The sequence below is a fragment of the Sminthopsis crassicaudata genome, chromosome 2 (assembly GCF_048593235.1).
Source record: "Sminthopsis crassicaudata isolate SCR6 chromosome 2, ASM4859323v1, whole genome shotgun sequence".
Classification (NCBI taxonomy): Eukaryota; Metazoa; Chordata; class Mammalia; order Dasyuromorphia; family Dasyuridae; genus Sminthopsis; species Sminthopsis crassicaudata.
Genome location: NC_133618.1, coordinates 34,742,549 through 34,886,727, shown reverse-complemented (window position 1 = coordinate 34,886,727; position 144,179 = coordinate 34,742,549). Strand labels below are relative to the sequence as shown.

The following is a 144,179-nucleotide window of genomic DNA, read 5'->3' as shown; positions in this document are numbered from 1 at the left end:
GGATCAGTTCACAACTCCACCAACAGCGCCTCAGTGTCCCAGTTTCCTCACACGCTCTCCAACCTTTATCATTTTCCTATTCTGTCGTAGAAGCCAATCTGAAAGGTATGAAGTGGTGCCTCAGAATTCTTTTAATTTGAATTTCCCCAATCAACAATGATTTAGAACATTTTTTGTATGACTAAATTCTTCATCTGAAAGCTGCCTTTCATATCCTTTGGCCATTCACCAATTGAGGGCTGATTTGTATGCTTAGAAATTTGGCTCAGTTCTCTATATATTTTAGAGATGAGACTTTTATCAGAAATACTGACTGTTAAAATTGGTGCCCAGCTTCCTGCTTTCTTCCTGATCTTGGTTGCTTTGGTTTTCTTTGTGTGAAAACTTGAATTTAATCAGAAGTATCCATTTTGTATTTCGTAATGTTCTCTATCTCACGTTTGGATAGATTATATAGATCTGACAGGTAAACCATGCTTTGCACTTCTCATTTGCTTATGGTATGACCTTTTAGGTCTCAATCATGACTAGTTTTCAGAAAGGGGTGGAGTATCTGCAGACTATTGACCAGGGAACTTGATTGTATTCCTGACAAAAATCTAAGACATTTTAAAAGGTTTATTCTATATCTTTTTTTAAAATCACTTTTATTTCTGAATACGTCTTTCTCCTCCCCCCCCCCCCCAGCTAGCCATTCCTGTGAGCAAGGACGTTCAGACTGCCTTTTTAGATTAACTGAAAATGTTGAGTAATAATTATTTCTCCACTCCAAAGTCCTTTCCAGACTTATCTGAAGAAAGGCAATTTTATTTGTACTTAATCAAACCTCCACAAAAACATTTATCTTTTTCTCCAAGTCCTATCTCCTTTTTTCTTTGAGGAAAATGTTAAGAATGAAGGTGGAGGCCAAAGAAAATGTTATAAAGGGTAGTAACCAGGCTCAATAAGGGCTCTTTACTGCTTTTGACTTTCTCTTTGTCTCTCTTTCTCCCTATCTCTCTCTGTCTCTGTGTGCCTCTTTTTGTCTCTCTCTCTCTTCTGTCCGTGTGTTTCTCTCTGCCTCCTTTTCTCTCTTTCTATCTGTCTGTCTCTCTTTCTCTGTGTCCCTTTCTCCCTGTCTCTGAGTCCCTGTCTCTCTCTGTCTCTGTGTCCGTCTCTTTCTCCCCTCCTCCCCAGGCAGGCGGGGCTAAGTGCTCTGCGACAGGTAACACTGCCAGTAAGAGTCTGCGGCTGGGCTTGCGCTCTCAGAGATGACTCTCCCCTCAGTGCCTGCCTCCTTCTATATTGGCCGTCTGTACTTGGGCTTGTGGCAGAACTAGATCCATTATCCCAGCACAACAGCATCTGGAGGGATTTGCACTCAGGTCCTCCTTTGAATCCAAGACTCCCTGAAGGCTGTCCCTGTATCTGCAGAGATTACAAGCTCCCAAAAGTAAGAAAAGGCAAGCTCAGAACCTTCTAGTCATGAGAATTGCTGTCCCAAAGGTTATATTAGTAAGAGGAAGACTAATTCCCACAGAGCACAATAGCTGTTGAGCAGGTTTATGAAATGTGAGTCAGGTAGTTGATCATAAGACTAATCCTCAGAATTAGAAGATCTGAGTTTGAATCTTCCCTCCGAAGCTTTCTAAATTACCACAGGTGAGTCTCCAGTTTACTCAGAGCATTAACCTCCTTACCTCCAGATTAGTGGTGATAATACTTTTACAACCTTGCTCACAGGGCAGATATAAGGAAAGAGCCTTTGCAAACTTCCTAGTTTGCCAAGAAATGGGAGGAACCTTTGTTCCCCATCGTTTTCTTACTTAGCTGGAACATTTACCTTCCCATCAATCATTGCTTTCTCTCTTCCCCCTCACAAACACACAATTCATAGGATTATAGCTCAAGAGCTGAAAGAGGCCTTTGAGATCGCTCTAATCTCATCCCTTCAATTTTATTTTTGTTTGTTTTTTGGTAGTAAAAGCAGATTTATTATATAATAAAGCTTATAATTAGATTTTACTGTATATTTTTCATTTTAATAGTAGTTTTTGGATTATATGTAGAGAATTCTCAACATTAATCCCTTCATTTTAGTCAGTCAATTAAAAGGAATTACTATATAGTTAATTGCTGAAAGTAGAAAAAAAAAAGCTAAAAATCCTCTCTAGGAGCTTACATTATTATCAGGGAGAGAACATTTATGTAATTAGATACATACAATATAAATAAAGAATAGATGAAACATACTCTCAATAAGAGAAAATAGCAGCTAACGGCAACAGGCATGTGGGATGGCCAATGCAAAGGAGTGGAGGTGGGAGATGGAGTGCTGTGGGGGAGGAGCAGCAAATGGATCAATGGAACTAGATCATGGAAGGAGTGGAGGAGAGAAAATATAGGAAGTACTGAAAGGTAGGAAGGAGCCAGCTTATGAGGGACTTGAAATACCAAGCAGAAGAGTTAATGTCTGATCCTGGTAGGAGCCTCTGGAGTATGATTAAGTGGGGGCAGAAGGGGGTGCCATGGAGAGATCACATTAGAAAGATCACAGCAGTGAATGGAAAGTGGATTGGAGCAAGATCAGTAGAAAGCTTTTATACAGGTACTTTCCCAAAGCCCTTCCACACTCGGGTTTGAGAAATGTTAGCTGGGAGCTTGCTGATTGCTGCAATTGAAGAAGGGAGTCAAAAAAATAAAATAAATACAGTGGGAAGAGCCTGGAGCAGGAGTTTGAATCCCAGCTGTCATTTGCTAGACATGTGACCCTGGAAAAGTCACTGTCACTCTGGACCTCAGTTTCCTTATCTGTAATATGAAACAGCTGGATTTGGTGGCCTTTTGTGGACGTGGAGCTTAATGTAGAATTCAGCTAACAGTCTAAGGCCTAACTGCCACCAAGGAACACCCAGGGCAGTGACTAGTGACCCTCTACTACTTTATAGTAGTTTTCTTCCTCTGTCAGGCTTCTCTTCTTCCTCATTATTTTCCCCTTTCCTCCTTCTGCCATCATGTCTCACTCCTCAGACCACCCAGTCACATACCATGGCACACATGGGTATTTTGTTTCACTGCTATTACTGATGAACGGCTAACGAATGTTTGAAGTTTGGGTTTATAATTAGAAATACCAATATTTCTATAATACTGTTCACCTTTCAAAGTAGTTTCAATTGCCTTTTTTCTTTTTTCTTTTTTTTTTTTTTAAGTCACCAATAGCCACAAACATTCCATATTGAAGATTATGTGAAGGTCAAATTAATGTCAGCATTTATTAAGCACCTACTATGTGTGGTGACCTGTGCTGGGCTATATTTGTTCAGTCTTATCTGATTCTGTGACCTTTCTGGGAGTTTTCCTTCTCCATTTCACTGTTCTAGCTGGGGAAACTGAGGCAAATAGTCCTTCAGCTGCTAAGTTTCTGATGCTGGACTGGAGTTGGGTCATCCTCCTCCATGTTTAGGGAGCTAAATCAGCTATGATGCCCTGAAGGAGTTCCAGAATTACACAGTTTTTCTAAAAGCACATGTTAAATTTAACCCAGCTGGTACCTTTAAAAAAAAAAAAAGCCTATTTGTGACTGCTGCAGAATTATTTTTCTGCTGGATTCTGGGCTTTTTAAAATTTTTTGGAGGAGGGGGCTTTGGCATAGAGGATTTTTGTATGCATGACCTGATTTGATGGATGGGAGGAAAGTGTATTGAGACTTATAAACTCAGGCCTATACAACACAGAGAACTCACAGTGAAGAAATGTCTTCCTTATTTACAGAAGTTACAGTAAGAGGTAAATGTCAAGATAGAGCATTAGAATAAGGAGACAAATTCTAAAGGAAAAAGAAGAAAAAAAAGGGTGGTACCCCATGAGCCATCTAGCCAACAGAAACCAGTCAGTCAATATGCATTTATTAAGCTTTTAAGTCTGTGCCAGGTGCTGTGCTAAGTCTGGGTGTGAAAAGAAAGGGGAAAAAAATCTCATTTTTCTAGGAGTTCCTCTTGTAATGGGAGAGAAAAACATACTGCTGACAACTATATACTTGCAGGAGCTACACAATGTAAATTGAAGGTGATCCCAAAGGGGGGGAGGGGACCAAGAGAAAAAGATTCGTTTTAAAAAGTGGGATTTGAGGTGAATTTTGAAAAAAGTCAGGGAAACCAGGAGAGAGAGGGAGAACATTCCAGGCTGAGTACAGCCTGTGAAAAGGCATGGAGCTATGTAAAAAGCAGGAAGGCCTCAAAGGCAACAGGCATTTTCTGTTTGATCCTAGGGGTATTAGGGAGCCATTGGTGTTTATTGAGTGGAAGTATGTGTATGTGAAAGTGAGAGAAAGGGAGGAGAGACAAAGAGGAAAAAGGGGAGAGAGACAAAAAAAAGGGGGGGGAGAGAAAGGAAGGAAAGAGAAGAAAGGGAGGAGAGAGAGAAAGAAAAGGGGAAGAGAGAAAGGGAGGAGTGAGAGAATTCAACCTCACTTTAGGAAAGTCAGTCTGAGAGCCAAATGGAGATTAGATTGACCTAGGGAGAGACTTGAGAGAGGAGGAAGGGCCAGCAGCTCTTGCAGCAGGCCAACTTGAGGCCCGCCCCAAGGCTTGGGGATTACATAATGATGAGGCAAGTCTCCTTTGGGTGCTGGGCCGGTCCTTCCGGTCCTGACCTTTGACTGTTTCTGATTTCTGGATTTGCCACATCTGGAAGAATCCCAGCAGGCTTTTTTTCTTGTAGGCGACTTGACTATAGAAAACAATTTTCAGGATATAAAGACAAAGACTCAAAAATTATCTGGAGGGAGGAGGAGGTCAGCTTAGGGAGACAGAGCCTGATTTCCTTTCATAGTCACTTGTGAGCCAGTCTGAAAAGCATGGCTCCTCATTGTTAGGGGATAATAGGTTCCTGAGGCAGATACACAAGGGAAGCCTACAAAAGTGGGTTATTTGTGGCTCTGCTGGAGGAGGAGTTGATGTTGGTCCATGACGGGCGTCCATCTCCTTAACAGCCCTCACTCAGTTCCATCCAATTCAGTTCTACCGATTTAATCATATTTATTAAGCACTCACTAGGATACAAATACCAACAGGAAGAAAAAGGAAAACCTTTGTTCTCAAAAGACTTATATTATCCTGGCCTTCCATCCTATGCTCCATTATGGGCCCAACTCCAAACAATCTACAAAAGTCTCCTGCAAACTTCCTGACCATCTGTGGCCATTATACCTCTGCCTTCTTTCCCCTCCTTCCGGGAGGATCTTGGGAGAGGAAAATGAATGGTATCAGCAGCTCTGGGTGGACCTATCCCATGAGCATCTTCTGCTCTAGATGCTCTTCCTTCTGGATTGTAAACTTTTTGAAAGAATCCTTCCCTCCCTCACAGGCCTAATCCTTGCCTGGAGAGTGTTGCTCAAGACCCAGGCCAGAGATAGAATCCCAGCTAGAGAGGAGCCGGGAGGCCCAAAATGATAACCTACCCTTTAAAAAGAATGTATTCTACCACATACTTATTAAAGAGCTCACCTAGCCATTGTTTAGAGACTTCCAGAAAGAAAGCCCCTACTTCTTAGGGAGCCTATTCCCATCCACGTGGCTCTGATTATTATCAAACCAGAATTTGACTCAGGTTCTGTCAGGAGACAAATAGAACTCTTCAGATACTTGAAAACTGCCGTAATGTCCTGCCTGTCACCCCATGCCCTTCAGTTTTTCTTCTACATAATTAATGTCTTCAAACCATCAATGAACTCCCTAAGAAAAAAATTTCCAGGGCCAGATGGAATTGAAAGTGAATTCTACCCAATATTTAAAGAACAATTAATTCCAATTCTGTGTAAACTGTTTGAAAAAGGAGGTAAAAAAAGGAGTCCTGCCAAATTCCTTCTGACATAAATATGGTACTGATACCTAAATTAGGAAGAGACAAAACTGAGAAAGAAAATTACAAATCTCCCTAATATGATACAAAAAAAAATTAAATAAAACACTAGCAAAGAGATTATAACAATTTATCAGCAGAATAATACACTGTGATCAAGTGGGATTTATACCAGGAATGTAGGACTGGTTCAATATCAGGAAAACTATTGCCATAATTGACCATATCAATAACAAAACTAACAGAAATCATAAGATAATCTCAATAGATGCAGAAAAAGCTTTCTGACAAAACAATTCTCTTAGTTTCTTCAACCAGTTTGAGATTGGTCTTTTTTGAAACTAAATATTCTTCATCTTTTTCCTAAAGCATTTCTTTAACAGACCACTACACTTGAGATCTGGTGGGACAGGAGAGTTGGTACAATGGAACTATCAATCACAGCCTCATCATTTACCTTAACTTTATAGGCAGGGACACTGAATACAGTGCCAGAGCTGCAGTTAGGAAGACCTGAGTTCAAATCCCACCTCAGTTATTTACTAGCTGTATGACTTGAGTATTTTTATCTCTGTTTCCTCAACCTTAAATGGGGATAATGAAGGTGGCAGAGAGGATCAGAAAAGTGCTTAGCTCATTGCCTGGCACTTAACGAAAGCTTCCTTCCTTACCATGCCACATTATTGATCTGTGTTGAAGCTGCAGTCCACTAAACTCCTCTGATTCTTTTCAAACAAATGGCTCTCTAGCTACACCTCCTAATTATTATATTTGTGAAGATGATTTCTTGAATTAAACACTTTACATTTATTCTGATTAAATTTCATCTTAGATGCAGCCCATTGTTCCATCTTGCAAATAACTTTTTGAAATTTTATTCTATCATCTAATCCATTGACTAATATTCACTTTCCTTTTCTATCCTGAGTATTTCAAGAGTACTTTTACTTCCTTCCCAATGTTTCCTTAATTTTTGCTTCAACAACCATTCCTCTTTCTTAGTTTAAATTAACTGGTAATATATCAGTGTAATGGAATACTGTTGTGTATTAAGAAAGAAGAGGGGCAACTAGGTGGTGCAGTGGATAGAGCACCAGCCCTGAAGTCAGGAGAGCTTGAGTTCAATCTGGTCTCAGACACTTAACACTTCCTAGCTGTGTGACCTTGAGCAAGTCAAAAAAAGAAGAAGGGAAAAAAAGGAAAGAAAGAAAAGGAATGAGTTCAGAGAAGCCTGCCAAAAAATTATATGAAATAATGTAGAGTGCAGTGAACAGAACCAGAACAATTTATCCAATAAAAACATTGTGGGTAGCTAGGTTACAACATCAGCCCTGAAGTCAGGAGGATCTGAGTTCAAATCTGATCTCAGACACTTAACATTTCCTAGCTATGTGACCCTGAGCACGACACTTAACCTCGATTGTCTCAGGAAAAAAAATTACAAAGACAAACAGCTTCTAAAAACTTAAGACCACTGAACAATGAAATAACCAAGCTGATGATAAAAAAAAAAAAAAACTTTCCATCACTTGGCAAAAGGTGAAAGACTTGGGGAAGTATGAGATATATTTTTTTGTACATGGCCAATGCACTCAATTGCTTCATTCTCCATATTATATAAGTTTATTTATTTTTATATAAATTTATATTTCTTTTCATTTGAGAAGAGTGGGATTTGAGGGAGAGAAAATAAATGCTTATAAATTTAAAAATTAAAGGAAAAAATGTCCCATCATTCCTTCCATAGTTTGAATAATTAAATTGTAATTAAAACAATTCCTCTGCCCATCTATGGGGGAATGACTAAAGAAGTTATGGTATATGAATGTTATGGAATATTATTTTTCTGTAAGAAATAATCAACAGGATGATTTTGGAAATACCTGGAGAGACTTATATGAACTGATGTTGAGTGAAGTGAGTAGAACTAAGAAAACATTCTACACAATAATAAGATTATGTGATGATCAAGGCTGATGGACATGGCTCTTCTCAACAATGGGATGTTTCAGGCCAGTTCCAATAGACTTGTGGTGAAGAGAGCCATTTGCATTCAGTTGGAGAACTGTGGAGACTGAAATTGAATCACAACATACTATTTTTACCTTTTGTTGTTGTTTGCTTGCTTGTTATTTTCTCATTTATTTTGTTTTTTGATATGGTTTTTCTTGTGCATCTTGATAAATGTGGAAATATGTTAAGAATTGCATATGATTAACCTATAATGGATTACTTGCTGTGTAGAGAAGAGGGAAAGGAAGAAGGAAGAAGAAAAATTTGGAACGCAAGGTTTTGCAAGCGGAATGTTGAAAATTATGTTTGCTTGTATTTTGAAAAATAAAAAGCTATTAAAAAACAATTCCTTATTTGTAAAATGAGAGCATTGGACTCAATGACTTCTAAGATCTATTCCAACTTTGAATCTGAGTGTAGAAGACCAGACTTCATCAGCATCTTTCTTTTTGAAGGAGATAGAACTCAAATAAATGTTTGTATATTTTAAGTGCCCTTACACTGCTACATCTTCCTTCCATGATATTATTATGATCTGTTTCAAGACTTTGGCAATATAATTTCCATTAAAAATAAAGCATTTATTAATTGCTTCCTGTGTACCAGCTACTTTGGTAAGTAAGCTCTTTACAAATATTATCTTATTTAACCGTCACAACTCTAGGGGACAATTGTTATTATTATCATCCCTGTTTTACAGATGGAATTATCCCCATTTTATAGATAAGGAAATTTAAGCTTGGTCATATTTGATCTTCACTACATCTAGGTGGCACAAAGGATAAAGCACTGGGTCTGGAATCAGGAAAACTCATCTTCCTGAGTTCAAATAATACTCAGAACCTTACTATCTGGGTCAACCTGGGCAAGGCACTTCATCCTTTGATCTCAGTTTCCTCATTTTTAAGATGATCTGGAGAAGGAAATGGTAAAGCAGTCCAGTATTTTTAACCAAGAAAACCCTAAATAGGGCTGTAGTGTGCCACAAGTTGGACAAGGTTGAACAACAATGACAACTCTAGAAAGCAGGTGCTATTATTTATCCCCATTTTGTGAATGGGATTATCCCCTTTTACAGATAAGGAAACTAAGACATATAGGAGTTAAGTGATTTCCCAGAGTCATATAGCTAGTAAGTGTCAGAACTGAGTTTGAGTTCAGATTTTCCTGATTCCATTATCTATTGGGCTATCTAGTTCCCTCTATTGATTCTCACTCAGATGTTCTCTGATCATCAATTCCCCCTTTGAGATCACAGATACTCTTACACAAACATAACTTTTGGATTCAAAATAGTCCTTCTTTGCCATTTTTATCTATTCTGCTCCTTTGTAGACCCCTTTGTAGTTAAATTCCAGATTGTGAGTCTTTTTCAACAAGTCTTTGATTTCTATGTGACTGAATTTGCTTCCTTGAATTAGGACCTCTAATACAAATTTGTTTCTCATTCATACATTGTTTTCATGAATCTACATGACTCCAGGAGTTTTATTGTTGACTCCCTTCTTAGATATTATTCCTGGCAATTATTAGTCTTCTCTATTAATATTCCTTCTTCCTGTGCTCTGTCTTCATGACACCTGACTTGGCAAACCCTAATATACCCATTTTCCTGGCTGGCTCTTCATTTCCAAAATCATCCTTTCCTTAGGAAGTTCCAAGCTTAAGTGGCCAATAGGAAGAAAATGCCACTTCCTTCCAAAAGGCTTTTAACTTCTGGTCTAGAACTTCACAGTCCCCAGTTATTTTTGTGTTTCTTTGTGGAATTATCATTTGTCCTTACATGAATCACCAGAAGGGAGAAGTAGTTATCAGAATTGACACATCACTGGAAGTTCTTCATCATATCATGGATTAATGTCAAGAAGAGAAGGAAGGAAGAGAGAGAGAAGAAAGAAAGAGAGAGAGAAAGAAAGGAAGGAAGAAGGGAGATGGAAGGAAGGAAGGAAGAAGGGAGCTGGAAGGAAAGAGGAAAGAGGGAGATAGGAAGGAAGAAAAAGAGAAGAATAGCATGCTTTGGTTTGCTTTCAGACAATATCAGTTCTTTCCCTGGAGGCCTCATCCACCACTTTTATTCTTTTTTAACCTTGACTATTTTCATATGACCTTTCAAGACCTACACCATCACTCCTCGAACCCCAAATTGCTTTTACTTCTATGGTGCAATTCTGCCCCCTGCAGGAAGAGCATCATGTGTGCAACATACTCGAGAGCTCTGAGAGAACCATGTTAGTAAATGTCGGTGGTCCTTCTTTATTTTTATTACTTTCTTTCATTTTTAGGAATGAGTTTAACAGGAGTAAAAAATGATGAAAAATGGACAGACCTGAGTTTATGATCACGAGTTTAGGGTCATGAAAGGGAGACAGGGATGGGGGTCAGACCTGATGCTCATCGAATGTGGATGGTTGAGGTAGAGGAATGATGTAGGACATGGGAACTGATCAGATAGAAGTCATGGTGTTTGATAGGGCGTCCACACGTGTTTGTATAGACCACACATGCAAATAGTATATGGAATATATGTGTAACTATAGTGTGTGGGTGTGTGACAGAGATAGAGAGAGGAGAGAGTCAGAGAGAGAGAGACAGGACAGAGATAGAGAGAGGGGGAAGGCAGATTCTTGACTCAGGATAATTTGCATAAAACTCTTCATTTTATAGATTGATTACTCAGTGCTCCGTTGCTTGCTGTGGGAGGGAACAGTTGTGGAGCGCTTAGAATCCTAGTCTTTTTGCTTCCCATGTTGAGAAAGAAGACATGCAATTCTGGACTCTCTTCAGGTCCCTAAAGAGAAAGAAAGGCTCTGGGAAGAAGCCAGCATGTGGAAGGACTGGCAGCTTCCATCATATCCCTCCCTACCCTTGGATTACTATCCCAGATGCTTCAGAGAATTTCCCCTGAGATGAGATCTGAGATTCTCTTTAGCTGATTTATCTCACTCCCAATAGGAGACTTCATTTACATTGTGTTGTCTGGTATATAGTTTTATTCACACACAGAGACAGATTTGGAAGGGAGTCAAGTCTTGGATAAAGAGCCTGGGATACCGTCTCCATTAAGGGATATCAATCAGGAGAACAAGTTGAACTTAAAAAAATTATTTTCCCATGACTAACAATATTTAAAAGACAGAAAAGCCTAGTCTAGTACCCCATTTCACCAATGAGAGCAAAGTGACCAGCCTCTGGTTCCAACCTCTTACATCACCACCTGGCAGGAATCAAAATCTCCTTGGAGAAAGGATGGGAAGAGGAAGCTAGAGATATCTATTTTTGCCTCCTTTGCCTCCTAGCTAGATAGCCCCATGTGGACACCAAAACCATACAGAACACAGCAGCATATATAATCCATCCTACTTGTGTCTTCATATATGGGTATTTCTATCTATTATTATGTACATCAGTCAGTCAAGGTTTTTATTATTTAAGTTTTTATGATGGTATCCAGAGACAGCAAGTTATTTAACTCTGCCTCAGTTTCCTCATCTGTAAAATGAGCCTGAGAAGGAAATAGCAAACTGCTCTAATATCTCTGCCAAGAAAATCCCAAACCAGGTCACAGAGCAGGAAGCTACTGAAAACAAAGGAACACCAGCAGCTGTCCTAATCTGCATGGGTTTGTGTTAGGTTCAGCTGAGATAAGAGTAAACCCTCATATCTACAGAGTTTAGGGTTATAAAGCTTTACAAGCAGCTCATGAAACAAAGTCCTAAGTGATGAAAGCCAGGCTATCCAGACCTCAGTAAATGTCAAGCCTAGATCATCCCGATATCTTCCATATCCTCATGCTGCTTCCTCCTGTAATGTGTGTGGATAACCCACAAGGACCACAGAAATATAAATAAATTATGAGGAGCTCTCCCTCTTCAAAGAGGCCACATTGAAGCAAGTAGGGAGCTGGCTCCTTGAAGCTCTGCCTCGGACACAGGTAGGCTGAGTGGCCCTGGGTAAACCAGAGGCCTGCTGGTTGTGTCCAAGGCGGTTAATTAATTACTTAATTAGCCAATGCCTCCCACTTAGCTCTATCAGTTTTAAAGGCTGAGAACATCCCCACATAGCCAACAAATCAGAGACCTGAATGATGGGTGAACAAGGCTCAGACATCTTCATCCAAACAAAAAATCCACAAACTAAAGGCTAATTTAAAATCCTCCATCAATTTAGAAATCCCTGAAAGTTATTGGATGAGATGGAGTGACATTATTGGGAAAGTATATTTGGTTTAGTCGAATACTTATAAGGTCCTATATCAATTGTACATATTGACAGGGTTCCTTTGCATCCAATTTCTCAGGATATGGTTTTTGGATGGGTAATGATAGAACAAAATAATTGGGTGGTACCATGGATAGAATGCTAGGCTTGAGTTCAAATAGGGCCTCAAGTGTGTCTCTTGCCAAGGCACTTAATCTGCCTGTCTCAGTTTCCCCAGCTGTTAAATGGGAGTCATAATAGCACCTGCTTCCCAGAGGGGTTGTAAGGATCACAAGGGATGATACTTATAAAGTGTCTACCACAGGATCTTGAGCTCAAAGATTGGCCCTGACTCCTCAGGGAAGAAACCAGCAAGAATGAAGAGAAAGACCCAAGATTGCTGCAGAGAGCAGGAAGCAGACAGCTCAGGAGCTGCCTTGGGTCTCTGACCAATCCATCCTCATGGGTCTGAAGTGATTTTCTTTAAGCAATAATTGCTGCCATTGATCAAGTGCTTACTTACCCAGGGCTTAGCATCTGTATACTGTCAGGGCAGAGAACAAAACCCACCCCGAAATAATTTAGAAAGAAGATTGTCAAGCAGGGTACAGGGTGGAGGAGATGTAAAAAAGCTTAGTTATACATTATGAAGCCTTCACGCAAAGGAACAAAGAAAGAGCCCAGAAGTTACCTAGAAATACCTGGGGTTTGCTCGAGATGCAGATCAGAAGGAAACATTTATTATTCTTCCTTCTATCAATCTTGTGATCCTGAAAGCAGTCAGTATGACCTGGTCCCCTGTTAAACATTAAGCAGAGCTGGTCTCTCAACCATGAAGGGCTAGGTTAAAAAATGCTGTCAAGTTTTCCCACACACTTTTTCATGATTATCTCATTTGATCCTAACAACAACGCTGGGAGGTAAGTGTTATTATTACCCTCATTTCACCGATGAGGAAACTGAGGCAGACCAAGGGGATGTGACTTGTGCAGGGTCACACAGCTAGTGTCAGAGGCTGGATTTAAACACAGGCTTAGCATCCCCCTGCTGCCTCTGAGGTCCACCCATAAATTCAGGTGGGTCCCTTTAAACCCCCTCAAGCTTCAGTGGGCATAGAACTTAAATCTCTACTTTTATTTAAAAATTGTCAATCTGGCTCCTGTGAACAGGTGATCTCAAGATCAGGAGATTTTGTGACAACCAGGTTTATTACAAGAGAAATGAGCATGCACGTGGAGCTCAGAGTTTACAATCCTTATAGAGATTTGCATCTTTATACTGTACAGCAAAAGGGGGAGTAGAAAATAGGAGGGAGAAAGGGCAGTACTCCCCCTCCAAGGGAAAGAGCAAAGCAATGGCAAATGTTGAATTCTTTTTCCTTGGGAACCATTAGACTATGAAGATAGGAGGTCTGCTTATCTGCAAAGGACCTTAGCTGCACCAGCGCCTTCCCCAGCCTGGCACAGACAGGCTGGCACCTGTTTTACCTCCCAAGGAAACAGGGAGTCCAGTTTGGAGTGCAAACAACAAATTAAGGCAGCTGGGAAAGCTTTGTTCTTGTCACATTCAGGATCTCCTGCATGCTACATCCAGTGTTTCTGGAAAATATGGCGACTAAGACAAATTCAAGGGACCCTTAACAGCCCTTAATACTCCTACCTACCTTTCCAACCTGCTTCTAATACGTTATTCCCCTTCCTATATTCTACAGTCCAGCCAAAAAGGCCTTTTTACTGTTTGTAAACATACTTTTGTGGGCCTCCCACTGTCCCTCATGGTAAAAATGCCCTTCCTCCTCATCTTCACTTTTCAGAAGCCTAACTTTTTTAGCCCAGCTCAAGCACCACACACTTTATACAAAAAACTTGCCCACAATAATCTCCTATCTTCTCATTATTCTTTTACACATTTACATACGTGCTTGTTGTCCTGAGTGGAATGTGAGCTCTTAGAGAATAAGGACCATTTCATTTTTGTCTCTTTCCAGAAGTAATTAGAACATCAGGCTCGATGAGGGTTCAATCCTGACTCAGACCTTCAACTGTTTGTGTGACTTCGGGCAAATCATGTAACTTCTTTGGGACTCAGTTTCTTTAAATGTAAAATAAAATGGACTGAGAGTCTCTGAGGTCCTTTCCAGCTCTAGCTCTATGAACCTGTAACTGATTGAGTAAAATATTAACTTGAACCATAGGGGAGCAGAGCTCCCAAGGTGTTGCTAGTGCAGATACAACCCTATAGGGAACCTTAGAAAAATATCTAGGAAAGATCAAAAGGGAGAGAGAGTCAAAATGTGAAAGAATAAACGCAGAGTCCTTCTCCTTAGGGGAGATCTGCTTTGTAACCTCTGGAGACCAGCAGATCCCTGGGGAATCTCTTGTCCAGCTCAGCTTAAGTTCAGAACATTTCTGTGTTCTTTTCTGTGAAAAAGGAAACTGTCCTGTCATTTGAAGCCTTGTGAGCTTGAGGGTTTATACAGAGGGGCTGAAAGTCACCTTTGTACTTGAGGGTTCTGATTGAGGGTGGACAATGTTAATGTTAATATAAGTAGGATGTCCCCCAGGGTGAAGGAGACGTATTAGGATTCGTCATGTTAGGAGAGAGACTGTTAGAGCTGGAAAGTCAGTCAACAATAAGCATTTATTAAGTATTTGCTATGTTCCAAGCCCCATACCAAGCATTGGGGACACAAAGATAGATAAAAGACCTTCCAATTCCCTTGTTTTAAATGTGAGGAAATAGGGGACCCCAGAAGCTCATCAGTGGCAAAGCTGGATCTCCCAGCTCATTAATGGCGGGAGGGGGCTGAGACGAACACTTTAGTTTCCTGATGTCTTTCAGCCCTGGGCTCCTTCCAAGGGTCTTATACAGGATAATCCCAGAAGTCAGGCTTCCTGAAGCTGATAATTGGGAAGAAGATGATTTAAGGCAAAATGGTTTCAGAGAGAAGTCACCAAGATTATGGAGGATTGAGAATGATTTTTTCTTCCAGAAAGTGGGATTTTAGTAGTGATTTGAAGGGAGCCAGGATAAAGATAAGGGGAGAGTGGTTCCAGGTACTGGGGGCAGTTGTATAAACACTCCAGTTTAGGAGATTGTGATTTGTTTGAACTAAAGCAAGGAGGCCACTATCACTGGATTGCAAAACATGCAGAGACAAATAGGGTAGGAGGAGACTAGAAAGACCGACAGAATTCAAGTTATAAAGGTCTTAGGAGCCAAAAAGGATTTTCTGTTTTGTTTGTTTCCAAACACAGTGACATTATTTCCTTTTTTTCCCCCCCCACTGAGGCAATTGGGGTTAAGTGACTTGCCCAGGGTCACATAGCTAGGAAGTGCTAAGTGTCTGAGGCTGGATTTGAACTCGGGTCCTCCTGACTTCAGGGTTGGTGCTCTATCCACTGTGTCATCTAGCTTATTTATTAGAAATAATAAGGAGCAGGTAGAGTTTATTTAAGGGAGGTAAAGGGCAGCTAATGTCAGACCTGTGTGTAAGGAAGATCAATTTGATGGACTGAAGTGAGGAGCAACCTGAGGAAGTGAGATTAGTGAAACTGCTGTGGTGTCTGGTTTCCTGTTGTCACTCAGGGGCCCTCTTAGGAGCTCATCAACCCTCTTAACTCCTTAATTTCCATATGCAAAAAAAAATCCTTCCACTTTGCAAAGCCACAAGGAGTATTAAAGTGTAAAAAAAAAAAAAAAAAAAAAAAGTATTTACTAGAATTTATTAGTATTTAATATATAATTAATATATAAGATATATGTATTACTAGCAAATACTAGTATTTTTACACACACACACACACACACACACACACACACACACACACACACACACACACACACATCAGTCAGAACAACCATGCCCCAAGAGAGTTGTTGTTCATCCTTTATTTTCAAAAAGAACCAATAAAATCAAAGGAGATGTCTTGACTTGAGCATGAATTGGATTTAAAAGAGCCAGGAAAGCAGAGTTGTTGGGCTCCTTTCTCTGTGGCTCCTCAAAGTCCAGTGTTAGGACAAAGGTCCACACAGCGGCCCAGAAGGCAGTAGATGACCCCCCCCACCCAGATTCTCAGCATAAGATACTGGTCCTGGAGTAAGGAAAGATGAACTCAAATCTGATTTCAGACACTTTGTGTGACTTTGAGCAAGTTGAGCAGTTTCCCTATATGTAAAGGGGGGATGATAATAGCACCAACCTCCCAACGTAATTGTAAAGATGTGTTTTGCAAGCTTCAAATCACTATATAAATGCCAGTGATTATTATTAATGGCCAACTCTTCTAGTTCCATATCTCATGACTGAATGAAACTTATTGAGGCTTAAAATAACAAAAGGGGGAAAACTCCTGAGGGATATGTCCCATATTAACTCAGGTTTTCTATGCCTAATGCAAATCGCTGGACCTAGAGTTTTTGAGGCTCTCTTTTTTTCCTCAGATTTTGTCCCTGGAATCAGTTTGAAGCTTAGATTTCTAGCCCAGGAAGCTTCCACTTAGCTTCTTGGTGATTCTGGGATGTACTTTCCAGGCCTAGCACTGTGGCTGGGGCTTCTGATTTGCAGGAGAAGTTCTGTTACTTGGTCCTCCCTACAAAGCTTCTTCCATCCTTGATGGTAGTCTGGGCTCTGACCCTTGTAGGCTAGCTCTTGTCCTTGGACTTCGAGGCAAAAAAAAAGCTCTTTCCTTCCAGAGATTGCTTCTGTAACATTGAGCTTGATCTTGTTTTTTCTTCATCCCGTTGGGGGTTTTTGGTGAAACCGATTCCTGATAGATTGTCAATTATGTCTTAAGGGAACTGGATGGATCTGATCTTGTTCCTAGTTTGTTCTCTGTGGCTTTGAGCAAGTTTCTTAGTCACTCTGGACCTCAGTTTCCCCATCTGGAAAATGAGATTAGATTAGTGGTCTCCAAAATCCTTTTAGCTTCTAAATCTAGGATCCTTTGCTCCATAAATGTGTCTTTCCTCCCATGTTAGTAGAAAAATCTGGTTTCCCCAGAAGCCATGGGCCACTGAGGCAGTTGCCATCTCTCTTTAAAGCCTCATTCTCCTGTATCTGCTTGTGATAGTAGTGACTCAATTTTCCTTGACAGCTCAGTCTATGAGCTTTGTTAAATCTTCCAAAGATTCTGAATTTCCTGGAAATTTCTATCTCCCCAGCTCACATGCAGGAACTGGGCAGGATGAATGGATCCTTGGGATAGGGATGGGGAGAATGGGAAGATTCTCTGGCTTCCTGGATCATCTTCCAAACAACTAATTCTAGTTTAATTTAATGTAGCAAATATTTCTTTCACACCTTCTTTCTGCAGGGTTTTGTGGTTGACACTGAGGGAAGATACAGAGACAGGAAACACTATAGTAGTTGACATTTTAGTCAGCTTTGTGTATTTCTTCTTTCATTTCAGCCTCCCTGAAATCATCTCTATTTTACAGATGGGGAACTTGAAACTCAGAGAAATCGTCAGTCACCAAGTATTTTTAAGCCCTTTATTATGCACCGAGGACTGTGCTAGATGTTGGAAATAGAAAGAAAGGCAAAAAATAGAGTTTCTACTCTCAAAGAGCTCACATTCTAATGGGAGAAACAACATAAATAACTATGTACACATATGTAAAGGAGAAAGTATTGGGTTTAGGGCCAGAAGACTTGAATTTAAATCCTATGTAGGATTCTTAGCATCTCTGGGTCCTTTCAAGACCTTAATTTTTTTTGTCTATAAAATAAGGAAATTATCGTATATGACCTCTACTTTCTTTTGGAAGTCTACAGTTACGACTTTAGGACTCTTCCCTCGTCATATATCCAGCCATTATGTATCAGAAATGAATGAATGAAAAAACATTTAATAAGTGCTTACTTGGTGACTCAGTGGACAGAGGACTGGTCCTGGAGTCAGGAAGATCCTGAATTCCAATCCTGCCTCAGATATTTCCTAGCTTTTATTTAACCTCTGTCTGCCTTAGTTTCTTCTTCTGTAAAATGGGGATCTTAATAATTTCTATCTCCCAGAGTTTAGTGAACATCAAATGAGATAATAATTGCAAAGTTCTTAGCACAGCATCTGGACCAGAGTACAAAAGTTTTAGCTATTATTACTATTGATATTACTATATATAAGGCACTGTGCTAAGTACTGGGAATACAAAATTTTTTATGTTAAAAATTCTTTTTTTATTAATTTTATAATTATAATTTTTTTTGACCGTACATATGCATGGGGAGTTTTTTACATTATCCCTTGTATTCACTTTTCCAAATTTTCCCCTTCCTCCCTTTACTCCCTCCCCTAGATGACAGGCAATCCCATACATGTTAAATGTGTTACAGTATATCCTTGATACAATATATGTGTATAAAACCAAATTTCTTGTTGCATAGTAAGGATTGGATTCTGAAGGTAAAAGTAACCTGGGTAGATAGACAGTAGTGCAGACAGTTTACACTCAATTCCCAGTGTTCCTTCTCTGGGTGCAGTTATTTCTGTCCATCATTGATCAACTGGAAGTGAGTTGGCTCTTCTTTATGTTGAAGATTTCCACTTCCATCAGAATACATCCTCGTACAGTATCATTGTTGAAGTGTATAATGATCTCCTGGGGTTCTGCTCGTTTCACTCAGCATCAGTTGATGTAAGTCTCTCCAAGCCTCTCTGTATTCCTCCTGTTGGTCATTTCTTACAGAGCAATAATATTCCATAACATTCATATACCACAATTTACCCAACCATTCTCCAACTGATGGACATCCATTCATCTTCCAGTTTCTAACCACTACAAACATTTTGGCACATATAGGTGGGAATACAAATGTGTCTTTCTGTCTGCCTGCCACAGTATCTTCCCACTCTGGGCCATCTTCTAGTCAGTCTTCAAGATGATTTTCCTGAAGTGAAAGTCCAACCACGTCACTCCCTTACTCACTAAATGCCTGTGACTCCCTATCCCCTTCAGGATCAAACCCAGGTAACATGGGTCACCCTAGCCCCCACTGCCTCGAGATCAGGTATATTACCATTTACCCGTCCCAGATTCTCTGGTTCCCTTAAAGGGCACTGAAAGTGTCGAGGCTCTGCTACAGGCTCCAGCCTCACTGGAGCCGCACTCCAAGTGTAAGGGGGCAGCTTCCTGGTATCCCTTTTAGCCAGAGCAAGATCTCCCTGGCTCAAACATCTCTGGCCAGTGGGATTTCCTCCTGGCACCTGAAACTGGGGATGAAGGACACAGAATAAGGCAAATGTTCCCATCCCCCAAAAGTCTAAAAGGAGAAAGGTGTGGGGAGATAGCTCCAACTTTCCCAGTTCAGGTCATGGCTCCTGTGCTACGGATACTGTGATCATCACCCAGAGGCACACAACAGGAAGGAGAGGAGAAGTCTTTAACCAGAGAGGGCAGAGAGAACAACCTGTCTCGGGGTTTGTTTGTTTTTTAAGTTTTTAAAAACTTAAAAAAGTTTTTAAAATTTAAAAAAATTTATATTTTTTTAATTAAAGCTTTTTAATTTTCAGAAGATATGCATGGATAATTTCTCAACATTGACCCTTGCAAAACCTTGTATTCTAATTTTCCCCACTTTCTCCCCACCTTCTCCCCTAGATGGGAAGTAATCCAATATATCATAAAGGAAATCATAAAGGAAAAAAAATGAGAAAGAAGACAAAATGCAAGAAAACAACAAAAAGAGTGAAAATACTATGTTGTGAACCTCACTCAGTTCCCACTGTGCCCTCTCTGGATGTAGATGGCTCTCTTCATCACAAGATCCCTAGAAATGGTTTGAATCATCTCAGTGTTGAAGAGAGCCACGTCCATCAGAATTGATCCTCATATAGTCTTGTTGCCATGCGTAATGATCTCCTGGTTCTGCTCCCTTCACTCAGCATCAGTTCCTGAAAGTGTCTCCAGGCCTCTCTGAAATCCTTCTGCTCTGACTCAGTTTTAATATGAGAAGACCATCCCCCGGAGTGGTAGGGCACATAGAATGTCAGGAATGTCCAAAGGCCCCTGGTCTGAAATGGAACCATTTACAATTTTTTAAAATAGTCCTCGGACCCAAATTCAGAAAAGCACGTCCTTGCGCAATGGTGTGTAGCCCCTTTGATTGGCTGTCTGCCCAGACCAGGCAGCAGCTTTAAAATGATAGCATTCAGAGGAGAAAGAGCAGGCTCGGTCATGGTATGGCCCCAGGAGGTGGGAGAAGGAGGTGAGGTCGTGGGTCTCGTTCATGCTCTCTGGGCCAGTGCTAGAGATGGTCCTCATGGACCAGTCACAGTGATTCCAGGAACGAAGCCAAAGCCTGGATCCTAAGGGACTTTTTAGCCTTGGAAATTGTGGGTTCTATAAGAACAAAGATTAGTTAAGAGGGAGAGAGACAGAGTCAGAGAGAACGCCTCTGGAGATCCCACAGGTAAGCAGTCAAACAAGTGTTTATTAACATTAAGCAGAGCTAGGCAAGTTTGGGAGAGCATGTTCAAGAGCAATTATCCATCTGTATCACTAGAGGGAGTGAAATCACACCAGTGAAATCCTAGGCCCAGATTTTAAAAAAAAGGAAAAGAAAAAATGATCTGGTACTTGGGTCTCCAGTTTTAAAAGCAAAATAGTTCCTGTCTTCAAGGAGCTAAAATAATAAAATAATAATAATAATAATTTAAATAATACAATCGAAAAGAAGGAAATGAAAGGAAGAGAAATGTTATTATTGTTCTTGTTACCTGCCAGGTTGGAGAGGACCACACCAGCAGTAGGGGGTGGGGGGGATTTCTTTAGCCATAGTAAATCCTGAGCCATCCAGTAAATCTGGGAGTCACGTCCATCCCTGTTTGGGGAGGGAATACTCACATAACATACAGTCTTTTGGCGGATTGCATCCTTCCCATTATTATTTCCTCTCCAGGAAGGGCCTTCTTGGGATGTATTGAGGTGACCCCAAGTTCCAGCAGGTAACACCAGCAAAAGGGAGCAGATTGCAGGGGAATTGACCCCAGGCTGGCCAGAGGACCCCATTTGAATCCAGGCGCAGCACTTGTCTCGGCTGGTCTGCCCTTGGCCCGCTTGGCTGAAAGGGAGCTTTGGCTGGCATATAGCAAGTGCTTAATAAATGTTTATTGTATTGTATTGGGTTGGAATGGTGTGTATCATGTCGTTTAAAACCAAGTTTAAATGCCTTGTCCCAGCCCAGTTTGTCACCCACAAAGTTCTAATGCTCTTAGACTGTCCCACCTCCACTTCCTCCCCCACCCCCACGCCTTGCAAGAATCCATGGATTTCTTATATTTTATCTAGGATATATTTTATATTATATTTTTAATTACAATATATCATATTTTGTATATATTTTATTTAGGAAAGTGTCCAGTCCAACCCAAAGCCCCGGAATTCAAGGTACTCATTTATCCAACATCAAACACCCGCAGTGTGAGTGAGTGAGAGAGAATCCACATTTCTGAACTCCAGGTCTGGGCAAAAAATTCAGCTCTGTATTAAACTGTCAAAGGAAAGGAGGGGGATTTGAAAGCACTGGCTCAGGGAGAGAACTTTCTCTCTAAAGTGAAAAGGATTTGCCTGTCATGAGATTGGTCTGAGTGTCTACACAGCAAGGAGATGTGGAAAGACTACCGGGTGTGGAGCCAAAGGAGCCAGGGTTCAATCTCTGTCTACCATCTATCACCTGTGTGAATCTGGCCAAATCACCAGAGCTCCAGAGAGGTCCAGATTTCTTGGTTCTCATCCATAAAATGGGATGACTAGGCTAGAGGGCCTCTAAGGCTCTCTCCAGCACCAGATCTGGGTTCCTACAGGAGCAGTTAGGATGTACTAGCCCCTGCACCCAGAAGTCAGGAAGGCCTGAGTTATCTGGCCTCAGACACTTACTAGTTGGCTGACTCTTACCTCAGTTTCTTCAACTGTAAAATGGGGAGGTAGTTGTGAGGATCAAACGTTTATAGTTTATAAATGTTTATAAAGTACCTGGAACATAGTAGGTGCTCTGTAAACTTGTTCCTTCCCCCCCGTTCCCAGCCACCAATGATTATAACTTTCTCAAATGACAAAATCAAGTATTGAGAGGACAAAATACAAATGAGAAACAAATATGGCTGAAGTTCTTTAAATTCTTAAAGGAAAGGCATTTAAACTCTGTAAATAAAAGTCTTTCCTCTAATGGGATAGCATATCAAATGTATGCTTTTGAGGAATAAACAGAGGAAGGATTGGGGAAATTGACTTTCTTTATATAGGGAGCTTTACAGATAGACTCTCCAGGCTAGGAGACAGGAAGGATCATGTTTGTGAATTTAAATCCAGTCTCAAACACTTAGCAGCTGTGTGGCCCTGAGCAAGTCACTTAATCTTGTTTACCTCAGTTTTCTCATCTGTAAAATGGGTTGGAGAAGGAAATGGCAAACCAAGTCAATCTCACTGCCAAGAAAACCTCAAATGGGATCACAGAGAATCAGACACTACAAAACAACAACAAAACAGACGGATTCACACATAGTACTCTGTGAATACTGTAGAAATATCGATTAGCACTCTCCCTTCCAAGTATGATAACTCATGGTGAGCTCCACCTAGTGGAGAAAAAACAATAGTGCACGATAGGATTTTTAATTAATTAACTTTTTTTTTTTTCCCCTGCAGCTATACCAGAGGTGTCAAACTGAAAGTTTTTCACTGCTTATGGTTGGCTAGCCACAAGAATGATAGCTCTACCAAACCATCCTTGGATAATGTTCTTTTACAACGTAATTAATATGGAAATAGTTTTACATACATAATTGTACATCGATACTTATATCAAATTGCTTACACCCAAGGAATGTGCAAAAGAAAAAATGTGGAACGCAAAAAAAAAATTTTTAATGAATGCTAAAATTCATTTTTCTATATCAATGGGGAAATATTTTTAAAAATTAAAAAGATACTGCACACATTAAGAAAATTTATTAAGAAAAATTTATAGTATAATTTGAGTCAAATCTCATTATAACATATACTATCACTAATTTGTATCTCTAGCACTATGGCTTACAACATCCTTTCCTCATCCTGAGAAGTAGGTCCAGCAGACATCTGTGTTGATCCATGCATGGACATCATGTATGTATATATGCACAGATACACATATAAATCTGGTTTTATTGCTGTAGAAACTCCTGGCAAAGAAATTCCTTCTACTAATGTGGATGGGAAGATGGGCAACTGCTCTGAAACTCATCTTTAGAGTGTTAATTGCGAGTCTGAGTGATTTTCCTTTGGTTACACAGATAACATGATCAGAGACAAGACTGGAATCTAGGCCTTTCTTACTCTGAGGGCAGTTCTTTATACTCTACCTACCTTCCTCACAGTACAAGTGTTAGCATTCCTACTTTACAAATGAGGAAACTGAGGTTTGCAGTAATAAAGTGACTTGGCTAGGGTTATATATCTTATAAGCTTTGAGGGGGAGACAGGTTTGTCCTGTTTTATTTTTGTTTTTTAATCAGATTTTAAACTAAAAGAGATTTTTAGATTTCAATTCATCTGACTTATTTTCAGTTCCAAATTCTTTTCCTTCCTTCTTTTATTTTCTAAATTCAATTTTATTTTCAGTCCTGAAATCTCTCTCCTTCCTCCTTTTTCTTTTCTCTTTTTCTTTCTCTCCATTCTTTCCTTCCTTCTTTCTTTCTTCTTTACTTCCTTCCTTTTCTTTTTTCTCCCTTTTTCTTTCTTTTTTCTTTTCTCCTTCCCTCCCTCCCTCTTTCCTTCCCTGCCTTTCTTTCTTTCCTTCCTTCCTTCTTTCTTTCTTTCTTTACTTCCTTCTTTTTCTTTTTTCTCCCTTTTTCTTTTCTCCTTCCCTCCCTCCCTCTTTCCTTCCTTGCCTTTCTTTCTTTCCTTCCTTTCTTCTTTCTTTCTTTCTTCTTTACTTCCTTCCTTTTCTTTTTTCTCCCTTTTTCTTTCTTTTTTCTTTTCTCTTTCCCTCCCTCCCTCTTTCCTTCCTTCCTTCTTTCCTTCCTTCTTTCCCTCCTTCCTTCCTTCCTTCCTTCTTTCCCTCCCTCTCTTCCTGCCTTTCTCTTCTCTTCTCTTCTCTTCTCTTCTCTTCTCTTCTCTTCTCTTCTCTTCTCTTCTCTTCTCTTCTCTTCTCTTCTTTTCTTTTCTTTTCTTTTCTTATCTTTTCTTTTAGTTTGGGACCCTATTTTCTAAGATCGTAAGTTTCAGAGCAGAGGTGGAGCAGAAGAAGTTTTCTCCGGGAGTCTTTCCTACACCAGCTGAGTGACAGAATCCACCACTGCCCCTCCACCCCAGGAAGGATTCAGTACCAGATCTTCCACCGCTGAAGCACGAGGGCGGCCCAGTGGAGTTTCTCGCCAGACTCTTCCGAGCCTGGCCCATGCGCGGTGCGGAGGGAGGGAGCTCCTACCTGCGGGCGATGCGGCGATGTGGCCACCAGGTGTCGCACCACCCCTCCCTTGGCCAGCTGGACCCCATCCTCGGAGAATCTGGTAATTGGCTATTTATAGGCTATGAAGTCTTCTTCCTGTTTAGCCCCAAAAGAGTTTCTCCCGCAGCCCGGGGTCACAAGGTTTTGGGGGCGGGCTCAGGCTTCTGCAGGCCGTCCAATCACATTCCTAGCGTGTGACTTCATGGAGCAGCAGGTTGGCTTTCCGGTTTTGTCCCTGTTTCTGGGTGCCGCACGGTGCCTTCCTCATCTGGCGTCCCTGGAGGAAACCGGGGAAGAAGTTTTTTTTCTCTTCCTTCTGAAGCGGAGCCCTGTGACCTGGGGTGGGGCGGCCCGAGGCACAGCTCACTTCCCCGAGGTTGGGAGCCGAGCCGGCTGCTGCGCGCTTTGCCCCCGGGGTCCCGGGCCCCGCTTACGGCTCCTTGCCCCCGGAGAGCGCTCCCGAGCCCGCATGCTCCCCTCTCGGCCCGGCGGCTAACGCTCTCCAGGGTCCTGAGAGAGTCGGCGGCCGGGGCGGGCGCAGGCGGAGGCCGCAAGCGCTCAGCCCGGGCCAGGCAGTGCGCCAAGTGCCCAGGTACAGGCGCAGGTAGCGCCTGCCCTCGGGAGCTTCGTCCTCGCCGGGGAAGCTCCCTCCCAAAGGAGCTAAAGGGAGTTGGGGCAGTCAGTGAATGAGGCTGGGGGAGGGAGAAGTCACCCACGGGGAAGGGGCAAAGCGGAGCAGTGTTCTCGGGAGGGGCTATGCTTGCTGGCAGAGGGGGGAGGGGAGGCTGCCCCGGGGCGGGTCTCCCACGGAGGACGCACCCGCAGAGACCCGCAAGCGGCCGTGGTTTAAGGCAGCCTGGAGGAGCGCGGGGAGCTGCGGGTCAGGAAAACCTGTGGGGATTCTGCTCCGGACGCCTTCTCCGGGCGGGTCGCCTCTGAGCCTCCGCTTTTTTCATCTGCCACACGGGGGGGGGGGGGGGGGCAAGAATCCCGCCCGCCCTCGTGCTGGCGAGAGCCCGCTACGATAAGTGACATCACAGCTCCGCACCCTTTAAAACTTTCCACAAACGAAGTGCTGGGATTACATCATTAGCGAGAGCGCCGTTTGTTTTCGCTCGATAATTGCCCCCTTTGGCCGCAAGATAGCGAAGAGTGAGAGTCCCGGAGTGACTAAGATTCCCCCTGCCTTCTCCAGCGTGGGCCCGTCGCCTTATTTCTCTCCGCACGCTCTGCTTCCTGCCAGAGTGGATGCCAGCTGTCCGCGCAAAGTACTTCAGCGCCACTAAGACCTAAAAGATCATTCGAGAGCTGGCAGAGAGCGTTAGAGCTTCGGGGAAAGCGGTGCCGGGACTGAAAACGAGAGGCTAGTTGTGAAAGGCGAGGGAGAGAGTGGGATGAGAGAAAGTGGGGGCGCCTGGCGGAATTTAGGGAGTTAGCCACAAAGGGCAGAAGAGACAGACCAGGGATGAAGCTAAGAAAGGACTTTTTAAAATTATGATTGCTGCCAGGAAAAGATAATGCTGAATGTGGAGGGGATGCGGGAAAACCGGGACACTGATGCATTGTTGGTGGAGTTGTGAAAGGATCCGGCCATTCTGGAGAACAATCTGGAACTATGCCCAAAAAGTTATCAAACTGTGCCTAGCCTTTGATCCAGCAGTGCTGCTACTGGGTCAGTATCCCAAGGAAATCATAAAGGAGGGGAAGGACCCACATGAGCAGAAATGTTTGTAGCAGCTCTTTTTGTGGTAGCAAAGAACTGGAAAATAAGGAGATGCTCATCCACTGGGGAATGGCTGAACAAGTTGTGGTATATGAAGGTAATGGAATAGTATTGTTGTATAAAAATAATGAACAAGCTGATTTGAGAAAACTGGAAAAGTTCACATGAACTGATGCTGAGCGAAGCCAGCAGAACCAGGAATACATTATACGCGATAACAGCAAGAATGTGCGGTGATCAGCTATGGAAGGCCTGGTTCTCGGAGATCCAAAGCCGTCCCATCAACTTTGGATAGAAGATGCCACCTGCACCCACAAAAAGAACTATGGAGACTGAGTGTAAATCAATGCTTCTTATGTTCACTTCTCATTTCTGATTTTTTTCTCCCATGGTTTTTCTCTTTTATTTTGATTTTTCTCTCCCAACACGATTTAATAATGTGTATTAAAAAGAAATACACCAAAAATGAAATAAAAATAAATTATTATTGATAATGAATCCAGCAAATGGATCATATGAACCCTGGAAGATCCAGGTTCAAATTTTGACTCTGATAATTAATGGCTATGAATCCTGGGAAATTCACTTATATCATTGCCCCAGGCATTTCTCTAAGATATTGCAGAGAAGGTGACAACCTGTATTAGTGAAAGGAATTTCCTTACCCACAAGGTCAGTATCTCAATTACAGCACAAGTTTGGAGTCTGTTCCTGTTCTTACCTCTATTCCCTTCAGTACTGAGTTGTTTGTTCCCTACTTCCCAAGGCAATTAGGGTTAATTCCTCAAGGTCACACAGCTAGAAAATATCTGAGTCTGATTTTGAACTCAGGGCCTTCTGACTCCAAAGTGAGTGTTCTATCCACTGGGCCATCTAGCTACCCCTTGAAGTAAGGCCCCAGTCTCCCGCACTTAAATCCAGTTCACTTGTATATCATGGCATCACCTCCCTGATGTCAGGGTCCTCTTCGAGAAGGAAGGACAAACATCATCCTTCCCTCCATCAAATAATTTTATTTATGTCCACAAATGTGAAGGTGGATATACACTTAGTGACCATTGTAAGCTCCTCAGGCTCCTTGGGAAGTAAGGAAACTCAAGGGTTTTCTAGGTTAGTTCTAGTTCCCCCAAAAGACCATTTAAATTGTGTAGGACAAAGTACTCCACCTTGGACCAGCGTTTTCAAAACTAATTTGTCAACACCTTTAGACTTAGGATATATAACATGGGATCTGTGTGGTTAGGATTAGATCTGGTATCCATACTAAGGTCAGTCAATCCATAAACATTTATAAAATTATTCAAAGCTCTGAGGATATGAAAAAAGGCAAAAGATAGACCCTGTCCTTGTAGAGGGGGATTGAATGGGGGATGTGCAAATCAGTAGATACAAAAAGCATAATCAACAGGATAAATGGAAAATAATCAGCAGAGAGAAAATACTAGAATAAGGTGGGAATGGGAAAAGTTTCTGAAGAAGATGGGGTTTTCTCTGGGACTTGAAAGAAGTCAGGGAAGCAGAGAGGGGTAAGTGAGGAAAGAGAACATTCCACACATGGGGATAGCATGCCTCCACGTCTACCACTATTTCTACTACCCCAAGCTACTTTCAACTGTGTACACATATTCACCACTCTGAATATATCTTAAAATATAAATTATCTCCTTTTTTCTTCTGTATTTCATAGAGTATCATCAATGCAGGACAGCTAGATGGCACAGTAGATAGAAGTACCAGGCCTGAAGTTAGGAAGACCTGAATTCAAATCCAGCCTCAACACTTACTGTGTGACCCTAGGCAAGTCATTTATCCTTGTTTGCTTCAGTTTCCTAATCTTTAAAATGAGTTGGAGAAGGAAATGACCAACTCCATTCTCTGTGTCAAGAAAACCTCAAATTGGATCATGAAGATTCAGACGTGACCAAAATGATTGAACCATAACATCATTAATGTGAATCCACCAGTACTGCTCACAATCTCCAATTTGGGCTGAGATTCTTTCTTACTTCAAGGTACTTGATCACTAAAGAATGGATTGTTTCATTCCCTAGAATCTTCCCTTAATACCAACCTACCTTCAGGATACCTTCAGTATCTTTTTGATACTTCAATCAGTAGGGAAAAAACTAAAGTGATCTTAGCTTTTGTTGAGAGTCAACTTAATTAAACTACCATTTATTAAATGCCTACTGTATGCCATCAGCTGGATCTGAAGGCAAAAATGAAAATCTCTTAAGGAGTTTGCATTCTACAAGTGAAAAATGACAAGGACAAAAATATGGGTAGGACACACCTTTAGGTTTAATCTGCATCATTTTCTCATCATTTCTTAAGTCTGGACAATCAACAGAACAATAAATTAATCCCTGAATTGTTTGTAGCATTTGCCAATTTCTGAGATAAAAATGCTCATAATAATATTTAACAATTGGCTCTAGTAAAAGAGAACTCCAGCATACCTCTTAGCGTTAGATATAAACATAGATATAGACTTAGATATAAACAAGAGAACACAAAATATGAACAATATAAATACAAAATAATTAAAAGAATAAAAGAATGGAGATAATTGGGAAAACTATAATGTTTTAAATAAAGGAAGTGAGAGTCCATTTGGATTCTGGGCTAGTCAGCCAACATCCAAGATACTGTATTCATATATTGGTAATACATTTTAGGGAGAATCAATAAAAGGGGAGGGCATCTAGGGGATACTAACTCAGGTGGTCAGAGAGCATGCCATATGAGGATCAGCTGAAGCAATTGGTTATATTTAATGAAAAGGAGGAGAAAGATGGAGGAAGAGGAGAAGGAGAAAAGGAAAGGGGCAGTTTCCTCACCAGTAAAATGGAGTAATTATAGCACTTACCTCACAGAACTGTTTTGAGGGGGGGGGGAAACGAGATTACTAATATGTAAAGAGCTTTGCAAACCGTAAAGCTATAAAATATTAGCTGCTGTTGTTATTTCGCTAATCCTCAAGCAAAAGCCGGCTTGGCCACCTGTTGGAGTGATAAAGGAGGGATTCTTGGTCAGCTACTGGATGGTACCGATGACCTCGGAATTCCTGCAGCTGCTAGTTAGAACAATGAACCTGGAGTCAGGAAGACTATCTTCCAATTCAGAATCTAACAGTTACTAGGTATGAGACCCTGGAAAAAATCTCAGTTTCCCCATCCATAAAATGGGGATAATATTGGTATCTATGTCTTGGGATTATACAGTTGGTGGTAGTGGTGATGATGTTTTAAAAAGAATTTACTTTTTAAAGTAAGGAGCTGGGGACACCAAAACAAAAATTCATGAAGGGCAAATGGGATAACATGCATAGTATGTTGTAAGATTGTAGGCACCATATAAATGTAACCTATAACTATTAATTCCTAGACTAGAACTTAGACTATGCTGAACATATCCTAAAACTCTTGAGTTTGCTCTAGTCTAGGTTCCGGTCTAGGACTTAGGACAGAGCAAACTCTGGATCTAGACAGAAATATACAAGCCTGAGGAAAAATGATATTGTGTACACAGTATTCTCCTGATCTGCACTGATGAAAATCGCCATCTTCATCTCTCGTAAGTCATTTGTTTCTGAAACTTTTTTTTTTTATGTTTTTTTCCTTCCCACCTCATTCCTGACTCCTGTTCTTTTCTTTATGTACCTTACACCCCACAGATAACTTTGTTCAGCCTTGACTTTCTTCTCACTATTACTTAAGCCAGCCAAAATAAACATGCAGACTTTTCTCCTTTTTCCATTTGTATATTCAAACACAAAGAACTCTCTATCTTATCTACAAAGAGTTTGGTTAATGTATGAATGAGGAGATTTTTCATAACTTGGTCTTCTTGAGAAGGGGGATAGAATGTTCTAGAATTTAGGTAGGGGAACCCAGGATTCTAGACAGAATATATAAGGCTGAGGAAAAATATTTCTTTTTTTTTTTACTTTATCCTTTTTCTGGTTATATATGTATATTAATTTTTAAATACACATTTCTTTATGAGTCATGTTGGCAGAGAAAAGAACAAAAGGGAAAAACTAAGAGAGGAAAAACAACAGAAAAAAAAGAAAAATGATATTTTAATGATGATAACAATAGCTACATTTTTAGAGTGCATCACAGTTTACAATCTTAGATGAGTAGGGCCCTGAAGTTAAATTCTTTACACAAGGAGCAGCTAGGTGGCTCAGGGTTTGGAGTCATACAGAGACTTGAGTTCAGATACATATCCTAACCTCTCACACTAAACCCTCAGACACCCTCTGTGTGATCCTGGGCAGGTCACTTAGCCCCCAGTTTCCCCCAGAAAAATAAATCATTTACACAGAAGGGTGTAGAACTGGGCTTCTTAAGTTTTTTCCATTTGTGATCCCCTTTTCACCGGAGAAATTTTTACATGACCCTGGGTATATGAGTATACTGATAATAAATCATAATTTGTGGCACCTGTATTCAGTTATGAGATTCCATATAGGGCCAAGAACCACAGTTTTAAAAACTGGGCTGTAAAGGAGAGCTGGTCTCAAAGCCAGGAAGACCGATTTCAAGACCTCCTTCTGACATACATGACCCTGGTCAACATATGCTCTAGGAAACTTTTTATTTATTTTTTTAATTTAATTTTTAATTTATGGAACAAAGCAAGTATTTCCATAACATAGTACAAGAAGAAAGATGATTGCATAAGAAACTGAAAATCTACTATGCACAACTTGCTATTCTTTTCAAGAATGTCACAAAATTTCTTTTTCTTTTTTCTTTTTTAAATAATAATAGTTTTTATTTACCAGATATTTGCATGGGTAATTTTACATCATTGACAATTGGCAAAACTTTTTTTCCAATTTTTCCCATTCTTCCCCCACCCCAGATGGCAAGTTGACCAATACATGTTAAATATGTTAGAGTAAAATTAAATACAATATATGTATACATGACCAAAGAGTTGTTTTGCTGAACAAAAAGAATTGGACTTTGAAATAGTGTACATTTAGCCTGTGAAGGAAATCCAAAATGCAGGTGGACAAAATTAGAGGGATTGGGAATTCTATGTAGTGATTCATAGTCATCTCCCAGAGTTCTTTCGATGGGTGTAGCTGGTTGAGTTCATTATTGCTGTATTGGAACTGATTGGTTCATCTCATTGTTGGAGAGGGCCACATCCATCAGAATTGATCATCATACAATATTGTTGTTGAAGCATATAATGATCTCCTGGTCCTGCTCATTTCACTCAGCATCAGTTCATGTAAGTCTCTCCAAGCCTTTCTGAAATCATCCTGTTGGTCATTTCTTACAGACCAATAATATTCCATACTATTCATATACCACAATTTATTCACCCAATCTCCAATTGATGGGCATCCATGTAGTTTCTGTTTCTGGCCACCACAAAGAGGGCTGCCACAAACATTCTTGTACATACAGGTCCCTTTCCCTTCTTTAATATCTCTTTGGGATACAAACCCAGTAGCAACACTCCTGGGTCAAAGGGTATGCACAATTTGATAACTTTTGGAGCATAGTTCCAAATTGCTCTCCAGAATGGCTGGATATATTCATAGTTCCACCAACAATGTATCAGTGTACCTGTTTTCCCACACCCCCTCCAACATTCTGCATTAGCTAATCTGACAGGTGTGTAGTGGTATCTCAGAGTTGTCTTAATTTGCATTTCTCTGATTAATAATGATTTGGAGCATCTTTTCATATGACTAGAAATAGTTTCAATTTCTTTATCTGAGAATTATCTGTTCATATCCTTTGACCATTTATCAATTGGAGATTGGCTTGATTTTTTATATATTAGAGTCAATTCTCTATATATTTTGGAAATGAGGCCTTTATCTGAATCTTTGACTGTAAAAATGTTTTCCCAGTTTATTGTTTCCCTTCCAATCTTATCTGCATTGATTTTGTTTGTACAAAAACTTTTCAATTTGATATAATCAAATTGTGATCAATAATGATCTCTAGTTCTTCTTTGGACATAAATTCATTTCTCTTCCACAGGTCTGAGAGGTAAACTATCCTATGTTCCTCTAATTTATTTATAATCTCATTCTTTATTCCTAGATCATGAACCCATTTTGACCTGATCTTGGTATACGGTGTTAAGTGTGTATCAATGCCTAATTTCTGCCATATTAATTTCCAATTTTCTCAGCAATTTTTGTCAAACATTGAGTTCTTATCCCAAAGGCTGGGGTCCTTGGGTTTGTCAAACACTAGGTTATTAGAGTTCATGATTATTTTGTCCTTTGGACCTAACCATTGCACTGATCAACTAGTCTATTTCTTAGCCAATACCAAATGGTTTTGGTAACTGCTGCTTTATAATATAATTTTAGATCTGGTACAGCTAGGCCACCTTCATTTGATTTTTTTTTTCATTAATTCCCTTGAAATTCTTGACCTTTTGTTTTTCCATATGAACTTTGTTGTTATTTTTTCTAGTTCATTAAAATAGTTTTTTGGGAGTCTGATTGGTTAAATAAATAAATAGATTAGTTTAGGAAGTATTGTCATCTTTATTATATTTGCTCACCCTATCCAAGAGCATTTAATATTTTTCCAATTGGTTAGATCAGACTTAATTTGTGTGGAAAGTGTTTCTTTTGTAGTTTTGCTCATATAGTTTCTGATTTTTCCTTGGCAGATAGATTCCTAAATATTTTATACTATCGGTAGTTACTTTAAATGGAATTTCTCTCTGTAGCTCTTACTGTTGGATTTTGTTAGTGACATATAAGAATGCTGATTATTTATGTGGATTTATTTTGTATCCTGCAACTTTGCTAAAGGTGTGGATTATTTCTAATAGCTTTTTAGTTGAATCTTTGGGGTTTTCTACATATACCATGATATCATCAGCAAAGAATGATAATTTGGTTTCCTCATTACCTACTCTAATTCCTTGAATCTCTTTCTCCACTCTTATTGCCAAAGCTAGCATTTCTAACACAATATTGAATAGTAATGATCATAGTGGAAACCTTGTTTCACCCCTGATCTTAATGGGAATGGTTGCAATCTTTCCCCATTACATATGATACTTATTGAGGGTTTTAAATAAATGCTACTGATTATTTTAAGGAAAAGTCCATTTATTCCTATACTCTCAGGTGTTTTTAATATAAATGGATGTTGGATTTTATCAAATGCTTTTTCTGCATCTATTGAGATGATCATATGATTTTTGTTAATTTGATTATTAATATGGCCAATTATACTGATAGTTTTCCTAATATTGAACCAGCCCTGCATTCCTGGTATAAATCCTACTTGATCATGATTATCCTGGGGATGATTTTCTGGAGTCTTTTTGCTAATATCTTATTTAAGATTTTAGCATCAGTATTCATTAGGGAGATTAGTCTATAGTTTTCTTTCTCTGTTGTCAACCTCCCTGATTTGGGTATCAGTACCATGTCTGTGTCATAAAAGGAATTTGGTAGGACTCCTTCATTCCCTATTTTTTCAAAAAATTTATATAACATTGGAGCTAACTCTTCTTTGAATGTTTGGTAGAATTCACATGTAAATCCATCTGATCCTGGAGATTTTTTCTTAGGGAGTTGATTAGTAGCTTGCTCTATTTCTTTTTCTGAAATAGGACTATTTAAGCAATTTACTTCCTCCTCTGTTAATCTAGGGAGCCTATATTTTTGGAGGAAGTCATCCATTTCACTTAGGTTATCAAATTTATTAGCATAAAGTTGGGCAAAGTAATTCCTTATTATTTCTCTAATTTCCTCCTCATTGGTGGACAGTTTCCCGTTTTCATTTTTAAGACTAACAATTTGATTTTCCTCTTTCCTTTTTCTAATACAGATTTACCAAAGGTTTATATATTTTATTGGTTTTTTCATAAAACCAACTCTTAGTTTTATTTATTAATTCAATAGTATTTTTACTTTCAATATTATTAATTTCTCCTTTTAATTTTAGAATTTCAAATTTAGTATTTGATTGGGGGGTTTTAATTTGATCTTTTTCTAGCTTTTTAAGTTGCAAGCCCAATTCATTGATCTTCTCTTTCTCTATTTTCTTTAAGTAAGCCTCCAAAGACATAAAATTTCCCCTTATTACCACTTTAGCTGCATCCCACAAATTTTGGTATGATGTCTCATCATTGTCATTATCTTGAGTGAAATTATTAATTGTATCTATAATTTGCTGTTTCACCCAATCATTCTTTAAGATGAGATTATTCAGTTTCCAATTACTTTTTGATCTATTTACCCCTAACTTTTTGTTGAATGTAGTTTTTATTGCATCATGATCTGAAAAGAAAGCGTTTACTATTTCTGCCTTCCTGCACTTAATTTTGAGATCTTTATGTCCTAATATATGGTCAGTTTTTGTATAGGTTCCATGAACTGCTGAGAAGAAAGTATACTCCTTTCTGTCACCATTTTCTCCAAAGATCTATCATACCTAATTTTCCTAATATTCTATTTACCTCTTTAATTTCTTTCTTATTTGTTTTGTGGTTTGATTTATCTAATTCTGATAGTGCAAGGTTGAAATCCCCCACTATTATAGTTTTGCTGTCTATTTCTTCTTGCAACTCTCTTAACTTCTCCTTTAGAAAGTTAGATGCCATACCACTTGGTGCATATATGTTTAGTATTGATATGGCTTCATTGTCTATGCTACCCTTTAGCAAGATATAGTTTCCTTCTTTATCTCTTTTGATTAGATCAATTTTTGCTTTTGCTTGATCTGAGATAAGGATGGCAACCCCTGCTTTTTTTTTTTACTTCACTTGAAGCATAATAGATTCTGCTCCAGCCTTTTACTTTTACTCTATATGTATCTCCCTGCTTTAAATGTGTTTCCTGTAAACAACATATTGTAGGGTTCTGACTTATGATCCAGTCTGCTATCTGTCTTTGCTTAATGGGAGAGTTCATCCCATTCACATTTACAGTTAAAATTACTAATTCTGTATTTTCTGCCATCATAATATCCCCTGATTATGCTTTTTTCCCTTACCCCCTGTAACCTTTTCCCCAGTATTAAACTTATGAGCCCCACTTGCATCACACAGCCTTCCCTCTTTAATATCCCTCCCTTCTCCCTTTAAATCCCTTTCCCTTTCTTCTTCCCTTTCCCTTTTCTCTTGTCCTTTCCTGGGTAGTTTTTTCTTGGCTGCATTCCAAGTTCTTTTGCCTTTCAGAATATCAGATTCCAGGTCCTTCGATTCTTTAATGTAAAGGCAGCCAGATCTTGAGTGACTCTTATTGTGGCACCTTGGTATTTGCATTGTTTTTTTCCTGGCTGCTTGTAATATTTTTTCCTTAGTCTGATAGTTCTGAAATTTGGCCACAATGTTCCTTGGAGGTTTTTGTTTTTGTTTTTGTTTTTTTAGGGTCTTTTGAAAAAGAAGTTGTTTGATGAATTCTTTCAATGTCTATTTTACCTTCTGGTTCTATTATCTCTGGGCAATTTTCTTTGATGATTTCCTGTAAAATAGTATCTAGGCTCTTTTTTATCATAATTTTCGGGAAGTCCAATAATCCTTAGATTGTCTCTCCTAGATCTATTTTCTAGGTCTGTCGTTTTGGCAAGTAGATAGCTGACATTTTTCTCCAGATTTTCATTTTTTTTTTTTTTTTTGGCTTTGCTTGACTGATTCTTGATGTCTCAGTGAATTATTCATTTCTATTTGTTCAGTTCTGATTTTTAATGAGTTATTTTCTTCATTAGCTTTTTTTTTACTTCTTTTTGTATGTGTCCAATTGAGTTTTTAAATGAGTTGTTTTGCTCTATGTAATTTTTTTCCCATTTCACTAAATTTGTTGTTTAGTGAGTTATTTTCTTTTTCCAATTCACAAATCCTACTTTCTTGGGAATTCTTTGTCTTTTCCAATTCAGAGATCCTACTTTCCTGTGATTTCTTTACCTTTTCCAACTCCTTAATTCTGTTTCCCTGCACTTCCTGTGAATTCTTTACCTTTTCCAATTCACATTTCAGGAAGTTGTTTACCTTTTCTAATTCACATTTCAGGACATTGTTATTCTCTAGCATAGCTTCTCTTTCCTTTCCCCATTTTTCTTCTAATTCTCTCTTCAGATTTTTAATAGTTTCTTCTAGGAGAGTGTTATTTGGGGTATTGTCTGGAGGTTGTCTGCTATTAGCCTCCTCAGGTTTGGAAGCCAGCTCTTTTTCTGCATAGAAGCTTTCAATCATTTTGTTCATTTTTTTGCTCATTTTTTTTAAAACCTTCAGGGTCTTCCCTCAAGGCAAGAAGATTACCAGCTTCCTCTGCAGAGTGAGGATGGGTTTATGGGCAGTGTTTGCCCTCTCAATGGGCTGCAAGGAACAGCTGAACTGCGGGAGGGCTCTGAGAAGAGCTCCACTCAGAAGTGACTAGGCCTAGGTATCAAGGGCCAGGCTGTGTAAGTGCCCTGTCTAGGCAACTTTTTAAGTAAAGATGGAGAGTTACCCTACCTGTGAGTTATCTAAGCCAGAGAAATCACAGATCTACACCCTATCTTCTGAGGTGTAGAAAACGATCAAATGCTTTATTGCATCTGATCCTTACAGCAAACTTGTAAGGTAGGTTCCACAGATATTACTAATAATTCCTGTTTAACAAATTTGGAAACTGAGGCTCACACTGATTACCTGTTTTGACAGATAGACAAATCTTGTGCTTGGTCTATAAGTGCCTTACTTGTTCATTGTTTAATATTGCCTTTAAGTCATTAATCAACAAGCTGGTGATAGTGCTTAAAGGGCCAGACTTTGGAGTTAGGAAATCCTGAGCTGCAATTCTGCCTAAGATTCTTTAAAAACAAAACAAAACAAAAACCATAACTCTCCTAGTATGGGGAGATTTTTTTACCACTTGGTCTTCTTGAGAAGTGGGATAGAATGTTTTATAGAGTAGGGGAATTCAGGAGTTTAGACAGAATATTATAAGGCTGAGGAAAAATCTGGTTATTCATGGATATTAATCTTTTTAATACACATTTCTTTATGAGTCATGTTGGGAGAGAAAATCAGAACAAAAGGGGAAAACATGCATCTCTAAGAGTAGATGTTACAGACCAGTGGCTGAATTTGAACCAGTGGCTGGGTACACCAATGTAGTAAAATGGATTTTTGTTACCATCAACAAGGACTGAAAGAAGTATTTATTTAATACGTGCTTACTGTGTTCTGGGCACTGAACTAAGTGCTTTACAAGTATTATCTCATTTGATCCTAAAGACAACTCTGAGAGGCAAGTGCTATTATAAGTTATAGTAGAGGAAACTGAGATAGTCAGAGACTTGTCCAGGTCATACAATTACTAAGAATTGGAATCCAAATTTGAACTTGGATAGTCCTGACTCCATGGCCAGTGCTCCATCCACTGGGCCACCTGAAACAGCTAGGTGTTGTGTGGATAAAGCAGGACATGGAGCCAGGAAAATCTGAGTTCGAATCTGGTCTTAGACATTTACCAGGGTTACAGTCACTTAACTTCAAGTCCCTTCAAAACAAAACAAAACAATAAAAAAGCATTGCTCGGACTTTCTGATCACAGACTTTCAGATTGGGAAAGGATTGGCATGGTCAGTGCAGTCTGTTCCATCACCGAAAAAGGATGCCCTCCAGGACATAGCCCACAGAGGGCCATTCCACCTTTGCTGGGAGATCTCCCCTGAGAGGAGCCCCCTCCTTCTAAAGGCAGCACCTTCTACTTTTGACATAATAATTGGGGGGGCACAGGGAGGAATATTTGGAGGCTGCAGCCCTGAGTCTGTGACTGCCACACTAAAGTCAAAGAACAGGACAGTTAACCACAGAACCAGCAGCTGTTATGCAGCAACAAGCTCACAGGATGTTGGGCAGACGTCACAACGAGATGGGGGAGGAGGAGTTAGATAGCATTTCCTTTGGAGAAAAAAAAACATCTGGAGGTTGTGGTGGTTGGCAAGTTCAATATGAGTCAACAGCATTACATCGCAAAGAAAATAAAAGTTAAGGCGATCTGAGGCTTCCAGGAATTAGGAGGTTCTGGTCCTGTTGAATTTAGCCCTTTTTAGACCCCATCTGAAGTCCAGCATTCATTTCTGGTATTGCAGGCAAGGTCTAAGAGTAGGAAGGGACCTCACGTTCACATCATGAAGCTTGCTTGAAGGACCCCGGGATGTTATGTGTAGTGTGGAGAAGGCCAGGATCTGGAGGAGAAACAGAACTGTTTTTAAGTGTTTCAAGGCTGCCATTTGGAAGTGGGACTGCCCCTAAAAGGCAATGTCTTAAGGAACCAAATTGAGGCTTGATGTCAGGAAAAGCTTCCTAAGAATTGGAAATGTCTCATGGCTGGGGTGCCTTGGAAGACGGGAAGGTTGGAAGAGGGGAAGGATGCCTCCAAGCAAAGGCTCAGTGACCACTTGTCATTCAGGTCACAGGGAGAATTCTATTCCACCAATCAATGAGCATTTATTAAGAGCCTGTTAAGGGCTAGATGCCAGAGATACAAAGAAAGGGGGAAAATGTCCCTGTCCTGAAGAAGCTCACAATCTAATGGGAGTAGACAGCATTTAAGGGGCAGTGAAGGGATAACGCTGGACTTTGAATCAAGAAAGCTGATCTTTCTGAGTTCCTACTGACGTAGTTGCTGTGTGACCCTGGGCAAGTCACTTAATCCTTAATCTCTAGCCTTCCAGTTGAGAGGGCTCTGTCACTTGATATTTTCCTAGAGTATTCTTTCTTAATATTTCCTGTGCTGCCATCACACATACCATGTATTAACTCATGTCCCAATACTTTTCAGAACAAAGTTCACTGTCAACTATAAGCTCTAGCCTTCCTCCTCTGAATTCCTACTTCACAATAATTGTTTGATCTTTGTTCTTGGGGAGGTGATACCATGACAGGCAAGTGAATTGGAGTGAAGTCAGGGAGGTCCCCTGCCTCAGTTTCCCCTCTAGAGCATCTGAGTCCAGGGGCCACATAGAGATCAGGATGACCGGAGATGGCCCTGAATGCAAGCTCAGGTCTTCAACAGACTTCAGTTTTGACTGTGACTGCAGCCATTCAGTGATTGAGACTAGGTCTCTTTCACTAGTTTAAAAAAAAAAAAATCTAAATAAATAAATTTAGGAGGGGAAAACCCTCAGGGTTTCTGGCCAAAGCAAGAAGTATTGCTGTGGTGCTTAATAAATGCTTGTTGAGTTGACTGGACTTTTATTTAACCAATTAACACCAATTAACTTTTACTTTGAAGACATAGCAAGGACAGAGGTACAGATATTTCCTCTCAATGTTTAGGGACATTCTCCCCTATAGCATCTCCATCTCTGGGGTGAGGGAGGTCAGTCCTAATGCTCCTGTCCATAGCTTTGATCCCACCAAGTTTACATCCAAATGAAGCCAAATTAATGGCTGAAATACAAAATCCTCAATTAGTCGTAAGAGTCCTTCACAAATTGTCCCCTTCTTATCTATTCTTCTGCTCCCCTCTACACACTCTGCGATGCTGGCCAGCCCCTTGCTGTTCTGACTTCTCCCACCCCATCTCCCAACTCCGGGCATTTAGGGACTGTCTCCCGTGCCTGAAATTCTCTTCTTCCTCATCCTTGACTCCTGGCTTCCCTGGCTTACTTCCTATCCTTGTCTCTTCACTGGAATATCCCAGATAGGAAAAAGCCAAACCAGAGAGCAGTCTGGGGCCTGATGGATATCCCTCAGAATTCCTTGTAGAGACAACCAAAGAACATCTGCAGGTGGTTAATGGACCAGAACCAGCTCCAGAAAGTCAGGTACCCTCAAAAGTCCATGAAGGGATTGCATCATCCAAGCCCATTACACTTATCTAAGTAACATGATTCCATGTGTGGTGAGAGCTGGTCCCCACATACATGGGGGTGTCATTGTGTAGTTCAATAGGAAGCAGAGCCGACAACTTTATCCTCTTCCCTGGCCCTTTCCAAAGGAACTTTAATTCCTACTACATGGGGAATCAGGAGGTCAGGGCCAGACAAGGCAACTCTTCTCTCCTCATAGAAGAGAGACTAGACTGGAATTGGATCTGTCTTCTTCTTTAAATATTATTAAGCTACAGAAAATGATTGTAAGCTAACTTCTGGTTTGTGTTTCATTTTTATATCCAAAGTTTGACCCCTTTTCTACCAAACACTAACTCCACAATGAACCCACATAGTGAATATCAAAGAAACCCATTTATCCAAATCAGTAGCAAAAAGAAATTGGAGGAGGTGTACATAGAATAGACCGGACAATAAAGGGGGAAGTACTTCTCCAAATGTTAGCAAGATAACTCAGAGAGAGAAAGAGACACACAGACACAGAGAGAGAGAGAGATAGACAAGACAGACAGACACACACACACACACACACACAAACACACACACACACACACATATACACATTAAGAATTAGGAGAGATAGAAACAGACAAAGAGACAAATACACACATACATATACACAGACATAGAGACTTGAGAGAAACAGAGACAGACACTGAGATAGGCAAATACAGAGACAGACACATATATAGAGAGTTAAGAGAGATAGTCACAGAAACAAGAGAAAAAGAGATACACAGAGACAGACAAACAGGCAGACAGGCAGACCTACACAGAGACGCAGACAGACAGACACGGAGAATGACAGAGAAACAGAGACAGAAATAGGCGGAAAGACAGGCAGACACAAACACACATACATAAAGTTAAGAGCTAATCAGACAGAAACAGAGGCAGAGACACACAAGAGAGAGACAGAGAGACAGGCAGATAGACAGACAGAGAAAGACAGAGACAGAGATAGACAGGCAGACTGTTAAAAGAGACAGAAACAGAGATACATAGAGATCGACTCACAGAAACAGAGACACACACCTAAGGAAAAGTTCTCCAAAGTAACAGTTCTTGATGGAAACTGTTAGTTCCCCTTGTATCTGAATTTCTCTCTGTCTCTCTGTCTCTGTCTCTGTGTCTCTGTGTCTGTATGTCTGTCTGTCTCTCTCTCCCTCTCTTCTTCCCTCCCTTTCTCTTTTTCTCTCTCACTGTGCCTCCTCCTTCCTTCCCTCTCCCTCCCTTTTTCCTTCCCTTCTTCCCCCTCTCTCTCAGTTCACTCCCACCTCTCTGACCACTCCTTCTCTGTCTCCTTTGCTGGATCCTCCTCCAAATTATTCCCTCTAACAGCAGATTCCCTCAGGGTTTTCTTGTAGAGCACTATGCCCTTACCTAGGAGTCCATGCCATCCCCACAGCCTTTCAGGCTCATAGCCTAGGGGTCATTCAGGATTCCTCTGTCTCTCACCCCTCATGTGCAAGTTGTTGCCAAGCCCTGTTGGTTCCATCTTTGAATTAAATCTCGAATGTGTCCCTTTCCCCCTTCTGAGGCAGCCACCCCTGGCCCTGGCCCTTGTCCACTCACATCTGGACATTTGAAATAGCTGGTACTGGTTCTGCTGGCCTCAGGTCACCTTTCGCTGTGATCCATCCTGCATTTGGCCACTAAGGTGAATTTCCAGAGGCTCAGGTCCAATCATGTCACTACCCCCCAACTCAGTAAACTTCAGTACCTCCCTCCTTCCTCCAAGAACAAATCCAAAATCCTCTACTTGTCACTCAAAGCCCATCATACCTGGCCCTCCTACCTTTCCAGTCTTCTTATACCTTACTCCCCCACAGGTAATTTTTGATTCAGTGATACTGCCCTCCTGGCTGTTCCAGGATACTCCATCTCTCATGGCCATGTATTTTCTCTGACTGTCCTCTGTGTTTGGGATGTTCTTCCTCCCCTCAGAGTATGGATTTTTCTTTCTTTCTTTAACTTCCAACTAAAATCTCACCTTCTACCAGAAGCCTCTCCTAATCCCATTTAATGCCAGTGCCTTCCCTCTGCTAATTATTTCCTATTTATATGTCTCTTGCTTTGTTTGTATTTTTTTTAATATTGTCTCCTCCATTAGATTGTAACTCTGAGGGTGGGGATTCCTTTTCCCTCTTTTTGTATCCTCAGTGCTCAGTAATGTCTGTCATTCCATAGGCACTTAATAACCATTTATTGATCGCTTCCCTCAGTTTCCTCATCCATGAAACACAGATAATATTAGCACCAAACCTCCCAGAGTTGTTATGAGCATAACATTTAAAGCATTTTGCAAACTTTAAGGTGTTATATAAATGTTAGCTATTACTATTATTATTATTAATTATTATTGAAAGAAGACAAAGTCCAATGACAGCACTAGAATCTCAAGTATTTTCCAAGGCCCCTACAGCCCATCAAAGAGACTTCTGAGTGATGGTAGGGAAAAGACTGAATAAGCTGGGCAATCAAGGGATAATAATAAACTCCATGGTTTTTGCCAAAACAATCCCGTAAATCAGAAATGAGGATCTTGTAATGCAAGCATTGAAAAGCCAAAGTAAATAGAACCCAAACTGGAGAGCCTAGAGCCCCCTGGCCAATCGCCTTTGCGGTTAATATTTTCTGGCGTGTTTATTATCTGACAGGAACAAGGAAGAAACACAGGTATCCCATGATAATGACTCATACCTTGGCCTTAAGAACCTGAAAACTGCATCGAAACTCGTCAGGCCTTAAACTGGCAACAAACAGAAGGATGTTGGGCTAACATCTCGATGCAGCAAGTGTTTGTGGATTTAATTTGACTTTGCCCAGGACCTCAGTCAGCGTTAACCAGATTTGTCCAAAGGAGACCCAGCCCAGCCTTGTACAATTCCCGAAGGTTTTACTACCTGTGGAAAAGCCAGTTCTCCTCCTTCCAGTCTGCCTGCCTGATAGTTAGCTTCTGATCATCACCTCTTCTTGCAGACAGATGTACTTTGCCTTCTACCCTTTGTCTCCATTTACTTCAGATCACAAAAAATATATTTTCTAAGGATCTTTTATTATTGTTTTAAAAATAAACTTTATTGATAACCTCTTTTTCCACTGCAGTCACTTCTAGAAATAACTTTCTTTCCATTTCCTTCATAATTAAGCCCTCTTGTAATAAAGAAAAGCAGTAAAATAATAACAAGCGATCAATGATGTTCACGTCTTCACAGTATGTGTAGCATTCTGCCTGTCACCCCCTGTCTCTCAGCTTAAAGGAGGGAGATATTTTAGGTATTTCAGGCCATCAAAAGACCTTCTGATGGCTTAGGGGAGCTGCCCCTCTGCTTCCGTGTGATCACTTAATTAACTATAGATCCTCTATTGGAACCGGGAGTGAGACTGGAGCACTTTCACATGAAGTTGTTCCCAAGTTGATGTTGGCCTTTTATTTACAGCACCTCCCATCAGCCATTCTGTTTGTTGGTGTGCTTTGTCCCAGATCAACTTGGTTAGAGAAACTTCTCCCTCTTCTGCTTCTGCTCTAACCACTCCTTACTGTCCAGCTGGTATATACATATAATTATATATTACAAGCTTGGAAGTTGTAACCACAAAATCCACTCCCCAATTATCCGTCCCCTCACCCCTCTCCTGGGTCACCTCTCTCCACCTCTTAATAAATGGGTGGATGGGTCATCTTGTAGCTTATTTTGGGGCCAGACTTGTTCTTTGTTATTTTTTATTCTTTTGGGATGGCTACTCTTTCCATTTACATTGCTGTAATCATTGAATTAATTGTTTTCCTGGCTCTGCTTACTTCACTTTGCATCACTTCATGTAAGTCTTGTCATGTTTCTCTGCATTCATCATTTCTTAAATACATTCCATTATATTCATGTACCACAATTTCCCCCATTCCATTCCCCAATCAATGGATATTTATTTTGTTTCTAGTTCTTTCCTATCACAATAAATAATTTGACATATATGACACCATTCCTTTTATTAATTACCTCTTTGGAGAATATTCTTAACTGTAGAATATTTTAGCCATTTTATTTGCACAATTCCAAATTGCTTTCCAAAAAGGTCATATTATTTCACATCTCCATCAACAATATATTAAATGGTAGGCCTGGAGATTTTTTTAAATGGTTTACTTATATTTTTAAAATTTATTTTTATTCTGAAATTGACAAACAACAAATAAAATGGGCATATACATATGCATTATTTACATACACATATCCATAAGTGCATGCATGCACGCAAATATAGACATATTAAATACTTTTCAGGGAGAAACTAAACTTCAGGGAGCACTATAAGTCTCAGAGGGACAGTGTAGGGCTATATAGGAAGGTGTAGTGATTCATTCAGATGTCAAAAGTTTGTCCCAATGACAACCCCAAATTCAATTCCTTCCAAAAGGAACCACTGTAAATACCTTTGTGATATTAGTTTATAAGCTCTTAAGAGTTTATATCATATGATTTTTCTTTTTTAATAGTTTTTTTCCAAATACATATAAAGATAATTTTCAACATTCATTTTTTTTAACTTTTTTGTTCTAAATTTTTCTCCCTTCCTCTCACTCCCCAAGACAGCAAGCAATCTGGTTTAGGTTAAATATGTGTAAAACTTTTAAACATATTTCCATATATGTCATATTGGGCAAGGAAATCAGACTAAAAGGAGGGGAAAAAACACAAGAAAGAAAGAAACAAACAAAAAGATGAAAATATCATGCTTCAATCCACATTCAGTCTCCATTGTTCTCTCTCTAAATGTGATTGGTATTTTCCATCCCAAGTCTATTGGAATTAACTTGAATAACCATATGAGAAGAACCAAGTCCATCACAGTTGTGTCATATGCACTTTCTATAGGATGAAATAAAGGCTTATATTCTTCCTTGATGTGTGTTACCCAGACTGCCCATATGGATGCTGTGGACCCCATGACCCAGACTCATGGAAACAGGAGTGCAGTTTTCGGTGATAAATTTTGGGTGGGGATATAATGGGCCAAAAAAGAGAAAGACTCTTTTGAGATAAGCCTTTTCCCCAAATCCTAATCCAGGATTAGACCCACTCTTTGTGAGCCCAGAAACTTTGGATAACCCTGGATAATGAGTGACAACTCAGTCAGGAAACTGACATGATAGAAAAATAGGGAGACAGATAGGCCTTTCCCTGCAATGAATTTTCCACAAATTCACATGTATATTGGGGAAAGGGATTATCATTGCAAAGTTGTAACAAAGAGACATTGGTTCACTTAGTTTCAATTCCTTCAAGATCCATCCTGGAGTCACCTCCGACTGGAAGTCTTTTCTGAATTAAGTATTCTTATATTGTATTTACTTATTTCTCTGCTGGAGGATAAATGCTGTAAACTTTAGCAGAATGTAAGCTGTTTGAGGGCAGCTTTGTCTTTGTATAACTAGTATCTAGCACTGCACTTTTAGGATAAAACTCCCATTATTGGTATAGGGAACTCTCACATGTGGGAGTTCCTTCCAGCTACCCACCATGTTTGAATGGACAATCACTACTTCTTTTTCTAGATATTCCCCAATTATCTCTTTAATGTTTTGTTCTTATTAAAGATAGCTTTAGAGAGTCACCAAGAAACTACACGACTTACCCAGTCACATAGCCAGTTATTATTATTTGTCCCTTGGACTTGAAAAGGACTACAATATCGGGAAGGTGATACCATGACATGCAAAGGAATTGGGTTTGAGTGAGGGAGGGCCAGGCAGGGTCATGGGACTCACTCTGTCCTCCAGAACCATCTGGGCCCAGTTGCCAGAGAGAGATCAGGATGATTAGAGAAGGCCCTGGATGCAGTGGGAGAACTCCGCCTTTGAAAGCAAGGTCTTTAAGCTAAGGCAACCACCCATTCAGTGATTAAGGCTAGGTCAGAAAGAAATGGCCTTTATAGCATTAAGTCCCTGATGGGCCTTCAGGAGTGAAGGACAGACAACAGATAGCCAGTATGAATCAGAGGAAGGACGTAAATGCAGATAGCTGGGGACCATATCACGCTGGCTCCCACTGTCCCTAGGGGCAATAAATATTGGTCAGATTAGGTTGAACTGGACTTTAAAGTAATCAGAAGTGCAGGTTCATCTTTGGAGGTCACCATGTGGCTTACCAGCCTTGCATTGGGCAGCTGTCCTTGGAAGCAAGGCTTTGCTCCATCCCACCAGGGTTATTTGTGTGAAATCGGGTTCCTCTGCAGAAGTCATTAGGGAGACATGCTGGAAGGAAGAGCTGACCATCTCTTCCTCCTTGGGAATTTATCAGATTTCCCTCAGACACTGATCAGAAGACTTTGTGCAGCCTTGTGGGATAGCTCTGGCCATTGCCGTCTCCCTACTCAGCCTGCTCTATGATTGAGAAAGCAGCATACACCAGGGGGAAAATGCTGGCTCTGAAATCCAGAGATATGGGACCCAATTCCATCTCTGAGGGGACCTGCAGTGTAACCTTGGACAAAGCAATCTAGCTCCCTGGGCCTCCTCTGTAAAATGAGAAAGCCGGATAAATGGTTTCTGAAGTCCTGACAGCTCCTACCCACTGGCTGAGTCCTTTGGGGGGAGTTTAATTGTGAGGTACCAGAATGGAAAAATATGAATTATTCTGTATATATTTAGGTATGTAGATAAAGATACACAGAGTTTGGGTCCAGTCTCATTATAGTGCCCAAAGCAGGAAGATCTTCCATTTTACATATATATATATATATATATATATACATATATATATATATGTGTGTGTGTGTGTGTGTGTGTGTGTGTGTGTGTGTGTATACATATACATACATTTATATAATAGCAATAATAATAATAGCCAACATTTGTATAGAACTTTAAAGTTTGCAAACACTTTAGGTAAATTATCTCATCAGATACTCACAATAATCCTGTCTGGGGAGGAAAGAGCTATTAATGTACCCATTTTGTGGTTGTTGTTGAGTCATTTCAATCATGTTCAACTTTTCATGACCGCAGTTGGGGTTTTCTTAGCAAAGATACTGGTGCCATTACCTTCTCCAGCTCATTTTATAAATGAGGCAAACTAGGTAAAGTGACTTATTCAGGGGCGCACAAGTAAGCATCTGAGGCTGGATTTGATTTCAGGCCTGGTGCTCTATCCACTGTACCACCTAACCACCCCCATTTAATAGATGATGAAACTGAGATGGAGAGAGAATGAATGGCTTACTTAGAGTCATGTAGTTGTGAAATGTCTGGGATGGAATTTGAACTCAGATCTCCCTAACTTAAAGTTTAATACTCTATACACAGCAGCATTGTAAAGACTATAAAATGCTTTACAAACACTAACTTATCTGATCTTTTAAACCACCCTGTAAATGCCATTATTATCCCCATTTAACAGATGAGAAAATTGAGGCTAATAATAAATTAGGTATGTGAAAAAAAAAAAAGGTTTATTGTAAAATTCGGGATCTTAAAATCCACTGAATTCAATCCATAATTTTAGAAATGAAGAAACCAAGGCACAGGGAGAGATTAAGTGACTATCCCGGAGTCTCAAAGCTAATAAATGTCTGAGATGAAAGATTTTGTGACTTTGGTAACTTTAATCCAGGGTATATATTTCAAATCTTTCTCTTTATGTCCATATTTTTACAAAGTTCTGCATTTTTAAATGCCCAAATAAAGAGAAAAGATTCAAGGTTCTGTGTCTTTTCAAAGGACTTCTTTGAAAATGCAATGACTCCCATGGGCTTCTCAGAATATAATCAGAACAGAAACCTTGTGGTCAGAGCTGCAGTTAGAATAACCAAAGACTGACACACTTTCCTTTACTGCCTGGGCAGGCCAGAGGTATTTTTGCTTAGGAACAGTCATTGCTTCCTTTTTTCTTTGCCTCCTCCTTTACCTACCTCCTCCCTTCCAAAAGAAAGTGCCCCCCCCAAAAAAAAATATATAGTTATCTTCATAGTCCTAACATGGAAAATAACCAGTTGCCATCTGGGACAGCCTGACCTTGATCAGAGCTGACTCAGAATTAAAAAGTTGTTTGAATCCCAGAAATCTCTTCCTGGATTACCACAATTCTGAAACTTAGGAGCAGTCTTTCTATCTGAAATCAGAACCATAGCCTGTGACATCTAGAAAAGACCTTAGGGCTTAATTATGTAACTGAATTCTGCCATTTTACTCTTAAGGAAAATGAGACCCAGAAATAGGAAGAGACAACCTATACAAATAGCAAGTACCAGGGCCATTTACTTATTTATGAAGGTCAGGACAGGCCATGAGCAAATTCAAATTTTTGCCTTCTTTAATCACTCCAAGAGGGGGGCAGGGAGGGTAGAGCATTGGAAAGAAAGCCCCTTTACTTCTTTCTCTAGGTTTTTCTGGGTCACTAACAAGGCCATAGTACAGCAAGCTGCCCTCCAACTGCAGATGGTAAATAGAAGGGGATTTAAGTCAAGGGCAAGAGTCCTTCAGCTCCCAGCCTCCTCCCTGAGTACGTCACCCACTGGACTTTAGCCAACAACCAGGATCCTCAGGTGAATAAGGGCTCCTGATCCCAGTGGGCCCCACCTCACTTCCAATCAACCCACTGCCCTTACCATCTGTCCCTGGCATGCCACCATTGGTCTTTAGCTGAGAGAAATTAGCTTTTGTACCCAGAGCTCACAAGAGAGGGGACTTGTTTAAGATAAGCGATAGATCTGACCTCCTTCAGAGACTGCAGCTACTAGGTCTGGCGTTCCAACCTGGCTCCAGATACCACCAGCTGGGTGAGCCTGGCCAAGTCACTTCATTCGGTTTGCCTCCATTTGCTCATCTGTAAAATGAGCTGGAGAAGAAATGACAAACTACTACAAAAGCTTTGCCAAGAAAACTCCAAATAGAGTCACAAAGATTTGGACAAACCTGAACAACAGCATTATTATTGAGATAAGATATGTAAGGTGCTTTGTAAACCTTAAAGTGTTATGTAATTATGTAATTGGGGAAAACTTTATATATATGTATTATATATATATATATATATGCACACATATATGTATATACACACACACAGATATGTATGTATATATACACAAATATATATATATGTATGTATATAAGCTCCTAATTTATATAAGGATTCTTGGGAAAGATCACAGAACAAGAATGATGGTCCTGTTTATTGGACTGGTGAGCTATGAGGAAATTGCTTTTGCCATCCAGGACTAACTTGAGAAATCCTGTGCCGGGAATCTGGGCAGTGCCGGCTCTCCTTGGAAAGGAGCCTCCCCCCTGGGCTGTCTTTCATGGGATCCTCAGTGATGGGGAGGATGGGCTCAGTTCCTCTGCCTTCAGAGCCAGAATGCTGCTGCTTGTTTGGGGAGAAAGCTAGCCTGGCAGCTCCACCCATCACAAAATAACTACCCAGAAATTCGGTTCCTTGGAGAAGGAGAGAAGGGACAGGAGCCAAGATGACCTTTCTCTGACAGACTGACCGGAGCATTTCCAAACACATCGCTGCAGGAGGAGGGACAGAGTCAACTGGTTATGTACAAACTGCCTGCTCTGTTGGAGGCACCCCAAGGATCCCATCTTCCCCAAACTGGGCTAAGCCTTTCTCTCATACTCTAATCTACTTCATAAATTGGCCCATTTTAACCTCTCCCGACTTCTCACACTTTACTCAGGTCCATGAATATTTAACTTGTATAAGTGAAGTCTTTTTATTTCTTGAGTCTCATTTTCTTAGGAGTGAAATGATAGAACTCAGTTACATAATTAAGCCCTAAGGTCTTTTCTAGATGTGACAGGTTCTGATTTCAGATAGAAAGACTGCTCCTAAATTCCAGAACTGTGGTAATCCAGGAAGAGATTTCTGGGATTGAAACAACTTTTAATTCTTAACCAGCTCTGATAAATGATTAAAACCAGTATGAGTTGCTCTTCCTCCAGCTACATATTCCATCTACCATCTCCATGCTTTTGCCCTAGCTGTTCCTGCCTCCTATTTCCCTGGCTTTTTTCACTGATCAACTCAAGTCTCACCTTTTGCAGGAGGCCTTTCCTGGTCTCTGTTCTTTGTCCATCTCCAACTGTTAGCCTCTTCATTTCTGAGATGACTTTCACTCTTCCTTGTATATATTCTGTATTTATATGTTATTCATGTTGCTTCCCATTAAAATATAAGTTCCTTGAAGCAGACCTTTCTTTGTACCCCCAGAGCAGAACATCATAGGGAAAGAAGGGATAGGTAGCTTTATAATGCAACTCTGCAAATCTTTTTTAAGTAACTGCCATGGGCAGGGACCTGTGATAGGTACCGAGGGCATAAAGACAAAAATGAAATGCTTTGAGCAGAACAGGAGATGTAAAATAACCTTGGAAAGAAAGTTCAGAAGTCAAATGGAGTGTCATGGATGCTCACAATGGGAAAGTGTCCAGGAAAAGGGAGCTGGAGATTGTGTCCCCAGACAGGGTAAGTAGCATGACAGCTGAGTTGATTCAGTTCAGAGATAACTGCAACCTTGCAGAGAGACTCTCAGTCAATGGCAGGTGTGTGAACCATTAGCCCTGTCTGTGAGCAGGTGCAGGTGTCTGACCCCAAAAGGCAAAGGTTGGGAAGGAGGAAGTGAGGAATAACTGCATTGTATGGAGGAGACTGTGTGTCAGTTTGACAATACAACACAGGTGTGAGACCTATGACAGTAGCTAGAGGGAATGGGTTAGTGAAAGTTTTCTGAAGGATGGGGAATGACTGGGAGCATCAGCCAATAACTTGCCTGTGGTTTGGTAAGATTGCTGACCTTTAGTCTTCCTCCAAACACTTAACCTGGTGTTCACAAACTTATTTGTCAAATATTTTGATAATTATTTTAAATTAATTTCCTTTGTAATTAATTTTTAATTACAATTTATTTTCTTTGTAATCTTTTGTATTTTATCCATTTAGAGACAGTATTCTGAGAAGAAATTCAAATTCAGAGGATTACAGGATCCTAGGGTAATAGATTTTAAATTAGAGACTTAACCCCTTTATTTTATAGAGGAGACAATGGGCGTCCAAAAAGGTTAAAACGCCTTGTCTAAGGTCACACAAATACTAAATGCTAGTGATTTATGATAGTGATACTGTGTGTGAAGGTGATACTATGACGTGTAATCCTTTGTCCAAATCCAGTGCCCGTTGGCATTAGGATCCTAGTTAAGCTGCTCACTCCTTGTATAACCTTGTACAAATTCACTTCACTTTCCCTCTCTGTAAAATGAAAGGGTGGGTCTAGATGCTCTCTGATGTCTCTCCTAACTTTCTCTCTATGATTCTGTGATGAGACCCAAAGCAGCCTAGTTGTCTCTGAGAGGTAATCATAACTCAAATTTCGGTTTTGTTCTAAGGGCTACACATGTCTTTCTTCACAGCAGCCCTGGCAGATAGGTGGAAGAGTGGAGCTTAATGAAAGAAATCAATCAAATCACCCCACTAGGTGCTAGGAAGAAGTCTCCAGATGCTGAGCTCTGCTACCTTCCTAAGGGAGAACGGGTCTGTATTGAGCCGATCAATCACAGGCTTTTAGACTTTTTGTGGAGTGAGAGTCCTTAACCAACTGTAGTGAGTTAGGATTGGAGGAAACCAAGGAATCTTCATTGTACCTTGGGGGTCATCTGTGAACTCGTCCTTTTGGTCCCCAGAAGTTGGATCTAATGGAGCCCAAAGTGTTCTGTAACTGACTGGGGAAGGGCCCGGAAGGTATGATGGACTTTAGATTTCCCGTCTTCCTTACTTTGTCCTAGGTTCATTCCAATCCCCCAAACAACTGATGTCTGCAGCCTCTGCATCCAGGATCAAACACAGGTGGGACATTGATTCAAGGATCTACAAACAACCCAACAAAAAATCTACCTCGGACCTAAGGGGAATAGTTTTAAGGATTTCAGCAAAAGGACTTCAAAAAGCTGAGTTACCCCTTACCTCCACATTCTCTGAGCCTAGATTCTCCACATACTGATAGGGAGAACATCACGGATTTCTTGTGGGGGGAAGTTTGGTGCCAATTGTTCTTACTTTAGTAAATACTCCTTTCTAAAAGCAGATTAGGGCTGGATGGATAATTGGTAATTAATCCATAATCATGGTGGGAAGTACCCCGTGGGAGCTTGTGAAGTGTATCAAATTAGAACTGTATAGAATGGTATAGAATTGCAGAGTGTTGTCTACTTGTATTAGAACTGTATTTTAAAAAGAACATTGCTCCCTGTCACTACAGCTACCCTTAGAGAGGGAGTAGCTACGTACGCTCTGGGGACCCGTGGCCAGTGGGACTGGGAGTTGGGGTAATCTCAGAGTGTGCACCCAGTATAGAGACACTACCTCCTTGACTTGGCCTTGTCCAGGTGTTGCCGGAGCTAACTTAATTCCCGCTGCTGTTGTGCTAGAGCCCTGGGCTGGATCCAGCAAAATGAATTTCAGTAGGGGGAATGCTAAGTTTTATATCTGGTACAAAACAACACCACAAGTAGAAGGTATGGTTGGATGGTGGTTGTTCCGGAAAAGATTTAGAGATTTTTAGTGGCCTTCAAGCTCACTGTGAGTTAGCAGAACTACTACTAACTCCACTACTAATTTCCACTTTTTTGTGGAAGCCAGAAAAGCTCAATCAGTTTTGGGCTGAATTGAGAGATTCAAGAACAAAGATGTCCCACCGTATTCAGACCTCATCTGGACCACAGCATGGCTTAAGAAGAACACTGATAAGTGTTCAAGGAAGGGTGAACAGGCGCTCGAGGAATATTATATCGAGGGTAACCAACAAGGTCCCAAATCTGTTGGTGAATTAGGGGAATATCTTCCCCAAGTATGTAAAGATTTCTCTGGCAGAATGGGCCGATGACAACAATGTGTTCTAATGGCCATGAACATCTAGAAACCTTGGGTAGAAAAGATGAAGAAGAAAATTTAGGCTTGGTCCAAGTTGACCAGAAGAGAAAAGAACTGCCACAGAAAGGTGGTGGGGGGCTTCCCCTCACTGGGGGTCTTCAAGAAGGGGCTGGATGAGACCACTATTCCATGAAGAGGATTCTTTGATGTAAATGAATGAGATGGCCCGGGGTCTCCTCTTTGATATGTCTTTTCAGAGGCAGGAACAGCAAATTACACTCATTTATATCCCTACCATGATCTGCACACACAAGGCACTTAATGAACATTTATTAAATTGAATTGTGGGAAAGGAACAAGCATTTATTAAGCACTTACTGTGTTCTAGGCACTGTGCTCAGGACTTTGCAAATATTTGTTCCTCACAACATCTGGAATGTAGGTGCTCGTATAGTCCCCATTTTACAGAAACTGACAGACAAGAGACAGGGTCACAGTGACTGAGGGCAGATTTGAACTCAGATCTTCCTGACTCCAGTTTAATGCTCATTAAAGAAGTGGGGTGTGACCATCCAGAAAAAAGCAGTATACCCAAGGAGCAGCCAAGTGTGTCAAGCTAACCTCATGGCTTTTTCTGACTGGCTTCTTAACTAGTAGGTTAGTTACAGTTTGCTTGAAGTTAACAATCAGTTCATTTCATTTCTGTTTTCCTTAGTTTCCTCAACTGAAAAATGGGTATAACAGTAGCAGCTCCTTCCCAGGATTATTGGGACGACCGAATGTGATAAAGTGCCTGGTGCATAGTAGGTACTGTTCCTTCCTTCTTGAAGAGAACCATGACATTGGGAAGGTGATACTGTTGTGATGTGCAAGTGAATTGGACGGGAGGCTGTGCCTCACTTTCCCCTCCAGAGCCACCTGGGCCCAGTGGCCAGATAGAGATCACGATGGCTGGAGATGGCCTCGGATGCAATAGTAGGTGCTAGATAAAAGCTAGTCACATATACATGCATAACACACGCATACTTGTACACACACATCCATGCATATTCACATATATGCATGCATAAAATACATAATATACATAAATATATGTGCATATGCATAAATACATACACTCATATATTCGTCTAAATATACAATATACACACCTGTACTATACATGTACATCTCTAGTTATCGGTATAACACATTCTTGAAGGGAAGATGGGGAAGTACAGATAAGTGATAATGTAATTAAATGGTGTGATGACTGGAAGAGGACTTGTACCAATGAATGGTCCTTTCCTTTAAAATTTACAAAGCATTTTCCCTACAATCACCTTGAGACAATTTAACAGTCCAGGAAATAGATTCAGAGAGCTTGAGTTTAACCAAGGTCACATGTCCTAACTGCTTTTCCTACTACTGAGGTCATTGGGGGCAGCTTAAAGAACTTGAGATTTAAATCAGTCTCCCTTAAAGGCACGAAAAGGAACTCCAGATTTTTTCTAGCTGAGATTCCTTTAAGGTTGGCTCCGCCCTCACTTTGGACTCCGCCTTCCACTTTTATCTTTTTACTTGGGAACTGCCCCATGGCGTCATGGACACTGCCCCACCCCTTTACAGTCAGAATCAGCCACGTATGAAGGGCTGCTTCCAGCCAATCAGAAAGAAGCACTAGCCGTTCCTCAGAGTGGCGTTAGTTTAAACCAATCATGCTTCCGTATTCTTACGGCTCCCCAAACCTGAGAGGAGGTGATCATCTGGCTTCTGACCAATCCTGTGTCATATCAATTTCCGCGAGCTCGACCGGTAACACCAATCAAATAGAGAAAATGTGGGGAGACTTGTCTTCTATTGGTCAATCACACCCGGAAGAGTGAGGGGCTTCGGGAGCTCCAAGTACGATTTGATTGGCACGCGCTATGTTGACAACCAGAGAAAGCACGCCCTACGCCCAAGACTCTGCCCCGGGATACTGAATGGCAGCTATTCCAACTAATAGATGGACTCAACTCGTGAGGAGGGCCGACATGGATGGGGAGACTACCCAGTGAGCGGTCTCGGCGGCTGGTGGGGCTTTCGAGGAGGCGGCCCTTAGACGTGGCCCGGGGAACCGAGCTGACTGTCAAAGCAGTCTGGGTGTCGGCACGGCGGCCGAGCGTTCTCTGCCCGGCGCGGGGCTTGTCTGGAGGAGCGGGAAGAGGTTCATTACGGCGGCGGGGTCTCCATGTCCGCGCGGGCGGGACGCCGCTGATGGAGCGCGCGACGCGCCGGGGCCCGCTACTTCTGGCTCTGCTGCTGCTCGGGCTCGCGGCGGGGACGGTGGCCGCAGCCCCGGATCCGGAGCGCAGTCCGGAGTCCCCGGGGCCGGCCGTGGAGGAGGACGGCACGGCCTTCGGTCTGGGCGCCTCGGCCGCCCCAACTTCGGCCGCCGCCGCCGCCGTGCCCTCGCTGGCGGCCGCCGAGGTGACGGTGGAAGACGCCGAGTCGCTTCCGGCGGCCACGGGCGAGCAGGAGCCCCGGGAGCCGGACCTGGACGACGAGCCCGAATTGCGGCCGAGCAGCAGGTGCGTGAGTGCGAGCCCTGAACCTCCCCCTGCCCTTTCCCTCCCCCCCCCCCGCCCCGTACACAGAGGGAAACTGAGGCCCGGAGCGCCCCGGTGGCAGGTCCGGAGGGCAAAGCAGAATCAGAGCACTGCCAAGGAGATAAAAAAGCTCGGGCTCTGGAAGCAGGGCTATCCCCGTATATACACTACATCCCTCCCGCCTCCCCCTGCCGGGCCCCCGCTTTCTCGCCGCAGAACGAGGGGCTTGCACTACTCGCGCCAGAGCCCGCCGTTCTCCCCAGAGCCAGGCTCCGATCCCTCCGCACCAAACCTGTCGTTGCTTGTTCAGGAATACACTCTGAGAGGTCAGCGGGGGCAAACTGAGGTCTAGAGTTGGCAGTAGACCTGGCGCCAAATCAAGGTGGTAGAGCCTGGACTTGAACCCAGACTGTCTAGAATCTACTGTGATTTCTTTCCCTCCCTTGGAAGCGGTAAGAGAATGTGGGGACTGGAGCCCTTCTGGTTGGCGCGGCGGCCTGGAGGGCGTGGGTGTGGGCCAGCCCCGCTTTGTAGGGGACCCGGCTCGGAGAGGTCCGAGATCAGCCCCGCAGGTGAGCCGGTACTTGTGCCTGACGGTCGGCCACGTGCAGAGGTGCGGGAGCTCCTGGGCCGAAGGGAAGCAATCCCTGCCCGCCAGGAATTCTCCCGGGAAGCGCGAAACGTTCGCAGACAAGTGGACGCAAAGTCCGGAAGGAGAGAGAGCTAGCTCGGGCGGGAGAGCTTAGAGATCATTCCGTGCACTTGTCTTGTTTGTAGAGGAAGAAGACCGGGCTCCAGCAGGGAAAGGGGTGGTCCGCTATCCCGCCGCTCCTTAAGGGGATAGACCCGGGTTCTCCCGGGTTCTCCTGACTCCGGGTGGGTCCGGCTTCCCCTGCGGGGCACGTGTACGGACTTGCCCCATCTGGAAAGGCCCAGAGAAAGGGTAGAGGAAACAGATTTGGAAACCCTCTTTCAATTCCATACGCACGGAACCAGGATGTTTCTTTCCTAGGATAGCTCTGAGGCAAGATTGTCAGGCTCAGAAAGGGGGAAAAAAAAGATTTAGAGCTGGCTGGAAGCTTGATGATTGCTAGAGCGAAGAGCCTTTCCCAGGAGGCCGTGGGAGGAAACCCAAGGGCAACCCCCTGCGGTCCAGACCCAGACCCTGGTCGGCTTCTGCCTTGGGTCCGGCCACCCCTCCCCCACTCCAGAACTGCACGTCGGACTCTTGTAGGGGCCTAAGTTTGTTTTGGTTAAGGGGCTATTAGAGCTTTCCCTATGTCTGTTTTCACAGCACTTCCGATTTCATAGAATCAGTCTTTTGCAGTTGAAAAATGCCTTAGCGACCATTCCCCACTTAGGACACGGTACCATTCTTTTCCAAATGAGAGTCTAGACCCTGAGCAGGAAACAGAGAAAGTGGGGGGAGGGAGAGGGTGTTGAAAGAACAAAGCTTCCCTAGAAGTTATGGGTAGGCCGAGCTCTGGGGTGATGCTAATCTGCCACATGTAGCTATTTCCCCACCACATTTATAATCACTTCCCACAGTGCTTAAGACCAACCGAGGAGCTGCTGTGAGATTGTTTCTGGGAGAGTTGGTGGAGAGGGCTTAGCATTGTCAGTCTTTGAAATGTGGGAGAAAAGAGCTGGAGAAAATAAATCTCACTTTCTCCCATCCATTGTTTACTTCTTGTCAAAGTCCGCTTTAAAACACAAACACTCATATTTAGATGTCTGAATTCGAAGGTGCTGCTGCTGCCTCTTTACTGAGATTTTTCAGCAGGAACTTTGAAAAGATGCGCTACAAAATGTTCTTTGGATGCGGCTGCCTCTCCCCCACCCCACCTCCCCCTATAGAAACTTTGTGAGGTGCTTCTGGATCAAGGATCACCACTAAGTCTAGTTGCGTAGCTTCCTACATCTTAACAATTACCGAGCACTGCTATGGAGGGGGAGTCACCCAATAACCTCTCAGGGTTTGAATTGAGTCAGTTAATTTCATCCTGAATTGCATCTGTCACGCAGTACTTGAGCTAGAAAACTGGGATGGACGCTCAGCGATGCAAAAATGACTAATTCTGGTTTACTAACTATAACCAGCTGCTTAAGGCAGACAAATGAAAACTGATTCCGTTCTGTAAATTCAGATGGCGAGAATATCTTCTCTCCTGCACTGTTGTTGTAAAGAGCAAATAAATGAAAGCTTGTTCTAAATATACCATACCGACGATGATAACTTTTACTGATCTTCACAACAACCCATGGAGAAATACTGTCTTATTTAACAAGTAAGATTTACGGGAGAAATGTTAAATGAATTAAACCAACTCTAATACTCTAAGATAAAGAAGCAAAAAAAACTAACATTGTTTTCAAATTATTATAATACCTCCACCTTAAAATTTTATTCATTTCTTTGCTTTATTATTCATTTTAATTGTTAAAAATATATAAAAACATTTTATAGATTAGAAAATATTCATAAATAAAATTAATCATTAATTTGTTAATCTCCAATTTCTTTGGAGAAATCTCAATTCCTCTTAATTCTAGTTCCTTCTCTCTGTTAATTATTTCCTGTTTATGCTGCATAAAGTTTGTGTATATTTAGTTGCTTGTGGTCTCCCCCATTATGCTATGAACTCCTCAAGGGCAAAGATTCTTTATGTCTTTTGTATGCACAGTGCACAATGCCTGGCCTGTTAGAACAGGTGCTTAAATGCTTATTGACTGGCTGTTCCTCAAAACTCTATGTGGGGAACCATTTAATGGACTTTTATATGAAGACCAGTTTAAAGTGGATTATCCTCGGTGAAATTGTTTCATAGTACTCTACTGAAGCAAGCTTCAATATTAACTTCAGAATTAACTCTTCTTGAAAAGATATTTGCTATTATTCTTTTGCAACTCTTCCATGAATCAGACATGTGGTGAAAAGGTTATTTAAAAATAAATTTCAAAAGTATTCAACTAAAATAAATCGGACAAAGTACCATAAAATAGGTGAGTTTTAGTTTGATGCCACTTTCTTTTTATTCCTGTAGAGTCTAGACAACTTTTTATTTTTGTAATACGTTGATGTATGTGTTCATCAACTATGATGTGTGTTCCACTATAACAGCCCATATCCTGTTTGTATCAAGGAGGAGGAGGAGTTAAGAAAACAGATTTGAGTCAACCAAGCAAATTAACCTCATCGACAGCTGAGAAATATTTGTAAAATTATAGACAAGTAAATAGGTACTAAAACTCTTTTATGTGTTTTCTTAAATCGTGATAATTCCTAGTTGTTTTCAAATTTTTTCTTTAATAGAATTTTCAATGTTTTATTTGTTTCAAAATGGTTAAAACTGGATATTAAATTTTGAATTTAATTGCTTTTTAAAGTTTATTTTAGCAATGGCAGAATTATGAGATATACTTTTGTTCCTAAGAGACAGACAATTTCAGAACTTTGAATTTAAAGTAGGGAAGAGTTTTCAGCTCTTCTACCTCCCTTCTATTTTTCAGTCAATCAACAAGCATTTTTCAGACACCTTTATTAAGGTTTTGGGTATATAAAGACAAACAAAAGCAAGTTCTGCCTGCCCTTAGAAGCTTATTCCTTGTTGGAGGAAACATCATCAACTTAAAAGAAAATCCAAAATCTGTGCAAAGCATAAATGTTGACTTCAGACAGCTTTGTTTGGCTCTTTTCACCATGTTCAGTTTTGACTGAAAAGTGAATCTGATTTTGAGTTTGTTGTGGCAGACTGGTCTTTTGAAGGCTTTGTCCAGCTTTTTTATATAAAGGTGTAGAGAGGATGGGATGAAAATATAAGAATCCTGTGGGTTGAAACCACGTTATGAAGAAGTTTTGTATGGTTAAAAAAAATCAAACTGAGTCCTGGATATGTAAACCTTGATACTGTAGTTTTTTACAATAATATTTGTATGGAGCAGTGGGTCTAAAGGTGAACATAGTTGTTTAGTAATTTGTAGAAAAGAATAACAACTCATAGCTACATAATGCTTTAAGATATGCAAAGTGCCTGTAAGGTAGGACAGGTTGACTAAGTCTTAAGATCCTCATCTTATGGGTGAAGAAACTTAAGTAGGTGAAGTGATTAGTCTCACAGCCAGCAAGGGTAAAACAAAGAATTTGAACTCAGATCTTCTGGAGAAAGAGAAACTCAAAGTTAGTGGAGGTTAAGTGGTTCTAGATTATGCAATTAGTAGATGATCTAGTATTAAATCTCAGATCTTTTGACTTGTAGACCAGCATGAGGAAAATTCATTCATTTCAGCTACCCCATGTTGATATACTCAGGGAGAAATTTAGCATTTAAGAAACTAGGAAGTTAATGGTAGAGCTAAGGGTTTCTAAGTACCTGAATACTACTGAAATTAGAGTTTTTGAATAGTGGCTGAGGATGAGAAGTTAAGAACTGGAAGATTTAGTTTTCAAGGAAAAAGGTGAAGTTTAGAAAGTGGGGAGAGGAACAGTTAAAGATTTGAGCTCTTAGTGCAAAGTGAGGTATCAGAGGATAGAGCATGATAAAAGGGCACAGAGTCCACAGAAATAATCTGATCTACATAATTTTGTCAAATGGCCAAAGTCGTTTTTTGACCAAAACACAAATGAAGACCACTGCAATAGCTTTTCTGTTTGTGTGACTTGTGTCTAGAAGTCTTGTTGGGGATCTGGACCTAGGAATTAGATTCTTTTTCTTCATTTGTACAGTAAGTATATATGATTGTGTCTTCCTGACTCAATTTCCTTAAACTTTTTTTTAATTACAAAATTATTTTCAAAACATATTCATAGATAATTTTTCAACATTGATACTTTCAATACCTTGTGTTCTCCTATTTCCCTCCCTTTCCTCCCAGCCCCTCCCCTAGATGGCAAGTAATCCAATATATCTTAAACATGTTAAAAATGTATATATATTAAATCCAATATATGAATACATATTTATACAATTATCTTGCTGCACAAGAAAAATCAAATCAAAAAGGAGAAAAACTAAGAAAGAAAACAAAATGCAAGTCCTCTCTCTGGATATAGATGGCTCTCTTCATCACAAGATCATTAGAATGGGTCAGAATCATCTCATTGCTGAAGAGAGCCATGTCTATCAGAATTGCTCTTTGTATAATCTTCTTCTTGGCACTTACATTGATTTTCTGGTTCTGCTCATTTCACTTAGCATCAGTTCATTTAAGTCTCTCCAGGTGTCTTTGACCTGGTTGGTCGTTTCTTACAGAACAATAATATACATAACTTATTCAGCCATTCTCCAGCTATTGGGCAAACACTCAGTTTCCAGTTTCTTGCCACTACAAGAAGGGTTGCCACATTTTTGCACATGTGGGTCCCTTTCCCTCCTTTAATATCTCTTTGGGATACAAGCTCAAGAGAGACATACTGCTGGATCAATGCACAGTTTGATAGCCATTTGAGCATAGTTCCATACTACTCTCCAGAATGGTTGGATTAATTCACAACTTTACCAACAACATAGCTACCAAAAGATCATTTCTGCGCTAGTGACTTTCAGTTCTATCATCCCTGCCTTGTATAGTTTCCTTAGATCTGCCTCACCACCTGCCCTGCCTATCAGATGTCCTGTGGGTATTTCAAACTCAGCATGAACAAAATGGAATCCAGACAGGTCACTTTCCCTAGTGAGAGCATCCTTGTGCTTCTGGACAGCCAGGTCCTCACTTTGATTCATCCTGTTCTTCCCACTCTTCCCCACCCACAATCTCAGTCAGTTAGCAGCCGTCACTTGTTCTTCTACCTAGGATCTCTTTCATCTCTCCCCTTCTTTCCATTCTACCATAATCGCCCTGGTCCCAGCTATCATTGACCCTTGCTCTAATTGTTCTCTCTGCTTCCAGTCTCTTTGGCCTCCAACCCACCCTCAGTCAGCATCCACCTGTGTTTCCAGACTAGTCTCTCACCCTCACACATCCACTTCGTGTTGCGGCTGAACTGGCCTGCTGCTGCTTCTCTTCCTGGACAGCCTGCCCCCCATTTCACACCTTGGCACAGGCTGGTCACCATCCTGTAATTCACTCCCCTCTTGCTTCAGTCTCCTGAAATCCCTGGCTCTCTTTAAGGTTAAGTTCCCAGGCCATTTTGGATAAAGAGGCCTTTCTTAATTTCTCCTGCAATGCCTTATATTTACTTTGTATCTATTTTATTATTTCTTGTGTACAATGTTGCTTCTCACTAGTATAATGTAAGCTCTTTGAGGGCAGGAACTGTTCCCTTTGTATCCTTAGTACCTAGAACATAGGAGGTACTTATTTGCTTGCTGATTAAATGGTTGATTGAATGTTAATACAGTATCTGAAAAATATAGAGGACACTCTCTCTCCCTTATAATCATTGGCTTTTTGAAAGTATAGTGGTGGGTGAAATAATTTTCCTCAGCAACACTGCCAGAAATGGGTGATTGATCACATTAGGTAAAGTCTGTGACTTTAGGGTTGGGTTATACTATTTACAAGTTGAATGGATGCCTGTAATATTTTTTTTTTCTATTCTGTCACCTTGGAATAGTACAGGTGCACATTCAGAAAAGGGAAGTGAAAAAAATACAATTTCTGATCTACTAAAAGAATTCAAAACTAAATTAATGAGAATCCAAGATACAGAGCTGGAAGAGGTAGAAGGAAGTGGTAGGAGTAATTAGTAATTGTATCCTTTTGATCTTTTATTTAAGTGAATTTGTTGTTATTGACTTTGATGGTCCCTGAGAATCTCATGATTCTCTAATCCTGAATTTGAATCACTGAAATACCCTGAGCTAAGTCTGGGTTACCCTAGAGACCATCCAGTCCAGGTGAGGATGGGGATGGAACTTGCCAGAGAACATGTAGATTGTCAGCCTATAGATGGGGTCTTACCCAGGAATTCAGGGCAAATATTCTTTCCACGATAGTGGCAATATTACGCATTTCATTTCTGATTTGCTATAAGGCAAAAAAAATGAGCAAGCTGTTGAACCGATAAGTTTTTATTTTACATTTGGTCCTTTTTTCCAGACTGGATGAAGCCAAACCCAAAACTCACTAGAGGAAAAGAGATATTTTCTCCTCATTTAAACTTAAACTAAACTTGGGACATCCAGGTGAAACAGTAGATAAAGCATTGGGCTTGGAAGCAAGAAGACTCATCTTCTTGGGTTAAAATTTGGCTTCAGACACTTCTTACCTGTTTATCTCAGTTTCCTCATCTGCAAAAATGAGCTGGAGAAGTAAATGGCAAACCACTCCAGTGTGGTTGCCAAGAAACCCCAAATGGGCTCCTGAAGAGTTGGTCTAAACAACAACAAACCTAACTTAGTCTTAGACCACTAGCAACATTTTGTTGTTGTTGTTCTCCCTCAGTTTTTGGAAACTTATCTTCTATCTGACTCAAATTGACCTCCTCCTTCATTTCCTCTCTCCCTTCTTCTTTCCCCTTTCTGTGCTTTTTTCTTGCATTTCCTTCTTCCTCCTTTCCTTGTTTCAAGATTCACCTTATTTATAATAGGACAGTCTTAAGGTAGTAAGTGTGTCTGTTGCCTTGAGTAGCTTTGCAGTTTCTAAAAAATAGTTTTCAATTGTTTCTTGCTAGAACAAGGAAAAAAAAGATTTTAGTTTCTTTCAGTACATCTTTATTAAATAGATGCATTAGTAGTAATGTGAGCGTTGTATTGTGATAATTGAAAAAAAAATGTTGCTTTTTTTTTTTTTTTTTTTTTAATCCAATCAATTGGCTTTTGCTTTATTTTGTGACTCTTCCCCATCCTCTCCCTTGGGTCACTTAGTAGGTGTTTACTATAAGTTTATTGACTGACTCCATAGTTGAATTAGATGGTAGCATATTTTTCAAGAACAACTTAACTGTTGCTTTAAATATCATATGATTTGACTGGTGATATTTGACTTTATAGTCAGACATTTGGCTTTAGCTTTGTTTTGATTTGGGGCATGGCTTGGCCTTGTGATGGCATCTGCTCAAATAAAGGAGGTAGGATTTAGAGAGCAATATTTGTTTAGTAGGTGAGGACTCGAAGTAAAGTATAAGGACATGTGTTTCCTTGGAACACATGAAGATATTTCAAAATAGTGGAATCAAACCAAATACATACATGTGGTGGTATTACTTTTTTCCTTTAGTTTCAAATTGATCAAGTACACTGTTGAAAGAAATTGAATGAGTATTTGGGAATTCTGAAATTCTTAAGACTAAAAAAAAGTTACTCGTAAGATTTTCTTCCTCCCCCATCAGTAAGGTCATTTCACTTGCTTCCTTCAGAATTTTTTTTTTAATTTAATTTAAGGGAAATTTAAGATAGTAGTATAAATTATATTACTCATCAAGATGTGAGAAACTTAAATAGAATTGGAAGAAATAAAATTGGAGAAGCTCAAGACAAAATTGTTTTTGTTTTCTTGCTAAATTGGGTATCAGGATGGAGACAGTCATGTGGAATGAATGAATAGGAGTAAAGAAACCTAGAGAAATTAGAGGTTAAGTCCTACGAGATTATACAATTAATAGATGATCCAGCCTTAGAATCCAAAACTCCTAACTTCTAATCTAACATTCAGAAACTTGGGGAAATTTCGTCCACTTCAGCCATCTATAAACTAATGTGCTCAGGGAGAAATTTAGCATTTAAGAGATTATCATTTAGGAAGTTGGTGGTAGAGCTGAGAGCTCCAGAGCTTTACTGGACAGCAAGGTGGTGCAATGGGCTGAAGTCAGGAAGGTAAGAGTTCAAATGCAGCCTCTAACCTTTCTAGCTGTGAGACCCTAGGTAGGTCACTTCACCCTGTTTACCTCATTCCAGCTAGAGAAGGTAATGGCAAAGCCCTCCAGTATCTTTGCTAAGGGGGTCATAGAATCAGACATGACTGAACAACAATACTACCTTTTTATATGATTTTCCAACTAAGTAGGGAATTGCTTCCATTTGGGGGTCTGTGTTTAAAGTGTTCTGAATCTCTTGTCCAAGGTCATTTAAGTGAATTTTACTTGTAACACAGACTTGCAGAAAGGTGACATCTGGAGCTCTCTTCCATCTTGGATATGAATTTATCTTTTGAAAAATGCTAAGTTCACATTCCTTTAAAGTTTCTATGGAATAATACATCTGATAATTCCTTTGATTAAAAAAAAAAAACATACACCCTTTTATCATACGCTATTTACATGTACTGTCTGTAACATTATGCTAGTTAGGGCAGCCAGTTTATTCTGTGAAGTTCTGTAACATATGCAGTAACATAAACAGATGAATTTGTTGATCCATGAGTGGGGCACCCGGGACTTGGTTCATGCTGTTCCTCCTCTTTTCCCATGTATTTGATTAAACCATCCCTGCCTGCCACATCCCGCACACTCTTGAGCATTCTCACTTTTGAACTTCAGCAGCAGCAGTTCTTTCAAATGTATGTAGCTCTTAACAATTTTTATTGATATTTGTATTTATGCCAGTCATTTTGCACCCTCCCTTTACAACAAAGAAAAAAAGGAAGCAAAGCATTCTGAGCACATCTTAAGCCAAGAGGAAGGAAACATATGTTTTTCATAATCTCTGGCATTTTCATAGTTTTTACCATTTCTGAGAGTTCAGCTTACTTTGAATGATCTTTTAATTCAGTTGGCAGTTGTGTGTAATCTCATAATTCTGCTTATTTCAGTAGCCATCAGTCCATATATATTTCCCCCTATTGGGCAATAAGCATTTATTAAGTGCTTGTGGAATGCCAGACACTATATTAGGCACTGGTATATAAAGGAAGGCAGAACATCCACAATAACCACAAAAATCAACCTCTGCCTCCAAGGAAATCACTGACCAGAGATGCAATGCAAGTTAGCTATGTGTAAGCAGAATAAATTAGAGATAATCTCAGAGGGAAGGCCATGAGATTGAGGAGGATTGGAAAAGACTTTTTGCAGAAAGTAGTACTTTAGCCAGATTTGAAGAAGACTAAGGAGGAGATAAGATTCAGACTGGAGATAGTTCTGGGTGAAAATGTCAGTTAGTAGATGGATGGAGTGTCTTGTCTGAGAAACAGTAGCATGGCCAGTATATGGAGCAGAATAAGGTGTAAGAAAGGGGGAAAGGTTATAAAGGGCTTTGAAAATCAAACCAGATTTCCTGTTTGATCCTGGAGGTAATAGGGAGTGACAGTTTATTGAACTGAATGGGGGGGGGGTGCCAAAGAGGGAGAGTGACATGGTTGGCCCTGTGCTTTTCAGGAGGATCGATTTCCCATATTTCTGAATCCTTTCTTCCTGTGCTGGGTAAGTCTGCTTGTTCCTTCCAAATATCCTTCACCAAGGATGCCCTTGATTCATGTGTAGATGATTCTCATAAAGATTTTGTATAGATAGGAGGGTGGACATATAGGTCAGTGGTAGTTGATATTTTCTTGCTTATCTTTTTAAAAATATCATTAAAATCTGAGATTTTTTTTCCTACATCTTTGTTATGCTTCTCTAATTTAGATAACCTTACAAATTGGTCCTTCAACCCTTTCACAGGTTTTCTTTCTATTATTTAAAGCACTTCTGCTTCTTCTTCCTCCTGAGATAGCTAAGTGAATAAAGACTGTGAATAAAGACAATGCTGGACTTGGACAGGAAAACCTGAGTCAGTGAAACTGGGCAAGTCACTTAATTTCTGTCTTCCTCAGTTTCCTCATTTATACTATGGAGATAATAGCATTCTTTCCTGGAGTTATGAGAGTCAAATGAGATAAAGTGTTTTATATACTTCTAACCACTATATTATCATTTTCTGTACTTGCTGTCTAAATTTAGTGCTATTTCTTCTCTATATGTACCCAGGGTCTATGATTTTAGGGATCCAAATGTAAGATAAAGTTTATTTTAATACAATGACTTTAACTATGATTAACTTAAATCTCAACGAAGTGTGTTGTAATAGTTTTGGGGAGATGTCTGCCCTAAGCTTGGAAAGATTTCCTTTAAGACAGTGGGTGGATCAGAACATTTTGTTGCAATAGCCACAAGGGTGTTGAGAGCTTGGTCAGATATGGAAGACTCAGGGTCATCACTGCATCCCAGGCCATCGCCAATTGTCTTGTCCTTTGTCTTGCCCCTGGACTTCAGGACTCCAGAAGAGAAAAAAAGTTGTGCAACTCTGCTTCACTTAAATCCTATTCGTACCATGATGTCACTACCCTTAGCATGGTACCTGTAGTTAGTAGATATTTAGAGAATGCTTGTTGAATTAAATACAATCCCAATCTAAATGTCATTAAGCAAGACCCTGGCTCTTATTTGAACATTAGTTAAACTATATTAAAAAAAAAAAAAAAAAAAAAAAAAAAAAAAGCAACTATATGCAAAAGGATGAAACCATGAAAAAAAGTGAAAATAGTAGGCTTCGATCTGCATTTAGTCCCCATCAGTTCTTTTTCTGGATATGGTAAGCATTTTCCATCATGAGTCTTTTGGACTTATCTTGGATCATTGTATTGCTGAGATCTAAGTCAGTGATAGTTGATCATTCCACAGAGTTGCTCATAGTGTGCACAAAGTTCTCCTGGTTCTTCTCACTTCACTTGGGAGCAGTTTACATAAGCCTTTCCAGGTTTTTCTGAAATCTGCCTGCTCATCATTTCTTAGAGCACAATAGTGTTCCATTACATTTATGTACACAGCTGGTTCAGCCATTTCCCTATTGAGGAGCATCTCCTTATTTTCCCTCTATTCCAATTCTTGGAATTGAATGTTTTAGAACAAATTTTTCTTTGCATTTTTGTTTCTCTATCATCTTCATTTTTTAAGGTATTCTTCCCTTTCTTCTCCTCACAGAGAGCTATTTCTTTCAGTGAAGACTAAAAAGGGTGAATTGAATTGAATGGCTTATTTAGCCAATAAGAAGACAAAGTCACAGGGGATTTTAAACTCAAAAGACAATGCAGAAGGTCATTGAATGAAATACTTTGGTTTTACAGATGAGGAAACAGTCCTGGACAGGCTGCATGATTGGCTGGGACCATACAAGGATAGCTTGGTCTTCGCACTCCTGGGCCCATGGGCTGCCTCAGATGCTCTTCCCCATGCTTTTTGAGCTGGAACAGTCTGAGGCAACCAGACTCACCATAGTGTGCAGCTCAGCATCAGTCCTTGAGGGGGTCTGTGCCTCTTTGTCATGGCTTCTCTCTGTGCTGGTGCCTGTTGCTCCCACACTGCCTCCCACCTGCTGCTGAGCCTCTCTACTTTGTGGGTGCTGGGGCTCTACTTGGAGCCCCATCCCTGTCTTCCTTGGAGCCCGTCAGCTACAGTGTCTCCTCTGATCTTCCTTCCAGCTCTTAGCCTGGCCTGCTGCCTTTCTGACCACCCATTTCCTGAAGGCTGAGTCTTTGGCCCTTTGTGCAGGTGGTTGATGGAAGGAGGCTTCTTTCTCCTGTTCTGCCCTCTCGTCATTGAGCCCCGGGCACCCATGGACATGATTCTTCAGAGGTTCAGCCATTTTCAGATTGACAACACAAGGGGGGTTTGTCTTGTTCTAAGGAGTAGGGCCATCAGGCCTGGCCCAGGGTTCTGCAGGCACTCTGCCCCACTCGCCTCCACTTTTCACTTTGGGAATCAGCACCTTGAGCTGAGGGGCCTGTCTTGCCACTGTGATCCAAACAGCAGGCACTTTTCATACCCCTTGGGTAAATTTATTCTAGTTGATTTTACTGATGGCCCATAACACCTACCAGCTCCATTTGGGTCTATAATGATATTCAGATAACTTTTAGTTCTAGATACTTTTGGGCAGCTCATAGAAATACTTTTCATCAGTTACAACTGAAAATAAAATAATTTTGTTTAGGTAACATTGTATGAGACATTCTGCTCTGTTCAGGGACTACAAAGATGAAAAAAAATAACCTCTTTTTAAATGGAATTATTATCTACTGGAATGGAGGGTATTCCATGTACTCAAGGGGCCTGATATATGGTAGAGTTAGTAGGTCAAAGAAAATAATCACATGAAGTACTCTAGAAGAATCTAACTGGAACATTTAATGTTTGTGAAATTTAATTGGATTTGGTAGAAATTCAGTGGTACTAAAAATGTTTGTGGCAGCCCTTTTTGTAGTGGCAAGAAACTGGAAACTGAGTGGATGCCCATAAATGGGAGAATGGCTGAATAAATTGTGGTATATGAATGCTATAGAATATTGTTCTATAAGAAATGACCAACAGAATGATTTCAGAAAGGCCTGGAGAGACTTACATGAACTGATGCTGAGTGAAATGAGCAGAACCAGGAGATCGTTGTATACTTCAACAACAATACTATATGATGATCAATTCTGTTGGACGCAGTTCTCTTCAACAATGAGAGGATTCAAACCAGTTTCAATTATCCAGTGATGAAGAGAGAGGACTGTGGGAACTAAGTGTGATTTACCACACAGCATTCTCATTCTCTCTGTTATTCTTTACTTGCATTTTTGTTTTCCTTCTCAGGGTTTTGGTTTTTTTTTTTTTTTTCCTTCTTGATCGGATTTTTCTTGTGCCTCAAGATAACTGTAAAAATATGTATACATAGTGGATGTAACATGTATTTTAGCATATTTAACATGTATTGAACTATCTGCCATCTAGACAAGGGGGTGAGGGGAAGGAGGGGAAGATTTGGAACAGAAGGTTTTGCAAGAGTCACTGTTGAAAAATTACCCATGCATATGTGTTGTAAATAAAAAGCCTTAATAAAATAATATTTTTTAAAAAGGAGTTCAGTGGCACTGATTAATATTAAAATTACTGCTATCCAAATAGCCAGTTAATTAAACTTTGTAGTATTGTACCTTTAACTGATTCATCTCTGTTTTTCAAGCATACCTCTGGAGATATATGAAGGAGAATGCTGAGTGTTTTGTTTGGATGGAGCAGTTGGCTAATAGTGCCTATTAAACCCCCCCCTCCCAAAAAAAATCAGGCTAGTATTTGAGTTCTAGCTGCCCAATATTACTTATAAAGGTTGGGCTGTTGGCCAGGGCATATGGAACAATGCTTATGTCTAAGATGGTCTGCCAGTACTAAGATTTAATTGGGGGGGCGGGGGGAGTAAAATACCTATCTGGTTGTTCTAGTTAATCTAGAATTAAGACAAAAATACACGAAAATATAGGGACAGATTGAGATTTCATTAGTGTAAAAGTCCAGATTTCATCGACTAGAGACTTCCACATAAGAAGTCTCTTTCTATCAAGGCAGGGCTTTTTTAGCGATTGATAGTTAGTTTTAGAGAGTTGCCTGCCCCCTAGAGCACAAAATGCTTAAGTTGCCCAGGAATACATAGTACTATATTGAATATGTTTCAAAAAACTTGCAGTTTCTTAGTTTGACTTTTTATTTACCCGTTCTGATTAGGTTTATAAAACACACTTTTATCTTCTTCATTTTATTAGTTGGAAAAATAAATCTGGTAACTTTGTAGAAATAAAAGGTTGTGGTTGACAACTTGACTTAATTTAAGTTTTTAAGGGGTTTTAAATAATAATGAGATGCTTTTTCTTGTCTTTTTCAAGAATTAATTTTTTAAATGTAATAAACATTGGGTTTGTTTGCTGTTGTTGGATATTTTATTTATTTATTTATTTTTGGCGCTTGATTAGACCTACATTCATTAGTTTGAGGTAAAAGAATCCAGAGTATTTATGAAACAGGTCTTAATTTCTAAAGAAAAAGTAATTCCTCCAACTTTGTGATGGAAAATGCTTGGAATATGAAGATTAGGAAAATAAAACAACTGTTAGCCCAGTAAAAATTTTGCTCTGTGGATTTTTCTTCTTTTCATAAGGATAAGAAAGAAGCGGGGAACTTGGCAAGTCAAATTAAATGTTTCCTCAGTAAACCATAAGCAGAAAGTAAAAGGGTTAAATGAAAGTTTCTAGCCAAAGATAGACTAGGATTTTTGATTATAGTGATCCTGCTTTAGGAAGCTAGCTTCTTTACTTAAATTCCTACAAATCTTAGTTAAATTAGGTAATAAAAGATTAAAAAAAAAAAAAACAGATTTCTTTAAAAAGATACTCAGTTATACCTAGGCATATGGTATAAAATGACTTAATATTAAATAAATAAAGTTATTTAACTAATTGGAAAATCATGCTATAATTTTTTATTCAACCACATCCAGAGCATATTTTTATTGGAACTTGATAACAATTACTGATAATTACCTCAGATACTTAACATTTCTTAGCTGAATGGCCCTGAACAAGTCACTTAACACCAATTGCCTCAGAAAAGAAAGAAAGAAAGAAAAGAAAGAGAGAGAAAGAAAGAAAGAAAGAAAGAAAGAAAGAAAGAAAGAAAGAAAGAAAGAAAGAAAGAAAGAAAGAAAGAAAGAAAGAAAGAAAGAAAGAAAGAAAGAAAGAAAGAAAGAAAGAAAGAAAGAAAGAAAGAAAGAAAGAAAGAAAGAAAGAAAGAAAGAAAGAAAATTAACCTCTTCTTGCGTGGAGAATTAGCTTCTCACAGACAAGGGACAACTTTGAAACTTACATGTTGAACTTATATACTTAAATAGAAAACAACATAATAGAGATAGAAAATTTTAAATACAAAACTCTTTTCTATTTTATATATATATATGTGTGTGTGTGTGTATATATATATATATATATATACATATATATATATGTATATATATATATATATATGTGTGTGTATATATATATATATATATATATATATATATATATATATGAAAATGCCTGTTTTATTTGATCTTCATGTTCAAAATAAATAAATCTTTTAAAAGGAAATTATCTTTTGAACTACAGTCTATGAAATCTTTGAAAAGTGTGGATTTGTTGAATTTGTTATTGAAAATATTGTATTTTAGAAAAGGATATAAGTGGAATATTTGCCCAATTATTTTTTATGTTGGTGGTTGAATATTCAGTTTTTGTAACAAATGAATACATGGCAAACTTGTAACTTGCAAACTAATCAGAAAAAGGTGAAAGAAAAAAAAAAAGATTTACTTCTTCTTTTCCTAAATGCCTGTCTTAATTCTAAGCCACAAGTCCCTAACCTAATTTTAGGCCATAAACACCCATCTTGATTCTTGCTCATAATGATTCTAGGCCATGAATGCTTGTCTTGATCCTGGGTCTGTGTTGATCCTAGGCCCACCTAGATCATAGGCCTTTAGCACTTGTCTTGGTAATTCTGTTTTATATTAAAAATGACCATGTTGCTACCCTCTTCTTCCTTCAAAGATTCTTGTTTCCTATCTCTAAATGGGCTTGCTAGGATTGAATGTATTAAATGTTTTCTTGATAATTCTTTAAATTTTGACTAGTGGCTTATTTTTTAACTTATAGATCACTGGTGATTATCAGTACACTGGATGGACGAATCGCTGCCTTGGATCCTGACAATCATGGTAGAAAACAATGGGATTTAGATGTAGGATCTGGCTCCCTGGTGTCATCCAGCCTCAGCAAACCAGAGGTAAGACTTTTTTTTTTTTTTTTTTTTTTTCTATAGCATTTTGGTCTAGTGTTTTTCTTTGTTTTTTTTGTTTTTTTTTTCAGTGCATATGCAGCTTATTAGGGTTATCTCAGGGCTTCTAAGAATCACATCTGCATTAGAACAACAAAACTCTTGAGTTTTATTGGTTGGAAATCCATGTTTTAAAGCCTTATCGATATTTCTCTATTATTTCACAGGCCTCTCGTTACTCCTTACAATGCCATTTCAGAAGAATCTATTTTTCTTCAGAAGGACTGAGTTTTAATCCATATTCTTTTTCTTGAACAAATCTTTAACTGTTTCTGGGAATACCTTTCTTTGTTTAAATCAGTCAGTTACTCTCCTGACCCATGTTATTGTCCATATAAAATGTCTACACTTAAGTAAGGAGTGAAGAGGAGCAAGTAATAGCTCTTATCCTTAGGATTCCTTCTGTTGGCTCCTGTGCCTCTGCTCCCAAAGAGAGGGCTTTGATCTTCCTGAAACAATTTCTATGCCCAGAGTTAGGGTTAATTTCATTTTTCTCATACTTGATTTCACTCCCAAATTTTTGAAGTTTCTTGACTGGTAAAAAGTTAAGAGTAAAGACAATGTGGAGATAACAAAACTCTGGAAATAAGTTGTATACTTGTGATTTGGAGACTTGGGGTAGGGAGGGAAGGAAGAGTAGGAGAGGAGGCTTTGGCTAGATCTGTGAATCTACCAGGATAGGGAACTCTCTGTATGTGGAAACTTCCTCAGCAATCCAGATTGGCAGCGGTGGTAGAGCTGGAGGGCTGTGTGTAACAGCAAGAGGTTGTGACTTGCCCGAGGTCCACAGCTAGTACCTGTCTCCTTTAGTCTTTGAACCCGTGTCTCACTGACACTGATCCTGCCCATGGATGATTCCCATTCAGTAGAAAGCCACCATCTTTACACAACCCAGTGGAACATGATTTGGGACACGGCTTCACTTTTTTCTCCAGAAAACAAGCCAGACGGTTTCCCCTGGGGAGAATGTCGTACAGAACCTACTCCCTGTAATTTCTTGCTTGTATTCTAATTTATAGTTGTAGGGTGGGTGGGAAGCTGTGCAAGATTTCCTGGGGACCAAGACTCACATTGGGTATGCTTTTTCAGTGTTAACTATGTTAATTTCCAGTTGTCACACATTTTGATTGTAAAGTGCATTAAGATTTTCAGATGCTTTATGCAAATTAATTACAACTAAATCTGATTTTATTTGGGCTTCCTGGGGTTGTGTTTGGTTTTCCTTTAAGCAAGACTTAAGCGATGATCAGCAAACATAGGACTTTGCCCCTGCTAGAAGACTGTAAGCTGCTGTTCACCTGAGGTAATGTTACAGAGTGATGCAAAGCATGTTTGTGTTTGCAAACCAAGAATGTGCCTAGAAAAGGAAGATGAGTTGTTTGTTTGCATGAACTCAGAGTGGACCCCACCTGCCCCCTATCACCAATGTACTTGTGCATATTTGTATTTGTATAGGAAAAACTGCATGTTCAGTAACTGACTTTCAAATGCACCTAGATTAACTAGTTCTACTAAAATAAAACTGCATCTTCCCCATCTTCCTTTGTCTCACCATCTCTGGTTTATGTAATTTGTTTTAGATCTACCATTCTATTCTCACAATAGATTGTATAGAACGTTGGGAGTTTTTGCTTTTAGGAAAGGTCCCCACATACCAACTTATTATATAGCAAGAGATTCCCTTACTTTAATGGACTATATCAAACTCTTGTTCATGGAGAATGAGTCCTGAGGGAATCTTTTGGATAATATGGATTTTCATATTCTGTCCGGCAAGAAGTAAAAATGAAAAAAATTTGAAAGTAATAAGTTGCCGGTAATAATATGGTAGATTCCCTGTCTTTATCTACCTCTGCTCCCAAAAGGAATTCAGGTCCCTGCCCATGACCTTGAGGTGGCAGGTCTTCCTTGTCCATTTCTTCATAGTTGTAGAAGATTGTCAGAAGCAAACTATGTACAGGTTTTTTAAGAGAGACTCAGGAAAGGAACTCAATGGGAATACTGAGATGTACAGTGGGGGTTAGAAGAGATTTTTGGTCAGATACTGGCTGGACAAAATGGCGACAGAGATTTTTCCCAATCTAGGATCTGTGCTTGTTGAGTTCAACAATTTTTTAATTTTAGAGCTATGTGTAAATGTGTAATGTATAAAAGTTTGATACTATTTATAGTAATAATAATAATAGTAGCTCACATTTGTGTTATATTTTAAGGTTTGTTAAGCACTTTACAATGAATTTGAATTATATTTAATGAAAGCTTCCTTTCTTTGCATAGAGGTCCAATCAGTGATCTGGGTTTACTTCGTTCCTGGTCCATATTTTTATGCTGTATTTATTCTTCTGCAACTTTCACTTTGTCCTGGTCTCCATGGGGTTTACTTATGACACCACTGACCATTCCAGGATACAGCAGTTCTCATTTTTATTCCCCATTTGCTCCCCATGGTCCAGTCTAGGAGTCATTCCTGGACCAATCACCTCAAAAAAGTGATCTTATTGTTTCTAACTTGCTGAAGAGATTTCTCTTTTTACTGACTGTTCTTCCCTGTGTTCCCTTTTAATTTCTGAGACCCCTGGAAATCTTTACCTCATTTTCCAGTGGAGGGGCCAGAGAGAAAAGTCTTGACATTTAATGTTCTTAGTTAACATCTACAAAGATGATCATAAATACACACTTTGCATGCATAGAATGGAGGTGTGTGGAGAGCGTAGCTTTTCACCATTTTGCGTGAATGAAAAGGCCATTGTCGCCTACTGCCATTTCTGGTCTGACCAGAACTTTGAAAGCTCAGAAAGAATTTTGCCTTCCTGCATTGGATTGCAAGGAGTCACATCCCAAATAATCTCATCAACCTCAGCAAAATCATCATTGAACATTAGAAATTGGGAGGCCCCAAGTTTATATCTTGGCTCAGAGGCTTACCAAATTATGACAGTGGGTTGGTTGGTCACTTTTAGTCTCTTAAAAGGTAGTAATAATTGTCTGATCAAGTTCAGGGAGTTGTTTGAGGAAAATATTTTGTAAAACCTTAAAATATTTCTCTAAGTCTGAGTTATGAGCCCTGCCAATCCATTGACATCGCTACTGATATCTAGCACTTATGGACTTCTAGTGACAGCGAGTCATTTGTGACTTACTCAGGCTATCTCCCTGTTATTCAGGCATTCAGGGACCTGGATTTCCAGCCTTGTTGCTTAATAATGTCCCTCCATGTGCACTTTGCCTCAATGAGACTCAACTACTTGACTATTTTACTTCTCACTGCATTCTGACTGCCAAATTTGTTCTCATCTGCTCTCTGTACTTGAAATATCCTTTAGCTCCTTTCTGCTTTTTCTTCAATTTCTCATTAAAGTCCTACCCATTCTTTAAGGCCCAATTCAAATAACATATACTCCATGAAGTTTACTGTGGTCATCTACAGTTGGAAATAATTGTTCTTTTTCTTAGATCTCTCATATCACCCTGTTTCTATCTTTCTTGTGCCTTTTTTCCTACGCCGCATTATGATTAATTTATTGTTATTTCCTATTTATGTGTCTTGCACTTTGTAAACACTCATAAGTACCTGCTGAATGGAAATACATTTACATGTTATGTGCTTTCTAATGACTTTCTGACGGCCTCCCCAGGGCTCTCTTATAGTAGCTTCATGAGGACTCTGGGATGAAGGCTGAAGAATATCAAGAGATGGTGCAGCTAGGTGGCGCAGTGGATAGAGCACCAGCCCTGAATTCAGGAGGACCCGAGTTCAAATCTGGTCACAGACACTTAACACTTCCTAGCTGGGCAAGTCACTTACCCCCAGCCTCAGAGGGGAAAAAAAAAAAAAGAATATTAAGAGAGGGAGCAGGTGTGGTGGGATCACTGTGTGCTTTCTTATAGAGTGAGAAGGCTTAGAGAGAAGAAATAAAGCAGTGATGATGGTTTCCTCTCAAAGATTAGGAAAGTTTTTTGACAGTCAGTGGATCAAATACCTGAATAGGTGCTGCAAAGAGGTGCCTTCTGCCTACATGCTTCAGAGGCAGCAGTATGCTTACTTGACGTGTTCATCCCCAGCTGATCCAGCTGCAAAGTTGGCACAAAAGTGTGTTCTTACTTTGATGTGACCCGTGCTTGATAATGTTGATGAAAAACAATTAGAGAATAAGAGACTGACACTTCTGTTGTATGTGAATGTTCTATTATAGGCCGTATGTTCTGTTACACATGGAATCTTCTGGTACAGAACATATGTTCTATTGCCTGATGTTTGGAGTTGAAATGTATGCTGTGGGAAGATAATTATTTGTAAAAACAGTTCTGATTGGCCTGGCTTTTCCTCCTGTCCCAGATTTATTTTTTTAGTCTTCATTTGTTTATTTGTGTCTGGCTCTTCATGATCCCATTTGGAGTTTTCTTGGCAAAGATACTGGAGGGGTTTGTCATTTCTTTCTGCAGCTCTAGGAAACTGAGACAAATAAGATCAAAGAGCTAGTAAGTGTCTGAGGCTGGATTGGAACTCAGAGAGATGAGTTTTCTCTGACTCCAGCCCTGTAATCTCTCCACTAGACACACTAAGGTAGCTTAATTCAGATGAAATATAATGGGTGAATCAATATGCTTCTTCCCTTTTGGTGGCAATAATTGTAGTGATTGGTATTTATGTAACATTTAAACTTTGCTGAATGCCTCTCAACCCTTTGAAGTAGTAGCTGCTGTCATCATTTTACAGATTAGGAAACTGAGGCTCAGAGATTAAAGGACTTTCTCAGAATCATACCCCTTGTGATACCAGAAAGGACCTTAGGTTCTTGTGGCTCTAAGGCTGTCCTCCACTGAGGCTGTGCTGCTTTTTGGTGAAGAGATCGTTTGGTCTTGCATGGTGTGGTTCAGAGGCAGTGGGTTATGTCAGCCACTGACTGGGGTGTAAAGAAGAACAGCCTCCCATTGGGCAGACTTGTTGAAGTGGATCCATATCAGTTTCCCCCTAATAGAAAACTCGCCATTTATTTATCCTTTTCTTAGAATGCAGAGGATTTTTCTAAGTGTTTAAAACAGGAACAGCGCCAAGCCCCTTAGATTTTGAGGCCATAGGTAGCATTTGTTGGGGGTTTTGATTTTAATTCAGGGAAGGTTCATCCCAGTGAGACACGAGTTTGTTTCCGATTGGGGAGGGCAGAAACAGGGGATTCAGATGTTCTTTCTCCTCCTAAGTCTCCAAGTCAAATGGGAAATGACAGGGTTGTTGGTTTTCAAAGAGCCTTTTAAAAGATTTTCTGTACACACTTAGTGTCATTAATTAATGAATTGATTGATGTTGATGTAATCTGAAAGTTCATCTGTGTAAGGAACTCCCAGGGAGGCCCTTCTTCTGCTAATGCAGGTTAGAGCTTTGTAATGAGTCTGAGAGGATTTACCGGGAGCCTGAGAGGGGAAACCACCTGCCCGGGGTCACTTGGCTAGTCTGAGTCAGAGAGGGAGTATGAGCTCAGGCCCTCCCGACCTGAAGGCCGGCTCACTATCCACAAGGCCAAGCTGGCCAGCTAATAATAATGTGCTTAAATTGTCAGAGCTCATGAATACTCTAGAAGGGATTTATCATAAGATGCCTGTATTTTTTTTTCTATAACCATAGGTTTTTAGGAAATTTTAAGTTATTTTGCCCCCTACTTTAATTACTACATAGCTAAATTTACTCTTTCCCTATAGACAGTAGATAAGTAATTTATAAATCAATAGCTCTTATCATGTTGGAAAAATTAACTCAGTTATTGGCTGATGACATGGTCATGTTTTGCACTCAAACATAGTAAATTTGTTTAAACCTTGGGAAAATGTGTGGCTGTGCAATTAGGAGAGCCTGTGATGCAGCTGGAGTGTTGAGATGGGACTTATCTATATAAGATAAAGCTGGACTGAGTGGTTTCTGAAAGATTTTGGAGAAATCCCATGAAGTGACATAGTGTGTCCAGGAAAAAAACACTCCAAATTGGACAGAATTGAAGCAGTCTAAAGCACAGAGGATATCTGGACCCGGGGTCAGGAAGGCCTGATTTCAGATCTGGCCCCAGACACTTCCTGACTGTGTGATCCTAGGCAAGTCATTCCTCTGTATGTCCTGTCAGTGTCCTCAACTGTAAAAGGGCACAATTATAACATATGCTTTGGAGGTTTTTGTAAGGATCAAATGAGATAATATGGGCAAAGTGCTAAGCACAAAGTTCCTGGCATTTAGGAGGAGCTATAGAAATGTTAGCTGTTTGTTATTATTTCTGTACTTGTAAATTGAAATTGAATAAGTCTCAAAAAGACACTTGTGATGTTCTACAAATACAGGATGTTTTTAATTGCTGTATTAATTTGGTACATTAAACAGTTAACTTTAAAAGTAAACTGAATTACTTTTGGTAGTATGTTTATCTGAATCAGAAGAAATTAAGTTAATTTGTACTTGGCTATCACTACTACCATTGTAACTTCTCTGTCTTGAAAAATGACTATCAATCATTTCGTGGGGCTACATTAAGATGGTTATGTAAGTAATTCTCTTTCTACTAATTATTGAAGTGAAACATTACTTTGATTTAACTCTGTCTTTATTAGCCTTCTGGAAAAAGTTTTGGCTTATAGCAGAATAGGATGCTGAGAACCGAACTAATTTAGTTTAAGTGTGTGCACTGCCAAATAAGAAACTGATGTGACTGGCCTTTGAGGAGAGGATTTTGATGTACGACTTGTCAGTCACTGTATCTGCCTGCTTATTAACCACAGAGAAGGAAAAGATAATTGTTTAAAATGTATAATGTTCTCATTCGTGTCGATGCAGGCGTATGGGCTAATTAATGAATCACCCTTGCTCCTGCTCTTTTAATAGAGAAAACCTTCTGGTTTGGAAGTTGAGCACAGGCTAAGGGCAGAAGAGTTAGTGATAGTGGGATGGAAGGATCAGCTGAGGGGTTTGAGGATAGAGAAGACATGGACATGTTTGTAGGCAGGAGGGAAGGAGATGGTATAACTGAGGCAGCAATCTGCTGGGGGAGATGGATGGCATGGGACCCCCGAGCAGGTCGAGGGGTCACCTCTTCCTGTGAGACAAGGGGTGAAGGAGGCAAGGAGCCAGAGGCTCAACTAGCAGAATGGGCTGAGGGGAAGGAAAGCCATGGGGGGGTTGAGAGCCATGAGAAGGCTGGGAAGAGCTCGTTGCAGAGTGGAAGCTGAGGAAGCTGGAGAGAGCAGCAGGGGGCCCCGGCTGAGGTGGGATAACCCACATATGCAGTGGATTCAATCAGAACTGGCAGGAGCTTTTTCTTCACCTTCATTCAGCAGTTCGAGTGTGAGGGAGAACACAAGGAGAGCAGCGATCCAAAACCAAGGCTCCCTGGGGTTAGAGGTGATAGAATGAGAGAAAAGAACAGCATAGAACTGGTTCAGCCGGGGTCAAGATGGGGGGAAAGGAGGGAGAGGTGAGTGCAGGGGACACGGCCTGGGAGAGACCTGGGGGATACAAGGATTTGGAGATCGCTGGGCGGCTGAAGAGTAGGACTGTGGGGGGAGTAGGAAATGGAGTGCTCTGGTCAGAGAATTCTTGGACATGAAATGAAGTCATTTGTGGGAAAATCAAGATCAGGGATCTGGCCAGCTTGTGTGGTTGAGGTGGAGTGGGGATCTTAGGTTCTTAATTCAGAGTAGGTTGGGGAGCTGAGTGGTTGGAATTGGAGGGCAAATCACTGTGTGGATAGGAGTCCCCTCATATAAGGGCAGAGAAAATTTGTGGGCCAGATGCCAACCTCCTTAAGGAAGGAAGGAGTTCTGTACATAAGAGCATCTAGGAGTTTGATTGGGTGGCAGAGATGAATTACTTGAACCCCAAAGGAAAAGAGGGGCTGGGTGAGGGAGGCAGGAGCCTTCCAACTCTGCCATCACCCAGTAAGCCAAGGGGAAGGAGGGAAGATGGGGCTGGCCCTGGAGAGCCTGCCATACCTCAGCATTCTGTTTTCATGCCAGATAAATCTGCAGTCACTCTGGGGTTGAAGAGTCTTTGGGACAGTCAAGGATGCTGCCTGTCTGAGCACTGATTTTGCAGATTGTTGTTGTCAGAATACTTATCAGAGCTCAAAGGCAAGAAGGTATTCTTCCTACTGGAAGCGAGGAAAAAACAGGCAGATGGGGGGAAATTCCATGTTCTCATTTGGGTGAAGTTTGTATTTTGTTTAGTGATGGTCACCTGTCTTCTGATAGCTGACCAGTACCTGCTTTCTTTGTGTCTTCCTTTGGTGTCCTTGGTTCCATCTGAACTTGGGTGGACTGACTCCAGCGCTAGCTCCCCTTTGCTGAAGCCAGAATGGAGATGCTGAATTTCCCTAGTAACACATTTCTGCCTTTGATTTACTCAGAAATAGAGGGCGAAATACTTCACTTAGCTACCCAGTGACAGTTCAGAGAGAGTTTTTTGATTGGATGTTTGCATCTGTGTTTCTGACCAATGTGGCAAATTTTAATTTTTATAAGAAGAGAAAAAAGTGAGAATGCATTCTTCTTTTTTTGGACAAAACAGCAGACATTAACATTTAAAAATATGACTAATGGGGAAAGCAAATCACTCAACAATTAGGGGGACGTATTGCTGAGCACTGAATTGGAACAAATAGCTACTTACCATCTGACAGCTCAGTGGAATGTATAAAATGCATCTCTGTAACCTACATTTTCTCTACCAAGAGATTTCAGCTGACTCTCTGGGTGACTCATTCCTTGGCTTAGGAGGTGAGGTAATGCTTTTGTGAGGGGGTGATGTCATCTCCCTACCTGAAGTGCATGCTGATGCTGCTTCCTGTAGCTTTCCAGGAAAAGCACCATCTGGGTTCACAGCTGGAGGGAAAGAAAACTCATTCTTTACATTATATCAGTGGTGGCAAATGTTAACAGACCTGTATGTACACTTCATCCTAAGCACCCCATAAAAGAATAGCAGGTCAACAGAGGGACTTTAAAAATCCAGAAGTAAATAAATTGCTTAGCTTATATAGGATGAATCAGAAATGCAGTCTCTTTTCTTAGACATAGATAGTCTAAGTTATCTATACTGATAAATAGCTACCACTTCTCTAAAAGGGCATTTTTGAGGAAGTCTTAACATTTTTAAAATTTATCCATGAGATCAATATTTTCAGAATCTTTAGTATTTTACTTTTCCTTCTGGCTCAGATCTGTTTAGGTCTATTTATGACAGTCCTTTAGAATGGAGGATAAGTGAAACTACTTTTTCATTTTAGAAAAACATAATCAGATCAAAGGAAAACAGCATCTTGGTTTGACTTTGGGCGACACTTACCTTATCATTCTATCTGGTAATCTTGTGTCACTGAATCTGCTCTTATCTAATATGGTCTTCTTATTCAAGAACCAAAGGAATCTATAATTTTACTTATTTAGGAAGAACTTGGAAATTTTAGGACTAAGCAAAAAAAATGGGTTTTTTCAGTTTCTCTACCTTTTTATCTCTTCCTTTTTTGATTGATAATACTCATTTGTTTCCTCTCTATATAAAGAATTATATATCATTACAAGAGTTATTTAAATGCCTACCATATTCAGTATTTTAATGCGAGATACATAGGCATGTATATAAAAAAAAGAGATTAGATATAAGTTAGGAGACATTAAAGTATTTGCTTAATGACTTTGGGCAAGCCACATTATTCCTCTTAGAAAGACTAAGCTATAAAAATAGGGATTCCTTTCCTATCTACCTCACAGGGCTGTTGAGAAGATCTGTGAAATAATGATTGTAAAATTTTTATAAACTCTAAAGTATTCTAAATATACAAATTATTGTTTGCTGATAGTACAGGTATTATAACCTGAGAGCTATATAGGAGATTCTAATTGATAAAAACACGCATTACAGTTGGGCTGTACATCCAATAGATTGGGGGCTGAGCTCATTAAATGTTCAGACATGAAGTTGGATATTTTCCAAAATATCTCTAGGAGAGGAAGCATGTAAAAGTTCTTTGTATGTTATACCTGTGTTTTTGTTTTTTTTTTTTTTAAGAAGAAAATAGACATAGGAAGAGAATATGAAATATAAAGTGGTAGTAGAAGTTTTAGTAAGAGTCAGAAAGAGTAGGGTAGTTAATGGCCTTTGAATATTACTAAAAAAAACAAAGAGGAGAAAATTGAGGTAGTCAAAGATCCTAAAGTCATCAGAACAGACAGAAGTACTGGACTTCATGATGTTTTTTGGATTCAGCTGCTTATAGTTTTTTTTTGGGGTGTGTGTGTGTGTGTGTGTGTGTGTGTGTGTGTGTGTGTCTGTGTGTGTGTCTGTGTCTGTGTGTCTGTGTGTAAATAACATATTAATAATAACAACAATAAGAAGATAGAGAACTTTGCTCACAACCACCTTAGGAAATAGGTGCTCTCATTATCCCTATATTGGAAGAGAGAGAGAGATTGGACTTGCCAAGGTTGCACCGCTTAAGTGTCTGAGGCAAGATTCTAATTTAGATCTTCCTCCTATGAGTACCTGCCTCCCGTTCTTACTTACAGGCAGACATCTAGTATTAAATGAGTCGTACTGATCCTAAGTGCCCTAGGACAACAGAACAGGAGAGATCTTCATGAAAAAGGTGGCATTTCAGTCAAGCCTTAAGGATGGGTAGGATTTTGACCTGTAAAGTGGTTGGATTGGGAGGGAGATAATCGAGGCGGAAAAAAGGTATGAAAGTATAAGTACAAGACATGTTTAGTAAATTAAGAATAGTTCAATTTGGCTGAAGAATAGGTAACTGTAGAAAAAAAGTGGGAGATAAATCACAAAATACACTTGGAGGCTTCTTGTGGCAGGCTTTGAGTGTCAATGTGAGGAATATGAATTTAATAGACTAGGTGTGGGGCAACTGTAGAAAGGTCAATGGCTGAGGCTGTTGGTAGTGTATAGAATGGGCTGGGAAAAGGAGGATTTGCAGCTGAGAGACCACTTAGGAAGCCTTGACTGTATTCACGGTGAGACTTCTTCCATTAGTTGACACTGTGCCCTATTTGGGCCTCTCTTTTCCTATCACAAAGAGGATGCTGGACAAGAATCTTTGAGCTCTGACAGTCAGGCTTCTCTCGTGTTGAAGACTGGACTCTGGTGATGACTGGGCATGGACAGAGATGGGGGCTGAATTGTGAGATTCATGGAAAATGAATTGGTGAAGTATCCATTCTGTGCAAAGCAATGTGCTGGACGCTTTGGAGATACAAAGATGGATGGGGATATTCCTGTTCTCATGGAGAGCAGCGCTAACACTGAGGTTTTGCCCTGGCTCGATTAAAAACATGTTGGTTGTTGAGCTTTGTTCTCAGAGGACCAGCATGACATTTCTATGTTAGAGTTGAGTAATGGCGTGTCCAACTGTGGCTTATCAGAGGAACACGAGCTCGGAACACTCGGCCACAGGTCGGACACAGAGTCCCTAAGAACATTTGGGGCAGATTCTCCAACTTTGCGCATCTCACGTATCTTCTAGGCTAATTCAGTTCTGCCTTGCTCCTAGAGGACAGCCCTTTCTCTGATGAGGGCACGCCGTGCTGGGTGGTCTTGGGCCAGGGTCTCCCGTGCCATGAAATGAGTTTTAAAGTTTTCAAGAGGGACCTTGAGTTTGCCCTTGCATTATTGCTCTTTCTGACCACCTTGTGAGTGCTTGCCCAGTGTACGTTCTCCATAAAACAGTCTTTTTTTTGGCAAGTCTACATTTGGCATTCGGACAATGTGGCCAGCCCAAGTTGTGCTCTCTGTGGCAGAGCTGGAACGCCGGGCGGTGAGTTGGCAAAAGGACCTCAATGTCTGGTACCTCATTCTGCCAGGGACCCTCCTGAGGCAGTTCAGATGGAAGCCATTCAGTTTGCTGGCAGATCACTGGACACTGTCTAGGTTTCATAGGCATCCAGCAAGGAGGTCAGTGCAGGAGCTCTGGAAACCTTCAGTTTGGGAGTCAGTCTGATTCCTCTCCTCTCCCACACTTTGCCTGGAGTCTCCCCAACACTGAGCTAGCTCTAGCAAGGTATGTTTCAACCTCATTATCAATGGGGACATGCCTGGAAAGTATAAAGGTAATAAGAGAACTTATCCACAGCACTCACAGCCTCTCTGTTTGCTGTAATGTTAGCGTCCTTAACAGACCACTGAAATATGCCAAAAAGGCCTCAGCACTGCTGAACCAAACTCACTAATGCTCGTGCCCTTTATTCCTAGGACAGGCTTCCATGGAGTCGGCTTGTTGGCTCCACTCAGTGACAGCCGGCTGGGATCTGATTTCCCGGCCTGGTTCTGCCCCCATCACCCAGATTTACAACCTAGACGTCGTCCTCGATCCCCCCGCCACTCTCCTCTTGTGCTCAGGCAGTTGTCGTCAGTCAGCATTCACTGAGTGTGTGCCGGGCTTGGCTCGGCCCCGGACCAGCGCTGGTCATATTCTCCCTCCACGTCTCCTGCAGCTGGCCCCTGTTCCGCTCACCCTAAATTCACGCGGGTGCCACTGCCACTTTGGACTGGGCTGCCTCATCACTCCAGTCTTCCCAGCAAGGGGTCTGAAGTTCACCCCATTCCTAAACCTCGTTCTTTCACGTTTGTGCTGACTTCTCTGTGACGTGTTAACTCTCCACCCCCTTGGAGCTAGGGCTTGGGCTGTCTTACCTTTGTGTATGCACTCTGGAGCCTGACGTTAGGGGTCACTCTGGCTCCCTCCATGCCCTTTCCCAGAGAGCCTTCCCACATGACAGATGGGGGAAACAAGTTAGCATGGTTGTCACACGTGCCATGTTACCCCTGTCCCACCTGCTCTGAGGGTTACCTCGGATTTTTGGTGGGCAATTGTTTCTCCCTCTTGTCTTCACTGGGTATCTTGGGTGACTTCTCTGCGTCCATTCACACCAGCCGGTCTCCTTGGTCCCCCAGGTCCATCACACCCACCATGTCAGAGAGCATGGCAACGTCCATGGACTGGGACCACGGGCTCTGAGGGAGGACTTGCTGATTGATTGGGGGCTGCCGAGAGAGGCAGGACAGTAAGCTGTGGTGGCTGGTGTCCCACGAGGGAGGCAGGAGGCAGAAGCAAGGATGGAGTCGTCAGTAGTAGGTAGTAAGTGTCAGGCTGATTAGTCCAGAGCTCTGATTTTGGAGACGGGACCTGGCTTCGAATCCTGTCTCTAGCACTGCTCGGGCCTGCTTCCTCCTCCTGAAAATAAGCGAGTTGGACTAGATGTCATCGGGATCCTTTCTGGTTCAGATTGTGGAATTCTTTGTTTCTGGTGATGACTCAGAGTTAGGAAGGAAAGCTGTGCTCCATCTTGGAAAGATTTCCGCTGGAGAAAACAAAAACAAAAAATAAAAGGAAGAGGCATGAGAGAGGAGAACTTTCTACAGGAAGAGCTTATCCTCAGTAGTACGTGGTTTCCAAGGGAGATGTGGTAGTGAAAAGTTGGGGCTTGCTAGCAGGAGCCTTGAGTTTGACTTCTGGCCAACCTAGGGAATGGAGATCGCCGTCTCTGCCCAGCCCACCTCAGCGTGAGTGTGAGTCTTGAAAGGGATCTATGAAGTGAGTGCCCATTGTCCTTGTCTCATAGATGAGTAAACTGAGGCTCGGCTGACATTTCTCCTGTAGCTGAGAAGTGGCTGAGTCAGGAGCCTAACTTAGAGGTAAGTACTATAAATCCTTCTGCTACACCATGAGGACCTTGGATCAGAAAATCCAGTTATTAGATCCCTCAGTGGTACCACAGAACTCATAATGGACTTTTCTTACATAATCCCAAGGAGATGTCAAAATGGTCTTCCTTCTCAGATAAACCTCTGCAGACTGAAGCTTTGTTTTACAACAACCCAACCAAAAACCTCAACCCTGCTTCCTTTTCTAGGAGACCCGAGTTTTGCCCTTTGCTGCCAGGCTTTTGGGGAGGCCCCATGGCTTCTTGGAACGAATACTGGTGTTGCAGTTGGCAGAGCTCTGGTGCTTACTGTGAGACCGTGAGCACATCTTTTCATCTCCGAGCTTCCTTTTTTTCATCTGTGGTATGGAAATAATCATGCTTGCGCCCCTGTCTCACAAATGGAGACTTCTTCCTCCCTCCTTTTCCTCTTTCCCCTCCCTTCTCTTCTTTTTCCTCCCCACCCTCTGGAAATCTGTTAAACCGTTTTGTCGTGGTGTGGATCCTGATTACCTTATCACCAAATCCTGCCTCTCCCTTTCCTTTTCCACTTTCTTCACCAGTTTCTCTTCCTCCTCCTGCCCATTAACATGGCACACCGAACTTCTCTCCTTGGCCCTCTCTTCTCTCTCCATACTTTTCTTTTCCTTGCTGGCTTTCTCTACTCCTGCAAGATAACTAAAAAGTCTGTGTGTCTAGCTCGATTAGGCTCCCTGAGTTCAGAAATATATCAGCACACAGCTCTCTCGAGGCTGTGTTTGTTGTTCACTCCCTGCTTTGTTACCTATCACCTTAGTAGACTGGAGCAGCAATTTCTATTCTGTCAAGATCTTTTGGGATGCTGACTTTGTCATTTAACTTTTTAGCTCCCTTCTTTGTAATCTGAGAGGCTCTGAGTCCCTTGAAGGCCTTGGGGTGGGGAGAGACTTGCCCATAGTGGCAAAGGCAGTGTGTGTCCAAGCTGGACCTTGACCCCAGCTTCAAGGCCATCTGTCCACTCTGCTTTGCTGCATCCCAAGAAACTCTTAGTAAATGTTTTTTTAATCTTGTCTGCCTTGCCTCACAGTTGGTCAGAAGTCTAGCAGATGTCTGATATTCTCTCTCCAAGATTCAGTCTCAGGGCCCTATTTCCATGTTGGCTTCTTCTATCTGTGTAAAGTAATTATGGACATTTATTTAGTACTTAAGGGTTACAAATCATCACATTTGATCCTCACAGTAATGCTGGGAGATAGATGAAATAATCATTTTTTTCATAGATGAAGAAATTGAGTGTTTTTTGTGGCTTGCCTCGGAGTTGTAAATCCAGCACCCGGGCCTTTGTACCAAATTGCTTCTGCCTCTGGGAAGACGATTGCACGTTGATTGGCCCTTCTGCTGACTGACATAAACTATCCTGTTAACTATTTTAGGAAATTCTGCCTCTGTCACTTTCATACCTTGTTCTATTTTGATCATGTGAAACCTAATAAGCAAAATGCTTCAAAAATAAACAACTCTAGAGTACCTTTGTACTTGGGAACTCTGGGTTCTCAGTACTCCTCTTCTATTAATAATGTTTTTTTGAGGATGTGATGCTTTCTGTTTCTAAAGTGGGGAACAGAACATTTTTCTTTTGAATTTATTGCCTTCCTTTTGTAATTATGAAAAAAGAAATCTGAATCTTAGACTCTATCAGTGCTTCTAACTGTGGTACCTAAGTATGGGGACATAAAGAGCCATGGGCTATTTATGCTTAGAATATGTTTCAACTGAACCAGTTGAGGAAGAGAATACCTAATTTTCCTTCAAGTATGATAAAACTAAACTAAATTTTATTATGAACTTGAAAATAGTGTCTTAAGGAACAATAAATAAAATTTGGGATAGACTAACATTTGTGACTAAATGTTATTTTCTGTTGGATCTTATTTAGAAGAAATTGCATAAGCAATGCAGTCTGATCTATAATCCTTCCTTGTTTGGTAACTACTTACATATGCTAACTTTGTATAATGTTTGTTAAAAGAAGAAAAATGACTCGTTATTAATTTTAATAAAGATATCTGAGTTTTGGGGGGAGTTTTTTTGGAGGAAAATGGTTAGCACTTACCATATTGGTCTGGAAAAAAAAAGCTGTATATCTTCCCCAAAATTGGATTTTTATAAAGTGTAAGTGACTTTTTAATTTATACATTATATACTTTTTTTTTCTTTCAAAAGATCTCATTCTAGGGTCATAACCTATATTCAAGAGTAGCCTATTCTTGAAGTGATCTCATAATTGCTCAACATAATGGTAGTTTTAAAATGAAACACATTAGATAGCTCTATTTAATTTTCCTAATATTCATTCCCATAGTTTGATATTTTGTTAAAATGACCCAACCCTCCACTAATAACTTTGTTTTAAACTTCCTGACTTTTAAAAAGTAATGTTACTGTTTTAGGTGTTTGGCAATAAGATGATCATTCCTTCCCTGGATGGTGACCTCTTCCAATGGGACCGAGAACGGGAAAGCATGGAAGCAGTTCCTTTCACAGTGGAGTCTCTGCTGGAGTCGTCATATAAATTTGGAGACGATGTTGTTCTGGTTGGAGGAAAGTCTCTCACCACATATGGGCTCAGTGCACACAGTGGAAAGGTGAGTGAGTACATGTGATGAAGGCACAAAAGGATACAGTACTGAAGACAGAGGATGTTTGAGGTTGAGTATTCTATATTCTTTTGTATACAGAATGAGCAGAGTGTGCTTTGAGGTATGCTTTTATTGTATGAGTTCTCATTTATTCTAACAAGAAATTTGTAAGGTTAAGAAAACTTTTTAAAAATTAAACCCATTATCCTACAGACAAGAACAGTGACCTAGGGACCATACCTAGAAGTATAAATTAGAATATCTCTGGCAGCAAGAGCTGATTGGTGAATGGATGCCCAGCAATTGGAGAATGGTTGGGTAAATTATGGTATATAAAGGTTATGGAATATTATTGTTCTGTAAGAAATGACCAGCAGGAGGAATACAGAGAGGCTTGGAGAGACTTACATCCACTGATGCTGAGTGAAATGAGCAGAACTAGGAGATCATTATACACTTCAACAATGATACTGTATGAGGATGTATTCTGATGGAAGTGGATATCTTCAACATAGAGAAGAGCTAATCCAATTACAATGGATCAATGATGGACAGAATCAGCTACACCCAGAGAAGGAACACTGGGAAATGAGTGTAAACTGTTAGCATTTTTTGTTTTTCTCCCCAGGTTATTTTTACCTTCTGAATACAATTCTTCCTTTGCAAAAACAACAACAACAGAATTCAGTTCTGCACATATATATTGTACCTAGGATATACTATAAGATATTTAATATGTATGGGAATGCCTGCCATCTAGGGGAGGGGGTGGAGGGAAGGAGGGGAACAATTCGGAACAGAAGGGAGTACAAGGGATAATGTTGTAAAAATTACCTATGCATATGTACTGTCAAAAAATGTTATAATTATAAAATTAATGAAAAAAAAAAAAGAGCTGATTGGAAAGATTTAGATTCTCTAAAACTGCCCTTCTCTTCTTAATCCTTTAACTGTGTGGTTTGTAAGCCACAAGACGAGGATGACCCTCACTAGAAGGGGCAAGTCCACACGCAGAGAATCCATAGCTGAGGATGTTGTCGCCTGCTTTCATTTCCAACTTTGTGAGAGGGTGGAAGTGTCTCCTTGCTGTGCCTTCCCTGTCTCACACAGGGGCACCTGGAGTGGGGAGGGATTGGGACCTCCTGCCCTCCTGAGCTGTGCTCTGGGCCTGATCCCAGCAAGGTCACTTCACTTCCCTTGAGTCTTATTGTCCTCACTTGTGTAATGGAGGATAGGGGAAGATGAGGCAATTTCTAGGGACCTTTCCAAGTCTAGGAATCCTCATCTTTGTGATTCCAGGTGCCTACTACATGAGCCAGTACTGTAATAGGGGCGCTTTTGTTTAGTTGTTATTGTTGGGTTTATCTTTTCTTTTTCTTTTTTGGACAGTTTTTATTTAATGCTGCTGAAGTGCTTTCTTTGCAAAAATGTGGAGACATTTTTAGGCTGTTGCACTAGGTGTCTGAGGACACCACCAACATGGGTATTATAACAGCATTCGTGAGATTTATTTTTTACTGATGTGGTAACATCTCCTAACTCCTAAAAACCTGTTTCTGTGAAAGCAGGATAAGAATACTTACTCTCCTTCCCTCACAGAATTACAGTGAGTGCCAAGTGAAATACTCTGACTGAAAACATGTAGTAAAACTATTATTGAGAAGGCAGCGCACTAGGAAATAGAATGCTGGATTAACATTCAAGAAGACCTGGCTTCAAATCCCAGCTCAGACACTAACTTGATGTGATTCTGGGAAAACCACTCGATCTCAGTTTCCTCTAAAATGAGGATCATCATAATATCTCCCATTGAATCAGTAAAATAGTTTGCATACCTTCAAATACTGTCTATTTGATTCTTATTCTCATTATTTTGATTCAAAGAATTTTATTACTTTTTCTTTTCTCTTCTTATTTGTCCCCCCGTGGATATTAGTACCTTATTGTTTTCATGGCTTACTGCTTTTCAGGTGAAGTATATTTGTTCAGCCATGGGCTGTCGCCGTTGGGATGATGAGGAGTTGGAACAAGAAGACATTCTTCTTCTGCATCGAACGCAGAAAACAGTCAGGGCTGTGGGACCACGGAGCGGCCATGAGAAGTGTGTATTAGTAGGGGGTGTTTTGTTACTATTCAGAATTGTAAGACCAGAAGTCAAACATTACTTTTTAGTTTTTGGTTTGCTGAGAGCTAATAGCTAGAGGCTCAAGGACTATCTCTAGTACACCGCTAGAGGGCTCATCTCAGGTGGGTGGCTATGGCTTCTGGGGGAACAACCTGCCTCTCTGGGCTCTTCTCCTCCATGTCTTCCCAGCTTATCGCCCTCATGTGCGTGGAGTCGTTTTCAAGGCCTCTGACCTTGTAAAGATATGGAGGGAATGTGGAAGCTATGCGTGGGGTAGGACTTGCTCTTGCCACACAACCAGCCCACCCTGTGGATCATACATTGCTTTGATACCACTTCCTTATGGTCTGTGAATATATATCTTTGTAATATGTTGCTGCCTGCTTAAACGTACTACGAACCTCTCTGTTACACTTGGAAGGAGGCTCAGCTGCTGGTGCTCAAGCAGTTCCCCAATTTGCATTCATTCGGCATTATTCTTCTAGCAGAGATGACCCCATGTTCCAGTTTTCCACAGGCAGTCCAGACCACTCTTTTTCTGTTCAATTCCAGGCTAAATTCATTATCTCTTGCCGCCTGTTCAAGATGTAAAAGCCAATGGTTGGACTCTTACAGGTTGATGACCTTTTGTATATCAGCGAGAATAATAGGCACTTTTCCTGCCCTTGGTTTTCTTGGGTTTGAATAATTAGACCAAACTCTGGAGGATTATAGATCTCCTTCAGGAGGCTCCGCAGTGGCCAGGGCTTGGGTAGCAGTTAGCACCATGTCACATACAAAGAACATGGGGAGGACCTTGACACTGTTGTGGAATTCCTCTTCACTTGAACCCTAATAGATGTACATCCTCTGTCACAACCCCAGCCACTGCGTTTGGCTCGTTTTATGCTCTATTTGATCTCTCTATTCAAAGGTTATCAAAATTCTCTCTTGTTGCACTTTCGAGGACTCTTGTATAACTTTGACGTAGCAGACACGTTCTTGAAGGAGAGCAATATTTTGTTCTGCCAACTGAAATGCCTTTTATAGTTAACAGATAAGCACGGTGGAATTTTGTGCATGCTACATTGTAAATCTCTAACAAAGGCTGGATGCTCGAGTTCCATTATTATTATTATTAAGTTCTAGTTATTAGGAAGTTCTCTCTTTTATCAGGCCTAAATCCTTTTCTTCCTCCTAGTCCCAACTTCTGGTGGTAAACAGAACAAATCTGATCTTTGGGCTGTGGGAAGAGATCTGCCCTGGACCCCTCAGGTTTTTTCTTCTCTGGGCATATGCCCCCTTTCTAAGTCCTTATTTGGCATAAATGAGAGAGAACTTTCACCATCCTGTTTGCCAAATCACATCATTCTTTTTCTTTTTCTTTCTTTTTCCTGAGGCAGTTGGGGTTAAGTGACTTGCCCAGTTTCACCCAACCAGGAAGTACTAAGTGTCTGAGGCCAGATTTGAATTCAGGCCCTCCTGACTTCCGGGCTGGTGCTCTATCCACTGCGCCCCCAAATTACATCATTCTTGAGAGTCTCATAATGAAAGAAGCCTAAGAGAGGGATGAGTGGTGGATCTTCCTTGGAAGGGAGGCAGGAGAGCCTGCAGCTGACTCAGTTGTGTGACAGATCCTTTGGGGGGCCCTTGGTCAGCCTGTTGGTTGGTGGAAGCGTTTTTCTGTGGCCCAGGGTGAGGACACAGGGAGGCCATGTCCAAGCTGAGTCCGCAGGTGCTTCGGTACCTGGTGGCATCGGGGCAGACAGGGCTAGAGAGGGAAGAATCAGGGAAAGATGGCACCAGAGTAACGTTTCATGAGTACAGGGACTTTCTTTCCAATTGAGAGAGATAACTGACAGTTATTCTGAGTTGCTTTGGACACAGATGTGTTAATTGACTGGTCCGTGGCCATATTGGGAGTAAGTGTAAGAAGAGGTAGAATTTTAGCCCTGGCCTGAATGACACCCTGCCCAGAATTCTGCCTCTTATGCCACACCTACGGAGCAATTAAAAAAAATCTTGAACATAAATCATTTAAATAGGCCGAAAAATAAGAGGGACGAAATCACAGACATCAATACAGGCTAGTTCTGTTTCCTAAGTAATTTAACTGAGATTTCACAGGCACACAACCTGGACAGTTTGCCAGCACCCTGCCGGGAAAATGAATCACTTCCATTTGAATTGTCTCAGGAGGATCCTGATGATCACCTGGCAGGATAAAGTACCAGACACCGAGATCTTTTCTCGAACTAAACTGCCCAGCATTCCAGCTCTGCTGCAGAGAGCTCAACTCTGTTGGGCCAGCCACACTGTTCGAGTGCCAAATGTACACTTGCCAAAAAAATTATGTTATGGATAACACACACAGGGCAAGCTCTCACAAGGTGGTCAGAAAGAGCAATGCAAGGGCACTGTCAAGGTCTCTCTTAAGAACTTTAGAATCAATTGGATGATATGGGAGACCCTGGCCCAGGACCACCCAGCATGGTGGGCCCTTATTGAAGAAGGGCTGTGATCTAGGAACAAAGCAGAACTGAAGTAGCCCAAGGAAATGCACAATGTGCAAAATTAGAAAATCTGCCCCAAATGTTCATAGGGACTATTTGTGTCTCCAAGTATTCTGAGCTCCTATTGGTCTAATCAGTCAGTCAGACCCACAGACATAATGATGTCACGTTGGTCCTCTTTGAGAACGAAGGACATTAATCACTGCTGCAAGAAATCTGAAAGAGCCTAGAACCATCCTGGATAGCAAATACTGTGGGGATGCCACAGACGTTTATTAACAGCTTTGAGTATCTAAGAAGGGAATCAACAGGCTTTTAAAAAACTATAACTGCCTTTACAGTCAAAAATCTCTTCTGAAAGATTTGAGAATACAGATCCCATTGGTTGGGCTCTTGATTATTTAAAAAAATTATACTTGGTAGATCAAAATGTGCTTTAAAGATTCTTCTCTAATGAGTGTCTCCTTTACATTTATTAAAATGATAGAATATTCCTTTGGCTACGTGTGCCAAGAGCCAGAGCGTGAGTGAGTTTGTGAGATGTTAGGATGTCCCACGTAGAGGATTTGTGGGAGCACAGGGGATGAGAATGCTCAGAGGTTGTGATCTGTGTGCACACTGATGACGTCCCACAGCTAGCCAAGGGTTTTCAAATGAGAGCACTCATGTAGGTCATACCTTGTCTAGACTAGTTATCAGAGCGTTCCATAAAGAGTGTGGTCTTTTTACCTCATTGAGCAAAGACAGCTTGGTTAATTATATTTTCTGCTCAATTTGTTCTACCTATTGGATTGTTCTCATTTCTTTTCACCTGGCAACTGCACCGTTGGGTCTTGAAGGATAATTTTACGCCTCTTGTCTCAGTGTTATTACTGCTGCTGACATAGTTCTTTGCAAAACACAAGTCACTTATATCACAAATATGTTAGTGGGAATAAGGTAGTGTTTTCTTTGATCTAGCGGACTTCCAAGTGATCGGCTTCCCCCCCCCATGCCTGTTGGCACCTTCTTCACCACCGATTATCTTAGAGAGTTCCCTGGGACACTGAGAGCTTAGGGATTTGCCCAGAGTCATACAGACAGGGCGCATCAGAGCTAGGGCTCGAAGTGGAGTTTGCTCGGCTCCTGGTTAATGCCTGTGCTTTCTGTCAGACTGCAATGAGACACAAGAATGAGATGCCCTCAGTCTGAGCCCAGTTTTTACCTGCCCAGCGCTAGCATCAAGCGCCTTTATATTGAAACTTGCCTGCAGATGACTCTGTGGGGTCACTGTTTTGCTTATTTAAAAATAAGCCAGGCCTTTCTAAGAATGGTGGTAAATGTTTCTTCTTTTTCCTTTGGGCCAGACTGGGGCTGCTAGGGATTTTGGGTGATGGGCATCAGCCTTCCTTCTTCAGATGCACTTCAGTCCATCTCTGCATGGCGTGTGCTGAGTCAGCTGGTAACTTACCTTACACTTTGTCACGTCATTCAGCCAAGGCTTCCCCAGCGGGAAGTTGTTATGTCTTAAGAGCCGTTCTCTAAAGGTAGTCTTTAATAGGAGCCATGTAGTCGGATGACTCATTTCCCAGCCCTGTTATTTTATAGCTAAGTAACAGAAGATACCTTGTCAATATTTAAATGTTTATTTTGTTTACTCCTGGGACATCTCACAAGCAGATGGCCTTCAGTGGCTTTTTAAATATTGAAAGAGCCAGTGTGATTATCTTATGGGGATAGGTAAGTTCAAAACCTCAATGTCCAAGTCAGATGCATGTAGGTTTTAAAGCTAGGGACCTTAAAAGTCATCAGGTTTGGAAAGTGGAAAATGGAAAAGTTAGAGGCTCATATAAATGTACCCAAATCCTTTGGCTTCAAATTCAGTACTGCATTTTTCAAAACAGAGAGATGGAGGTTGCAGAGGGCTTGATTCTAGAGTTACCTATACAATTACTTCATAAAAACCATTTTTAATCTGAGTTCGGATGGAAAGAGCATCAGTGTCTAAACCCATTCACATTCAAAATGTAAGGTGATCGATGAGTGATTTTTTTTAAAGCTCTCGTGCACCCTCTAGTGACATAAGTCAGCACAACAATATGTTCGCATTCTGAGACAAAATTGGTGCAATTCCTTTCGTTAAGACTTAAAGCTTTGTTATGTGTTTCTTTAGGCTAAAGTGGTATGCTTAGTTTTATACTTAAATGTAATCTCTAAAATGTGCTTTTGTAAATTTAAGGTGGAATTTCAGTGTTGGCCACTTTGAACTGCGCTACGTTCCAGAGATGGAAACTAGAGCTGGATTTATTGAAAGTAACTTTAAATCCAGTGTTAAAAAAGGAGAGTCTAAAATCATTTCAGATGTGGAGGAACAAGAAGCCGCCTTGCAGGACACCGTGATAAAAGTCTCCGTCACTGACTGGAAGGTTCTGGCCTTTAGCAAGAAAGGTGGACATCTGGAATGGGAATATCAGGTATTAAAGAGGCAGAGTTAAAATTGCCCCGAGTTTGTACTCTGTGGGGTGAAGGGCAGCCAATCTTGGGGGGAGAGAGGGTTTTCTAGGCCCAAGATCCTTTTGTAATTCACACTACAGATAATTGCAATGCAATTGCAGGTGCGCCTATGGCCACTTGGATGGTAAAGTCCAGCACTAATCTTTGTGAGTTTTTTTCTTTGTTCAGTTTTGCACTCCAATTGCTTCGGCCTGGTTAGTTAAAGATGGGAAAGTCATTCCAATCAGTCTCTTTGATGATACAAGTTATTCATCTGAGAGTGAAATTCTGGAAGATGAAGAAGACATTGTGGAAGCAGCCCGAGGAGCCACTGAGAACAGTGTCTACTTAGGTAAGGGAGAGCACTTCTTTATATAGGGATCATGGGCCTAAAGGCCTGGGTTTTGTAGTGTAAGGCTGAGTGGGAGTAATTGTTGTTCTTGTGGTTCCTAGTTAACTTCCAGGTCTCAAACTGTTCAGTGTAGACTCTGCTTTCATTTACTATCCTGACTCCCATTCCGATATGGCTAAGAATTTTAGGGTTACTTATAGCTCCCCTTGTAAGCCCCTTGAAGGAAAGGACTTGTCTAAATTTTGTTTTGTACCTAGTGTGGGGACCCACACCAAAGAAGCTTAATAAATGAAGAATTCACATTCATGTTTTCTAACCATTTATTTGGCCATGAATCTGAAGAAATTGCTAATGTTCTTATGGCCTGTAAAAGACCTGAGTTTTTAATATGGTGCTTTTCACAGATGTAGGAATTATCACTTGAGCTAGGCTTGGTTAAAAAAATATATATATATATTTATTTTTTCATGAAAACTCTTATCTAAATTTCCTCTCCTATAATTACTCTAGCAATCTCAAAAAAAAGGGGAAGGAGGGAATAATAAGTCATCTTCTACTTGCCAGTACTACTAAAAAAGTACTGGAGGAAATAGTGTAACTGTACTTACTAGGTCCACTGGCTTATGAGGCCCTCCCCAAGCTTTGCCGTAACATTTCTTTTTATTTATTTGATTTAATCTCTACCACAGCACCCATAGTATTGTTCCAGATATTTTCTTGCCTCAAATCTTATATATGACCCATCATTCTCCCATCTTTTCATATGATTCCCCATCTTCCAAAGCTTTGTAATCTGAAATATGGTCAGTACCTTTGGCCAAAGTTTGGAGGGAACATTCCTTAGGAAGCATGTAATACTTTGTTCTGATACCAATTAGGACAAGGTAGGAGAGGGAAAAGGATGAAATTTCTTTTGATTATTTGCCGTGTAGTGCAATTTCTCTTCTGCTGAGGGTTGACAAACATTTATGAAGCTCCTTCTGTGCAGGGTGCCAGCTGGCAGGTTCCAGAGACAAAACCAAACGTTCCTTGCCCTCCTGAAGGGATGCAGCATGGACTCATGTAACTGATTGCTCCTATAGACATGCTCAAGAGGGAAATCACAGTAGATTTTGTCTTGAGAAATCCAGAAATACAGCTTCCATATTCATCTTTTGGTCATTTGTAGACAAGATTGTGAAATACATCTCAGTGCCCAAAGGAGCGAAAGACATACTAATTTGTTTTAAATTCAGTTCTGATCATCAGCCAACGTTCACAAGAAGTTCTGTCGTCATCAGAATAACTTATTAGCCAAATTTGAGTTCTTCCATCCTATGTTGTTTTTCTTTGAAAAGAGGATTCTAGCATGTCGTTCAAGGAAGAGGAACTAAAAAATAACCCTCTTTCACATTGTCAAAGGTCATTGTTGTCTGGTTTATCCTTTAGGGATGTATAGAGGTCAGCTCTACCTGCAGTCATCCGTCAGGATTTCAGAAAAATTTCCTACGAACCCAAAGGCTTTGGAATCTGTCAATAATGAAAATGCAATTATTCCTTTGCCCACAATCAAATGGAAGCCCTTAATTCGTAAGTAATAGAACATGTATCCTTTTGTACAATTTAAGTCTCTCATAAGTCCTCTTCATTACTATCTTAGCTGTGACTGTTTAGACACTTTATCAATTTAAGCTCCTCTCTGCGAGGTACTAAACGACCAAGTTTTACTGATGAGCCAGAAGGCTAAATGTTCACCTTCATGCAAACAGATTTTAGTAGCAAAGTGTCATATTGTATAGACAGTTGTTTCTCTCCCAAATGTTGTGGTTCATCAAGTGTGCTTTAACCATGAATAATTATGAAACATTCGGGATAAAACTGCCCCTCCCCAACAAAAACTGGGGATTGGAAATATTTAATTTAGGGAGTTTTCCTTCATGTCAGCACATATGATTGATCCTTTCCCCCTTTGATTTGTAGATTCTCCTTCTAGGACTCCTGTCTTGGTGGGTTCCGATGAATTTGACAAATGTCTCAGTAATGACAAATTTTCTCATGAAGAATATAGTAACGGCGCACTTTCCATTTTACAGTATCCGTATGGTAAGTGTGCATATTCTCAAGTTCTCTCTCCTATTATCTTTAAATCACAGAAAAAATCAGAATCAGTAGATAATTGTCCAGTTATCTTAGGGTAGTACTTTAAACCAAAATACAAAGAAATTTTGGAGGAAGAGCAACGAGAGGGGATTGTTTTTCTTGAGCATAATTTTTAGCAAAGTTAGCGTGCTTTTTTTGGTTGGACCCTATAATTTTATTGACATAGGGTAGAAAATACAGCTGATGTACAACGAATAGCAGCAACACCTAGTTTCTGAGGCCTTCTGGGGTGCTCTGGAAGATTGTGTAGCCAGTAGGGGCCAGCTCCGGCTCCTCTGCCAGGCTGCCTCAGAAGAAGGAAGATCACAAGCACAGAGGTGGAAAGGGTAGCAGAGGTCAGCGGGTCTGTCCTGTTTCAGAACCTGAATTCCCTTCACAAGTCCCCGACAAGTGGCCTTTCTTGTGTTTGAAGACACAGTAAATGGGAGCCGGCCAGGGGCCTACAGAAAGGACATGTGCTTGATAGCCTACTGTGAAGTTAGATGAAGGACAGTGAGCTGCTAGGGCTTGGAAATAATTGGGTTGGGATTTTTTTGTTTTGTTTTGTTTTGTTTGTTTTTTCAGTAAAGCTGGTGAAAAGAAAAGTATTCTGGTTTATTTTGGGATAGTGTATGTTGAGGTTTCAGTAAGACCTAAAAGAATAATGATGTCCATTTGGTGCTCTGGGTAGGTAGGATAATTTAATATCAAGTTATTTATTGAAGGAAACTCCTGGGGAAGCTCATCTTGGCAAAATTTTAAATGAACCAAACAGGGATATGAGTTGGATTGTTTTAGTTTATTTAGACCTGCTGAGAAGGGTTCAGTAGTAAATGGATAGAACTTCAGTTTTAATGAAATATTTGATTGTAGATCAGCTTGAAGACAGCTTTTAAAACAAAAAGATAAGACTAATTATTTCTTCTTTCTTTTTAATCTCTAACTTAGTACAAGTAATTTTAGTTAATCTTTTATATTAATTTTTTTTGAAAGATAATGGCTATTATTTACCATATTACAAGAGAGAGAGGAACAAACGGAGCACACAGATCACTGTGAGATTTTTTGACAATATGAATTACAACAAAAATATCCGGAAAAAGGACCCTGTCCTCCTCCTGCACTGGTGGAAAGAAATCGTTGCAACCATTCTGTTCTGCATCATAGCAACAACTTTTATTGTACGCCGACTCTTCCACCCTAATCCTCATAGAGTAAGTAATTTTATTTGAAAGGTTTATATATATAGGAAACCTATATGCTAAAGACAATGAAAACTAGGGCCAGTACTTGATTTTTATATTGTTAGAAGCATTTCTTTTCCTTGACGGTGTATAATGGTTTTTCAAATATTAGCAGCACTAGTTGTATTACAACTGTGTTATTTAGCCCTATCTTGATGGGCTTATTATTTAAATTTTTTAATGAAAAAAGGTAAAATGTAGAAGCTCTTCTAAGAGTAGATTTTCTCTTATTAATGGATCCTTAAAGAAAATTTATCATCTTTATATTGTACCTTGTTTTTGTCTTAATTTGTATTTCTTTTACAATTGGTAATTTGGAGCATGTTTTCATATTGTCTTTGATCGTTTGTTCTTTGGAAAACTTTATATCCTTTGACTGTTTATTCTAATGAAGTGAAGGTCTTGGTGCTATTTATTTGTGGCCATTCACTATTTTAGGTATCAGTAATACTTGATGGAAACATTTTCCCATTCTACCATTTTTTTTCTAATTCAGTCTTAATTGATTTTATTTATGCAAAAACATTTTTATTTTATGTAATCAAAATTGTCTTTTGCTTTTTACTCCATTTCTTGTTTGTGTTCTGCCTTTACCCATAGCTGTGGCTTGTATTTTCATATTTAGTTCACATAAGTATTTTGAATTTGTTGCATTAGGTGTAAAACATTGGTCAGAGCCTGATAGTACTCTTCAGATTCCCCAGGTATTCTTGTTTTGTTTTGTTTAAAAAAAAAAAAAAAAAAAAAAAGTTTCACGGGGTAAAATGGCCTGCTTTCCTTGATCACTTCCATTTCTTGTTTCTCTAATTAGATTTAATGATCCACTTTTCTGTTTTACAACCAGCACCAAATAGTCTTGGCAACCTTTCTTTATTCCATAATTTAGCATCTAGTTGTGCTATGCTCCCTTTATTTTTACTTAAAAAAAAAAAATTTATTTCCTTAAGATTTGAAACCTCTTATTCTAATGCTTCAAAAATGACTATATGTTGTCAATGAAGAGAAGTGCTGCTAAAAGTATAAAAATAACAATATAAAAATCACGTCCTGGCTCCTATTCCTATTCTTCTTAGAGTAAGATAAAAAAGGAATTCTCTTATTTTGCCTAGTTCTTTAAAAGTATCCCTTTGATAGTATTATTATGTGTTATTAATTATTAATTATTTTCATTTTTGTTATATTGGGATGACCATGAGTAGTGATTATCTCTCCAAGTTATTTGCTTCCCTTTATTTCTGTGAGGTGTTTTGTAGTTATATAAATTTTCTGTATGTTTCAGTAGGTTGACTCCTAGATACTTGGTGCTTTTCATAGTTATTTTGGATGGAATTATTTTTCTTATTTTTGATTATGAGTTTTTATTATGACTGTAGAGTAATGCTGATGGGACAACTCTCTTTTTTTTTTCACCAATATCAGCAAAGAAAGGAATCTGAAACTCAATGTCAGACTGATAATAAATATGACTCCCTAAGCGGCGAGAGCAGCGACAGCAGCTGGGCCGACTCAAAGTGCTCTGGATATACATCAAGGTAGGAGTCCAAAATCATTGTGTTAAACTTATATGTTTATCATATATGGTGAGGATCCATATATCTGAGAAGAAATGATAATGAAACCTAACGTAACTTATTCCCTTCTGTGCTCCAATAGCACCCACTTAAATTTGTATCTGCTTTTGCTAGAACATTATTGGGTGGGATTTATTTGTTGTATGGAATATATATTAATTGTTTCCTTTTTGCTGCTTAATCTTTTAAAAAACTATATCTCCTGCTATTGCATGTGAGAAATAAGAAGTGAGAAAATGAGAGGACTTTCACAGAGGAAATTTATCACTTAGCAGAGAGAAGAAAACTGCATCCTAGGTCAGAGGATCTTAGAGAATGTGTAGCTGAACCTCTTCATCCCTCACTAAGAACCTGAAGGATGCACAGGTAGGAAGGAGCAGAGTTGGGGCCCAAACCTAGGCCCCCAGTGCAAAAGCCAGGGTTCTTCCTACTCCCCAGTCTTCCTCTAGGGAAACAGAAGAAATACCTTTTCTGAAAGTGGTGAAGTGACATTCAGAGGAAGGTGCACTGACTACGTGGCTACTGGGTTTGAATTCAACCTTTGAATTTTTTTTTGGGGGGGTTAAAGAGTATAGGGAAAACTGGGTAACAGGAACCCTCAGGTAGAACCATCTTGGTTGTTGAGGAGCCGCTCAGTCAGCCAGTGAATTATCCACGCTCTGTTTACTCTCTTTGCCCAGCTGTTCATTTTCTCATTGCTTCTTGCCATTTGGAATGGAGAAAGGCAAGGAAAAGGTGAAAGTCCAGCCACCTTAGTAGTTCAGGTAGCCAGTTTTGTGGCTTTTATTTAGTTAATAAGCTAAAATGAGGCACTTAATCCCCATATATTCCCTTATCTATTAATGCTAAATAAGCTGGGAAAAGCAGGTTGAAGCTTAATGTGATTTCTCAAGATAGGAGCCACTGAAAGTCCTTGAGCAGGAGAACAGTTTGTGTTTAGGAAGATTAGGTTGGCAGCTGAGTAGAAGCCCCTTTGAAGATGGGAGGGGCTGGAAACCAGGGGAAGAGTTAGGAGAATGTGGCTGTCCTTGAAGCAGAAAGTAGGATGATGGGGGTCTTGGTGGGTCCTGTATGAGTCAGCCCTGGGATGCAGCTGGCAGTCAGTGAGAGGCGAGATTACCAATTGCAAGCTGTCCTGCTTGGACCTCACCTGGAGGAGCTGGTTCTGGGTACTTTGGTACCCAGAGAGGGCAGTCAGTATGGCCATGAGTCAGGGCTGGACGAAGGCAGCTTAGGAAAGAGAAGGCTCTGGGGGGAAGCAGGGAGAGCGACAGCTGTGCTCAAGTATTTCCAAGGCTGTCCTAGAGGGGAGATCTGATCGCAGAGTGAAAAGAGGCTCATTGAGGCTGGGCACTGAAGAAGACTTCCTGACATGTCAAGTTGCCCCCTGCTTTGGGAGCTGATAGCGTCTTCCTCTTTGGGGGGGTCTTAAGGAGAGGCTGGATACTGGCTGGTCAGTGTCTTATAGTGGTCCTTTTGTGCAGGCGTTAGATGAGAAGGGACCGCTGAGTTCTTCATGACCATTTCTGTGATTCTGTGACTAAGTCTGAGGTTGTGTATCTAGACTGAATTTTTGGTGGTGTTTTCTAGAGAATTAGGAAAGTGTGTGAGAGGAAGGCTCAAGTAGAAGGAGAGTGAGCTTCTTTTGGGAGTATGGTGAGTTTGTCACACTGATAGGAAATACAACAGCCAAAAAGTGACAGTTCTGAGACTCAGGAAGGAGTCTGAGGCTGGATACACACAGTTGGAAGTCGTCGGGACAGAGGTAAAGGTCGGCACAATGAGAGCTAATACCTAGAGAAGTCCCAGGGTAGAATATTGGGGAGCCCAGCACTTAAAGAATGGGAAACAGATAAGGATCCGGGAAAGGAGACTGAGAAGGGGGAGATGGATCCTGAGGAGGAGGCCCAAGAGCTGCCCTGGGACGTGGTGACTGAGAAAAGAGCGGCAGATTGGAGAACAGCCGAGATCTCGGAAAACGGAAGTGTGAATTCTGAAAGGGGCTCCTTTCAAGAGATGAACAGTGTCCCCTTAGTGGTCTCTTCCACATTGTGGCTTCGCAGAACACTGATTGAAGGTGGTTTTGGCAGGGGAAGGGATGGATTTTTTAGGGGGGCACATGGTTCTCGTCTATCCCTTCGTGGCCAGGGACTCCCATTTTGAATATCACTAGTTGCAGTGTGGGATGCAGCTTTGCTCCTTTGCCCACAGGGAGCTGAATCTAGTGTTTGTGCTCATTAGGACCATGCTGTAGATGAGTTGTCATGGAGAGGTTGTAGATGAGAAAATCCTGAGTGGGAGGGGGACTTCAAGGTGCATCTGGTACATTGCTCCGCCACCACGTGGCAGTGTTGGGTAAGACTAGTCATTAGAAAGATCTTCAGCTAAAAATAGTTCTGATATAATGGAATTAAATCCATTTGGGGCCCTTTGCCAAGACAGACAAAGAAGGCGACGACTCTCCTGAAAAGCACTTAAGCAAACTGCCTGGTTCAAAGTTGCAGTGAGAGTCGGGGCACAAGCCTGTAGAGAGCTGAGGAATTCGTGTTTGTGCCGTGGGTGATGGGACAGAGGAGCCCAGGTGAGCATTACAAGGAGACGTGATTCCCAGTGGGAAGCTCATTTTCAGATTCCCAAAGAGGAACCTTTGCTTTGCAGAGAGACGGCGAAAGGCTTCGGACAGCCAGGATGGGTGTTTGTAGCTTTGGAATTCGGATAGCAATGGCGGTCTGTGGCGATGTCACGTTTCATCATTTATAAAGTGTGTCTGGACACAAGTCACTTTCTTGGGCACATCATTTAATGTTTGATTTCCTCATCTGTGGCATGAAGGGAAAGGGCTAATGTGTACAATCCTATTTTGCTCAATATCAGTAATCTTATCTTTCCGACCATAATTGATTTAAAGTTTTTAACGTAGAAGACAAGGGGGTATAAAGCTTAAAGGTCATGATGACAGTCCTTGATTCTCTTCACTGTCACGTGGAGGTGACACTGGGTTCTCAAAGGCTGAGCGGTGGAGGGCAAGCTCTGGCACCCCTTGCCCCCCACTGAGAAGCCTCAGCTATGGGCTCAGTGATAGATCACATTGAAGTTGTTCAGGGGTAGAGTTCATGGGGAGACTCATCATGGGGAGCCACAGCAGCTCAAGGACTGTCTGTCCTAGAGAGGTTGTGATCTGCATTGGTGGTGGGAGGAAGTGCCCACATCAGGGAAATCACAGATTCTTGAAGTTCCAAAGGTAACAAAAGACTCTTCTCACTTTCTCTTCCATGTGGACACTTTGTAGAAATTAAGTAGCCCCAAATGGTGGTCGTGTATTTCTGTGTGGAGAAGAAAAACGTGAACGGGGAAGGATCACATGGGGTGGGTGGGAGGAAAGCCTTCGGCTTTTAGGCTTCTTATGGGAAATCCCTAAGGTGTAGACTTGGATTCTTTGTTTCTGCATTTTCTCTATTTAAAACATATTGCTAAAATTTCCTTTTCAGATATCTAACGGATTTTGAACCAATCCAGTGTATGGGTCGTGGAGGATTTGGAGTGGTCTTTGAAGCTAGAAACAAAGTTGATGATTGCAATTATGCCATCAAAAGAATCCGTCTCCCCAATAGGTAATGGGCAAAGAAGTTTGGGGCTCGATCCTTGTGACAAAGCATGGTGTGAGGTAGGGGGGAGTGGTCTTGGAGGCAACTAGCATTCATCTCTCCTGATAGATAAGCCAGGGACCAAAAAGCTATGTTGACAGTGGGCAACGTGATCTAGAAACTCGTATTAGAAGGAATGGTCCTGAGAGAGCAGCCTGTGCTCCATCTTCATCTTCAGAAATCACTGTCACTTCCCCCATCCCCCGAGGCATGTTCCTCCCAGGGTCACATCCTCGTCACACTGTTCCTCACCCACCACTGTGCTACATCCTTCTCCTTGTCAGTTCTGCCAGCAGGGCTTGGCCTGCAGGGCTCTGTCCTCTGCTCTCCCTCTTCTCTCTATTCTCTTAGCATCCCCTGCAGGCTTAATTATCCTCTTTAGGTAGATGATTCCTAGATCTATTTATATAGCCCACTCCTCTCCCGAATCGCAGTCCTACGGGGCCGGCTGCCTTTTGGACATTTCAAGCTATGTCCCTCCAGATGTGCCCCCATCTGCCTCGTTGGCATCTTAAATGTCCTTGAGACATTCTGATTGCAGCAGTCTAAAGCTCTAGACATCTCTGCTTCTGCCAAAAGCCCAGGCCCAGAACTCAACCCTGCCGGCCATCCTGCCAGTTCAGGCCCCTGATCTCACCCCTTCTCCTGCTCCCACAGCTTCCTTCTTAGCTCGGCCATCCCACCTCAGCTGGTTTAGGGCCAAAGCCTCATTCTGGGGCCCCGAGTCGGTCAGATTGATGGCTGCCCCCTGCCCTCTGCCAAAGGCACCTCCTTCCCCCAGGGCCAGCAAGGGGTCACTCTCTGTCCCCCACAGAGCCCAGGCCCTGCCCAGGCCTCCAGCTTTCCTGGACACCTCTCCCGCGGCATTCTCTTCTACACTCCCTCTCTCTCGTCTCCTTGCCTCCATGTTGGGCTCCTTCCTTTTTACTCTGAGCTTATCTCTTCCTTTCAAATGCCTCTCAGGGGCCGTCCGATCCAGGCCAGTGAACAGCAAGCCTGTTCTAAGACAGTTAGAAATGCTAAGCTAAGCACAGGGGAGCTGAAAAGAAAGATGGCACCCATCTTTGATGGACTGAAATCTAAAGAGAAGACAACACATAAAGGAGGCAGGACAGTGGGGTGGGGGGGAGACACTGGAGGGCGTCTTATCTGTATTATTGGCACTAGGCTGGGCAGCAGACACAAGGGAGAGGGTACGGAGAGGCTTCTCAGAAGGAAGGCTTGGGGTGGCAGGGGCTGGGGGAGGGAGAGGAGGCTGGGGGAGGCCATACCAGCCTGGCTGTGGTTAAGAAGTGCCAGACTTGTGCCAGGGACACAGCATGGAATGACGGGCAGGGCAGAGAGGGCCTGGCAGCCCAGACTGTCTGCTGTATAACTGCTGTAGGCACATGCTAACTTTGCACTCATGCTCTCTGTGGCTGCTTTTCCTACGTCACATACACGTAGCACACACATACACACATGTGTAAAAACCCATGTCCCCCTTGGAATGTAAGGTCCCCATGAGGAGGGGGTGTCTCATTCACCACATACCCAGCACATGGCGGATTGTCAGGCCTACAGTAGGGGCAGGGGAGCTCAGGGCTGGCAGTTCTGAAGACCTGAGTTCAGATCCAGCCTTAAAGCCTCCTGCTTGGGTAACCTCCTTTTGCCACTGGAGAAGGAAAAGGCGAACGTCCAGACAGAGGTTTGTGGGGTTGGCAGGAGGTATCCACAACTGCAACAGCAACAGCTGCTTAATGGTGGATTAAGGAGGACTCAGGAAGAACTTAAACATTGCAGAGATTTATTCTTTTTTTTTTTTTTTTTTTTTTTTTTTAATTTTTTATTTTATTTTATAATTATAACATTTTTTGACAGTACATATGCATGGGTAATTTTTTACAACATTATCCCTTGCACTTACTTCTATTCAGATTTTTTCCCTTCCTCCCCCAACCCCCTCCCCCTGATGGCAAGCAGTCTTATATATGTTAAATATATTACAGTATAATTTAGATACAATATATGTGTGTAGAACCGAATTTTTTTGTTGCACAGGAAGAATTGGATTCAGAAGGTAAAAATAACAGTTTACATTCATTTCCCAGTCCTTTTCTGGATGTAGCTGGTTCTGTCCATCATTAATCAATTGGAATTGGATTAGCTCTTCTCTATGTTGAAGAAATCCACTTCCATCAGCATACATCCTCGTACAGTATCATTGTTGAAGTGTATAATGGCAGAGATTTATTCTTAAAAGCCTAGCATAGTGATTGGCCTTCAGCGAGCACACGGGAGATGATTGATTTAGGAATGAAAAAAGAACCCGGCCATTTGTCAGAATGTGAGGAATTAAGTTTCCCTGCCATGTGCCTCGGGCTCCTGGAGAAGAAAGAACCTTTGAGGCATTTTCCTATCTTTTTCTTAAGGCTTAGAGTTTGAAACAGAGAAGCCAGAACTGCTTCATTTTATACCTGTGTGAAATCTGGCTTTCTAACTGGAGGCAGAGGGAGGGTGGTAATCCAGAAAATCTTTTTTTCCTTTGTTCATGACGAATTTGCCCAGATGAACAGCCGATGTCTTCCATCTTTAATGACAGGGAATTGGCCCGTGAGAAGGTAATGCGAGAAGTAAAAGCGTTAGCCAAGCTTGAGCATCCAGGAATTGTGAGATATTTCAATGCCTGGTTGGAAACCCCACCGGAGAAATGGCAGGAGAAGATGGACGAGCTTTGGCTGAAAGATGAAAGGTAACCTCCTCTCTAACGGGCCCTTCTTGGAAGGCCTTTGCTTTGTTCGAAGGGAGACCGATTCGTGTATCTTGGGGGGAAATTCCAAAACTTGAAAAAAGCAGCACGTTTTTGCTCTTAGTGATCAGCTGTCTTAGAACTTTTTCCTAACCACCTATATATATATATATATATATATATATATATATATATATATATATATATATATATATATATATATATATATATAAATGTGCCCGTATATACGTAGACATATATAATATACACACCCACGTTTTTGGTTGTAGGCTTTTTTTTTTGGGGGAATAATTGTTTTACTCAGAAAATGTGAGTCATTTGTAATTTAGTTCAGTGCAAATGATGTTTCTCAAGTAAAAAACCATTCTGTGGGCTGCTTCCATTCCCTTCATTCACCTACCTGCCCTTTTTGTGTGTGCTGTCTTTCACTTTGGGAATTAATAATGTTTTAGATGTCTTCTTTCTTAGATGCTTTTGGACTGCTTGTTTTAAAACTTTTCGGCATCTTAAATAAGAGAAATAATGAGGAATTAGCTCCTCTCCCTTAACATGTGATCCAGTGAATTGATTAATTTTACTTGTACAAAATATGCTTTAATGGATTTGCTGCTGCCTTTAATAATGGATTCATTTTTCGAACCTCGAGCAAAAGAAGAATCTGATAGCTTAAGGAAAGAATTGCGGTCCTCTAGCCATAGTAACTAAAGCAAAAGAAAAAAACCTGGAATAAACTAAAAACTAAATACAAACAGTTAAATGATGAGGACTTGTTCATTTCAGATTTTGCCCCCCAGCCCAGTGGAGCATCGCCTAATGTGTGTGGTCCACTCGGAGCATTGGTCCGTTGGTTTTAGGTTAGCGTGCTTTCTCCCGAAGTGGCCGATAATAGATTGTAGGCCGAGTGAAATGCAGCCCCATTTAAAGGCTCTGGGAATTCACCTGGCAAGTAGCTGAGTCTCATTTAACAAAAAGGGGAGAGGAGACCAAAGAGCCAGGGGCTGACCTGTCCACAGGGGAGAGTCTCATTGTAGTCTTTGCTGTAGTGGGGGGCTGAAGGTTGGGGGGCAAAGATAACGGGCCCTGACGGCGGCACCCTCCCGCCTTTATTCTCTTTCAGCACTGACTGGCCTCTGAGCTCTCCAAGCCTGATGGATGCGCCCTCGGTTAAAATCCGCAGCATGGATCCCTTCTCCACCAAGGAGCACATTGAGGTGCTGGCCCCCTCGTCTCCCAGAAGGAGGTCCGTCTGCGTGGAACTCTCCTACAGCCAGCAGAGCTTCTCTCCCCTGGAGCTCTCCGTGACCAGCAACGGGGATGGCAGCGACTCGGCGGGCCCGGCCTCCCACCTGCAGGACAGCTGCCTCACGGACGGCAGCCTGGACGATGACACCATGGACGGCAGCAAGGAGTACCGCCCCGTTGGCCTCTGCCCTCCCAATGGCCTTCCCTACCGAAGGTCCAGGGACCGAACCTCCTCTTCCATTGTGTTTGAGGACTCGGGCTGTGACCGCACCCCCAGTAAGGACCGCAGACCCACGGCCTTGCTCCCTGGCAGCCAGTGTGCCCGCACACTGGCCGTGCTTCCGCAGGCTGACTCCAAGTGCTCCTCCGAAAGCCCTTTGTCCATCTCTCCTCCCAGACCAACCACCTTAAGTTTGGACCTCACTCAGAACACTGCTGAGAAACTCCAGCCCAGCTCTCCCAAGGTCTATCTCTATATTCAGATGCAGCTTTGCAGAAAGGAAAATCTCAAGGACTGGATGAACCGAAGGTGTGCCCTGGAGGAGAGGGAGAGGACCGTGTGTCTGCACATCTTCCTGCAGATAGCGGAGGCTGTGGAGTTTTTGCACAGTAAAGGACTTATGCATAGGGACCTCAAGGTGTGTATTCCAAAAGGTGCTGTGTGAGTTTGGGGCCTTCCTTGGATCATTTCCAGAAAGAGGCCCGTCCCTGGAATCAGGCGGCTGGGGGGGGCTCCGTTACCTCAGGGAACCATGGGGAGGATGGCAGGATCTGTGTCTCTCCATCTCTTTATCTCTGAGTACCGTGATTCATTATGAGAGCATTCTTATTGACACAGGGTTTGGATCCTTTCCAAAGGATGGTGCTTTTTCTCGAGGGAGGTACTTCCTTAAGAGTGTCTGCCTGCCCTGTCTACAGTTAGTCAGTGTTCGATGAGTCGATTCACTGTTCTCAGAGGCTCTCGGTGACCTTTCATTGGCGCCTCTTTTATAGGGTCAGGAAGGAAAGAATATGGACATCAAATCTGACTCTTGTTAGAATATCAATGGCCAAGGGAGAGAGTCCTCCAGAACCTTCTGATAACTTGATGCTTTTGTGTCAGAAAGGTTAAGTTACCCTACAGCAAAACTTAATTTAGTCACATATTTCAGTCTTAAGCAGCAGTGATGTTGGGAGCATAAGGCCAACTGCCTTAATGAATGGTACTGCTTTTTTAATTCTTACAACTAGTAGTAAGACTAATAATAGAGGTGTATATACCATTTTAAATTTGCAGAGGGCTAAGCTACCTTATCTCAATCGGTCCTCAGAGCAGCCTCCTCCCTGCCTGTGATGTCAGTGCAGGGGTGACCTTCATTTCACAGATGGGGAAAATAAGGTTCAGTTATGATGTATGGCTTTTCCACAGTCACAGAGCCGGAGAGTCTCAGAAGTAGAGCATCTGTATTTTAATTCAGCGAGTTTTTCTCACATTCCTTCAAAGTCCTTAATATCACCAGAGTTGCCAGATACTTTTAATTTGCTTTAAGTGAACTTTTGCTTTAGCATAAACTGCTTTGCTCCAAATAATCATGGCAGTGTGGAGTAATGTGTCTAGTCAGTTATTGAAATAGGACTTTCAAAAATTTAAACTACTTTAAGTAAACAAGTTTCATAGGTTCAAACTGCTTGAATTCTTAGCTTGTTTTCTGATCTTATAGATTTTTTGTTTTGTGTATAGAAATCAGTATATGAGCTAGAATTAGTTTCTTGCCATTGTTCTCAGTTTTTCCTGCTTCTTATTTCCCATAATGCTTTTTGGCATCATCCCATAAAGAACTAAACTTCATATCCTGAGAGGCAAGCCTCAAAATCGGGAAAATGCGTCATCCTTCCCATTTTTCAAAGGAATCCACTTCAGCGTGCATTTATTTAACTTTTGTTGTGGCATAACATGTGGATAGTTAGGTTGGCAGTCAGGAAAACTCAAATTCAGGTCTTCCCTCTGGCATTAACCACATGACCCTGCTCAAGTCACTTAGCCCATACATAATTTGGGCAACTCCCCGGGACTTGCCTTATTTAGTTCCATACACATAAGAAATTCTGGAGGAAAAAAATCATAGCTTCATCACCAATTTTTTTAGAGATGACTGAAGTCAAGAGTTTTTGCCTCGTGTTTCTTGAGATTAATTTTTTTTTTTTTTTTTTGGTCAAAGCTGGACCTCCCTGGACAGTTATAAGAAGTTAGCAACGGTTACCCGATCTGGAGAGAGTTGTAGTGATAGGCTAATAGGGGTCTGGAGTCATTAGCAGCGCTGAAGATTAGGGGCCATCCAATAGATCCTTTGGTTTGGAAGGGAGAAGACCAAGGGAGGAAAGAAAAGACATTTTCAACTTCAGAGAATGACGACTGGTTACACAAATAATTGCTTATTGCTTAAGTAGAAAGATCCAGCTGCTATAAACACACATTGTTTAATCAGGGAAAGTAAAAAGGGAAGTTCTGTCAAATAATATTCTCTTTTACTCAGAGAGTAACTGACTCTAGCTGGGCAGAGCGGAGATTACCTACGTTGATTGATCCTCTCTGTGGTATCATGTTTGAGACATTGCCTTCCTGAAATATTATATTGCAGAGGGCAGCTAGGTGGCGCAGTGGATAGAGCACCAGCCCTGAATTCAGGAGGACCTTAGTTCAAATCTGGTCTCAGACACTTAACACTTCCTGGCTGTGTGACCCTGGGCAAGTCACTTAACCCCAGCCTCAGGGAAAAAAAAAAAAAGTTTGATTAATATCATATTGCAGAGTGAATAAGGTTCTTTCCCTTATCTATCCCAAGTGAACCTGGAAAGGGCCTTTTTGTGTTTCTTGGTGTTGATTTTCATGTACCTACGACATGCCCGGCACTCTGCTAGGCGCTGGGGATAGAAAAACAATCTCCCTCTGTAAAGTATGGCAGCCCCCTGGCAGCCCCTGCCACAAGCACTTCTGGTCAGTGTGGTCTGCTCCTCCTGCCTTTGGCCAGGAGTGGGCACGGGAAGTAAAGGTGACACCCTTGCGTCAGTCTTTCCACCCACTGGCTGCTCTGGTGCCCAGGTTGGTGAGAGGAAAACTTGAATAATGGTTCAGCTAAGTTCTCTGGCTCTCCTTCTCTGCTTGCAAATAGATCTGAAAAGGGGCTTTAAGTGGCCGGGCCCTTGGAGACTGCTGCAGTTGCTCAGGCGCCATCCAAAGCTGATCGGTTTCCTTTCTGTACCCTTCTGAGAACTCTCTAAATAGGTTTTATTGTTATTTTAGCATGTTTTACAGAGAAAGAGAGAGAGAAAAGTAGGGAGGGAGGGAAAGGAAAGGTGCACGAAGTCAGGTTCAGAGAGTACCATCAGAAGGTTGGTCTCTAGCCAATGGATTTCTGGCCACAGAAAACTCACTGAAGATGCAAAGGGGCCGTGCGGGGGGAGGATGGCACCAATGATCGCAGGCCTTGTGAGCACCTTAAGTTTGTTTCCTTTTTGTATCCTTAAAAGCCATTTGTGGCTGAGAGTGGCCCCTGCCTCCCACCAGCTCCTCTCTTCTTGTCAGTGATCTCTCCGCGTGCTAATTTTCCCTCTCTCTCTTTGCACTCGCTCTTCGGCTGTCTTCCCAGCCTTCCAATATATTCTTTACAATGGATGACGTGGTGAAGGTTGGCGACTTTGGGCTGGTGACTGCCATGGACCAGGATGAGGAAGAACCATCGGTTCTGACCCCGATGCCTGATTATGCCAGGCACACAGGCCAAGTGGGGACCAAACTCTACATGAGCCCGGAGCAGGTAAGATGATTTTCCTTTAAGAAAAATGACCACGTTGTTGGGGGTCAAGGAGCGGCTTCATAGCAGTTCCAGGGGAGACTTCCAGTAGCTGGCTGCTGCATTTCCTTCTTGGTGGACTCGTGAACTCCTGATATCTGATCATAAATGGGTGTGTGAGAGCCTTCCACGCCACGTGAGAGAACTCGGTCAGAGGAAGCCCCCACAATTAGAGTGAAGCAGGCAGGTGCTGGCAAAAGTCCGACGGCCCCTTGGACTAGGTCCCCACGGCCACAAAGTGAAGCTTAGTGATGCTGGTGATGGGGAAGGTGGCGGCTGCTGGAGAACCAGGGGAGTGAGAACCTCTTAGCACGGAGACAGACCTGGACAGGATGGGATGGCGGGGGGGGGAGGGTATTATTTCCCTTCTGAGCTCTGGTCTGGGCAGCTCTCCATCACCCTCGAGGAAGTGTCTCAGAGCAGGCTCACCCGCCCTAAATGCTGGGCCATAGCAAGAGCAAAAGACTCGTTTCTGTGAACTTTCTACTTTCTTTGTCTGAAGCAGGGCTCCTTGTTATGGGGGACGTGGGACTGTTGGGTGGCTGTAGTTGATCATTTTCAGGGCTCAGGTGGAAGGACTATGTCAGGTGTGGTCCCCCATGGCTGTTCCTACTGATGACTCTGGGTGCCAGGAAGGAGATCCCAGGGGGAGGGGAGGGACGGATCTGAGGTCACAACTCTGGGACACAAGGGTGGAGTTCCTTTACATTTCTGACGAGTCCTGGGGTTTCTCTGGTGTGGGGAACTTCCCAGGGGGAGGAAAATCCATCCATCAGTACAGGTCGGCAACTGTTTGTTGGGGTCTTGGAGGACTGAGGGGAGCCTGAAGAGATTGCCCTTTGCTCGGGCCCAGCCACCCGTTGTCAGAGGCAGGACTTGGACAGAGACCCTCAATGCACAGTCAGCCAGCTCAGATTTATGAAGCACCTGCCGTGTGCCAGGCTCTGTGCTAGCTACTGGCTCGATGAGTCTGCCAAGGGGCTGACTCCCAAGGGCGGGCATTCTCATGGGGAGACAACAAGTGTCATCAAAGCAAATCAATGTCGGGGGTTTGAGAGCCAAGCCCCAGGGTGAGGAGGACCATCCCTCCACACAGCCTCAAGCTGGGTCCCCCAAGTCTCACGTCTTCCTCAGTGCCTCCTGAGGCCCCCAGAGCCTCAGGAAAGAGAAGAAGCCCGGGGGAATTCAGGCATCCAGCAGCCTTGGTCATTTAGAAGGAAAGGGAAGAGAAGAGAGGACAGGGAGGCAGCCAGAGGTTGTCGTGGTCACCCTAGGAAGGCCGCAAGGGCCAGTGTGAGAAGTGTCCCTTTGGAACCTTCAGAATGGTGGGACTGACCCCTCCTAGGAGATTGTGGGCTGTGGGCCCCTCGACCAGCCCTTCTCTCTGGTCTTCAGCCTCCTTCTCTGGTCGTGCTCGAAATCTCTGCCATGTTCTCAAGACAAAACAAAAAAAACCTCATCGGTCCTTGTTTCATTCACATGTGCCTCTTTGTCACCCCACTTGGGCCTTTTTTGGCAGAGATACTGGAGAGAATGGGGCTGCCACTTCCTTCTCTGCCTCTTTTACATGTGAGGAAACTGAGGCAGATGGGGAAGTGACTTGCCCAGGGTGTCTGAGGCCTGATCTGAACTCAGAAGAGCTTCTTGAGCTCTGTGCCCTAGCCCCAGGATGGCTGCTAATAGAATTGGCAGTGGCAGTTTGGCAGCGCCCCTGGTAGGAACGTAGGCCAGCAAGCCAGGGCCAGCCTTCATAAGGGAGCTGCTAATGAAATGAAAGGCAATTGGGATCAGGAATCATCTAGACGGTAAAGAAGAGGGGTGGCAGGGCAGCCATCTGGCCAAAGAGATCTCGTGGTTTTAATGACTCCAGGTTGGCTGAATCGAGGGCGAGGGACAACCGCCACCCACACCAGCATCATTTCAGGTGGCACTGAGGGCAATGGCATCCTGGTCTAAGGAGGGGAGCGCCCAAAGTGGCAGGGCCTGGTCGGGTCACACCTGGATGCTGTGTTTAGTTTGGGGCACCAGGTCTGAGGAAGGGCTTTGCTGAGCTTTAGAGGGTGCAGAAAGGTGCACTGGATGAACTCGTGCCAAAGGAGGACTGGGTGAGAGAACCAGGGAAATGAAGAAGTTGCTAAGAGGCAAGTTTGGTCTTGAAACCCTTGCTCACATTAAGAGCAGCTGCCCTGAGATGGAAGGGACTGTCTTGGGAGGAAGGGAGGGGAGCTCCCCATCACCAGAGCCACCTCTGGTTATAAAGGGGCTTGTGTCCAGCTATAAATCAGATTGGAAGGTTCCAAGGCCCCCCCAGCTCTGAGCTTCTGGGAAGCCGCGTGACCTGTGGAGAACATACGTGGAGGGCTGTTGGCTCCCAGCCACGTGATTAACAATAATCTTCTATTCTTGATAAACTGTGTGGGCCAAGAGGTAACTAGAGATGCCACAAATCTCGTTAAAGCCTTTTTATTCACTGACTTCCTCATTGATAGTGTTTATTTCCCATCTCATGTTACATTTCAGATTTATGGCAATACTTATTCCCACAAAGTGGACATCTTTTCTTTGGGCCTGATCCTATTTGAACTGCTCTACCCATTCAGCACTCAGATGGAGAGGGTCAAGGTGAGTATTTCTTTGAACTGCTTTTTTCCTAATTCTTGTTTCAGAATGGAAGGGGGTGCAAAAACAAGTAGTGATAAATGGCTTAAAAGGATTTCTAGGGTTTTCAACTCCAAGGCCTAAAATAAAAGTAACATTTTTCAAAGCAAAATTGATTCATTCCTAGCAGTGGTCCTGTCGATACAAAAATTAGCCTTTGACCCCTAGGCTGCACATGGAGCTTGTATTTAGTCACTTGCTTTTTCTTCCCCCCCTTTCAAACTTTAAAAGTGTGTTCTTTGTTTTAATCCCATGCATTTCTAAAATGCCCTTGCTGTTCCTGGGCCAGGGCCTGGCTTTTCCCCGGACCTTGACCATCACTGCCAGCATTCCTCTCCCTTATTGGGGGCCATGTTCAGCCTCTTCCTTGCATTTGACTTTCCTCCTCATCCCCAGCCCAGCTTTCTCTGCAGCGTGCTCATGGCTGCCGAGACCTGGCCTTCTGGCTCACTCTTTCAGGCGGATGCCCACCCAATCCTATTAGGATGGGGGGCTCTGAGGAGGAAGGGATGGTAGAGACCCCCTCACTTGTCACCTGGGGAGTCGGTGTCAGAACCTGGACTCGCCCCCAGGGCCTGGGAGTCTGAGACCAGCGCCCTTTCTCCAGTGTGCTGGGGGCTTCTGAAAGTTAACTTTCCTTGCCAGGAAAGGGAAGGGGTGGACCTGCAGAGCTCCCCATCTGCCAGACCTGCGTGAGGTACAGCCTTCATTAAAGAGTGTCTCTGTGGCCCATTAAACATGGAGCGTAATTTTGGCGTGACGTTTGTGGGTGGCCAGCCCAGGAATGTGTCTTCCCCAGAGGCAGGGAAAATCCATGAGTGATGGACTCTTTGGCAAAAGCCCTTTCATCTCTCACGGTACCCCAGAGTCAGAGCCATGTGTCACGGGCTCTTCCTATACCGCTGGGATCTGGTTACACTTGCATCATTTACCTGGCTCTGATCTCTTAATGCAGTGTACGCTGGAACTCAACAAAGCAGCTAGACAGGCAGTTTTGGCAGGAAGAGATGGCAGGTTTTCCTTTGATTTCATTTCACACCCTTCCTCACGGTCATTCTATCCAGCAAAAAAAGTTTTGTTCAGAATGTTTAAGTAGATCTACAGTGGGACAAGAAATAAAAGGATGGGAAAATACTCAGCACTTTTCTCTTCTTTTTCAGATATTAAGTGATGTAAGGAATCTCAAATTTCCACCACTTTTTGTTCAGAAATATCCTCAAGAAGTAAGTATCTTTGAACTCATTTATCCCTCTTGTTCTTTAAAGCCCAAAATGGTAGCACTGGAAAGGAGTTCTTAGGATCATCTAATCTCTCCCTTCCATTTTGTGGATAAATGATTTGGCCAAGACTTGGAACAAAACCCCAGCTCTCTTGCAGCCCAATCCAGTGATTTTTCCCATGGTACCATCCTGTCTCCCACACAAAAAAATAAATTGCCTGCTCTGCTCACCCTAGGAAAGTAATCATAAATATTTGTAAAAAAAAAAAAATGCTTAAAATTTCCGAATGCTCATATGTCTTAGTCTTAAAAGTGTGCTTTTTTAGTTAGAAAAAGGTATTTGCATATCACATTGTTAATAATTCTCCCAGATCCTACCAAAAAGTTTCCCTACACAATCATCATATTTTAATTTCTCATCAGATTTCATAATTCATAATGAAATGTTTAAAAGTGTTCAAAAGCAATGAAACAAATGCTTGTATAAAAGTGCTCTGTCTTGCCTTTTCCCTCTTTGTCTAGTTGCTTCCCTCCCCATCCCCAAAGCTCTGAAGGCTTTTGCTTTTGGCTTTTCTATAATTCCACTTTCATTTACTTTCATCCACAGCTTTTTTTTTTTAATAGCTTTTTATTTACAAAACATGCATGGGTAATTTTTCAACACTGACCCTTGCAAAACCTTCCAAATTTTCCCCTCCTTCCCCTCTACCCCCTTCTCTAGATGGCAAGTAGTTCAATATGTGATAAAATATATGTTAAATCCAATATATGTATACATATCCATACAATTATCTTGCTGCACAAAAAAGATCAGATCTAGAAAGAGAAAAAAAAACCTGAGAAGGAAAACAAAAATGCAAACAAACAATAACAGAAAGAGTGAAAATGCTATGTTGTGCTCCAGACTCAGTTCCCACAGTCCTCTCCCTGGGTGTAAATGGCTCTCTTCATTACTGAACATGTGGAACTGGTCTGAATCAATTCATTGTTGAATCTGATATCCATCAGATTCAGAATTGACCATTTATATAATCTTGCCATTGCTATGTACAATGATCTCCTGGTTCTGCTCATTTCACTCAGCATCAGTTCATGTAAGTCTCTCCAAGCCTCTCTGTATTCCTCCTGTTGGTCATTTCTTACAGAACAATAATATTCCATAACATTCATATACCACAATTTATTCAGCCATTCTCCAATTGGTGGGCCTCCACTCAGTTTCCAGTTTCTTGCCACTAAGAAAAGTGCTGCCACAAACATTTTTGCACATGCACCCACAGCTTTTTTTCCAGATCTTCCTTTCTTCTTGACTTTCTTCTGCTTCTCTGGTGGCTCCTGCCCACCCTGTCCTTCTTTTCTTGAGTTCTAGACCTGTTGTTGCCATTGCCTTCCTCCTTGCCAGCTGTAACTCCCTTACCTCCCTGACCAGATCGATGCCAAAACTGCCTTTCCCAGCACAGCCCCCAGTGCCTTTTTTTTTTTTCCTGCAACATCCCTCTTCCTTCACTGCCTTCTTCAGATACCCCTTGTTTACCCTTCAGGAAAGTACATTTCTCCCCTCATCTTTGTTTTTCTGATACCATTGAAATCTACAACATTTTAGTCTGCTGGACAAATGGGGTATTATTCTGTCGACTGGGGGAATTAGCAAAATGGGGAATAGACAGGTTAAGGGGCTTGCTTAAGTCTCTGCAGCTAATTAGTCGTGGGACTAACCGTTAATTATCATTACTGTGTTGGCTGTAAATCATTAGTTCTTTATGCAGTGACGTTGGTCACTTTCTACAAATTAGCCTTAACATAGATTGTAGAGAGCTGAAACTCTGAATCAGACAAGAAAGCACTTAAAACTACCTATTCATGTGAGACATGGCTTTATTAGCGTATATGATGGCTCTCCTCACTTGCTGAATATTTGGTAGTGAGATAATCATAGGTAAGGATTGGAGGGCGGAGGGAGAGAGTCAGGGTCACTTGGTGGCAGGACGAGGAGGAGACAGGCTGGTGACTTAGGACTCCAGAATCCAAGATACATCTTTGGCAAGCCATGTGGCGGCTTTTCTGCCTCCTTCACTTCTGCCCCTAAAGACCAAGGACTTTGATTTATCCTGACTCTGGCTGACCCTGAGGCCCTCCAGGGAGCTAGCCCGTACTTTACAATAGACCATTTATAAGCTTAAAAAATCTCAAATACATAGAGTACCTGAACAATTTAGCTTTGATGATTCTTTACTAGTTCTCCATATTTATTCTCCCTTTGTCCTTCTATTAAACATGTACACACAGAATGTAGTCCATTCTTGCTCAAAATAGTAGATTGTAAGTATTTTTTTACCTCTCCCCATTGTCTTTTATTTCACTGAAAAAATGGAGACCTTTCTCTGAGAGTTCCTCATTCATTCCTGCTCCTCCTGCTCTGTCTCCTGAGACATGGGGCTTCTCTTTGCCAGGGCACACCTCTCTGAATGTACAGGTGATTGCCTCCCACGCCATCTTCTCCAGCAGATTACCCCATTCTCTGATCTTCTCCTTGCCTGCCCTGCAGTTTCCCTTCTTTTGAGAATATTGAGAACATGAAGATGTTCTACATCTATATGGAGAACAATATGGATGCCAAGATGAAAGACTGAAAACCGGGGGTGAGGAGAGGCATTTAGGGGCTGTCCTGAGCTGAGTGAAGCTTGAAGGAGACGAGGGGCAGATGAGGAAGGAGCCAGTTCTAGGCCTGAAGGAATGTCCTGTGCCAGGGCCCAGAAACGGGAGATGAAGTGTTAGGGAGAGGGGCCTGAGAGTGGCGAAGGGCAGATGCCAGGGAGAAGCGGCAGTGTCCTTCGCAGCCAGAGAAGGGGATTCGGTCTGCCTTGGTACCCCAGTCCCTAGCACGTGCCTTCGAGGGCATCTCTAGGCCGGCCCCTATTGCCTGATCTGAGACCTTGCTTCCGATCTGACCTCCATTCTTCCTCCCTAACTTCTCTTTCCTCACTGTTTCAGTACACAATGGTTCAGCACATGCTTTCCCCATCTCCCACTGAGCGACCTGAGGCCACTGACATAATCGAAAACCCTTTGTTTGAAGACTTGGAGCTCCCTGGGAAAACCGTGCTCAGGCAGAGGTCTCGCTCCCTGAGTTCTTCAGGAATGAAGCATTCGAGGCAGCCGAGCAAGTAGTGAAGTCCCAGGGACCAGCTGAACCTCCCATGCCCTTCCAGCCTAAGGTTTGCGTCCCACCTACTGGAAAATCATGTTCTTGACCGGTTAAATTTGGCCTGTCCTGAGCAAGGCCGATTGAGACGGTCTTCTCAGGCAAGGCAGGAGGACAATGACGAATGTTGCTCTTCAGGCCCTTCTGGATCTCTTTCCAGGTGTCCCCTTGTCTTTAGTCCCTCCGCCCTGGCTGGCCACTCCTCCCGCTCCCTATGTCTTTGCTGTTTTCTGTGTTGGGATCTCCTTAAAGCCTGCCACTCGGGGAAGAGAAGGAGATTTCCCAAATGTAGATAGAATTAAAATATTTTTATAGCACAGAAGGTCTCTCCACATGCCGTGATTTTTATTGTTCTAAAAATTGACTCTTTGAGGACATAACAGTGATTTTGAAACTGGCCTCCTCAAAGGCAGACTCCCTTTTTGTCTTAGTTGGGTCAGTTAGGAATCTGCCCTGTTTACAGGGCAGACAGCACAATGTTAGAGAAGCCTCTGTCCAAAGCTGGTTTTCTAGGGGTATCTGTGGTATTATAGTTCCTTGTCTTAGATGGTTCTAAGCAAAGGTTAAAGTCAGTTTGTACTTGCACTTGCATAGAGGGAAATGAAGCTTTTGTTGTAAATCAGCCGTTGGCGCTGGGGTTTTTTTGGAGGCAAAAAAATCTTAGTAAGAAATGAACATATATTACAGCTAATTTTTAGAATTATGAAAAATTCCCAACCTAATGAAATCATGTCTTAACATAATCTTGTAGATTGGTACTTTTTGAAACCTGATTGTAGACTACTGCTTAATCATCTAACTTAACTGCCTAATATGGTTTTATTTTCCACTGTAAATATGTTCATTTTTATTTATAAAAATGCTGAATCAATCCATTTGGGTTGGTGGTGTACAGAGCACACATGAAAGTGTGTTAACTATTGTGACTTCTTTCAAGTCTAAAAATGATTTAATAAAACTTTTTTATTTATGGCTTGTCTTTTCCTTTGTGAAAATAACCAAACAGAAGACTTAGATTTTGCAGGAGGGAACTGTAGGAATGACAGGTCTGGTCACCCCTCTGCCTTCTGGAACCCCTGGTCCAGGTCCAGAGGCACTCTGCATGAGATTCCGCTTCCAGAGAACCCGTTTCGTTCCTCTCAAGGTAGGTTCTCAGAAGGCAGCAGTGACAGCTTACATGCACGGGGGTCGGATACAAACTGCCTCCTCCGAGCGGCCCCACCTCCTGCTCTCATCCACTGCCGTGGATTTGCTGACAGCTAGGGGTGACTGGCCCTTCTCCGTGGCATTGCCTCCTTGGACAGAGGCAGTGAGAGCTGAGCTGGGCTCAGGCCCTGAGTCTGAGAGGTGGGGGAGGGGTTGCCATGCCTGGGACTCTGGGCTCCTTTCTTTGCCAGCTGGAGGCAAGTGGTCAGTGGTGGGGCTGGTGACGTGTTACATCCTTCTCTCTGTGCTGGTGATTACCCAGCCCTGGTTCTACTCTCCCATCTCCAGGAGACATCTCGTCAGGATGTCCCATGTGTCCAAAAAGGAGCTCACTGGCTTTCTCTCCAAACTCCCCCATCACTGTTGAAGGCAAGGCCCCTCTCAGTGCCCTCCTCACCATCTCACCCCCCTGTAGTTGATCTCTTGCCAGGGCCTGCCAGTCTTACTTCTGGAGCTTCTGACCCGGCCCCCTCCCCAACATTCTCCGGCCTCAATCCCTGGACTGCGCCATAGCCTGCTGCCAGCCACAGGCCTCTCCCCACTTCAGGGCTTCCTCCTCTCAACGATTTTCCTAAAGCACAGGGTCGACCATGGTCCCTGAACTCCAGGGGCCCCCTGTCACCTTTGGGATCAAATTGAATGTGAAATCCTTGGTGGGGCATTTGAAGCCCTTTCACCCCTAACCCCCCCCCCGCCTTTGCAGTCTCCTCCCCCCTGTACCCTTTCTCTCGGGCACTGGCTCTCCTGCTCTTCTTCTTCCAGAACCCTCACACTCTCCATGTGTCCCCCACACCTGGGATGCTCAGGTTTGCTGATGCCTAAGTCAGAGGCCGGGGATTCAAATTCCCTAAAAATCGGCAAGTGAGGCCATGTCCCAGACATCCTCCTAGCTCTTCCCATCTTTTAGCTCCCTTCCAACCTCCTCTAAACCCCAAGAAGCCTTTTGCCAGCCCGCTTCATTTGGATGTCTTCCCTCTGTCGATAATTTCCCATTTATTCTTTCTCCCTTTTTTGTACCTGCTTGCATGTTGTGTCCCCCTGCCCCAACTCAGAAGCAAGTCACATGGGAAAATGTCACAGCCTTTGCAGTGCTCCAGTCCCTGGGCTGCCATCAGAATGTGTGTGGGAGGGAGTTGTAAAGCTGTTTCAGGCAAAATGGCTGCCTGCTTGGTGGGGCAATAAATAGCTGGGGGGGGGGGGGGGGACTGGCCCCTTCTCTGTGGCACTGCTTCCTTGGGCGGAGGGGTCCTGAGGTGGGCTCAGGCCGTGAGTGTGAGATGGGGAGGAGGGATTGCCATGTCCTGGGGCCTGGGCTCATGGTCAGCAGTTCTTATGGTGAGGATCCTTGTCTCCACAGTGATTTCTGCCCTCGGGGATGGCTGCAGGAGCTCTCCTGGAAGTGGTTCTGATTGTTGGGCCCTGCCAGAATGAGAAAACAGGAAGAAAATGGCTCAGTGACTTCCTCTGGCTGACACAGATTTTAATAATGACGGTGACAGTGATTACAGCCAATGTTTACATAGAGCCTAGTATGTGTCACCACACTAAGCACCTGACAATTATTACCTTATTGATCTTCACAATAATCCTAGGAAGTAGGGGCTTTTATTATTCCCATTTTACAGATGAAAAAGAGACCAAAAGAAATACATGTCCCATCCAGGGTTACACAGCTCTGATGATGATGGTGGTCATGTGCCAGGCACTTTGCTAAGCACTCTACCATTATCACCTCATTTGATCTTCACAACCTCCCTTGTTCCCTTATTCCCATTTTATAGATGAGGAACTGAGGCAGGCAGAGGTTAGGCCATACAGCTAATAAGTGTCTGAGGGTGGATATGAACTTGGGCTCAGGCAGAGAACCCAGACTGGTCGCTCTGTTCACTTCACCACCTACGTGTAGCAAACAGTCAATATTAAGTGCTGACGTGTCTCAGGCACTGGGCTGAGCTCAGGGGATGAAAGGAAAGATAAAAGCCCATATCTCAAGGAGCTCACAGTCCAGTGGGGAGACAACATGCAAGCCTAAACAACTACAACTAAACAGTGGAGAAAAAATGGGAAACGACAGTGGGAGGGCAAAGCTCGGGGGTTGAGCTTGGATGCTCAAACGAGATCACATTTGTAAAGCCCTTCGTGGGCACAGCCTCTGGCATGCAGTAGGCTCCCCCCCTTCACTGCTGCTTCCTTTCTGTTGTTTCCAGTGGAGTTTGGGGGGGGGGGGGCAATCTGGATTAAGTGGTTTTCCAAGGGTCACGCAGCTAACAAGTATCTGCAGCTAGATTTGAACGGAAGACTTGGTAGCTGCAGACTTCGTGTCCCCCAGCCCAGATCACAGCCTGGTGTCTGTCATATATAGACTCTTAATAAATGCTGAATCAATGAAGGCAAATGCATTTATTAAGCACTCACGACCCGCTAAGCACTGGAGATAAAATGCAAATAGTAGAGTTTCTGCCCTCAAATCTTCAACTTTCATCCAAATCTGAGGAGCCAGAACTGAGGGATTTCCTGTCTCCCAATGGGTGCTGCCATAAAACATTACCACACCCTTTGGGAAGTCAGGGAAGCAGTGATTTCAATTCCAGAAGCCCAAAGGGTGGATTAGGGAGGGAGGGTGAGAGAGGGAAGCCCTTGCAACCCTTTGGTGACCAGAGTGAGGAGATGGCCCCTGAGCCTCCTCCACTTGGCAGAGTGCCTGGCCGGCAAACGCCACCATCGTCATCAGAACTGAGTAACCCAGTTGAGGCGCCAGCCCCAAGTTTTTCTTGTAGTTTCGAATTCAGCCACCTTAGCCACGAGAAGTTATGTAAAATGAGCCAGAGAAGCCAAGGGAAAAACAGCTCATTTTCTTTGCCAAGAAAACCCAAAGGGATCACCCAACTGGACACTGCTGACCAACAAAAGGAGAGATGTCTTACCTCTTTGTCAGTGGAAGAAGGAATGGACCTGTTCTCTTTGGCCTAGTGGAAGGATTAAAAAGAGACATATTGTTTGAAGCCCTGAAGTCAGGAGGACCCGAGTTCAAATTTGGCCTCAGACACTTAACACATCCTGGCTCTGTGACCTTGGGCATGTCACTTAACCCCAATTGCCTGGAAGGGGGGGGGGGGGAGTGATGGGCAAACTTGTTAACAGTGTGAGCAATCCAAAAAGAATCGGTTAGCCCACTGAGGTACGCTGGAGATCTTATAGAAGCTACTCAGGGGCGGCCTGCTGGGGCGGCCTGGCCAGGTCCTTCCCACCTGGAGATTCTGTGGTTACTCTGCTCAGAATGGGGAGTAACAAGGTCTTTGTTGGTTGAACTCAGAGAGACCACAAGAGGGCAGCAAGAGACCAGAGAAAGTTGGGCCCAAATGTACGCCTGCCAAAAAGACCTTTTTATGGAGAACTCATACATGGCAAGAGCTCACGAGGTGTCAGAAAGGGGGGACAAGGACACTCCCAAGGTCTCTCTTAATAACTTTAGAATTGATTGTATGATACGGGACCCCAGCCCAGGATGACGAGCCCTCATCAGAGAAGGGGCCATGCTCTAGGAGTGAAGCAGAAAGGAATTAGCTCAAAGGAACTGCTAAATGGACAAAACTGAAGAATCTCCCCCAAATGTTTGCAGGGACCATTTTTTTTGTCTGTGCTCCTGTTGCTCTGATCAGCCACACTAACTTGTTTCCAATAGCAATATCTTTTCGGTTCTATTCGAGAACAAAGAACCATTACTACGTCAAAAGAACTTTTCCTGCTTAATTCCAAACTGTTTCCAGAATAGATGGATCCATTCAAAGCTTCACCCACAGTGTATGGGGGTAGCCCCTCTGCCACGGACTTTTTTATCTTTGCCAGGACTGTGAGAATACCACTCTAAATCCAATTTCCCTTATTGGGGTTTTGGAGTAATCTTTCTTTTGGCGATTAATGGATTCTAATAGTAGAATCATGTGTATTTAGCTCCTAAAGGGACTTTAGAAATGGGGATTCTTTGTGACCCCATTTAGGTTTTTGGGGGGGAAAGATATTGGAATAGTTTTGCCATTTCCTACAGATGAGGAAACTGAGGCAAAATGGATCACACAGCTTAGACCTTACTTATTTACTTATTTATTATTTTGCTGAGGCAGTTGGGGTCACACAGCCAGGAAGTGTTAAGTGTCTGAGGTCAAATTTGAACTCAGGTCCTCCTGACTTCAGGGCTGGTGCTCTATCCACTGCGCCACCTAAAATACTCCTGAGACCTTATTTAAACTCAGAAAGACGATTCTTCCCTACTCAAAGAATCATTGAATCTCAAATTGAGAAGAGACCTTGGCGGGCACCTAGTTCTGTCAATAGCTAATCAGAATTATCTTCCTCCTCCCTCCACCTAATAGCACTTGTCCTGTCTCCCCAAGGAAATCCTTTCCAGGCTGGGACAGACAGCTCCAATGGTTAGGAGGTCTGTCCAACCTCAGCTTCCATCCCCTGCACCAAGACACCTCTTAAAACATCCGAACACAGCTCCCAGGGCCCTTCCGAGGCTTCTCTGTAAATTAACCTCCCTTGATTCTTTTAGCTTCTTCCACCATGGATCTAAGGTCTTTCATCACCTGACCATTGTCCTATCAACCTGTTAGAATTTAGAGGGATCGGGAAAAGACCCTCGTAGAAGATGGGATTTTAATTGGGACTAGAAGAAATCTTGGGAAGCCAGGGGAGAGAGAAGAAAGCATTCCAGGCACCAGTGAGAGCCGGAGAGAAGGCCCGGAGCCCAAAGATGGAACAGCCAAGAGGCCCCTATTGTTGATTCACAGAACACATGAAAGAGAGGAAGTGTCAGAAGGCTAGAAAGATGGAATGGGGGTGAGGGAGGGGGAGACCATTATAAGGGGCTTACAAACAAAACAAAAAAAAAAAGAGAGAATTTATATTTGATCCTAGGAGTGATAGGGAGACACTGTAGTTTATTGGGTCTTTAGGAAGCTGGAGGTATGAGTTTGGAGGTCAGGAGATCTGAGATTCATCTGCATAAAGATTAAATTAAATCCATAGGAGCTGATGGAGTCACAGTGTGAACCAGCCTAGAGGAAGAAAGGAAGAGGATCCAGGACAACGCCATGAAGGGTACCCAGGCTTGACCTGGATCAAGACAAAGGCCTTGTCTTTATATTTAAATCAGTATTTGAGGCCCTTAATTCACAAGAGGGCACAGTGACTGCAAAATATGGTTCAGATTAATAAAGAAAAAATTGAACAGATCATAAATTATTTAGAGCTGGAAAGAGACCTTAGAAGCCATCCATGTGCTTTAGCTCATCAATTAGTTAAAGCAAATGTCAAAATCGATTCCATTTAAAAGGATAAAGAAGAGCCAGCATGTGTGAACATATTGGTTCTAAATCAACCTGTTAGACTTTGAAAAATGGGAAATGGATAATAGGAAATAAATCAATTATCATTTCTTAGAAAATATAAGCAAATATATGCAAAGTAGCCACCACCACCTGCCTCTGCCCATAAGTTCTTATCACATAGTGAGATGGCCGGGCAAGGACATCATTGATTTAAAATTGCACAAGTTCATGTGACAAGTTACAGAAGAGAAAGTAGAGACTAAACAGACACTTTTATTCTCACCACAATGAAAAGCCAAGGAAGGGAAATAAGCCTGCCAGAAACCTGGAATGAGATGCAACTGAGCCAGAGCATCTTTTTAGCCAAAACCAGAAGGACATCAAATAGATGTGAAAAAGAACCAGTAACATACCTTAATCATGGGTGACCCTGAAAATGGCATATTTACACCTCAACACCCTGGTATCTCATATGCTCTTCTGAGGAAGCAGAAAGAGAATTTAAAGTGAAATTGGAAAGAAGCCATAATTGACTAAATACACACAAATAAATTTGGCCTGGAGGTGATGAAATTTTAAAGAAATATGGTGGGCCATTTCCAAGATTATCTGAGGGAAAGAGGTTGAAAGAATTGAAAAGATGACTCTATTTTAATGCAAAAGAGGTTATTAAGACATTTCTTATGTATGCTATTCTTATAAGAATCATAAAGACATGAAAGAACTTTGACACTGATTGAGGAAGTCAAGGCAATATATATGTTGACTTGCCTAAGATCTCACAACTTGTCAGCGTCTAAGGTGAGAGTTGAAACTACATCAAAGTGCCTTTGTCTATTATATTCAATCAATTAACCTGGTTATGAACCAGGAACTTCCCTAAAGCTGTGTAGGGAATACAAAAAGAGGGGAAAGCCAGTCCCTGCCTTCAAGGAGCTTACAAAGTAAAGCAGAAAACTGCATGAAAACAAATACATGCAAAATAAGCTTTATACAGGATAAATAGGGAATAATTAATGAGGGAGAGGCACCAGAATTAAGTGAAGTTGAGTTATTCAAATTCAATATATCTAAAATTCGATTCATTATAATTCTCAGTAGATCTATCCATTTCCCAGGTTTCTCTGTTCCTATAGAAAATACCACAATTTTTCTAGGTACTGAAGTTCAGAGCTAATTACCTTTGATTCTTCCTTTTCCCTTATATTTCCAATCCCTTGTCAAATCTGTATCCATTCTGTCTCCAGCTTCTCTCACTCACTTCCACATCCTTCTTTGCAGTAAGACAGTTTCTGCCCTGTTTAAGCCCTTCTCACTTTTCACCCAAATTATTGTAATATCTTCTCATTTATCCCTCTTCTTTTTACTCTTTCCAATGAAGTCATCATTCATTTCCAAAATCTTCTGAGATTCCCTTTTGTATCTAGGATAAAATACAACTTCAGCTTGATTTTGAAAACTTTCCAAATCCTGATTCTCAACTATTTTTCTGGTCTTATATCACTCCATTTCACATATTTTATATTCTAGTCCAGGGCTTCAAACTTTTTTCCATTTGAGATCCCCTTTCCCCTGAGAAACTTTTATATGACCCTGGGTATATAGGTGTATAAAATAGGTATACAAATCAAACATTTACTGATAATAAATTATAATAAAATGTTTACTATAGCTTTTTATTTTCAAAAAATATATATGGAAAATTTTTGACATTCACCCGTACAAAGCCCTGTATTCTATTTTTTCCCCTCCCTTCCTCCCTTCCCCCCAGTAAGTGATCCAATATATGTTAAACATGTACAATTTTTCTATACATATTTCCACAAATACCACATCGCACAAGAAAAATCAGATCCAAAAGGAAAAAAAAGAGAAATAAAACAAAATGCAAACAACAAGAAGAGTGAGAATGTTATGATCCAGTTCCCATTGTGCTCTCTCTGGGTGCATATGGCTCTCTTCATCACAAGACCATTGGGACAGGCCTGAGTGAGTCATCTTGTTGATGAAAGTCCCGTCCATTAGAATTGGTCATCCTATAATATTGCTGAAAAAACTTATTTTAAAACAATTCTTTGATAAATGTAATTTTACCATTTATTAAGGTGAAATTTTGCATAGTATTGAGATGGATTGCTTATTTATTTTTACATCAAGATTAAATCTTTTTTCCCCCCTGAGGTTGGGGTTAAGTGACTTGCCCAGGGTCACACAGCTGGGAAGTGTTAAGTGTCTGAGACAGATTTGAACTCGGGTCCTCCTGAATTCAGGGCTGGTGCTCTATCCACTGCGCCCCCTAGCTGCCCCAAGATTAAATCTTGATGAAATATTTGATACTTTTTAATGTGGCCAAATGTTTGACAATCCCCACATTCAGATCCTGGCGGGCCTGAGACCCGGGTGAGCAGCTTTAAGAGTCTTGCTGTTTCCTGTACGGGATATTCTCTCTTCCGTCTCCCTCCCTAACGTCCACGATGGGCCACTCTGTATCCAGTGCTGAGCTCTGTTTAGTTGTTGTCTAGGAAAAACATCCCAATGGAGAGAAAGCCCTAGAACAGCTTAAAAGTCAGGCAGAACGTTCAGCTGTCTGCTCCCCAAGGAAGGGCTCTGAAGTTTTAGCTCTCCTTCCCTGGGGCCCGCCATGGAAACAGCATCAATGCTAAGGAGTAGCCTCTGGTCCCCAGTGGGACAAAAGCCACAAGATTCCTCCGGGCACAAAAATCCCTTTGTGGAGCCTCCTCCATCCGGGAGGACTGGCCTTGGTCTGGCCTCCACTGAGGCACCTTTGATATTAAAAATCCTGATAAATGGCTCTCTACAACTCAAAGGACCAATTAGTGGGAAAGCTCAATCAGCAGCTTTCCCTGAGTTTTAATTTTTGACTCAAAAAGTATTGAATAAGTTATGAATCAATAAAAAAACAAGCAATCTACAACCATCTCTTCCTTTTTTTTCTCTCCCTTCCTCCTTTTTTCTTCCTTCCTTTTTTTCCTCCCTTCCTTTTCTTTCTTCGTCCCTTCCTTTTTTCGTCTTCTACTTTCTTTGTTCCTTCTTTCCTTCTTTTCCTCCTTTTTTCGTTCCTTCCTTCCTTTCTCTCTATGTACTAGACACCGTCCTAGAGCTAGCTCAGTGTTGGGGAGACTCCAGGCCAAGTGCGGGGGAGGGGAGGTGGGAGACTGACCCCCAGCCGAAGGTTTCCAGAGCTGCTGCGCTGACCTCACGCCTGCGACACCGGCCAGCGCCCGCGCCTGCAGCACACTGAGCCGCCTCCCTCGGACGACCGCCCGGCGGGACGAGGTACCGGCCCGAGGCCCCTCCCACCCACGCCGCTCTGGCGCGAGGGCGCATCTCCTCGGCTGGAACGCCAGGCGGACGCGGCCCGGAGAGGCGGCGTTAAGGCGAGTCCGCACGGCGGCGCTCCCCGGGAGGGCCGCGGGGCCGCTCTCGGGGTCTCTCAGGGGGCGCCCCCGGCCCGGGCCGCGAGCCCCCGTCAGAGCAGGGCCCGCTCTGGGGCCAAGCGGAGCTGGCGTGGTCCGGGAGGAAGCGGTCAGAGTCCGCCCCAAACGTTCCTAGGGACTGCTTGTGGCCGAGCGCTCCGGCTCCCAACGGCCGCCCGGGCCGCCACCCAGACTAGTGGGTGCTCTCGTCCGAGGAGGGACAATACCCAGAACCGGAACCAGAACCGGTACAGGGCTAGGAAGCGAAACAATGGCTGCTCTCCAAAAGCTCACACATTATTTATCACGTTCTTCTCTAATGCTGAGTCTGGGGTCCAGGAGAGCTTTATTCATTCGTTCTTCGTCCATTCGTTTATCCGTAAGTGACGGTTAGTGGCCCGTAGTGCGCGCGGGCGCTGGGGGCTGGGGATGGAAGGCAGAAATGGCGCGGCGCCCGCCAGCTTCCGCTCTACGTGAGGGGGGGGCGGGTAACGAGACCTTCCCCAAAGCAAAATACAGATTCGATCCGGGCAATTTGTCCCCGACCAGTGCCCCTAGCTGTGCAGTCCCTAACAGGGCCGCCAGGCGGCGCAGTGGATAGCGCCCCTCCCCCGCCCCCAGCTCTCCGCTAGTAAGCTAAGTTACTGGCGGGGTTTGAGCGGACTGGAAGGAGGCTTTATCCGCAGGAGATCGTCCTGGGTCTGCTCTCACTCAGGGTCCCGAGGACTGGCCCGGGGACTCCGCAAAGTCACTTACTCGCTTATCTCAGCTTCCTTAATAGTGAAATTGAGATAAAGAAGCACCTGCCGCGCGGGGCTGCGGAGGGCGGGGTCAAGTGGTGGATAATTATACCGCGCTTAGTCTAGAAACGCTTCTTCTCTCCCCTAGTGGGAGCCTGCCACGCTCGCGCTACACGTGCAAAACTGTCCTTCCAGCCCCGTGACACTCCCGTCCCTCTGGGGAGGTTCCCCCTCCCGCCTTACTCAGTGCCTCCCTCTGCCGTCTGCCCCGTGCATCGGAGCTACTGTGCAGAGCTACTGTACCTTGTATCTTTCATCTGACTGACTGCCCTGACAGTGGCCATCGTCCCCGCGTATTTACATCCCTAACGTTAGCACACAGAGCCCAGCCCGTGGTAGGGCTTCCTGCACTGACCCGGCAGCCAGTCAGGGATTGCTATCCGACTTCACCTCGTCCAGACCTCCGGTCATCGGTGAACCTCAGGCCAGTCTACCTCCGCTCTCCAGTAAGTGCTTACCCTAGGAAAGAGGGAAGGGTGGAAGGAGAAAGGGAGCAGAGGAGGCGGCAAGGAAGGAAGGAGGGAGAGGAGGAGAAAAGGAGGGAGAGAAGGAAGGAGAAAAGAAGGGAAAGCAAGGAAGGAGGGAAAGAAGAAAGGAAGGAGAAAAGGAAGGAAGAAATGAAGGGCAGAAAGAAAAGGAAGAAAGGAGGAAATGAAGGGAAGGAAGAAAGGAAGGAGAAGAGGAGGGAAAAGGAAGGATTCCTAGCCTTCAAAGCCTGGACTCCCAGGTTTAGAACTGAGTCACCTTGGAGTTCTGGTACAACAGATGAGGCTTCAGAGGTGTGAAGCGGCCATTGAAGGCGAATGGAAGGGTGAAAGAAGACTGGGACCCCTGCTTGCCCCTCTTGCATCTTTATCCCAGCATTTGGCAGCGAGCATTTAAGGCTCTTTCCCCAGGGACAAGCGTCAGGGCCCAGTGTGCTTGGCCAGAGCACAAGAGGCAGCCTGAAGAAAGGCCCGAGTCCAGTCCCACTTCCAAGGTTTATTTAAAATCTGACCCCCGCCCTCTGAAGGAGTGATGACACAGTGGCTGCCTCACGGTGGTCTCCCCCGCTGGCTTTCTATTGGGCTCTCAAGGTTACTAATGGTTTCCAGGGTCTCGGTCAGAAAGGGGGGGACGTCTTATCGGTCACAATAACTATGTGCTGCTCAGTTCACAGTGTTCATCTCATGAAAGGGATCATTAAGTTGCACAGGTTTGGGACATACCTAGTTTTGAGTGCTGGGATTCTATTTGGGTCCAGAGGACGGCGGTGATCACTAGGGCAAATCTGGGGCCTTAGGGGCCTTCTGGGCTGGGTTCTGAGTGAAGAGACAGGTCCCTAAGTCCCTGGCAGTCCTCTTGGGTTCCTTGAAAGCCAGGTATTCTTTTGTCAGCAGGGGGGCCGACGTGGAAACAGTGGGGCAGAGGGGAGCCTGAGGGGCCTTCCGGGCCGGTTCCTGGGTGAAGAGACAGGGCTCCTGGTCTCTCGCTGCCCTCTGGGGCTCCTTGAAAGCTGGGTACCCTTTCATTAGCACGGGGGCCGATGTGGAAACAGTGGGGCAGAGGGGAGTCTGAGGGGCCTTCCGGGCCGGTTCCTGGGTGAAGAGACAGGGCTCCTGGTCTCTCGCAGTCTTCTGGGGCTCCTTGAAAACTGGAGATAATTTTGTCAGCACGGGGGCCGACATGGACACAGTCAGACAGAGAGGAGCCTGGGGCTCCTTCTGCGCTGGGTCCTGGGTGAAGGGACAGAGCTCCAGGTCTCTGGCAGCCACCTGGGGCTTGGTGAAAGCCTTCATCAGCACAGGGGCAGACTTGGACAGAGAAGGGGAGAAAGGAGCCTGAGGGGCCTTGGGGGCTGGCTCCTGAGGGAGCGGCTGGGGCTCTGTGTCTTGCACAGACTGCGGGGGCTCCTTAACAGCTGGGGATGGTTTGGTCTGCTTGAATGGTAACGTGGAAGGAGACTGGTGAAATTCTTTCTGCCACAACTGGATTTCCGCCCTCCGTTGCTGTGGAGCCAAAGCAGATAAAAGTCAAAGGCTGAGGGGGAGAGAGGGTCACCCACTTCATTTTTTTCTCTTTTCCTCCTTTCCTTATTTACTTCCCTTCCTTCTCTTCCCTCCCTTTCTTCCTTTCCTCCTTTCTTCCCTTTCCTTTCCCTTTCTTTTCTCCTTTCTTTCTTCCCTTCAATTCCTCCTTCCTTTTCCCTCCTTTCTTTCCCCACCTCCTTGCTGCTCCTAAACACAAAGTGCATCTCCCACCTCTGCATCTTTGCTCTGGCTGCTGGCCATGTGCCTTTGCCTTTCTTTAAGTCTCAGTTCGAATCTCACTTTGTAGAGGAAACCTTTTATTAATCCCCTCTTTATCCAGTTTCTATCTCCTTCAATCTGAGAGTATGTTCCATCTATTCTGTATATATCTTATAGATACCTGGTTATTTACATCAGTGGTTCCCAAACTTATTCTCAATATCTTTATATTATTTTTAAAAATTATCGAGGATCTGTCCAAAGAGGTTTTGTTTATGTGAGTTCTATTTATACATAGTTACCATATTAGGAATAAAAACTAACTTTGAATTTGTAGACCCTCTGAAAGTTTGAGAACCACTCATTTACATGATGTCTTACCTGGTAGAATGCAGGCTCCTTGAGGATGGGGTTTGTGGATCTAATTTTATATCATCAGTGCTTATCATAGTTCTTAGCACATAGAAAGAATTAAATAACTGCTTGTTGACTGAGTTTAAAAGGGAAAATGGGGGGGCAGCTAGGTGGCGCAGTGGATAGAGCACCAGCCCTGAATTCAGGAGGACCCGAGTTCAAATCTGGTCTCAGACACTTAACACTTCCTAGCTCTGTGACCCTGGGCAAGTCACTTAACCCCAGTCTCAGGGAAAAAAAAAAATTAAAAAAAAAATTTTAAAAAAATAAAAGGGAAAGTGTCTTCTCATGATGGAAACATATAAAATGGACAATTTTGATTATGTTGTATTAAAAAGGCTTGCCACAAACAAAAGCAATGCAACAAAAATTAGAAGGTAAACCACTAACTGTAAAAAAAAAAAAAAAAAAAAAAAAAAAAAACCTGCAGCAAGGTTCACTGATAAAGCTCTCATTATCAACATATAAGTAATTGATTCAATTACATAAAAATAAGACCCATTCTCCAATTGAGAGATGGCCAAAGATATGAACAGGTAGCTTTTAAAGGAAATCCAAAATAGCAGCAGTCATAAGAAAAAATGTTCCCAATTACTAATTTGGAACTACTAATTAGAGAAATGAAAATCCAAACAACTCTGAGATTCTACCTTACAGCCATCAGATTGACAAATGAGAAAAAAACAAAAGTGATTAATGTTGGAGGAGCTGCTTTTTAAAAGGAACATTAAAGTCCTGTTGGTTGAACTGTGAATTATTCCAGTCATTCTGAAAGGCAATTTGGAGCTATGCCCATCAATCTTCCAAACTATGTATGTATATTTTTTTGACCCAGCTAAATGATGAAAGGGATGGGTGCAGAGAAACCTGGATAGGAAGATGAGAAGGAGAAAGAAAGGAAAAAGGAAGAAGATGAGGGAAGAAAGGAAAGAAAAAGAGGAAGAAGGAAGAAAGGAAACAAAAAAGAAAGGAAGGAAGAAAGAGAAAGAGGAAGGCAGAAAAAAAGAAAGGGGGAAGGAGGGAGGAAGAAAGGGAGGGAAGAAGGGAAAAGGGAAGAAAAGTGCAGGGGAAATGATATTCCATCACTCAAAATTCATCAGTTATCTCTGGAGATAGATGGTGTTTCATCATGAATCCTTCAAAATTGTCTTGGATCGTTGCATTCATCAGGAGAGCTAAGTTTTTACAGCCAATCATGACAATGGCTGGTTCTAGGGCAGTAACTCTAAGGCTGAATTAAGCTGTTAACCTCTATGTTGTGATCTTGCTCTAAAGGGCCTTTGACTTGGAATTCCAAGACCCAAATGGCTTCAAGTGTCAGTTCTGTTGCTTACAGTGTGATCAGGGCCAAACCACCTCTCTGGATCTCAGGCTTTGCTCTGTGAAATGAAGGAACTCTGGTGGGAGCCCCCGGGAGCCCCTTCAGGCCCAAACCTCATGTCCTGAGACATTTGGGCTCTTTGGTCCGCCAACCTTGTGGCTGGGCCCTGCCCTGGAACTTTCTCCGTCCTCTGGGGCCCAAGGCTTTCCTCTCAGTCCTGTCCACTGCTGACCAAACCTTTCTCAGTCATGAAGAACATAGGGAGAAGTTGGGGCTTCTGAAATTATGTGTGGGTTAAGAGCTACTGAAGTAGACTGCCCACATGGGGGGTCCACAGTGTTCTCCTGTTCCCAGTGGGACGAAAATTAGTTATTTCAGTGAAAAAAGAAAACAAAGGATAGGATTGGTTCACGTACCTCCTCAGGATCTTCCAGAGGGGATTTGTATTTGCTAAAATCTTTGTAGTCGACCATGTAGGAACTTTTGTACATATTCAAAGACAGAGGTGCCTGCAAATGTATAATTTTTTAAAAGTAAAGAAAATAAGAAGAGATACTCCTAGAAGAATGTCATCTTATGCTCTCTCCAGCATTTGGTGTCTGACATACAGTAGGCACTTAATAGATATTTATTGGTTTTTACTTGCTGTCGGATCAGACTTCTACTACTGCTGTCAGTACCTCTTTGCTGGGAAGGTTCGTCCCATCATGAGGTCTTTATTCCTATACTGGTAATTTAGTAGCTATGGGATCTTGGGGAAATCACTTTACTGCTCTCAGTATTAGTTTCCTCATCTATAGAATGGGGAGAAGATCTGCACTGACTTACCTCATGGGGGTTTCTGGAAGGACAACAGATATGTAATGTCTGGGAATCAGAAAGCACTGTTAACAATCCTTCCTCCTAAGCCTATTCCCCACCCATGCAGGCAGCTGCTGGCTCAATGGGCAGAGCAGTGGGCCTGAAATCAGGAAGGCCTGGATTCAAATCCAGCCTCTGGCATTGCCAAGTTGTGTAACCCCAGGAAAGTCACTTATCCTCTATCTCACTTTCTTCAATTCTAAAAAAAGAAAAAAGAAAAGGAAAAAAAAAACCTTGTAAAAATAAAAATTGCACCTCCCAGGGTTGTTAGGATCAAATGAGATAATAAGCTTCAATAACTTAGTACAGTGCCTGGTACATAGTAGGTGCTGTATAAATGTTTATCCCTTCTTTCCCCACTCCTAAGGAATAATCTGTACAATGGGAAAAGCACTGGATTTAGGCTCAGGAGAAACGGGCTTAAATCTTGTCTCTGATACTTAAGAGCATTGATTTATTAATATTTATTTTTAGTCTTATGTTAGATTGTAAATTCAGTGAGGGTTGGGATTGTTTTTTGTCTCTTTTTGTGTCCCTAACCCTTAGCATAGTGCCTGGCACATAGTTGGTGCTTCATAAATATTAATCAATTTATATGCCTAGCACATACTAGGTGCTTCAAAAACATTGATTTATAATTGGAAGGAACCTTTCCTTCATTTTCAGAAAACAGAAGCCAAATGACTTGCCCAATTAATCACCCAGTTAATAAACCACTCAGATTGTCTAATTACAAATCCAAAGCTCTGTCCATTAAACAACTTATTATGAGCTGAGGACTGTTGGCAAGGCCATCCAACTTTAGAATGGGAAAAACATTTGGCCCTTGGGCTGACAAATTCTACCTCTTGATACCTTTTGGCTGTGGGACTGGGGCCAAGACATTTTCTTTAAGCAGCTATCTAAAGCTACAGTGTGCAGAATGAGGGGAAGCCATTGTGGGGAGAGATAATAACATTGTATTGATGAAATCACAGCTTTAGTTTAAAAGGAGGGAAAGGAATAATCATAATACCTACAAGCTGTATGATTCTGGGCAAATCACTTAGGCACTGAGACTCAGTTTCCTTATTGGAAAGAGGGGTAATATAATAGCAGCCCCTGCATCACAGGACTGAGAATCAATAGATAATATTTGTGAAGTGCTTTGTAAATCTTCAGGTTTTATATAAATATGAGCGATTAATATTAATCCAACATCCTCTTTTTACAGATGAGTAACCTGAGGTCTGGAGGGATTTGCTCGAGTATTCATGGGTAATCTTCATTTTCCTGACTAACATAAAATGTACCCATTGTATAGGAATTCTTCAGAATTCGCCAAAAGAATTAGGTAAGAAAAGAAGCTTCTTCCCAGTGAGCAACCCCTGAGAGGTTCGAGTAGAAAGGGGAAGCAAAGTCCCGAAGGCTCACCTGGCTGGGATACAGTATGCCCTTCATGATGTACAGGAAATCCTAGGGAGAAGACAAGATGGACTTAGCCAGTGGACAGATGCCCAGCATGGAAGTGAAAGCCCCCACTGGCCTCAATCCAGCAAACCCTCCCTGGCTCCCCATTCACTGTCCACTTTACCTCACAGGGTAGGGGAGCTGGCAGTGGGCAGCAGGAAGGAACCTAAAGGACCTGGGGCTCAGAGACGGACCTCCGGGGACTGGGGCAGGGTTCCAGCTCTGGGGTCAGAAAGTGGGGGAGGAGATGGGGAGCCCTGCATCTTGAGCCGGCCAATGACACTGATGAGGAGTCAGAGAGCTGAGTGACATGTGGGCAGTGACTGGGGAACAAAGGCTTGTTCTATGTAATGCTGACTCTGCCCATCGCAGCCCCTGGGAAGCCAAAGTACAGTCTCGGGAGCTGGAGTGGGGACTACTAGGGAGCCCCAAGACTGGCCTGGAATCAAGGCTTGGCTACAAGAGCATCCCCAGAGAGGGAACGCTTGCTCTGTGGAAATCTGGGGGGGGGACTACCTGGACGCTCTCCAAGGGATTCGGGTGCTCTCAGGGGACTGTATTCAGGAAAGACTCCAATGGAACCCCACATTGTGACATCATGCAGAGAACTTGGGAAGCCCGAGAATGGGATAAAGCAGGTGGTACATAAGAGAAGGGGTACGGCGCCGAGACCAATGTCCATGAGAGGAGCCTAGGAGAATGACAATGAACGGTCTGTTACTTCATAATCTCTCTTCTCCTCCCTTTACTTGATTTGAAAACACTGGAAAAATAGCAAGCCTCTAAAACAAAATTAAATTGAATTACAACTATATATTTAGCCTGACATCATGGACCATTTCTTCCTGTTCAATCTAAACAGATTCAGACTTCAGTGAAGCCCATAAAGGGGCACCCCTTCTAATTTTCATGTTAATGGATAAAGCAGATTCTCCTCCAAAGGGCCCTCCAAAAGAAGCCCAGGTGATTTCATTAATGCTTGTGCACCCTTCAAATTCCTTTCAGGTCTGTTCTCCAGTCTTAACAAACTATAAAGAACACAAAATATGCTATCCTTTGAGTTAATATGTATTTCCTTATTTATACTAATAACATAATATATGATATAATCTATAATAATGTATAATGACTTAGTAATAACTCAGAGGCTTACATAGCACTTTACAAATGTTGCCTTGATTGATATCTGGCCAACCTACTTCCAAAACATGAAGTAGCTGACAAAATTCAAAACTGACATGTGACAGGAAAATTGACAATAAAAATAGAAATTAAAGGAATATCCATCAATAGGGAATGGCTGAATAAGCTGTGGTCTTATGATTGTGATGGAATCTTACTGAGCTGTAAAAAATGAGCAGATTGATTTGAAAAAAACATGGCAAGACTTGGGATGTAGTAATGCTGAGGAAAATGAGCAGAACCAGGAGAACACTGTATTTGGCAACAGCAATATTGTTTGAAGAGTAAGGGCAAACAATTCCAGTAGACTTGTGATGGAAAAAGCCATCTGTATCCAGAAAGAGGGACTGAAGGGGAATCACAACATAATGTTTTGACCTTTTTTTGTTGTTTGCTTGCTTGTTTTTTTCTTTCTCGTTTTTTCCCTTTTGATCTGATTTTTCTTGTGCAGCATGATTAATTTGGAAATATGTATAAAGGAATTACACATGTTTAATCTATATTGGATTATTTACAACTTGAAGGCATGAAGTCATCAAAGAGTGGTTAATTAGGGGGCTGGCAGAAACCATTCGGTGACCCAACAAGGCTTGGACATGTGCCTCAGAGTCTCTTTGGCATTTCCTTAATATACCTTTTGGACTCCCCTGATGGCAAGAGGCAAAGCTGGAAGGAGAAAGACCTTGCGCCTTCTCCCATGTGGCCCTTTTTCCTTGCTTGCTCTTCTGTTGGTTCTTCCATTTGAAGTGAAAGGAGAATGGTGTCCCAACAACCCAAAATCTGTATTTTTTAAAGTCCATTCAGCACCGGTGGATCAAGGAGTGACCATCAGGACTCAGTAGAAGGTCATTCAGACCAAGGGTTCATCCAACATTCCTGTCTTAGATTATCAGGAAATTAATGGGACCAAGATTATGTAGGTTCCATATTAAGGTTTCTCTCTCCAGAGATAAGAGAATTTTTACCTACCAAATTCCTTTTATGACACCTAAACCAGGTAGGGTCAAAACAGAGAAAGAAAATTATAGAGCAATTTCTCTAATGAATATTGATGCAAAAGTCTTAAATAAAATATTAGCAAAGAGATTACCACAAATTATCCCCAGGATAATAATCACAACCAAGTAGGATTTATATGAGGAATGCAGGGCTGGTTAAATATTAGGAAAACTATTAACATAATTGACTATATCAATAAACCAAACTAACAAAAGCATATGATCATCTCAATAGAGCATAAAAAGCATTGGACAAAAATCTAATGCCCATTCCTATTAAAAACACGAGTATAGGAATAAATGGAGTTTTTCTTGAAAAGATCAGTAGCTTCTATTTAAAACCATCAGTAAGCATATGTAATGGGGATAAACTAGAACTGTTCCACTTGTGCAGTGATTGAGAGCCATTTACACTCACCAGAGAGGACTATGGGAACAGAGTATGGACCACAACATAGCATTTCCACTCTTTCTGTTTGCTTACATTTTGTTTTATTTTTTCCTTTTTGATCTGATTTTTCTTGTGCAGCATGATAATTGTGGAAATATGTATAGAAGGATTGCACATTTAATATATATCGGGTTACTTGCAGTCTAGGCAAAGAAGTTAGAACACAAGATTTTGTATGGGTGAATGCTGAAAATTATCCATGTATATATTTTGAAAATAACTTTAATAATAAAAAAAAAGATACTTCCTGAGGCAAGCAGGGAAGGGCACTGATGGGGATCAGCTCAACTTTCCAGTACCACCTTTGTGGAGGTCTTGGATAATCCCACCTTACTGTATGTGTTCAATCAGAAAGACAAGATGTCAAATCCCCTAGAAATCTGTCCATGGCCTAGGCCATCTCTGCTGAATCCCTGTTGGGGTCAGCCCTCCTTCCTGGTGTCTTTCTCCTCCCCCTTTCTTTCCCCCATTCCTCCTTGTTATAGTAACTCTTTTAGGAAGCTAAGTTCCTCTGTGGATTTAGCCTGCCACTTAATGGCATTCCCCCCCCCCCCATAATGTATTCCCTTTCTCCTGGCTAATTATGTGTTCCACTGGGGAACTTGTCTTTTCTGCTGTTAATTGTTAAAAACCCTTTCCTTAGTCACTATAGGCTCTCATGTTTACTACTCCTAGTGCCTATTTTACCTCTTCATTTTGTCTGGAACCTTTTCTCATAAACAAACCTACCTGTTGGCAAGGAGAAAGCCCTTGTGAGTCCTCCACCTGTGAATTGCTACTGAATTCTCTTCAGTGTCATCACTGGAGCTCAGCCCAGCTCTTAACCTCTGTGTTTGACACACTTATTTTTCATTTATTCCACATGTGCTTTTTACACACATATATGTATGTATATGTGTGTGTGTTCAGTCATTTTTTAGTCATGTCATTTTTTGTGACCCTATTTTTTGGCAAAGATCCTGGAATGGTTTGTCATTTTCTTCTCTGGCTCATTTTACAGATGAGGAAACTGAGGCAAACAAGGTCACATAGTATCAGAGGCTAGATTTAAACTCGGGTTCCCCTGGCTCCAGAGCTGGCACTCTATCCACTGTGCCACCTGCCTGCACAGGACTCCTGTGATTAGAGCTAAAAATAATTTTAAAATAATGGTTTTACCCACTTTTAAAAAATAGAGGTTTGGCAAAATGAAAAAAACCAATTTTTTGAAAAATAGACTTGATGAAATGGAAAAAGAACAAGTCCTCGGAAAATAAGATTGGTGAAATGGGGGGGGGGGGGAATCCAGTGAACAACAAAAAAGGACCATTGGCCAAATGCAAAAAGAGCTACAGTAACTGAAGAAAAGAATTCACTAAAAATTAGACCTGCAGGGCAGCCAGGTGGCGCCGTGGATGGACCATCAGCCCTGAAGTCAGGAGGAGCCGAGTTCAAATCTGTCGTCACACACTTAACACATCCTGGCTGTGTGACTCTGGGCAAGTCACTTCAGCCCAATTACCTCAGCAAAAATAAAAATTAGAATTGGACAATGGAAATGAATGAGTCAATGAGAAGAAAAATTAGTCAAACAAAACTCACTAAAGGCGAAAAAGAGGAAAATGTAAAATATCTTACTAGAATAACGATTCTGAATCCTCCCTCTCCCGAGCTTCCGTTTCTTTCTCTGCCCCCAGGGGGGGAGGACGGAGGTCCCGGGGCTCGGACCGCTGGAGCCCCGCCCGGCGCCCGGGCCGCTAATTACGGGAGACTAAGGCCGGGCTGGATTCTCCACATTTCACTGTATGCAAATGGGGCGTGTTCGGAGGTGGGAAATCTCGGAGGGACATTCCTCCCGAAACGTGAGACGGGCGGACGTTAAAGGGATTACACTTCATTTCCTCCTTAAAGCCGCTAATGCCGCCTGGGAAGCCCTCGGGCCGGGGATTAAAGCACTTACTCCTTTAATTAGGAGCGGCCCTCCCCCGACTCTGACTCCCAGAGCGCGGTAAACAGGCCGAGGCCTTTGTGCCCGGCGCGGCCGAAGTGATCCCCTGCCAGGGGAAATAACCCCGCGCCCGCTCGGGCCTCCGCTCACGTAGTCAGCACGGGGGAGGGGGGAGCCATACCTGTCACGGCTCGGAAGCGGCCCCTAGTTGGGCCGGACTGACCCGTGCGGGCCTTTCGCGGGCCGGGGGTCCACAGACGCGATTCCAAGGGGCGCGTCCGTGGCAAAGTGGGCTTCTCGTCTGGAAAACGGGCATAAAAATACGAGTGATCTGCCTAGTGAGCACTGAATGATATAAGGAATGTAAAAAAAAATGAGTATTTTCTACAAATATATTTTTTAATGTTAAACGGTTTTAGAACAACATTTTATACATTCCCAAATTGTGGCCAAAGTCCTGAAGTGCATTAAAATCTGGGAGTAATGTTTGTATTTGTGCAGGGCCTGCAAAATAAATTCTACAAAAACATTCCCTCCAGCCTTAGTCTGCTAATAACCCAAAGATGTGGGCAGGAGGCCCGCGATCCAGAGAGGCCGCGGACTTGCGGAGACCTGCGGCCCAGCACATTTAGCTTCAGTTCAGGGGCTTCCGATTGCCCGAAGTGTGCCTTTTCTGAGCTTGTCCTGCGGACACTGCAATCCCCCCAAGTGGCCCCGCCTTCGTGGGCCGAACCGCCTGGAGGTGGCGAAGGGCCCCGGGCTTGGGACCCCCAGGAACTGAGTCCCGGACACCCAATCCTGGGCAAAAACTGTTCACTTGTCTGCCTCAGTTTCCTCATCTGTAAAATGAGGATACTGATAGTATCTACCTCCCAGCGTGGTGGTCGTGAGGATGAAATGAGTGTGTGTAGGTATGTATATGTGTGGGTGTGTACACACATACGTGTGCATGTGTTGCATATATACACGTATGTATACGCACAAATTTCTTGGCAAACCTTTCAGAGCTATGTAAATGCTAGCTCTTATTATGGTATGGCTCCTTATTAAAAGGAGGGCTCCTTTCAGGTGTGTGTTTTTTTTTTTTTTTTTTTAAATCTCCAGCACTTAGCAATGCATAGAAAATATCCCAAAGCTCAAATAAATGCTATACATTTAATCCCAATTGCTGCCAAAAATAATGAATAAAATATGAGGAACATAGTCGTTTAAAAACCACAATTTGTCGCAGCACCGTTTTTACAAATTATTTTTTGTGCTTAATCTGAAGACTTTGGGGACTTTGGGAGACTAGATCTGGAGCTTCAATTACTTTTACTTAGCTACTTTCTAGTGTTATTTCCTTGTATTTGTTTTAGAAACAAAAACCACTTTTGTTTTCTGTTTTCATATCTATCATCCTTTATCACAGAGTCTGGCACATAATCATTAGTCGTTGCCGGCTTCAGTTATGGGGTAAACAGCGGGGTGTTATTTGTAACACACTGGGACTGGCACTGAGATGCTGAGATAACAGCTCATCTAAGGGGTCTCCCTGATGCAGCCCTTCCTCTTCCCCTCCAGAATCGGGGCTGAGACCCAGACCTCGGGGGCTGCCGTCCTCATCTTCGCCTGCATCCACAGAACACACTCCTTCTGTAGGTCCACCAGTGGCCTTTAAGTTTCCTCTTCCAGTTCTCTGCCCTTGATCCTTGGTCTCTGGCCCTCCAGGACACACTCCTTCCTCGATCCTCCACTTCTGCTCCATCTCCTACCTCTGGGCCTTTCTGCTCTTTGTCCCCCACGCCTAAAATGCTTCCTTCAAGTCCCAGTTAAAACCCCACGTTCTGCAGAAGTCTTTTCTGATCCTTAATTCTAGTGCCTCGGAGAACTGGAGAGCGGCGGATGCCCACCAGCTGCAGATGCTATCAGCGACTTACCACACATGGTCTCTGTGAAATTAGCATTTGGTCGGAACAAGTCAAGCCTTGAACATATAACTTGGAACCCTTCTCCCCCTTGCTGATGGCGAAAAAATACATGGATGACAAGCAAACAAACACTCAGTGAATGGGCTGTCCCACTGGGAGGAGGATTTCAGTGGAATCAAGAAAAAGTCTCCACCCAGGGGAAATCCCTCAAGTCTCCAGTGTAGGAAGCTCAGGACTGAGATTGCTTCCTGAGCTTCAGGGACTTTTCCCTGAAGAGAATCTGGAAGTCTTTCTCTTCTCTCCCAAGACTGGATGGAAGTCAGAAACAAAACAAAAACAAACCAAGAGGAGTCTCACCCCCGAAGTTCTCACCAACTCTATCCTTCGTGCTGGAGGAGAGCATTGATCTCCACCAAAGAGGAGCTTTCCAGGCAAACACATTTTGAGCTGTGGATCACATTCAAGTTTCCCAACTCACCTTTATCCCATCTATCTTGGCCACACATAGGAGGGACCACACCTCCTACATCTCTCCTGTCAAGTTCAGCATTACACTCAACTCAAATCCCTTACTTTACCAAATTCCAGCTTTGGGAAACTCCTATGCCCTCTCCTATGCATATGTTATTGCTTAGAACTAGGAAATCAGGAAGCTGTGATGATTGGGTCCAAGGCAAATTTATGTAACATAATCTCAACTCAGTCTTCACTAGAGGAAGTCTTTTATAGCTCCCTAATCAATTTTCCCATTTGCCAAATCAACTATCTCAACCTTTTCTTGCTTCCTTAAATGTTCTATGACTCTCCCTTTCTTTATCCTTCCCAATGAACATCTTGTCTCAAAATAAAGGTCATTTCCTAAGAGCTTTTTCTTCTCTCTTCCCCATTTCACAGCACTCTGACATCTTCCCCCATTATCTCTCCCTTAATTCCTGTCTCATGAAGAGGTGGTCCTTCTCCTTATCAAAACAAACCCCTCCACATGCATTTTATTTTGTCTTCTCCTTCATATCTCTCCCTTTATCACCTTCAATTCCTCCCTATTTACTGGCCCCTACACACATACTTTGTCTCCTGTTCTGAAAAAATTCTATCTTCATCCTCCCATCCCTGCTGGCCATCAGCCTGTATTTCTCTCCCCTTCTCAGTTAAATTCTCTGAGGAAGCTGGCTCTACATCCTCTCGCTTCCAACTGAAAATGCCCTCTTAAAAGTCATCTTAATTGCCAGTCCTTTTCTCAGTCCTCATCCTTGATCTGCCTGCAGCTATTGAGGCTACCTATCACCCTAGCCAGGGACACTCCTCTCTGGGTTTTTGTTCCATTGCTCCGTCCTGATTTCCCTCCTATCTGTCAAATGTCTCCTCTCTATTCTTTGCTGGATCTTCCTCCAGTAAACACAAAAGTGTCCCTCAAGGTTTTGTCCCAAGCCTTCTTTCTTTCTCGAT

The 144,179-nt window shown here is 42.1% G+C and overlaps 2 protein-coding genes and 2 long non-coding RNA genes across 6 annotated transcripts; 2 read left to right on the top strand and 2 right to left on the bottom strand.

The window, feature by feature from the left end:
- The first annotated feature begins 53,218 nt into the window (after positions 1–53,218).
- On the top strand, positions 53,219–120,189 carry EIF2AK3 (eukaryotic translation initiation factor 2 alpha kinase 3). Its single transcript, XM_074285707.1, has 17 exons — positions 53,219–55,451; positions 71,826–71,955; positions 88,113–88,307; positions 90,272–90,402; positions 95,137–95,371; positions 95,580–95,742; positions 97,171–97,311; positions 97,702–97,824; positions 98,854–99,074; positions 100,524–100,636; positions 104,164–104,286; positions 106,901–107,050; positions 108,186–108,948; positions 111,937–112,104; positions 114,661–114,762; positions 115,959–116,021; positions 119,009–120,189. The coding sequence occupies exons 1-17, from the start codon at positions 54,919–54,921 to the stop codon at positions 119,183–119,185; spliced, it is 3,531 nt and encodes a 1,176-aa protein (XP_074141808.1). The 5' UTR covers positions 53,219–54,918; the 3' UTR covers positions 119,186–120,189.
- On the bottom strand, positions 120,168–129,561 carry LOC141554129 (uncharacterized). The gene is made up of 3 exons (XR_012485782.1): positions 129,487–129,561; positions 126,937–127,178; positions 120,168–121,844 (listed from the first exon to the last, which is right to left on the bottom strand). It is a non-coding gene; the product is annotated as an uncharacterized LOC141554129 (long non-coding RNA).
- Positions 129,562–129,594: 33 nt separating this feature from the next.
- On the top strand, positions 129,595–137,079 carry LOC141554128 (uncharacterized). The gene is made up of 2 exons (XR_012485781.1): positions 129,595–130,438; positions 136,030–137,079. It is a non-coding gene; the product is annotated as an uncharacterized LOC141554128 (long non-coding RNA).
- On the bottom strand, positions 130,959–136,841 carry SPMIP9 (sperm microtubule inner protein 9). 3 transcript variants are annotated; one of them, XM_074285709.1, is made up of 4 exons: positions 136,782–136,841; positions 136,230–136,271; positions 134,372–134,464; positions 130,959–131,980 (listed from the first exon to the last, which is right to left on the bottom strand). In XM_074285709.1, the coding sequence occupies exons 2-4, from the start codon at positions 136,254–136,256 to the stop codon at positions 131,252–131,254; spliced, it is 849 nt and encodes a 282-aa protein (XP_074141810.1). In that variant the 5' UTR covers positions 136,257–136,271; positions 136,782–136,841; the 3' UTR covers positions 130,959–131,251. The 3 variants fall into 3 exon arrangements, with proteins under 3 accessions (XP_074141810.1, XP_074141809.1, XP_074141811.1); XM_074285708.1 differs by having other exon boundaries at positions 136,390–136,803; XM_074285710.1 differs by lacking the exon at positions 136,782–136,841 and having other exon boundaries at positions 136,230–136,314.
- Positions 137,080–144,179: the final 7,100 nt, after the last annotated feature.

Excerpts from the sequence above, each read along its gene's own strand:
- EIF2AK3 (XM_074285707.1), top strand. The coding sequence starts at position 54,919 with ATGGGGAGACTACCCAGTGAGCGGTCTCGGCGGCTGGTGGGGCTTTCG. Across the intron at positions 104,287-106,900 it reads AGAATCCGTCTCCCCAATAG|GGAATTGGCCCGTGAGAAGG; the intron begins GTAATGGGCAAA and ends CTTTAATGACAG. Across the intron at positions 107,051-108,185 it reads CTTTGGCTGAAAGATGAAAG|CACTGACTGGCCTCTGAGCT; the intron begins GTAACCTCCTCT and ends ATTCTCTTTCAG.
- SPMIP9 (XM_074285709.1), bottom strand. The coding sequence starts at position 136,256 with ATGAAGGGCATACTGTATCCCAGCCAG. Across the intron at positions 134,465-136,229 it reads GCATACTGTATCCCAGCCAG|GCACCTCTGTCTTTGAATAT; the intron begins GTGAGCCTTCGG and ends ATACATTTGCAG. Across the intron at positions 131,981-134,371 it reads CTCTGGAAGATCCTGAGGAG|CAACGGAGGGCGGAAATCCA; the intron begins GTACGTGAACCA and ends TTGGCTCCACAG.